Source organism: Apteryx rowi, unplaced genomic scaffold, assembly GCF_003343035.1.
Source record: "Apteryx rowi isolate R43461 unplaced genomic scaffold, aptRow1 scaffold_73, whole genome shotgun sequence".
Taxonomy (NCBI): Eukaryota; Metazoa; Chordata; class Aves; order Apterygiformes; family Apterygidae; genus Apteryx; species Apteryx rowi.
The window spans coordinates 1,329,962-1,464,925 of record NW_020451016.1 but is presented as its reverse complement, the minus strand read 5'-3'; the positions used below and the strand labels follow the sequence as shown (position 1 = coordinate 1,464,925).

General features: G+C 37.8%; 1 protein-coding gene across 1 annotated transcript; it reads right to left on the bottom strand.

Annotated features, from left to right (window-relative positions):
* Positions 1-15,927: 15,927 nt before the first annotated feature.
* Positions 15,928-84,544, bottom strand: KIAA1549L (KIAA1549 like). The gene is made up of 20 exons (XM_026087753.1): positions 84,319-84,544; positions 80,818-81,426; positions 79,311-79,423; positions 76,842-77,061; positions 75,531-75,664; positions 73,247-73,409; positions 69,509-69,568; positions 67,777-67,928; positions 66,163-66,334; positions 63,908-64,071; positions 57,827-58,017; positions 54,943-55,070; positions 46,892-47,070; positions 45,455-45,672; positions 38,481-38,610; positions 30,533-30,880; positions 24,165-24,262; positions 22,801-22,946; positions 19,894-20,045; positions 15,928-16,209 (listed from the first exon to the last, which is right to left on the bottom strand). Exons 1-20 carry the CDS (start codon positions 84,527-84,529, stop codon positions 15,928-15,930), a joined length of 3,870 nt encoding a protein of 1,289 aa, XP_025943538.1. The 5' UTR covers positions 84,530-84,544.
* Between the last annotated feature and the right edge of the window lie 50,420 nt (positions 84,545-134,964).

The following is a 134,964-nucleotide window of genomic DNA, read 5'->3' as shown; positions in this document are numbered from 1 at the left end:
GCGCGGTGCGGCGCAGAGGGGAGCGGGCTGCACGCGCAGGGCGCGCCCGCTGCCGGCGAGGGGCCTGCGGCTGCAAAGCAGCGCTGGTGCGAAGGCCAGCAATGACCCCAGGTGGCCGAAGGCTTACCGTAAATATTGCAAGTTTGGCGGTTTAATTTCAAAACTTACTGGATACGAAGGAAATACAGAAAATACAATAGTTCAGCACACCATAATTACTGAGCTTTTCAGTAAGGAGGTAAGGAGATTGTCACTGTTTCCTCCGAGGCCACCGGCTGTCAGTCGGGAGCCTTGGAGGAGAGCAGAGGTTACAAGAACACAGAAAAAAAAGCCATCATTTAAACATCCAAAGGAAGCTCTCAAAGAAATTGATACGTAGTTTGCATACATTTACTTTCCATAACAGGAAATCAATATTTTTTTCTTTTGTCATAGTAATAGATATTTTACCATTTTAATATTATTTTCAATGCTTGTGAGAAATTCTAGTTGTTCAAATATTTTCTAGACAGGAAACTATAAAGAATATTAGTAGCTTGGTTAGTTTAACTTAATATGAGTTATTTTTCTTAAGTAAAGCATTAAGGACAAAATTAATGACAAATTATGTTTCATTCCTGTGTAGATAAACTTTTGAAGGCAATGACAGAAGAAAAGATACAAGGCATAAAAACAAGGCAGAAGCTAAAGAAACAGCAGCCAACATGATGAAGATTATTTTGGCTGGATATTCTGTCAGTATATCACTATAGAGTATTTTAACGGATCTTCCATATATTTTTCTACTTACCACATGCAATTCTGTAATACAGTATATTTTCTTGTTGACCTTTTTGTGCATTATTTCTCCAGCACTAGATATTCCAAATATAGATGTGTCTGAACATTTCTTTCTCCAGCTACTATAGACAAACAGGGTAGACACCATTTTCATCAGAAACACTAGAAATTAACATTGCTAATGTCAGGATTCCTTCCAGTCCAGTGATGAAGTTCAAGATACATGTAGCAGAAAACCACAGTAATTCCAATACAAGATACAGTTTTATTTATTTTTTAGTTCCAAATACAGTAAATGCAACTGAGAGTAAATAGATACGGTTAATAAAACTACCATGCCTCAGAAATAAAAATAAGTTTTAGAAAACTATTTTCATATTAGCATAAAAACACATTACAAACTATCATAGTGTAGTAGTTCTTTTAGTGTGCAAGTGTACCACCAAATTACAGGAGTTATGGCTTGAGTTAATTTTTAATGAAACAGTTGTAAAACTTTGACTTAGGCTAAAATCTGTGGCAGTTTTTGGAGAGACAGTATCCTTATGTTTGGAAGGAATCTCCTTTCACTGAAAAAGATGGACAGAGGCAGCAATGGCAGGTTAAAGATCTGGAGAACATCTTCTATTAAAAAAAATTAATGTCTTTTATAACATCTAGATTTAAGGCATACCTCAGAGATATTGCGGGTTCGGTTCCAGACCACCGCAATAAAGCGAATATTGCAATAAAGTGAGTCACATGAATTTTTTTGGTTTCCCAGTCCATATAAAAGTTATGTTTACACTATACTGTAGTCTATTAAGTGTGCAATAACATTATGTCTAAAAAACCAATGTACATACCTCRATTAAAAAATACTTTATTGCTAAAAAATGCTAACCATCATCTGAGCCTTCAGCGGGTTGTAATCTTTTTGCTGATGGAGGAGGGTCTTGCCTCGATGTTGATGGCTGCTGACTGATCAGAGTGGTGGTTGCTGAAGGTTGGGGTGGCTGTGGCAATTTCTTAAACTAAGACAGCAATGAAGTTTGCCACATTGATTGACTCTTCCTTTCACAAAGGATTTCTCTGTGGCATGTGATGCTGTTTGACAGCATTTTACCCACAACAGAACTTCTCTCAAAACTGGAGTCAATCCTCTCTAACCCTGCTGCTGCTTGATCAACTAAGTTTACGTAATATTGTCAATCCTTTGTTGTCATTTCAACAGTGTTCACAGCATCTTCACCAGGAGCAGATTCCATCTCAAGAAACCACTTTCTTTGCTCATCCATGAGAAGCAACTCCTCATCCTTTAAAGTTTTATCATGAGATTGCAGCAATTCAGTCACATCTTCAGGCTCTGCTTCTAATTCTAGTTCCCTTGCTGTCAGTTCTAGTTCTCTTGCTGTCAGTTCTAGTTCTCTTGCTGTCAGCCTGTCCTTTGAAGCCAGGCATTGACTTCTCCTCTCTAGCTGTGAAAGTCCTAGATAGCATCTTCTTCCAAAAGAAGGCTGTTTCATCTACATTGAAAATCCGTTGTTTAGTGTAGCCACCTTCATCAGTTCTCTTAGCTAGGTCTTCTGGATAACTTGCTGCAGCTTCTACATCAGCACTTGCTGCTTCACCTTGCGCTTTTATGTTATGGAGATGGCTTCTTTCCTGAAACCTCATGACCAACCTCTGCTAGCTTCAAGCTTTTCTTCTGCAGCTTCTTCACCTCTCTCAGCCTTCATAGAACTGAAGGGAGTTCGGGCCTGGCTCTGGATGAGGCTTTGGCTTAAGGGAATGTTGTGGCTGGTTCGATCTTCTATCCAGACCACTGAAACTTTCTCCATATCAGCAATAAGGCTGCTTGGCTTTCTTATCATTCATGCGTTCACTGGAGCAGCACTTTGAACTTCCTTCAAGAACTTTTCCTTTGCATTCACAACTTGGCTAACTGCTTGGCGCAAGAGGCCGAGCTTTTGGCCTTTCTCGGCTTTCGACATGCCTTCTGCACTAAGCTTCATCATTTCTAGCTTTTGATTTAAAATGAGAGATGTGCGACTATTGCTTTCACTTGAACATTTAGAGGCCATTGTAGGGTTATTAATTGGCCCAATTTCAATATTGCTGTGTCTYGGGGAATAGGGAGGCCCGAGGAGAGGGAGAGAGATGGGGGAGTGGCCGGTCGGTGGAGCAGTCAGAACACACACAACATTGATCGATTAAGTTTACCATCTTATATGGGCACAGTTCATGGCACCCCAAAACAATTACAACAGTAACATCAAAGGTCACTGATCACAGATATAATAATAATGAAAAAGTTTGAAATATTGTGAGAATTACCAAAATGTGACACAGAGACACGAAGTGAGCACATGCTGTTGGAAAAATGGTGCTGACAGACTTGCTTGACGCAGGGTTGCCACAAATCTTCAATTTGTAAAAAACGCAGTATCTGCAAAGTGCAATAATGCGAAGTGCAATAAAATGAAGCATGCCTGTAGTGATGAAGAGAAGAAGTAAACAGGGTCATCTGTTAAACTGATACAATTTTTGGTAGAAAAGACAGAATTGCTTTTTCTTGTTCTAATTCAAGAACAGTACGTGGCAGTATGACATAATGGTATAAAGGTGTAAAGCAACCCTGAAGCTATCCTATTTTTGCAAACAGCTGTTCAAAAAAAATTAACAATTTAATCTGTTCTAAATTGTGTTAAAGCTGCTCAACTGCGAAGCATTTTAGTACAATATATCAAAATTTTACTTCCTCTTACTGTTTATTACAGCATTCACTCTTAATGTATTATTCTTTCCAGACAGATTTTAATCAATCCTACAGAGAATTTATATTAAAAAAATTAATCAGTTTATAACTCCCATTTTTCAACTGCCAAACTGTAATAATTGCACTTTATCAGAAAGGCTAGGAAATCTTAAACAAAAACTTACCATCCACAGTTGCCATTGTGATTCTGGCGTCCCTGACAATACGGCAATTCACAATTTAATCTGCTAATGATTATGCTTTTTAATAAAACAAAACAATAAATATCAAACCGGTCTTTATTTATGCAGGGACTGCATCAAATGCAAGCTCTCTTTCAAGCAGTGCTGGAAGCCTGTGTCAGGGAGCAGCAAGACAGGGAAGGCAAGCCGTGCCAGAGGCACAGGCGGGCCAGTGCCCTCCCCAGGTCATTTGCAGGCATCTTTTACTGCAAACAGCACATCACAACTAACTCCAAAGTGGCCTTCTTAAACTCTTTCACCTAATTTGCATTAGCTCTGGTCAACACACACTTAACCTGGATGAAACCCATGCAAAACACAGCTGACATGAGCTTGTTTGTTCTTCCATCCCAGGACTTCACATCCTCAAAAATCATGACCCACAGGTAACTTCAAGGGCAAGGGTTTTTCAACATTTCTGTTAGTCTGTTCTATTCATTTAATTTCATACTTACGGGGCAGGGAAATTCTCATAAGTATCATAATCACAGACAACTTCTCTCGCTCTTTCTTTCCAACCGCATCTCAGTGGTTGAATCAGTAAATACATAAATGCCTAGGTGCCTGAAGAGGCACACAGGTACCTAAATATCCTTGGAAATCTAGGCTTTAGTTTCTTACAATTCCGTCTGCAGACTGAGGATAAAAAAATCTCTCACAAAGAATGTTAAGGCTAAATCTATAAACAGTAATGTTTAATTACTTAATGCTTAATTACTACGAAAATGGGAGCCATATTAATATACTTAAAGACAACAGGACAGACAAACTTGGACAGGACAAAGAGGACCAGCATACAGTGGTCTTCAGAGGCATTACTCATAAGTAAGAGCTTTTAAATCAAATGAAGTAGCATAGGAACTTCATTTTCTGAAATCTCCAGAATAATTTCACTCCTAAATCAGTCTTTAAGTTGCCCATGATTATAGCAAAGACCTAAAAGAAGGATTTCCATTCCATATTATCGTTGTTCCCTATTACTTCACCTCATCTTTCATCAACTCTTGCATTTTGCCTACAGCCATAATCAGCCATTAATCAGTCAGGTTTTCTTGGCTTAAATGGAGCTACATGAGAAATTTTATGAAATATCACTACCTGAAATAAAACACTGTATTCCTGTATTTTCAATTTGAAATATTAATCCATTTGTGTATATGAAGTTGGCAAGAAAGTAATAAGTTTGTATTCATAACCTGGGCAAACAACCAGTTAAACATAATGAGGCATATGTTAATTGTCATTTGGCCATGAACATTTTCTTTACCTTTATTTTTCTTCTCTATATTCACCTGACCTTGTTACATCCAGCAATTTCCTCTCATCTCTGCAGGCACATGGGGTTTTTTCCTTCAAGATAAGTGCATCTAGAAACCATATTTGTTTATTGTTTCATTAAAAAAAAAATTAACTAAAATAGAACACTAGCTTACTGCATAGTTTTTAATTTATAAAGCATACTTCATCCATTTTTCAACTGATTTTGTTTTCTTAGACTGTTCAGGGAAGGTTAAACTAGACATTTAGATACTGGTGCAGCTCAGATCTCTTTTACAAATGTTCAGTCTCCCTTGTGACTCAGCTAATCTATCCCTCTTGCATTCACGAAAGAAACAGTTGGCTAAGATTTTGACTCATGGGCAAAGTTTTCAAAATGTTAACAAGTTCTTCCCTTTCATCTCCAAATACTTAACAAAGAAGGCTATTCAAAAAGCAGATTGTGACATCTTTTCAGTGAACATGAGGGCTCAGCAATGATACCTCTCTCTCTGAAAGCACAGTGTCCAGCTAGAGGGATGTGTCTGTGTTCCCCCATGCAACGCCCTCAGGTCTTTCCCTTCTGAAACTTGCAGTGGCCTCAGCTGCTCTACGATGGGAGAAGTTAGGAAGAATTTTCAAACACATTTGAAAAAAAGAACAAATTTAAGCTTTATTTTAAAGTACTGTATACCAAACATTTGGGTCCATCAAATTTCAGACTGCTTCTTTATTTTAGATCTTAAAATTCTCCAAATAGATACTCATCCTGATTACAACAGATCATTAGAGCGTATATTAATCTTGAAGCACGGTTGCCTTAACTAGCTCTGGGACAGATTACAGAGGAAATCCAAAAGCTATCAAAAATTACTCTTCTTTTTCAACAGTGAATGCTGCTTGTTAGATTTGCCTGTTCTGAAAATTCAGAGCTCATGTCTATACATAAAAGTAAGGAAATCAAGAGCAACATTCTAGGAAACCTGGCCTCTCTTGGTTGGTTGGTTGGTTAGTTGGTTGGTTGGTTTTCTTAAGGTTACTGACATCTGCTATTGAGTGAAATACTAATAAGTGGTGCTAATCAGAAGGGTTTCTAGCAGTTGGTAAGTGGAGCATTTGGGCTCTCTAAGGAAACATAATTATTAATAAACTACTCAGTTGTTTAATGTTACACATTAAAGCATACACTTGCAAAATAGGCTGAGATTTTTGGTATATCTAGAAAAGAGCCAGAACAACCCCTTGTGCCAACTTCAGCATACACAGTCACAACTTGATATATAACAGCCTCTCAAGGACTATCATCTGTCCAGAACTAGTAATGTTATGTACACTAGAAACTTAATTTCTGTCTCTATGTCAGGGAAATCCTTTTCTGTCTCCATTTTTTTTTCCTCTGAAACTACGAACAGGAAGGAAGGGACAGAGGTATTGCTTGTAGTAAAATGAATTTTTGTTCCAAATGTCTCGCAATACAAATTATACAAAATCAGGACTGTCAAAAACACATACCTGCATATTCCTTTTTCTTTTCACTTCATTTCTGACTGAAAACAGAAAATATAAGCCTGAATAAACACTAATAAAAATAACAGTGACTGACCTCTTCAAGAGGAGTAATAGGGGAAGGCATAGAGGAAATGAAGGTAAGAATTCACAAAGGAAACACAGAATCACAAGATGTCCTCAAAATCCACATGCTTACTGATTATTCTCCTGCTCACCTCCACAAGGTAGGCAACCACCTCTCTTTAGACAGACCACCACAGCTGAAATGCATAGTTTTAACTTGCGGAGCTCTTAAAACTCTTTTCCTATCCTTTCTCCAGTTCTTCCTTGTGAGCACAAGCAGCAGGACCCCTACACAGCTCAGAAGCCTGGCAGTTCCAAGAGAAAGGCATGCTCACACTTTCAAACAGCTGATTTACCGAAAAGGACACATCAGGAACAATCAATAAGTAGCAACATATATTTTAAGATATATTTTATTTAATGTGCAAAATTGCCAAGAAAGAACATGTACAACTTCAACTAAGCTGTATCAAATAACATGAAAAAACTATGCTATGTACCCATAAGCTTCATTTCTATAATGACCCTACAGTTCAGAGTAAAAACATAGCCATTTGATAATGACTCAGAACATCTTAAATGTCTCCTGTTCAATGATATGTAAAATTCTACCATTGGTATGTACCATGATTTTAACTGCAAAAGGAACCAGTTCGTGGAGATTTCATTTCTGATTGCATAGTGTAAGATTTTAATTAATTATTTTCTTTCTCTTTCAGTTTAGTCCCTAGACTAGACTTTACAAATCACTCTCAGTTTTCAGTTCAAACTGGCTTCAGAAAACTCAAATTTGCCCATTTTATACAGAAATGCACTTAAAAGTTTGTGAGCAATTTTCACAGACACAGCTATTATAATTCAGTTGAATCAAGCTGCAAATAATCAAGATAAACGGATATTTGCAATCACACAGAGCTAGTCCTTTCTATATCTCAAGGGCATAAAAAAAAAAGGAAAGTTCATTTAATCAAGAAGTGAAATGCGTTGCACAGGAAGTGAGACAATTTATATATTTGATATAACATCTCTGGAAAGCCTTTTCCATCTGTAAAAAGTGTAGAAGCTACTATTAGAAGGGCTTCCTAGAACAACAAAAATAATATCAGAAAGTTTTTTTTTTGGGGGGGGGGTTGTAAATTCGCATATATTTTAATGCTACCAGAGGATATAATAACTTGAAGAGTCCTGAACAATTGTCAAGCTCCATGAAATAATAATGCTTTGTACTAAAGTATTGGCTTTTGCTCCAGGATTTTAAAGTTTCTAAAAACACCAGTTAGTTAAACCCCTCAACAGTTGTGTGAGGACAGGTATTTCTTCATGCCTGCCTTAGACATGGGGACACTGAGGCATAGTTCGATTAAACACCTTGCCCAGGGCCAATCCAAAATTCTGAAGAAGGGACAACTGACCTCCAATCTCCTAACGTCCAGCTCCCCAGGAGCTGGAACCAGGTCTCATCCCTCCTCTCTCCGCACAATGAGAAGATAGCTGGGGCAGTTAATTTACTGACAGAGTACTGGCTCAATCCTTTTCTCCTAGGAGTGAGATGATGTTTTGGCAGTAACTTCAATGGAAGACATTATCTACATTCATGTCGCCTTAACACTAGGATGACATCAGTAAGTATCACAAACCAAAACACTGGCCAAAGACATGCCATGCCATAGCTAATTAAAAACCTCTATCACATACGGTACTACTACTATCACACAAGCTGTATATCTGTGAGTTAAAGAGAGCAGCTTTTGGTGTACACTGCTGTAAAAGTCAAGATTCAAAACGCACAGCTACAGCAAGAAACATGTTAAATGAAGAAAAAAAAAATCAAAGAATGTAAAAGTATCCGTGCTATACACATTTTTTTCTAATGGGACCCAAAGAACTCCCTAGAAAATCTTTATTGGGTCTGAGCTGTTACTGCTGGATTGCTAAATCCTAAATCAATATTCAGGCCTCAATAAAATGGGTGCCATCTTATTTTCTAAATTTTTTGGCTTTCTGGTCATTTTTTCTATCAAATATGTGACCTTGAATACAGTTTGTATTATACCAATATGAAGAAAACCCTCCCAGGCTCTCTAGAAAGCAATACAAAAATTAATTTTGTGGAGAATAAAGTGTTTTTCTTTTCCTGCTTGCAGAGTTGAATGTAGATAAAGGCAAGGACAAAGAATAAACCTCAAGTTTGCTTACACGCAAATCTCCCAAGCTTATAACTCGGAAATAGAACAAGCTGTTAATGTTGCTATTTTTGTATTGTTTTAACAAATACGGAAATCAAAAGCTAAGAAAATACATAAAATTGATTCCAAGCAATTAACTTCAAACTCTTAGTCCTGCCATAGTGGTAAGTCCAGAATTACTTGGTGTCCACCCACTGCTAGAAGAGAAGGTCTGCCACTTATTCTTCTACAACAGTCACTTGGCTTTTTAGATCCTGGCAAATCCCTGTCATAGGCTGCTGTATTCTGCCGCTTTGCATGACAAAATATCTATTGCTTTTAACATGTAAGTTTGCTGGTAATGCAGGACCTGAAAGCCACTGATTCCTTGTAAAAAGTCAGAGTAAGGACCACAATTTTTTGTTTTCCTTTAATAGAAGGGGTTTTTTATTATTTCTATTAATTTTTTAATTAATCATGTACACAGGCACTCTTTACATGATCCCACTGGAGTTTGCAAAAGTCAGTGCTCCTCACCAGATATATGAGATTTTAAATGATGCCACTGTGTGTTTTGGTGTTTAGACACTAGTTTACATAGCATAGAAACACACTGAAATGCAGTGAAGTGGGACATGCTTTGGAAGAAAAATTCGTTTCCTTTCTGAATATTGTACTCAGTGGAATCAATTTTTTCTGTAAAGTTTACAATCCTTTGGATCCATTATTGTCTAATATGTAAATGTGTATTTATATAGTCACAAAATTATTTACAGAATTTAATAGTTTCAAGCTGCTCTTTGGGAATGACTATTATTGAGCATGGAAATTCATGAAAATTCAGGCACTTCTTAAAACAAGAATTATTTTGACCAAATGCAAAAGTTAAGTCAAATTACTGAAACATCTCTTCATGATATTTGTAATTATTTTCAAGACATCTGTTACACATTTGACCATCTAACTATTTAACACCCATTTCTCATCTTCCATGAGCTTTACAATGGTATAACCCTGGGAACTAACTCTTCATTAGTGTCTCTGTGCATCTTAAGGAACCTTAAATGGATAGGGACAAAGATGGATCTAAGAATCAATTTTCAAAAAATATTTTTGTACTAAAAATATATACATATGCACATATTTTTTTAATTATTTTCAATAGGCATATGGAATCACGGTGATTTTGAAAACACGAACTATTATTTGATTTTTTGGCCATCTCAACGGTTTTAAAAATCTGGGCCTAAACCACACTTCTGCCACATCACTTTGGATGGCTGTAGTTCTTGTATCTGTTCATGTTAAGGGCCTCCCAAAGGGCAAGTGTGTTGCACAGTGCAGTCTGATCCACTTCAGAGCCCCGTTGAAACCCCTGTCCCATCTCCTATGTCTTGTATACTGCCCTAGCAAAAATTTTCCTGGACAACTGGAATCCGCAGGCATACAGTTTTCTGATTGCTTTTCACACTTTGGGCGCTGCAGAACATTTTTGACTGGGCGCCCAGGACAGGACCAATACTTTTGACAAAATGCCAATCAGTGTGCAATGCAATTAACTTCTCAATAAAGATTCTGCAGTATCAGCTAGGTTTGCTTTTATGACCTGACCATCTCGTAACTTTCTTTTTAAATAGCAAGCTGGCACCCAATTCATTTTCTGACCTATCAAATCTCATATCCACAAGTCAAGTTTTGCATTATTTGTTTATGAGAGAAAGGCAGAAGTTTAAAAAAGCCTTCTAAATGAGCAATCTCATCCTCATTTTGCATGCCTAGACTTTAAAATAGAAAAATACAACCTTAAAGTATTTTGATAAGGAAAAAAATCTCACCAAGTCCTGGAGTCCTGAAAAGAAAGTGTGGCAAAGAAAGTGTAAGTTACCATTAGACATATTTATTACATATAGCACTGTTATAAAATCTACAAAGTGCTATGTACAAATAACATTGTAGAAAACAGCTTGAGCTGATTCATTTCTTTTTGAACACATGCTGCTTTGAAAAAACGGCTCAACAGGCCAGTAATGCATCTGGAGCAACCACAGAGAACTAGGTAAAAGTTATTTACCTCATATACTTATTTTCAAACTTATTTATTACTTACTCAAAAAAGTTGTATGCTTGTACCCTTTTGCAAAGGACAGGTAAGTGGAGAGAGGAGAGATTTGATCCAACAGACATAATAGTAAAAGAGGGCTGTTTTCCTACACACACGCTGACAAGTGAGCAGTCCTCCTGAGCTCAGAAGAGCAAACTCTCCCTTGCCTTGCTTTTTTCACAGCTTTTTACAAAAAGGCTAATGGTATTAATAAACTAACATTCTGTATGTTGCCTTTTTTTTTCTTTTTTTCCCCTAATGGTTTACTAAAATATATATAAGATGACATATAACTTGGTGTTTTATTAAAAGAGATTATCTCTTTTTTAAGAGACATTGTACACATCTTACCAAGCACACACTGAGAAACTGGAAACCACACAGAGGCACTGCAAACAGGTTAGTTATGCCAGTCTCTCAAGTGGAGTTACACAGAGACTACGCTTGGCTTACAAAAAGGAGCGGGAGCATTAATTGATATACTTTCTTGTGATAGCACTGAGTGTTATTTTACACACAGCGGTCACCAGCAATGAGAAGAATGTATCTTTCCAAGGAAATTTGCTTTAACACAACAATTTTCTAGTAGGTATGAGTTACCACATAACAAAAGATCTATGGCTTCCAGACCGTTAAGGTACTCCTGACCTGCTAATATTCTCCATACTACCCACGCTTGATTGCTGCCTAACCAATTTCATGTCCATGAGATATGTGAAGCCACTGAGAATTGCCTATGTACAAGGAACGCAAGGTCAAGACTATAACTGATTGGCAGGATCCTTGGACACAGTACTCAGAACTACTCAAATGTGTCCAGGATGTACAGGGTCAGCCACATGAAATGAATGACTGCTTTCAAGCTCCCTTAGACTTTTAGAAGCAGGCATTTAGATCTTACACATTTACATCGGAGGACTAAAAAATACATTGAAATCTAATTCATTCTTTATAGTCAGACATCTTAAAGTCTAATGTAAAACTGTAGATTAAGTTAATTTTGTATGTATCTTCCCTTAAACAAGACAGAGGCCTCATTTGAGTTCTGCCACTGAATCCAGTGATACTTTTTCTACGCACTTTTTATCTCACATTTTCTTTCTTCCATGTCTCACCTTTTCAAAGTTAGTCTGAAAAAGAAATGATCATTACATAGGATAATTTCTCCATTTCTATATAGGATTTACATGCACTTCTATCAAGTTCTATCCATAATATTATTAGATACAAATATTATTCATATTTCTACACTGAATGTTAAGGCTTCTCACATATCCAGATAACACGTTTTTCTCAAAAAATGACTGTCAGAGAGTGCCCTCTTAACCAAGTTATTGTTGTACTAATGTCAATAAAACATCACACAGTGTACCTACTGAGAGTGGTCATTACACATATACTGAGAAGTAATTCCATGTGAGTTCCATTTGCAGATGTTTCTACTAATGCTTTACAAATCTGAAGACAAACATTGATCAGAACATCAACATTTTTTATACACAGAAAATAGTATTTTCACATTAACATTTTACAACATTTGAAAGAAAACTGGGGAATTTATTAGAAATCCCTTTATGACTAAGTCATTATCAGTAAAAATGGCATAAATATATTCTGCTGAGGTCATAACTTTAACCAGGTATATTTTCTTCTTTGAAATTAATATTGAAAAACTATATTGTAATTGTAGCCATACAAAATTTTATTATATTACAAATTATTTGTACACTATATTATCACTTTATCATTGCTTTGTGCTCAGACAGTATAAATATTACAGCATGATTTTTTTCCCAGGAATGTCCTTACCATCTTGATATTAACTTGCTTTGTACTTCAAAAGAAATTACAGAAACATATTACAAACAAGATTAAAAGCCATTATGAATGAAGAATGTAAAATATCTTTGTGAATAAAGTGCACCACAATGGTTTCAGAGTGATGTATCAAGGAATATTCAATAGACTGCACATATTCAATACTATACCAAATGAAATTAATTTTGAAAGCCTAACAGGTCTTACTCAGTTGTATGCAGAGTACTTTGTTTAACTGAATGCTTTGCCTTTCTAAAAGGCTGTTTAAATGTTTTTATTTTGTTGGTTTTTCCTTTGTTCAATTTGTTTGCAGGTAGGTATTCAACCTCTGTACATATATCTCATTTCCAAATTTTTTAATCTGCAGTACGGCAAGATATATGCTTGGCTTTGCCCCCATATGTTTCTCAATAGAACTACTAATTCACTTAAATTTAAGAATGGGTACAGATTTACAAGCAGAGCTAAGTTTCCCAAAGATGCTATTTAAGTCTGGTATGCCATACCTCCTGTCACTCTTTAGGGAACGCATCATAACATTATCCTTCCCAGCTATATTGCTTCAGCACTTCCATCCATGTCTGCTGCTTCCACACTTGCAGCTTTAGGATAATTCTGCAAAACTGGAGTTTAAGATTCAGAAATTTATTTCACAGGACATTTTATTCCCATTGCATAGAAGGGCTTATCTACATGCAAAATTTCACTGGATTAACTAGATGAATGATTCAAAAACTGAGGTAATAAAGCAGATGCAAAATGTGGCTGACACAAATTAACATAAATTTCACTTACCAAGTTAGTTTAAGTTGGTTATGAAGCAGATTAGGCTAAATAAAAATAAGCTGCTCTTAAATTATGCCTGCACTTGTGTTACGGTAATTTAAATACACTGATTGAAAAACAAGCACACTAACATTCAAATTATTCTAGTGAAACTTGCATATATAGACGAAACCTAACAGAGAAACTCAGCCTTGCTTTCAGGTAGTTCAGTTCCCACTGAAGCCAAACAGAATTATTCTATTTAGGGCAAGCAGAGTTTGGCTCAGTATTTTTAAGTCATTCTTTTTAACTGTGATATTTTTAGGCAGCTTTTAATTCAACACAAAAAGACATTTAGATGTATTGTGTTACACTGATAGGTTAGTATTAGTTAGATGTCAAGTAACTGAGACAGCAATCTGTCTTTAGTAGACTTATATTCATATGAAAGATTGAGTTTCTTTGGTTGTTTATTATCTAAGTCACCCAAATGTATATTTGTGTACTCCAGGCATGTTAATATTGATCCATAAAATTACTAGCATTTTTTTTTCTTTTTTTGCATTTGGTTTATGGAAATTTTCTGACTATAGCAGACTAGTCACTTATATAAATATACAGCATATATATACATGGAGATTACAAAAATACATTTTATTTATATCTGATTTTTAAATAATAAAAATGAAATTTCACATTTGTTTAAAGATCAACCAGAATTCCATAAGCTTTTGCAATATTTAAGGTCTTGGAGCAGAAGATATCTGTATATTCTAGGATAACTATGCATCACAATGTCAAACAAGGTTTATAACATAATTTTGGGGGGAAAAAATAGCTCTGTTTCAGAAGTTTGTGCTTCATCAATTTCTTCTTCTCTCCCTTATTCTAGTCTTTTCTCTCCTTCTCCTCTCATTTTTCTGATGACCAAAAAGCTAAACCAAGTTCCCTTTCTCACCTCAGTAAAGACCAAACAAACTCAGAAAAATGAAATGATCAGCCAAAATAGCATAAGCAATTGATGCTAATTAAATCACTTACTAAGATGAAGGACATTACCTTTAACTCCAGTTGACATCAAACATGCCCAACACAAAGTATTTTATAACAACTTCAGTTCCCAAAGCTAATTGCTGAAGGAACTGGAAGTTTTCACGATCTCTGACTATTTTGTTTAACAGCAAAAGATAAATTATTGTTCCATTCAACTGCTTAGATTTTCTTTTTGGATTGGATTCATACCACAGTGCAGTTTAAGAGTTAGTGACCTTTATCTTGCTTAGTGTAATGTCAACATAGTTTCAGGAAATACTCTCTTTCGCACAGAACATTAGTAGTTTTGTTAATCCATGTGACCATTCACTTATTTACATGTTAGTATAACAATGATGTCCCCTACATTCAGAACTTCCTGCAGAGACTGAGGAATCTAGAGGTGTGTATTCAATGTTCCAGTGTAATCAAAATCAACTGCAGCTTCATGTAGCACTTTCTGGCATCGCTTTACTAGATATCATTGTTTAAGAAAGAGAAAAAAGCACTGTGTTAAACAGAGGTTTTCTTGTATGAGCAGGTGTATTCATTATCCCACGTTGGAAAGACTTGCTCAAAGGTCTCAAGTTTACCAGCTTTGCATGTATTCAGAATGGAAAGCCTGAATACAGGGCAAACACAAATAACCATTTTTCTTTTCTCCTGGAAGCTTTTAGCACCAGCTTCCTTTGTTACTTCTTCGTGCATTGTGTTCTCTCACGCTGAAAATATCTCCTCTGTAACTCATCAGTGGCATTTATGGACAAGGTAGCCACCAATTATTGAAATATCATTAACTTTCGTCACAATCTTCTCTTCTTTCATTTCTTTGTACTGTTAATAGGATGAGGAGAATTGGGGATATTTACAGGACATTTATTAATATTACTTACTCATCTCAAATTCTTTTGGTTTGAATATGGTCTCTAGAATGAAAAGGCTGAATGAATCTGCATTGCTGAAATCAGCATTCCATATACAATGTCCTGCAGCAAACAATTAATATGATCACTACCACACCTACTGTGGCCTTTAGCTTACCTGGTACTACTGTATTTTCTTCTTTAATCAAAGAAACAAAGTTTTGACATGCAGAAGCTGTTTTCAGCAGTTCTACTTCTGGGCCTGCAAATAAAACATTGTGTGGCGCAGACATATTCAGCAGCATCTCAAATGATGAYAGGTCACAGCACAAGAGCTTAGTGACAAACAATTGCATATGATCAATTTTATCAGTATTAAACAGTTACCTGGCAGCATTTCCTTAGCTGGCAAGCAGAACACATATCTTCAGAGTCCCATTGCTCTGCTTTAATCCAYTTCATAGTATTGACTTTTCAGAAGGAGAAAAATGCCATCACTTTGGCACAAGTCACAATAAGTTTGTAACTGAAAATTAAAGGACTCACTTTCTTGGCTACTACAAGTTACATGATACAAACACTGTCACAAAAGATATTAGACCTGGAACTCAAACATATCTGTTTGCTTTTTGGCCAGTTTAGCAACTTCCTCTCTTATTGCCTTTACTAGAGCAGCTGTAGAAATGTTGGTGAGAGGAGCATCAGAAGGGTCATTTTCCGTTAAACTCTGCTGAGAAGCTGCAGTGGACGGCAAAGGAGCTTGTTCCAGGCTAGGGTGCATGCTTGCAGACTGGCTGTACTGGCGAGGCAGACGTGAAGGTGAATTATGTTGGTAGCGGGGCCTTGGATAAGCCTCTATGTATCCAGGAAGTGGCACCTGTAGAGCATTGTAATTATACAAAACAATTGATGCTTCATGCCACCTGCTAGATGATTCAAACTTCCATGCAGTAGAATAAGATGCAACAGATAGGGCCATATGAAGAGAAAGCAAACTTCATATTCCTGAGTATCAGTTTGAAAATGCATATTTCTGTATGTGCCATTTATGCATGTATGTCAATGAGCCAAGCACTCAACTGCCCAAACTGCATTAGCAAAAATAGCTTGTACAGAAAATATTGCCTGTCCTAATTTATCATCATTGCAAAAAGTCGAAGAGATGAGGCTTTTCTGAAAGTGTGTCCTTTGCTTACTATCCTTCATAAACATTCCTCTTTTAATAGGCAGTGCTACTACATTTCAGGACACTGAAAAGCCTAGAACAAAAAAGAAGAGTTTGCTGATCTGCAGAGCCACTGTCTAATTCAAGTTAGTCAAGTTTCTGAACTTAAGGGTCCTAACAGAAACTCTCTAGGATCTAGACAATGAGGATAACAAACTCAAGAATTCAAACTGGGAAGCTTAACACTGAAAAGGATGTTTGACTTCTTAGAAGTATCAGCATTTCGGGCCAGATTTACCAGAATTACCCAGGAGGGGTTCTGCTTTGTCGTAACTTCATTGATTTCAGCCACATTACATTGGCTAAAGCTAAAACAATAAGGTAGGCCGTTAGTCGCTGTGAGATATTAAATCCATGATCTATGATACCAGTCTTTACATTCCTACCAAAACTGAAATTTTTTTAAGTTTTTCAATGCACTAAATAAAAACAATTTTATGTTTTGCAAAAGTCTAGAAACTGCATATCAACAGCCCTTCATTTTGAACCATGCTTTATGTTGTTACAGTAGACAACCTGTAACATATTACTAGGACAAGATTATTTCTTCTTGCAAAAGGGCTTACTAATATCAACTACTTATTCTAATCCATTCCAATTAAAAATAAGGAAAGTTCAATGTTATTTTTTACCAATTGGCTGACTTAGAATACTACACTACTGTGAGTCAACAGATAAGCTACCACAATGTTTAAGCACTAAAACATTAACTTCATAATCCTCTTTTTACTTTAAATGGGGAAAACATACTTGTAACTTTCCAAATACATTTAGCTCTTATTTTTAAGCATGTAACACAGGTGGCCAGACAGACGTTTCACCTAAGTTTTGCATTTCAGCCCAAGGTTTAAGGTGCTTGACCCACCCAGGCTGAGGTTTTGTTGGGTATGCCAGTAGCAGAATTTCAGAATTTGAGGTGTCTTCAAACAGACTCAAATGTCAAGATGTGAGACATCTGCAAATTTAAATACCTTCAGGAGAATATGGGACCTCAGCATGGATTTCAGAATGACAAGTTTGGAATGAGGTACCTACATTTTGCTTAAATCCTATATTGGCTCTGGCCTTATGAAAGCTCAACAATCCCTGAAGTGCTTTTGAAAATCTTGCTGCTTCAGGCATCTAAGAACCTATGAAAATCTGACCATTAGGACTTGCGCATGATCTGTACGATATTGGATATCTATTCAGTGATGCACAGAATGCCAAATACATTCAGTATGGTATGCATACATAGGCTATAGTCATGATATGCCAGTGATAACTAACTGCAGTCACCCCTGTTTAGTTAATAATTGATTATTCCAAAGAAACGTTTTAGTAGTACCAACATGTGAACAAACCACTAGAGGCCACCAGGTTATTACTTTTACTGAGCAGCATGTAGCGGTTTTGAAAAAAAAAAAAAAAGCTTTGGCTGACACATCTCCCTTCTTCCACAGTGCTTCAACACTTACCTTTTAATTGAGAAAATAATACACTACAGTAAATTTAGCTTACAAGATAACGCTTTGTTGCCAGATCTCCTGTTTCATGTGTTTATTTGGTGTTTTACTTACAATCCAGTTAATGGAAACATATGAAAAGTAAAGAATCTGTTTTCACCTCTAGAAATTAAGTCTCTATTTTTATTAATTGCCAAGAAAATCTTGGACACATGATCCAGCTATAATCTAAAGGCTCATAAACCAGAAAGCAAGCAAAAACTCAAACTTGCTAAATCATAGCAGGGCTGAAAGCCTGGGTAACAAGAAGTTGTGATTTAAAGCTCAGTAAAGGATAAATTAAGCTAAAAGGAATCTTTTGTTTCCTCTGACTTCTGCATTGTCACAGTTATCTTTCAGAAACCTTTTTTTCCCCTCTCCACTCCTGCATGTGCAAAACACAAAGGACTGGGCTACTGGCACCACCTGCTCTTCCCACCTCTTTTCTTGGAGATTGCCACACCAGGGTTACATTCTCCCCCTTCTAAAGGAAGGAACAAACTGGAGGTTGGAGACCTGCTTTCCAGCTTTGTTCATCGTTAGCCTTCAGTTTTGACAAGTGATATCTGGCTCTTACTTCATGGAACTGCAGCCAAGAAGTACAGATACAAAAGGGAAAAGGAATAGAAGACAAACAAAATACTTTCCCTATTATTTTTAAGCATCTCTTTCTTAATAAAAAAGTTTAAAATGATGTAATGGGCCTCCTGGATTTAAAATGTCTGTAGGGTTAAAAATAAAACAAAAACAAGAAATAGGTTCATCATGTTTTAAAGGGCAGTTCTGTTCTGGGAAGGGAATCTGTAAAACAACATCACAAACCTCCAGATCTCAGAAGCATCATTAGCAAATGTGCTCAATGTATATATGAAAATACTTTTTTTTAATGACAGTTCACCCTGCAAATTCAGACTTATATCTGACAGTCAGACTGAATTCTTTAGCTCTCAGACATCAGGACAAGTAATAAAAATTGGGAAACAAAAAGCTGTCCCCAGGAACATCTACACAACCGTGTTATCTCTCACTGAGCTGCTCAAAGCAGACTCAAACAGCAATTCACTACAATATTCTGTTGATGATATACACAAAGAAATAGAATCCATCTCCCAATTTGCTTAGCTGAATTGGTTCTGCGCAAATACCAGATGTGAGCTCAAAGAGCATAATTGATTTTTATTCTTCCTTAACAGCATTAAAGATATGTGGGAAAACAAGTCCTAAATTTTAGAAATTGTTTCAAACACAGTAAATTACTGCAATTCACGTTAGGGTCTCAGTTTTATTTCTTTGAACTGTAGGTGTATTCCAGACTAAAAATTAGAACTGTCCTTGACTAGGATTGTGAGATTAATTACTTAATTTATGATCTGTCACCAGCTTGCAGGAAGACTTAACATAGTGCAGGAGGGCTGCAGCAGAGTCAGGAGCCATGCCATCCTGAGAAAAGCCTCCACAAGGGAAAGATGCATGCCAGCTCTCAGCTCCTACTAAATTCCAAACAGCACAGGGCCACTCTGCGAGGCAGCATCACTTACTCCTGCAAAGTATCTATCTAAATATTTAGCCTCTGATTTGGGAAAGAAAAATGGTATCTGACCCACCAGCATTGAATGGTTGCCAACCCCCGTTCTAGTGAATGGTTTAACTCTGTAACAGCTTGCTTACAGCTCACAGGATGGACAGCCAGAGTAGCTGTGCCCTCTCTCGTAGCTTTTCACTACTAGAGAGGACTCCTATTCCTAGGAAGAATTATCCTGGTCAGATTCTTTGCTGATCACTTAGCATCACTTAAGACCCTCTTTGTACAAATCACACAAAATATACATAGCAGAAAAGCAAAGATACTTACTGAGTCTGCCCACTGCCCTGGTAATTCATTCTCTCCAGCATAGGGCATCCAGGCTTGGTTCCTGTATGCTGTGGGTGGTGTTGGGATAAAATAGCCTGTGAAGCCAGGTCGGTTTGCTGCTGGGATGGCAAACACTGCTGGTACTGTATTTCCTATGAAGAAACAGAGTAGATATTAATAGCTAATATCTCCAGCTCTGAATTAGAAGATCATTATATAATGAACACAAAGTAACTGGCCTGAGGGATTTTTTTGTTTTTATTTTTTGTCAAAGTGTGATCACCATCAATTGTATGTAATACTCCTACCATCTGCCTAAAACATCTCTATAAAAATAGGAAATACTGGAGAAGGCAAGATCTGCAGTTGTTTATATAATTATGCACAAGCCTTAGACAAAGGTATGAGTACTTAGTTCTTAGTACTCTATTCTTTCGATAACTGATCTCTATCAAAGGTTTGAATCATTAGAAATAATTTTTTTTTTTATATATTTGCTTCCTTGTATTCAATTTTAGCTGTTGTTACCACAGGTTTCAAAGTACTGCACCTTTCATTTCAACAACAGGTTACAGAGGATTCAGTTTACACAGTAAAACTAACTTAGTATCTCTAGGCACAAAACCTACAAAAACGAAGAGTGAGTGATGTACCTAAAATGTTTTAATCTCAACAATCCCACCATAAACCTTCAACACTTCCATAAAAAATATCAAGGCTCTACCTGCTCAATTCCTTCCTCAGGAACAGTCTACGACTTCAATAGATTATGTAGCTATGACTTAAATAAGAATTTCCAAGGAAAGCTAACATCAAATCTGCTTTAGCATGGCTTGATCAAGATGTATGCTACAGGGATGTCCAGGAAGTCTTCTATTAAAATTCCACTATCATACCCGAAGAAGAGAGAAGGGAGAAACCCGAAGGGAGAAACCAACCTTCATAAATCGGAGATTTAGCCAAAGCCCTGGATATGGTTATATCTGCTGTTTCAGACAGGTTTTTTTCCTGGGGCTCACAGAGATGCACAGAACAACGTGGTTCTTTTGGCAATTTTTCAGATTATCCACATGATATAACTATAACTAGCCTGTTGGAAAGACCACCATCTTTTCATACACTCCCACTATTTTTCTTGAGAGAAACCACCATAACTCCATATACTTGCCAAGTTTAGAGTAAAATACAAACAATTTATTTGTGTCTGTTTTACACAGGGAGACAAACAGCATCTATACCACTGCCCCACTGAGGTCAGAAAAACCTCCTTGTTAAAACCTGGGCAGGAAACATCTATATCATCTTTATTATGTAGCAAACAAAGCATATGGATGGTACGTTCTGGATACTCAGTTCTAATACATGGACATAAATTTTATTTTTCAAATTCACCGAATATAGCAAAAATACTATTATTTATGTGAAAGTAGAAGAACCAGTAAACACCAGCAATTTAAAGACTGATGATGCTGTTTCAGAGGTAATCCCATACGAATACCATGAAGTACAACTCAGGCATTTTCACTACAGAATGGAAGCACAGTAACGTTACAAAGACAGACACTGACTCTGCACTGGAGTCAATGGAGAGAAAATAGACTTCTACTCCCTTCCAACAGCATTTCAATATAGCCTTCATTTCAATATAGCCACTAATTGTCCTCAGCAGACATGACAGCACTGCATAAGAGGTGCTGACAAAATTGCAAGATACAGGCATTCCCCTGAACTTCATATAGAGAATAATTGGTAGAAATTAGCATCACCTTTCTGGTGCTTCAAATAGCTGCCCCCCAGAGCGTCATTGACAGCACTGGCATATCCTCACTCCTCCTTCTAAACACTCTACAAGATGGCTATGCTGGGTGGTCTGATACATGCTGGGAATACTGCATAGGCACATGCACAGAGATAGCAAGACTCGAGCAGTAATACCCATTCTGAAGGTGTCTCCAGACAAGCAGAGATTTATAGGTTCTCAACGACCTCTCATGCAATCCTAGGCCAGAAGGGCCATGGATGCAATCAGGCCTCATAAAGAGGAGAAAAATACGCTTTGTAGCACTATCCTCTCCAGGGCAGAAATATGTCACCTGTTTTAATACTGTCTTGAAAAAAATTCAGCAAAATTTGGGAAAAAAAGTGAGGGTTATGTCATCCAAAATATTGACTAAAATCATTTATGATATGCTATACACTTACACAGTTAGGAACCAAGTCCTAGCCTTCACTGTGACATCAGGTCGCAGATGAAAATGGACTACCTCAGGGCCAATGCTGGAGTTACTCTGCCTCAGAAATGCAGTCGCCCTGGAACTGCTCTGGATCAGTGGATACATGATGTACACCACTGCAGGTAGCAACAGAGTATCTCACAAGACCTCTATCCAAGCTCTTCCACACCATTTTTTTGGAAGGAGGTGGGCTAAGTGAAGAGCGGTAAGCAAGCTTTGCTCTTCTCAGGTCATAGACAGCCCAAGGGTTGCTATTTTAAATGAGTTAGCAAGGTTGGAAATGCGTATTCCTCAGACATGTACAGAGAAGAAAGGGCTGCTTCTCTAGATGACACATGGCTTCTACACCAAAACACTCACATAATGTAATCACAGTAAAATGAGCTACTAGTCAAAATGAACAATTAGCTGATGTAAAACCTTATTCTAAATCTTATTACAACATCATGATCTTAAAGATGGCGCTTCTGCAGCAGGAGTAATGCAGCTAATGCTGCATTTAAGAAGGGAGCAATTATTTGYATACCCCCTTCAGTTGCCCCAGAAATAAACACGTAATACAGTCTTCTCCAAATAATCATCCGTATTTGCTCTACCCCATACTTTTATTCATATGCAATACAAATTGTGAGCTTCTCAAAGCTGCAATTTGGCCCTGTACTATTTTTTTCACCTGAGTGAAAAGCCGACTGATCAAGTGGACCAACAGACACTGGAGCTCTTGAACCAGGGGCAAAAGATGCCTGATCATGATGCTGGGCCTGATCTACCCCACTGGACTCAGGTATTCTCACTTTGCTGCCAATATCCGACGTAGACCTGTAGAAAGAAAAAAAAAAAGAAAGAAACTTTTGTCATTCTGACCGACATATGAGATTTGTAGCCACATATGTGGCTATCAGCTACAGTTTTACAAGCCTGCTAGGATGGAACTAGTGGCTTCTGCTCTGGCAGGACAGAATTTTGGAAAATGTCAGCGAACAACTTCTTCAGCTTTGCCAATACTTTGTCAAACTGTGTTATTATGGTTTCACAGAGCCTTTGATTAATGCTTCAAACAAATGCCTAGGACATGCAACGCAAAAAATAGAGTTTTATGATAGTCCATCAACACAAGACCACAGATGATACCATATTAGTACAGTACACACGACATGGCGTCATAAAGTAGAAGACTACTATGGTGAATAACGTTAACTGCATTTGGGAAGTACTCCTGTTCTTTAAATGGTGTGTCTCAGTTGCTTTAGAGCTAAAGTGCAATGGATAAACAAGAGTATATCAACATTGTCCATATCCTGAATATTTGGACAGAGTTATGATATCATTAGCAGCCACTCAGAGAAGTTTCATTTAGTTTAAGTACTCCACAGTAACTCTCAGCAGGGCTGCAGTGTCTTAGAGTTACAACTGGCACCAGGCAGGACAAAATTGCACAATACTGAAGGCTAAATGAGTTCTTCCACCAGAGAAGGGTGAAAATTGCTTGAAATGCATTTTATAGATTGCCTTACTGTGAGGAGGAGCAAAATGCATACACTGAGGTAAGACAATCAGTCTTTCGCACGTATTTGGCTTCGGAAACACAAGCATGAAATATCTGAAAGCTAGGCAGAAATCCCTGGACCCACAGTTCTGAAAAACATCTTATAATTCATCTATATCATGTTGTGAGTCCTTCGAATACAGAAAAACAGAGGGATTGAGAGTGTGAATTATCTACTACACAGTTGCAACATGATATGCCATTATGCATTGTCAGAGTCGAGGCAAAGCATGATTTAAAAGAAATCGGAGCTTGGATTTCCTAATTTTATTGAAACTGACTAGCTAATAGGAGAAACAATTTGGTTTTATTTCCTTCCTCTTCATGTTAAAATGAAATAAAAATACTGTGTTTCTAATTTCATGAATGTCTCCTTATTATGAAGGAGATGGCTAGTAGGTGCCACTTCAGATCTTGCTACAGGTATGGGGATTCTTTTTAGAACAGTAGTTTTTACAGTTCAAACCTAAAATAAAACAACAGATAAATACCTCCTGAGAGATGCCACAGCCACAGGACCTGTTCTGGGAGGGACAGGGGGTGGAGGAGAACCCATTACCATCTCAGGAAGCTGAGAAAATCTGTAAGCCTGTAAAAGAGAAAAATGAGTATTTTCTAAAACACCAATAGATGTCATTTGAATTAAAAACCAAGAGAACCTCAGAAATGTTATACTTGCTTTGTGCGCTGGCCAACAGGAGGTTAACTTTTGGTGGAATTAATATTAATAACATTTTATTTGAGAATTTACAATGCTTCTGTGATTTTAGAATGTGGAAGAAAGCATGAACAAATGAGTTCACAGAGCCAAAACAAAGTCCAATTAAAGCAAAACATATTAAACACTGTCTCTGTGACATTAGCAACCTAGCTGGCAAAGTGGATCTTTCACAGCTATGTGAGACAACAGCTGCCTTGGACCCACAGGAAAAAAAGATCACAGCATTTTCACTTCCTCCAAAAGAAAAATATTTTAAAGATTCAGTACATCTGAAAGCATCCTCAAAGCAGCATCTAGTGAAATGAAACTGCCTGTGAGCAATTTATAGTTCAACTTCTTTCTTTCCATCTTGAAGATATGAAAATTCTTGAAAAAAACACCAAGCTCTGTAACTTTCTAAAGCAATAATGAAGGTCTCAAACAATTCTGAAAAAGCAGAATTATTCAGAGGAACACAGGATCAGACCACTAAGTCACAAAGTTGAGCATCTTGCCTGTAGTAATTCTGGATTTTATCACTAATACACGTAAAGGACAAGTAATTGTGGGTGTGTGTGAAACCTGTGGCATGCCAGAAATGACCTGTAGCACAAAATTTCTCATCTAAATTCTTTGTACTGCTATAGATTACAGATCATAATTTTGATAAAATTGCTTAAAGATAGAGGGATGATATCTATTTCTCTAACAGTTCATTGACACATTTCCTCAACACATTATGCTTTAACTCCACAAACAAGCCTAAATATTTACAATGGTTCAGAGCAACAYGCAGGATTAAAGATAAGCTTAGAATGATAGCAAATAACAAAGTTTTGGGAGGCTGTCCAGTATCAAGAGACATATACATTTTGATAAAAGCTAGAGTCTTAGGTATCTGGTTTAACCAGAGAAACTCTCTCTACGGTCCATGGAGAAGGCTAAACCCATATTAGCAGGGGTCAGTCACTCTCTGAAAGTGCCTTCCCATCTCCTGCCTGTGGAAGGAGCCTACAGAGTTTACACAATTAGCTCAGTCTTAACATCTACATTTAGGTTCAAATTTGGCAAGATAAATCCCACTCTAAGTATATAAAACCACTATCTTAGAGTAATCATCTTTAAAAGTTCCACCTTTAGACACGGTTCCATTATTTGCTTTCTCAAGCAGCTGCAAAACTGGGTTAACGCCCAAGAAAGGTAACTTCAAATGCTGACTTTTGATGTCAGTGTCCCTAAGGGAAAAGCATCACCAACATGCATCTTTCCCCTGCCCCCCTTTAAAGGCATGGTAAGGCCCTCAAAAGCATGTCTGTGAAAATCATTTTTATTTTCATGCCATCTACAAAGTCTCCTAATATTTACTTTCACCATGCTACAATGGTATTTAAAGTATTTTCTAGACAGTAAAATCAAAAAATGCTATGGCTCATTTCCCAGCCAGGGGTGAAAAATACTGATTTTTAATGAAAGAACTCTGTAGAAAAAACAAATGCTATTCACACCAAAGAAAACCTCAGTCTGATTTCTCCTAATAGCACTGACTTGAAATGGTCCACAATGCCACTTCTGCGCCTGAAAAGCCGGCAAGGTGCTCACAAAGCTAACGGAACCCTTCCGTCTGGCTCCATAATCCTTTCGTGCTGCCACATCCCATACTCCTTGCTCTCAGCATGCATTTGTACAAAGTAGGAAATTCTTTCCTCTCTTATAGACATAGCACATGAGCTAACATTTTAGAGTGATCGGTGACTCCAGATCTATTTGAGTATAACAGGGTAGACAGACACGGAGGCAGACTTGGGTTTTCTCTTGTGTGTTAACATATGTGCTTTGAAATATGGACATCAAAAAAGTCATTTTAGGGAGTGACAAAGAGCAGTCCACAAACTTAATGCAACTTTCACTGCAACGTTACTCCTGCTCCAGCATCAGCAACCAATGAACAGGTATTCAACAGTCTCCATATGCCTGGGATCTAACCCTGATGCTTATGAGCAGATGYTGGAGGGGTGGGGGACTTGTACAAAGAAACACAGATAAATGATCTGGCATTACGGCTCATTACTCTGACTTTTCCAGGCTAGCATCATTTAAAAAATACCTAATTCAAATCCGATTCTATAAAGCTATATGGCCAGAAGTAAGCCTCCCATATGACTTGTCCTAAGACTTTGAAGAGAGACATAGTAAAACACTGAATAACAACTGCAGTTTAGCACAGAAATCTCAGCCTTTAGGTCTAGGAGACTTACGACACCACCTTCGATCTGTTTCTTGTACAACCAGAAAAAGTCTGAGATATCGTCTGTCAGGACGCAGGAAAGAAAAATTTGATCAGTACACAAGAACTGAAGTCTAAAGGAGAAACTCTGCAGTGGGCCTTAAGGCTACCTTTCACTGGTCTCAATATCAAAATATTTTACCATCTCCAAGCTACACGTGTATTTTTCTCAGGTGAAATTCTTCAACATTGCTTTCTAATTAAAGAAACACCCATCTCTCTCTACATCTTAACGTAGGAATTAAAAGGACAGTGCCTTTGTTTACTTACTGAATGATTTAACTAATTTGATTACTAAATTCCAATCCAGCAATAATGCTAGCTTATTCATTTCAGCTGGATTTAGTTTTGTTTTTGTTAACTGTCCATGGCTTTAGATTTAGTATAGTAACTGTTACTAAGAGTAGCTGAACTTTGGTAATATTCTCACTTTCGTTAAATGAACAGAAGCTTTGAAGGCTTGGATTCATTACCGCTCACTGAGCCTGTAAGTCTGCCCAGTCAACGCCTATTATATCATGTCAGTTCTCACCTAAGAATCAAGAATTCTGTTATTCTCACTTCTCTTTCCAGAGCCCTGAGGGGGAGAGATGGGAACTGGTCCAGCCTTATAATAAAGAGGCTTTTTTTCCCAGACTATGGTTCTCAGCTTGATTCAGTCAGCTGKGAGAATTTCTAAAGCAGCAATGTGATCTGCCTAGGTACAACTCATGCAATCTGACTTGTGTTATAAAATCTATTTTACAATCCCATCCTCCAATATGCAGTAAACCAGCTGGATCACAAGGACCTAGCCAAATATTGCTCACCCTGTCTTCTGAAGTTCCAAAACAAAACCAAAAGTTTGCATTTTACTGGCTTTTCTCTGCCAGGACAAGGAATGAGAGCCTCCAGTGAAGGAATCTTGTTATCACAGGTTACCTATAAGCAGTTTGACAGACAGGCATTCCCTCACAAGACCTACAGAGAATTTAGTTATTAATGCTAGCATGTAAAAACAAAGAGAACTCAAAAGGAAAAACAAAAAGGAAAAAAAGAAAGATACATGTTCTGGAGAGATATACAACTGTTTGATTGTGGCACTAGCCAAAAAGCTGACTGCAAAAACCATAGATCCATAACTTGGAAGAGACCTGAAGAAATGCGGCCCTGAAGAGCGGTTGTGGTCCTCTGAAAACATAGGGCTCAAATACTTAGGAATGGAGGGGAACACTGAGATGGAGATTTGCATGCAGATTTTTGCTATTTTGCTTCAATCCATTTATCATTTGTGCTGTCAAAAGATTGAGAGGGTCTGTGTTAGAAATCTTACGCGGTATTTGTATCAACTGTGAAATGTTTTTGCAATAATAAAATCTCAATCTTGGCTCTGAAAAGGGTGTGCTCAAGCTACTGGAAAGTTTCTGGAATCTTGTAAAAATCTGAGAGTCCAACTGGATTGCAAAGGTCCAGATCGCAGAAGAAAGTGATGGAGTAAAGATCTTTGGCTTGCATCGTATCTAGAGATACAAAGGTAAAGCCAGCGTCTGCATTTGTTCCATCTAAGCAGGCAAAAAGCTCTTGAATCCAGATTTCAAATTATACCAGCATTGCTGATTTTGTCTTTTAATTGCCACTAATAATTGAATTTTAAGAAAGGGCAAAAATAAATAATTCTTGGCATGCAGAGGTAATACCCTCCCCCATATAACAAACATCCCATTGCTCCTGCACCTCTCATCCCCAGGCCAGCCTGAAGCTCCTCACTCATCTCTCAACTCTCTGAGCTTGGACACACACAGACACGAACCCCTTGCTGTCTCACCTTCGCTATGTTTCAGCCAACCCACTGTCACACCATCTGCCCTGCATRTAGCCTGGCCCAATTCAGTCCCTAGTGCTCCCCTTTCCTGCATCTCCGCCAGGTTTCCGGAACAAAGATTGAGACCTGAAAGGATCCTGGGCAGGCAAACAGGTGATAAGATGCTGACAGCAGTAATTCTTGCATATGCTACCTCACTTCCTACCCACAGGTCACTTTCTGTACACATTGCAACTGGTTATTTTTCAATTCTGATCCTACTTACCCATTTGAGAATAAATCAAAAATCAGCCTAGTTAATTTTAAATTCAGTTCATATTTGTGAAACCAATTAGCCAAAAGCTGTGAAAGAACAGCCCTAACCCAAACTCCAGTAGCCTGTGACAATCCTAGTCTGTGGTGGTCAGTTAAAATATTAATTATTACTATTTAAAACCATCTTCAAAACCCCAGAAAGGTAAGCAAATGGTTAATGGTCCTAAAACACACAGCTGACTGAGAAGAGTAATGAGTCTTAAAAATAAAATAATAAAGTATTCACCATGGAATTGAAAGGAGCCACACAGTTAAACTCTACATTCAATTTAGAAAAATAAGAATGAAATTTTAGTGTTGCTTCAATAGTCTACAATTCCAAAACTTTTTTCTAGATACAGCAGATTGGTGGAAAAGTCTGTCAGCAAATCTTACCTAAATTCATGTAAGAACCTTTTAAAAAATACCGCTCACCATGATGTGGAAAACAGTACGACTACCATATTTTTTAATATCTGTAGCTGTATGATATTTTTCATTTCATTTTAGAAAGACTTCTTCAACTGTCAAAGTAATTTGACTAGCCATTAGCAGTCTCATAACCTTCTAATTGAATTCTAACCATAAAATATGATTATATGCTGTATGAAGCTTGGAGAAAAACTTCAACGTGCCAGAAATAACCTTTAGCATTATTTAAATAGCACCAATCTGAACCTCTGCACGCGGTGCCACTGGCTTTCAAATATGTTCAGAGTAGTTTGGAAGCAGCATCCCTTATTTCATTTTCTTATTGTCATGGAAAGAAGTCATAGCAATAGTTATTTTGAACCAAGGACATTTTTCTGCATTATTCTCTTACTCTAGCCAGAGTTAGCCACTCAATTTGAAATGCATTCTTTCAAAAAAATATTCATTTCTGACAAAATCAAGCCTTAAAGTGAACAGCTTCAAATTTTTCAAGGCCTGTTTTTCACATTGATATTGCCAGGTCAGCTATTTCTCATCTGGCAGAAATCACCCTGGTTTAGATTTGCATCTGATATGTGTGAATAAAATACTCTGGTGAGTATTACCACACAATAACTGGGAATTCAGGGGTAGTTTAACCCATCAGAGGTGTGCATAGTACTACTGCTTTTGCTGTCTAGATACTTATGAAATTCCAACAACAAATTCCATCCATGGACTTCAGTTTTTAGTATGTTTATTAGTTTTGTGAAATAAGGAAATGTTAGCCACAATTTGAGGCTAGACAATGAGGCAAAAGGAGTGACTTACATAAGGTCAACTAAGAAACCTGTAGAACTAAACTGTCTTTTGAGTCTCAAGCCAACGGCTATAGCTGCAAGTCTGTCAATATTAGACCACATTTCAGGTCATTCTGATTATTACAGCTGGTCCCTTCTCTTGCTGTGATTATCTTCAGTGACAGACTTCATGCATAAATGCTGAATGATTCATAGCCAGCCATGTACATATCTGTTTTCCAAAAACTAGCATGCATTCGAGGAACAGGAGGAGATGATTAAACAAGTTCTTGATCTGTTGATCAGTCTGGAGATTTGCACAACCTTTTCCTTTTTCAAGGAAAACTTAGACAAGACAACCTTGCTGCTAAAATAGATACTAGGAGTCTTCAGGCAAGAGATGGGTATGGGTGAGCATACACACAAACACGCAACTGTATTTATTTACTATAAGCATGGCTTTACACAAACTCTTAAGCATGCTAATGGGCCTCCATCTTTAAAAAATGTCTCTCAGAGTAGAAATATCTTTTTGATAATACAGTGTGTTAAAGAGAATTTTCACTTACTGGTCTTGGTAAACTGTACTGATACATTTCCGGTCTGTATGTTGGTACCCACTGTACACCTCCTCTAGGTCGGGTCATGGTACCAGGAGCACTTGTCACAACCTCGGAGTATGGCAAGTGTGGCGCTGAACTGTAAGCGTCTTGTCTGTTCTGCCCTCCATGGCCAGCAGAGGCCAGACTGAAAGCCTCTTCCAAGAGCATATGCATCTGTTGTCGAACTTCATCTATTGAAGGCTGAGAACTTAAAGTAGAGGTCTCTGAGTGGCCTTTAGCCTGACGGGACCTGGTATAACCTCGAGGCTCATTGACACTGTCAACATTTGTTTCTTCTATAATTTCAGGCTCAGTCTGTTGAATGGAATAAAAGTACACACACACACAGAAGCTTTACAAGACAGTATCTGTGCTGCTTCACAGAAAATATATTCTCAAACACAGATAAACCAGATACAAAATCAAAACTTGTTACAATATAGATGCTTGACAAATATTTGAAAGGAATTATATGATGCAGATGATTGTAATAGCCAGGGACTCAATGACTCTTTTAAATCCTTAATTGTTTGCTGCAAAAACGAGTAGGCACACTCTGTAGCAGATGAAATTGTTAAAAATTCACTTAAAAACTATTAGCAATAACATTTAAAGTCTTTTCTTGCTTGTTAGGATTAATGGGAATACAACTGTGTGCTCCCTAAGTACTACCATCACTGTGAAGGACCGTTTGTTACAGATACATAGACTGAAATTCTTTTGTTTATTCCCACAAATTATGATTTCATAAGAATTAAAGTTTATGAGTTTATCTGAATATAAATGCTTTTATTTGAACGTTGTGGAACTCAGTCAGGAAAACTAACAACGATGTCACGAACTAGATTCTGGCCCTTGCAGAAAACCTAGCTTAGTTATGTTACCTGGCTGAACACTAGTCACACAGACCTTTATTCAGAACTCATGCAGGAACAGTGGAAGAAGCATGTACTTTTAATGAGCAGATAATACTAGTACATCTTAACTTGAAGGTTAATACTCCCACAGTAATTCCTTCTATACATATAAGTAAAACCAGAAATCACAAGGTAGCCTGAAGCTTGAAACTGTAATCTTCATGAAGGATTTTCTCTCTTGATTGTGTACAGTGCAATGAGGTTTCTGTAACAGAATGACACCACTAATAAATTCACTAACATTGATTCATCTGTGTAGTATCCTGAGATACTGTGTGTCCTGAGAATTAGGTAGGCCAAGTTTTGAAGAGAGCACTGCTGTAACTCATTCAAATTGTGGGGGTTAACTAGCAAACACAACTGACAATCAAGTTGGAAAAAAAAACATGCTAGAAAAAGATCAGCATTCCTGCCTTCTGCCAGAAGTTTCTGCCACCTCTTTTGGAGCAAAACACCTCTGTGTAACTCAGGACCTGAAAACCTTTCAGGCAAGTTAGTTTCCACTAAAAGAGAGCACTTCTATTCTGTTGGCTGCTGGACATGAACGGTCCATCCTTTACCAAATGATGCCAGAAATGACTCTTCTCAAGGTCCTGCCCAGGATCAGTCCATCCTACTCTTACGGAATGGAGATGAATTTGAGCATAGCTCCTCATCATTTAGGACATGGACCTCCTTTATAAGCAGCAACTGCTCCCTATGATGTCACCAGTAGTAACATTACACTACAATCCCCTCTTAAGGACCTCTATACTTGAGGAACAGTTTTCGCGTTACTCCCTCTTTTTGATTCAAAGTTGCTTTGATTCGAAGTTACACAATACATGGCAACAAGGGAACTGAGAAGCACCAGTGGGCAGTGGACTGAGAATGAATTAAAAGACATGTTGGACATAAGTATCAATATGACTGACAGAACTCCATCATTCATCCCCAAATCAGTTAAGACAATATAGACTTCATGAACGTAACTGTTTTATCCCAACTTGATAAGCCATGCTATGGATCGATGAATATTGGAGAATGTCATGTGATGTACTCACAAAAGAGTACTGACATATTCCCTTCACAGTTGTCTTGGAGGAGGAGATTGCCTTTCCATTCCCCATGGATGACACCAACCTAAAGGATATTACTTGATATCCACAAAGCTGCTGCCAACTTCCAGAGGTTAGAGATCACATCCTGAAATGCTATAATCACACACCTCACACCTTGGCCTACTTAGATGCTATTGTGATTGTAGAAAAAAATGGAAATTACTCTTGAAAAATGTAACAGAAATTTCAAAGTCTTACAGGCTGCAAACCTCAGGACCAGCTCAGAAATCTGTCAGTGAAAAAGGACAACACAGGATATTTAGAAATGGACAGCTGTACCTGGCTTTGCATTATCACTATGTCAAAAGGAAACATCAGACACATTTATTCCTGAGGACAGGCTAGCATTTTTGAATATCCATAATCCATTTTCCACCTTTTCAAACCCTCAAAAAGCTGATCTGGACTGAAGAATTACAGAGCTCTAAAGATAAGACTTTATCTGCATGCCACAAATTCTACAATGTCATAAAAAATGTACACTATCAACAGTTGCCATCTGAGCCAGGATAGCAGTTGTGTCAGCTCAGAGGACTGATGGGGAAGAATATCCCATCTTATGTCCATACTCAAAGCTATTTCACTAGGAGAAGATATGCTGAAGATATGCCAGCACTTTATGTCCCAATCCTGTGTACCCCATGTCCAACGTAAAGCATGAAACACTCTCCTGCTTTTTTTCCTCAAAAGAAATAATTTGTTTGGCCTCTGAAGACCTGAGGAGTACAAGAGCTTCTGACAAGATCTTCCTGCTATGTGCTACACATGACTTACTCCTGTAACCCCATCAGCAGGGAAATTCAGAGTGTTTTGTCTAGAAGGAGGAAAAAAGCAAGCCGTAACTGTACCATTAATATGACAATACAAGCTAACGAGCATAACAGGATCCATAGAAAGCAGCTGGGCCCAGAGTCCAACAAAGCATATTTCAGCCCTTACTGGGCTCTGGAATATGGAATAAGCTGATGAAGGTACTGAGTCAAGCCATTCCGTGGTTCCCAACACCGATCCAATCTGAGGATATGAAACAGCAATGGGAAGAGAGCCAGCAAGTCCTGCTAACACAGGTGTGAAAATGCCTCCCCTGAACATACCATGACAGGCATTAAGCGGCAGATCTGTGTAGAGCAAAGAATGTTATTTCATAAAATAAGCATTTGTCAAATCTTTCTTTTTTTTAAATGCTACTGCAAAATGTTTAAAGAATCACCAACTACAAAAAAATTTAATACCTAGAGCACTATTTCTAGAAGATTGTTAAGCCTACTTTCCATTACTTTGTGACTGTAAAGTCACTTACATCTCCACAAAGTAGGTAAAGGTTTGCTATTCTGGCTGGGTCTTTGCCCTCCCAACACATTTATCATTATTATTAGTTATATCAGACAAGATCTAAAGCTGTGGAAAAACAGGTGCTATGCTTTTGAAAGTAAGCAACTGATATTTAGTAACAGATATTTAATATAACGATGGCCAGTAAGCGTGCAGGCAACTTAAAATATTGTTTTCAACTCTTTCTGCGCTTCAAAATTTGTCTGTAAAACCAAGAGAGAAAAACTCAGCAATAATATTGTAAGAACTTGAAGGTAAAATACATAACTTCATTGATCTTCTTTAAGATTAGTTTTACAGAACATAGTTTTTCAAAATCCATTTTAAACAGGCAACTTTGAAAAAGCAACCAATTCCTTATAATTACTTAAAGATCAGCAAAATTGATTTAATCTTATAGGATAACTGGAAGCATAGGTATAGTATATGTATTTCCTTCTATATATAGTACCTAATTATCAATAGCATTTAAAATAGTCACAAATAAAAGAATATTACAGGATACTCTTATTAAAAATTCCAGTATTGCCCTGATAATTTACTTGAGTGCTCTGTAGCTCTTGATATGGCATACATTTTTTTCATATAATAGTGCAGTAACTTTCTGTATACCTGACTAGATCAGCCACTGTGTCACAACCTTTTGCAACCTATGTATGATTGATCATACATAGTACAGAATAATCACAGTATTTCTTCATCTACAGAGGAAAATATCTAACCAACTTTCTTTTTCCGTTTTCAGCTATTCAGAGAAGAGTTATAAGCTTAGCCTGAGAAGTGACAATAAACTTTAATTAAAAGATGATAATTTGTTTTCTCTCTTAGCTGTCAAAATACAGCTACATTTTCTACTTAATGAAAAATATAGCAGTAAAAACTAAGACAATAATTAACCATTTATATATTAGAATTTAATATGAATAAGTGTTAAAAAAGACTATACAAACATAACTGCTTAGTGTTAAAAAAAAGTTTATGTCAAATATTTGGGGATGTTTCTTAAAAATCTGCTATGCAAGTTAAACTAACAGTAGCCATGGATTCTGAGCTTTATCCAATCTAGTATTTACTTATGTGTAACTGTAAGATCAGTTATTGCACTTGCTTAAATGTGCATTAGTGATCTCTGTGATACGCAGTGAATAAGTAGCACATTTGAGAGCTCTAGCAGTCTCTAAGCACCAATGACAAATTCTATGACAGAACACTGCTTAGTAAAGCGCTTTGCAGCTTTGCAGTCAGTCAGGAGGAAACAAGCCAAAGAAAAATGAACTGAAAAAATATATGATTAATGTCAGTGAAACAGTGGTAATGCACATTGCCAGAAGATTTGGATTCAGATCTTTACGTGCGGGTAAAGCCTGCTCAGAGTACTAGGTAGGTGATATTCTGTGAGTTTTCTGCTAACCTCAGGGATAACATCTGATCTAGCCCGTGGAGCTACTAACAGAGACCAGGCTTTTTACAAATAAATATTATTCCTTTATAATATTAATAGCAATAACCCAACAGCTTTTTTAAGATACTTTATGCCTATCTAATATGTTTTGTCCATATTGCCCTTTCATCATAATATTATCTAGTTTTAGATGGTGATTAAATTTCATGTGAAGTAATACACCACTGCATTTATTTTTTTAGATTAGTAGGATATTCATATGTGTGAAAATGATACATAGGCCCCATATTTTAAACTGCATGTCTGTTTCTCTAGAGATTAAGAGCCAGATTTCAAAAGAAGCTCAGTTCCCCATTTACACTGAGAACTGTAACCACCATTGAAAACTGATCATTTTTTAAAATCTCATTACTTCAGTTAGTTACTAAACTGAGGTCTGATCTCTTTTTCTGCCTACATTTAGATATGAAGCTGCCTCTCACTAAACCAGAAGCAAGAAAATGTTCAAAGTAGTCAAAATGCAAGCCACATAAAGCTTTTAAAATTTGGAATCAGAGAAAATAGGAACAAATAATTGAAATGACAGGACCCAACTGTCTCAAAGTGATCCAAGCTTCCTTTCCATTTTCTCATAACTTTCTCATAAAGAAAGCAGTGTTCGCTGCATTTAAAAACTACAGAAAATCAAAAACTCCAAAAGCAAGCAAAATTTGATTCTGTTTTAACTATTTAAAGTTACTAGCATTATAGTAGAAATTGCTGTACATTCTATATAAATGAAAATTATGTAAATTTTAGAACCATGACAATAAAATACAAAGTGATTTGTACGTATAAGTGCGACTAAAGAGCCTCAAAAATCACACTATCCCAATTTGAAGATTAGTAATCATAGCTCTTCTATTTCCTTATGACTGCAAAAATGTCAGTGAATGGAATTCCACAAGAGACCTATTAATACCTGATGAAGTAAATCAGGTTCTCTACCACAATCCCTTAGTGAAGCCATTACACTTCTATATCTTTTGATCCTATAAAAGAAAAAAATGTCTAAAATATATCATATGAATAAAGGATTTTTAATAGCAGTCAAAATTAAGTCAGTTATGATGTATCAATATCAAAGTTAGCAAGAAGATTTTGGAGGAGACTAGTGGCAGAGATACATTTACTCAAGTTTTAAAATTTATTTCATCTTATCACCTAATATATGCTATTTGCTTTCATACCAGTTGAAACACCTAAGGATCATAAATAGATGCCAATACACATTAATGTTAGCATTATAAAAATTCAGATATTGTTCATACATAGTTACCGCCTAATACAAGGAACTGGAATTACACAAGAAAAGAAAAGAAAGCCATGTACTGAGAGACAAAGAGGTTATACATTTTTGGTTTGTCATATATTGACAAAATTCTGCTGCTGCAACTATATCAGTAGAATTTTCCATGTGAACATTAGTAATCCAGAAGTTTTTGAGGAGTAACATCAATGTAACATCAATAAAATGTTACCAGTAAATTCTTCTGTATATTGATCTGTAGACAAATATAATGAGGTCATTTGCGTGCTTTTACATCAAAATGGCCTACATTTTCTCTGCCCGAGTGTAAAGCTCATTAGCAGCTCAAAGGTTCTAGAGTCCTTCATTATAGCATTTGATCTACTCACAACTGTGAACTTGCTGGAAGTAATGAATGTGTTAATACTTTCTCCTTAATCTACTTATTAGGTGAAGGTGACCATACTAAACCATGGTGGGGTTACTTAAAATTCAAAGATAGGTAACACTCATTAATAATCCATTTATAAAAAGATGTTATACACTATAAATACTATACTCAGAACATCAAATAGTAGAATATGCATACTCCAGAACAATATAGAAAGTTACATATTCTTTGAGAACAGATATATAAATGTAGATCCTCATATCCTGGCCAGTTTTTAGCTCCAAGAAAGAGAATCACGATTCAGAGAAATATCAGGAGAACTATTAGAAGAGATGAAATATTTTCAGAAAACCATAATTGAAAAATTAGAGATTTGTTATTTAAGGGAAACCATGACAGAGAAAAAAAGTATTTGGTAGTAATCCCAGTTACAGGGCACAGCATTATTTCATACAATCTGATGGGAAGTTTTCAAATGCAGGAAGTCGTTTTATGTGCCAGATTTCTTAAATATGTCCTGAAGAATTCTTTAAAAGATTTAAACTTTCCTGAACATATTCCTTGACCTTGGTTAAATCTTTTCACCTTGCTAAAAATACAAGCCTGACAGCCGAGAGAGTTAATGATTAATTCTCACACAAAATGCTTGTTGTCTCCAGAGTTTAGAGGATGCCCAGCAACCAGATAACTTCCTTATTTTCCAAAAATGTTTAGACCTTTTCTAGGAACTGACCTTCCTGGATGGCTGAGCTACAGCTTGTCATATACACGACAAAGGACTGAAAAATTCTACATTACCATAATATATGAACTATTTTTATCCTCATTCTGGGTGCACGCATTGTCAGCTTGTAGCCAGTGTATGTTCAGACTGCATGAGACAACTAATCTAGCCTGTGTTCACCGCATGAGTTCCTTGGGCCATAAACCAGAACAGATCTCCTCTGGCTGTTTTTGATCTTTACCTCTTCAAAACACTCCCAGTTCTGAAGTAGTAAGAGGAGAACAGAAATGTGGCCAATACCTGTTAATAGGCGATTTGCACAAAGTACTGACATCCGTAAATAAATGAAATCTCCATAAGGTGGTTGTTCAATCTTCTGAATCAAGACAGAAGCATAAGGGGTACAGAACAAGTAGAGGATTTTAACTACAGACAAGGAAAAAAGCTCAGTATCTTGTAAGTGTTTGCATACTCAGAAGAACTATCTACATTTAGAAATAAATACTTTGGCTAATAATGAATTTCAAGGAGAAAGCTTTGTTAATATTTCAGAGTATAAAACAATGTGCAGCTACAAAGTACATGAAAGATTCCGTGTTTTGTATCCTGAGTTTTTCTTAGGAGGCTGAGTGCATATAATGTACTGTAACGTTAAGTTCCCAATGGTACTCTGGCTTGTAGCTTATCAGTTGTTTTCTGTTTTTAGGAATAAATTAAGACTTTGCTGAGCAGATTTCACTGAATTTATCTGATAAACTTACATCGTATCCACTGTTACGGATTCCACGCCTAGGTCTTTCTCGGGTGACTAGAAGATCCATCTCGGTTTCTCCTGGGCTAGGGCTGTTCAAAGACTGCCTGCTTCTGTATACAGAGTTCCTCATCTGTTGCCTAGAAAACATCAAACAAGAAAACACTAGAATGAAAACAAAAAAAATGACAGGCAGTATCTTTCATATTAATTGTTATTCTAAAATGATGAGTTTCATAAAAATGCCACTTTATAATAGGATATCCTTTCTCTGCATACAAAACTGCTGGAAATCAGTAGTATTATGGAAGAGATGATAGATTTTGTTTGCTGTTAATGAAAACACCTACGTGAAAGACATGGACATCATATATGGCGGCTTATCAGATGAAATATGTTCCAAGAAGATATCAGAACCCTTTTAGCATTAGCTGGTGAGATTTATATTAATAAAAAATAAAAACGTGCTATTAAAACGAAGTTATCGATTCAATGGATGCTACAGATTGTAAGACCTTTATTTAAGTGCCCAAGTATGGATATTAGTACCCATCTTTAAGCATCCAAATCTGATAATTCTGATATTAGGCAAGTCTTACAGGCTACACAGCACATCAGAATCAAAACTAGAATTAAAATTTAAGATAAGTTATTAGTTAAAGATGCTGTAACAGATCTGGCTTTGGATTTTCATGGGTAATAGAAATCTCCATGCAGAGTTAAACTAGTATAGCTATTTCTATGGCCTGAAATTCAGATCCTCCCTCCATCCTCTTCTAGTTGTCCAAGTGGACAGTTTTATCTTTCAGCAAGGAAAGATTTGGCAGCATCATCCAGGAGAAAGTAGCATGATCAAAACACTGCTGCACCTACCATACACCCCTGACAGAGGAGCAGTTGAGGAGCTGTCATCAAACGATACAACAGAGTAGTCCCTGGGCTGCTCTACAGGAGTGCTGCCAAAAAGTCTCAACCAGTTTTGAAGGAGGGCCCAAGAGCACCAGAAGGGAAGCAGGGCAAGAGAGAGAGAATTGCCCTCACACACCTAGATGGTGAGCAATGATTTTCGTCTCTGATCCCGAGCAATGGGGAGGAAGGGGAAACTCCACTGAAACAGACACCCAGCAAAGCTGTGGGCAAAAGAGACAACAGTGGCAAGGAACAGCTTGCAAGATGCAGGTTTGAAATAGCCAGGCTGGTAACTGACCGCAGCTTTATCAGAGATCTGTAATCCCTTAGCTTAAACCGCTTCCAGCATAGCTCTGAGTGGCACTGGGGCAAAGACATCCCTGTGCATTGAGCTCTCACCACCCTGAGCTCCAGAAGCAAGGGGAAATAAAGGTGCTAGAAAAAAAGCAGATAACTCAATACTCAAAATATTCTGTAACCTCTCTGACACAACTAGTTGTATTTGTAGTTGTGTCAGAAAGATGTAAGATGCATAACATATCTGTACATAAATTCTTCAAGAATGGTTACGATAYAGGAACTTCATGCTTCAAAATGCATCTTTTAGGAAGGCCACACATAAACCAATAAAGTTTAGGAGATGCTGTTGTCATGGTTTATCCGGCCATTAGTCATTTTCTTACACATATCACAAAAGCCCTCCTCCCATTGTAGATCAACCACTGATCAAATAATGACATGCCAGTTTCATTTATTAATACAGTAATTACATTGTTGTTAGTGCCTAATATGGAGTTACCTTTACCTGAAGTTATCTTTACCTGATTGCATTCTTTTTCTGCTTTGTGTAATTGTTGCATTCAAAATATTAAAAGTAGACCAGATAATCTAACATGTCTGTGTGTTGCTCATTTTGTACAGCGGACTTTGCACTGTTTATAGTGAAGTAATAGAACTTGCACTGCTATGTCTGAATTCACAGTTTCAAATCTCCATTTGCCAGGTAAGATTTATACCAATTTCCTCAAGACACCAACCGAAGAATGTTTACACTCTAACACACAACTTGCATTGTGCTACCAGATGGAAATCCCCACCAGGAACTGGGTCCCACGGGACCAGCCCTGGTGCCCACTCTGAACAGATAATGATAAGAGATAAGCAAAGGTGTAACAACACAGATTTTGAAGTCATGGGCTTCCTCCTCAGTGTCTGCAATTATGTCAGATGGACAACTATCCACACCTCTCGGGAGATACTGTTCCTTCTTCTGGCACTTGAAGCTGCCAGTTACCAACTAACCCTCACAGACTGACTGGAAATGTACACTAATCCTTGGGTTTCCCAAGGATGTTTTGGGTAGTAAGTACCCAAAAAGTGTGTCCATGGCATTACTTTGCCTAGTTTACCCCTGAGAATGTAAAAACATTCTTAGTATATCACATTCATCCAAGTACATTTTTGCTTTAGACAAGATCAAAAAAAAACAAAGCAAGTTTGTTCTAGCAAGGCAAAAGATCATATTTCTTATTACAAAACCAGGACATTTCTAGCTTTGCCAATGATGACACTTCACTTCTTTTTCTCACTTGTGTCTCTTCAGACCCATCTTTCTGGTCTTTGCTCATCCTGCTATCCAACAGGAAGGTGGTTTCAGAAACACGGACCTCTTTAACAAGAGTAACCACAATGACTCACACTTTTTCCCTATCTTCCAAAATTGGGGTCTTTTCATGCCCTTTCCTATCTCCCTCCCCTCATCTTCCACAGTTTTCCTTATTACAAATCCGCTGTGTCCTTTATGTGCTCAAATAGCTTTCTTGCTGTTCATAACATTTAAAAGTCTTTACAACCCAGATATATCAAGAGCTAGTCACTGTTTAAATATCTTGTCAATCTTAGCAGTTTCTAACTCCCCATGCAGGTGAGACCACACGCAATGGATCAAGAATATACCTATTAAATTTGGGATGAGACCACTGTTCAATCAATTCCTCACCAGCTACTTCCTTCAGCAGTTTTGGAGCTGCTGGGGTAGGGTGTTCAGCATAGTGGTGGGATGATTTTGAGGCTACAATAGGGAGTATTACAAAGGCAGTAAACATCAGAGCATAACAGCTTTTCAGCCATGATTGATAAATTTGTGGGAATCAGAGAAGAGTTGAAAGCAGGAATTTAAAAGGGAGCTATTGAAGGAAAAAGACTTTGTAGACTTTTATGACACTTTCCTCTGCTTGCCAGGTATCTTGAGAGAAAATGCTACCTTGCGCTAAGATTTGATTGAAGGGCAAAAAGGGCTTCTGTCAAAGTAAAGTGCGGCTGTGGCTAAGAGCTCTACTTGAGATAGCAAGCGGAGTGAAAATAAAGCCCCCAGAGTCTGAAAAGTTTTGGACTGAACAAATTGATTGCAAAAGGATCTACTGCGATATTTGAGATATTGAGAAGCCCAGGGCTCTTTCTGTAAGGGACACAAGAGAAAATGACATTAAATAGCCTCTGTGTCATTCAGTAATCACAGAGACCTCATGGTTTAACCTCTCAAGAACCATCAATGAAACAGAAAGACAACACAATTCAGATTAATTCAGCAACAAAAAGAAGTAATTCTTCAGATATTATGGACTTAGGTAACAGAATTTGTTGCCTTGACAGATTAGGGTAGCAGAAACTGGTCTGCAGAATGAATTCCAAAAAGGCAGACATTTACACGGACAGAAAGGAAAAAAGGTAGGACAAGAACCACCAACACTGACCAACTTTCATATTTCTGATTAAACGAAGTACTCAGGCATGTACTTAATTTTAAGGAGGCTTTCAAGAACCTTTACTCACAACTTCCCATGCGCATGTTTGCAAGTCCCAAAGGCACACCAAATCAGAACACAAGGAGGAGTTTTGGAATAAATTTCCCCTATAAATATGATAACTGAATAACTGAAGCGCTTTATTTGAAAGCTATCTGAGCACATAAAGGACACAGTGGATTTGTAATCAGAAAAACAATGTGGGAGATGGGGGGAGAGAGATGAGAAAGGGCATAAGAAGACCCCCAAGTGCAATAAACCCTGTTTCTTCCAAAGACTATAGCATTGATAGTACCAGAAAAGACGGGGAACCCGGGGAATGCTAAGCCTAACCAGATCTGAAATATTTATGTTCCTACACTAAAGGTCTTTAGAATTTCATATATGTTTTACGATAGGTCTGTGAATACTTAGCTGATGTAGTTGTGATATATTTTCTAAGAGATTCAAATGTGCAGCTCTTTAATACATGCAGATTCTTGACCTGATTACAAACTATTAAGGAAAAACCCAGAATAGTGCCTATCATCAGTAGGCTTTTTAAAATTACTTTGAGGTTGCCAATTAGCTCATTTAAGGAAGTTTTGCTAATGAGAAAGGAGATATGAACACTAACAACTGGCATTCAAATGGGTTAGCAAGTGTCTGCTGGGAACACAACTGGAACATTTTAAAACATGAATTTTATGGTACAGAAGACTCAAAGGAACTAAGAGCACAAAGCTGTTGTTTCTTGAACAAATCAAATTATTTACTGCTGATATTTTGTAAATAATTTTTAAAATACCACTTAAAACAAAATTGAATATATAAAGGTGACTGTGAATACTGTAGTTAATTGCATCTTTATTTTCTGATGTATTTTGGAAATGCTGTAATAGTGTGATTTAAGTCGGTGGAATATAGGCAGAATAGAAAAGAGTGAAATAGGCCTTTTCCCTAGAAATTTTGAAATCTTTTACTTACCCCTAAATGTTATTATTAAAAAATTAATAGAAAGCATTTTAAAGTATAAGTTCTTAACTGCTGTAATTATAATGGCATAAATGATGATACAAAGCAAAAAATGTTATAGAGCAAATCTTTTCAATTTCATGCCATCCTAGGTTGCTTTAAAACCAATTTTATTTTATTATGGAAATAAAATTATATTGATTCATTTACCCATAACCAAAAATTGCATTATTTTGCAATATTATTCAAGATTTTCCTCCAACAGTATGTCATTTTACCCATCTTACTTTTACTTATAAAATGAAGACAATAATGCTGTCAGCCATGTTGCAACATACGAGGTTAGGCTGCAGGTGTTAGTATGGTGATTACAGCATGGACTATAGAATTGGTTTGTCTGCAAGAAGTTCTGAAAATGCTTTGCATCTTTACAGAAAGCATATCAGAAATGGTTCTTCTCCCTTCATATAGGAAGGAAGACAGGGATATATCCTATATATATCCCTATATATAGGGATATAGACTATACAATAAAGTAAACCAGCATTGAGCCTTTTGTGGTTCAGCCACAGAATGGGATTATTACCCTACAGCAGTATGCTGGCCTTGAAGCAGTTTATATCATGACAGTGATCACTATCTTAAATAGACTCTGACAGGTTTACACAACACATCAGAAAGCACATAGGAAAAATGTATTCCAGGATCTTTCAGCACATTGGCACATGAACAAACAAACATTAGTATATTTAACAAAAAGCAGATGGTAAGTATTAAAGCTTCACGTGTAATGTTTTAAGCATTTCCTATGTGACATATGATGCATAATAAACATCCAAAGTAAGGCTTCAGCCCTTCACTGTATGTATAGCACACAGTCATATCCAAGTTTCTACTTGCTTAATTTATATTCCCTGCACATTTATATGTGCAGACAGAATAGAACTGCTGTGCACTAAGGTTCAATATCTTAACTTTTCAGGGCATTTGGAGCAATTTAATCCTCCCTCACTGGAAGCCTGCACAAGGAAATGATGCCCCAGACCCTCCACTAAGGCATAACATACAGTTCAGTCAGAATTTTTTTCTTTATTGACCAGTGCAACTCTGACCAGTGCACAACACTGCTTCAGCATTCCCATTACAGTCTTTTTCATCTGTATGTATTGGGGTAATTGCTGAAGCTGTATTGCGTGCAAAAACTGTGTGATCATTGATGCTTTGATTGCAGTCACAATTTAAGCTCACAAGAAAACTTTGGTCTGAACTTTCTAGAAGATGAGAAGAAACACCACCTCAATGCATGAGGAATTTCCAGGGGAAATGTACTTAAATATTGCTTTTCTCTCCTGGATCAGCTGCTGGTCCCTGATTGCAGCAAAAATCAGAGCCCTTGTGGTAGGACATGTAATGGCAAACACACTCTCCAATAATTCTCCCCGCTTCACACCTCCACGACCCCTAAGAAAGAGGAATATGCATATTGTGCCACTCCTCTTTTGGGCTGCGTTGGGGTAGGATTGGTGTGATCTCCTCTTTTTGTCAAGTCAGTTTGTGTTTCAGAGAGCACCAACAGCAGAGCAGGCCCACCCATCTACAGTAGGCTCAGACAGAATCAGCAGGTAACTTGTACTCTCCCACCTCTTTTTTCTAAAATAGAGGGATGGACACTATTGGTATGCCATCTTCAAGAGACCACAAACTGTTAACTAAGCATTAGTATTGCTATACAAAATGCCTGCTGCACATCACAGATGAGCAAATTATGACTCTCTGTCAGACACCCTGAAAGATCACCAATAAAAGGTACATACACATCCTGACAGACGACGTTGCAGGATTTACTGAAATATATGGACAATGTACTGGCTGTGTTATCTTATGCCTACTGCAATAGTTATACCTGAATCGAAATAATGACAGATAGAAGTAAAACAATAGATTGCAACACCACTGAACTTTGGAAAAGAATGAAATCAGATGCTAACTTCCTGGTCACTTTAATTACCAAAAAATTACTAGCACATTTCCTATTGAGACTACTCTGAAAATGACTCACAAGAACTTGCAACAGTCCCTTCACTTTTTTTTTTTTGCCTTTCCATTTATTCCTTTTTAACCACATTGCAGTTTTATCAAATGACATACTTTCATAAATAATCACAGGCTATATCAATTTTCTTCATAAAGTAGGAGGGATCAGCTGATCAAAATGAACAAACATTTTCCTCATTAAGAACAGATCTATTGATTCCCTGCAACCCCTGGACAGCAACTTTCCTCTCAGATGAATAACTTTGCATATAAAAAGTCTCACCTGTTTTTAGGCTCAGCAAATGGAGATGATATATCTGTATCTGGATCCAAAATGTGGTCAATTTCTTTTKGGGGTTTTTCATACATCCTTTTTCTCTCTGTCAGCCCCTTGCTGCTATCAGCCTGGGGGAAATCATAGTATCCCTTCCTCTTGGCTTTCAAGCGCAGCTTGTTGCGGTAATGTTCTATATCAGACTTCTGCTTCAAAGCTTTGTTCACCTAAAAGGCAAAAAGACGTTTAAATGATGGTGCCGGGCTGATTATTTCAAAACAGTATTGTTAAAGTGTTCGATGCACTGCATGTGTCATTTTACAGAGCGTTTTTTGTACCACACTAAGCCATCTGTAAGCAGTGAGGAACTGCAAGTGAACAGAGTTGCTGTATTTTTATGACTCGGCAGATGGTTAAATAATTTTAGCCTAAAAACTATCTACCATCACAACAGTGACTCAGTTCACACCCACTGAAGAAAAACACTGATGATATTAGCCAACTGCCGTGACCCAATGCCACGCTTGCTTTTGGGCACAACGGGGAGAATTCACCAACGGAAAATCCAGTAGGGTCCAGAAAGTACAGACATCGCCTCTGACTACATAAAGCCTTGAACAAGGAGTCACGGATGGCCGGCAAAGTATTCTGGTGAAATTTCATCACATGTTCCTCTTAATCATAGTCTTCCTTGAAAATCTGTTGTGGGCCACTGTCAAAGACAGGATCCTGAATTAAAAGGGTGTTTGGTCTGACCTGCTACAGGTCAGGTTCCTTTGGATGCTCCTAAGGGACGGGAGTCTACATGAAAATTTCACTCTTGCTTCAAATTGTCAGTTGCGTGAAAATGAGCAATTTACTTGGAATCTCTGCTTCAAGAGTCAAATTCTATAATCTTCTCACAAATTCCTAGATACGTATGTACAGCAGAACACAGCATTAGGAATGTTTTCCTGATAACTGACTCTTAACAGAAATGAGGTGCTGAATTCTAAATAAGCCTTTGCTCTGAGTTTAGAAAGTCTGTGGCACATCAGGGCTTAAAATACACGTACAAAAGGGAACATGACAGACTGCTCTAATCGAGGTCCAAATGGGAAGCCTGACAACACTGTCTCTTACTTTGTTTCTAATGACAACTCTCAGTGTTGGTTTTAAACAGTAAAACAGGATGATTCTGGCTGATTCTTAAATGACTGTTGCAGTGTGAGTTTTGCAAATGAGAAACCCCTTTGGCTTGTCGCCATCATGTTTAAGTGCATTATGAAAGAGCAGACCTTAAGTTCTCAGACCTCCGAGTCTACAATGCGAGTGGGACTTTATACAGCACCAGGGTGAAGTGCTCCAACCAGCCCTCAACAATCACAGGCCTGATTCTGCTACGTTTGAATGTAGCAAGGAAACGCAGCCAAGGAAAGAGCTGACGTGTTACCGAACCACCCTTACCTCTCCATTAATGATGGCAGATTCCTGGCTTCTCTCTGATGCAGCATGAACAGCAGGTAGTGCCACAGGTTTGATAGCTATCAGCTGTACAGATCCAGAAGAGGTGTCGAAGGGATCAATGGCAGATTTGGCAATGTTATCAAAGAGAATGCCTCCTTCCTCTTCATCACTTACGGGCACTAAAGCACATCAAACTTATTCATTATAAAGACATAAATATTTTTACTGCATGTTCAAGATGAAATTCAACAAGCACATGCTTTAGATTAATAATTTGCTCAGTACACTCAAGCAGCAGACCCGGTAGACTTTTACACTGGAAAAATCCCTTAGATTACAGATAATATTAAATATTCAAAGGATTGTCTGGCACTCTCCAGAAGAACGTTGATTTCCAATCTGTGCTAGTAAGATGAGAAGGAGAAAAAGAATGACACACAAAAAGCAAGAAAATTACAATGAAAGGCAAAGTACATCTTTCCCTAGGTTTTGCATGGAAAAGATGTCATGTGCACACACATACATGGAAGTTTCCAGCAGTTGCATCTGATCTGATCTCCACAGCGCTTCTTTTTCATTTTTTTATATTGCAAGAGCTCGGGCTTTCTCAAAATTTGAAAATAAATCTACTGATTTTAGCAAAAGTTACTATTACTAAAAATGCCATCTGTTAAAATGAAAGCATTGCTGTTATGTATTAAAGCATGCTTAAGAAACTAATGGCTTCTAAGTTTATGTTATTTTTTGCTTTACAAAGCAATACCTCAAGTGACTGTAAAGTTACACTGTTAGACTTTGTTAAGAAAAGAGAAGGCTTTTGAAAGTCTTTAAAATTAAATAGCATGGTTAAGCATCTTTATTTTTAGATTTCTACATAAATGGAAATTTCAAATCCAATTGGGCTTTTTCTTCTCCAAATTTTGTTTTAAACCTGCACCACTTTGTCAGCTGTGGAATCTTAAACCTAACTTTATCCTCATTTTAGAAAAAAGAATGACTGAAAAGCATGAGCACAAATTCCACAAAGAGATTCTTGCAAACACTGTTCTATTAAACAGAAGAATGTTTGTTCCATCTCCTAAAGGACAGAAGCAGAGATCCTCTGCTAAAGAATGAAGTGGTCTGCTCTAAACTTATTTCCTCTGAAAATATACTCTCTTTTAATATTTAATCTTCATGCAAATTACAATGGACTTGTATAAACTCAGCAGTTTAGACCACTATGACTTTGGTAAGAAAATATTTGATAGTCGTAACATAAAATATGAACCCACTAAGCTTATCTTTCTGTCTATATTCACTGTAAACTGGAATTGACATTACTTGAGCTTTTGAGAAATACACACGTTAAATCATTCTGCAGTTAAATACTGTCCCTCTGGATTCATGGAACTGTCCAAATATGACAAACAGTTTTTAGTCTGTCTGGAATGCTCTGCTCTTACTGGGGTTGTTCAAACACTGAATTTTGTAGGCTTACAGTAATGAGCAGATGATCAGACGCCTGGCCCATTGAAATTATCAGCCAAACCCCCACTGACTGCCATGGAGTCAGGACTTCACACAAGCAAAATCAGATGAATGACAAGATACCTACATACCACCGATCACCCTTGAGCAGAAAAGCATTTACATTACAATGGTTATAAAGTGAGGCATGTATATTCTTCCCCCTAAGTATTTTGAACCAGTTTAATTCTTATGAAAGTTACCAGATGCAGTTTTGGAATATAGGTCTTTTCTGTAATTCAGACACAACTTAAACATCTTATAAAACTTGTACACTGAATCAGCACAATAAAGGCTACTGGAGTGCTAATTTCTTCTGTGCTGCCCTAAGAAGGTGCCTCATTTGTGACAGGATTACCTCCAAGAAAKAAAAAGATTATGTCATAATTGTATTTTGTATAGACAAGATGGTCTTGCCTGATGATCACAACTTGGATGAGCTTGTGCAGTAACTAAGCAGCAGCCCAAGTACCAAGAAGTTGTGGAACCATGTCTCCTTGACCACCTGTCTCAGTGTTTGCCTGAACTGGGCATGCTTGAAAACCCCTGGAGGGAGGGCTAGGCATCAAACTGCTGAACAAGATTCTTTTCAACCATCCACTACGTGTCCTACTTCAAGCAGAAAGAGCAAAAGAAGTACAGCTGTCCTTCCATCCCAAAATGTTTCAGAAGAACTGTGTGCGTGCTGAGGCCTCAGACTTGCAGTGCTCTCCAGGCACCCACAAAGAGCAGGACTAGCTACAGATGCGTGGGTTGTCTTCTCTGAGCTCACTGCAGGATCAGAAACCGGGAGTGCTGCTTAGTTACACAGAATTCCTCTGGTTGTCAGACTCGATAAATAAAAAGAAAAATTAAAGAGAAGCAGTAATCACAGAGGACAGCTACTTTTGCTCTGGTTAACTAACACAGAAGAGCACACTCACTATCAGCCCATTTTTGTGAGCACATCTCTTGTATCTACTGTAGTGCTATTTACATGGATATAACAGCCAAGTAGGACTAGAAATTGAAAGTTTATTCCACCTTAGGTCAGCATTTGTTCATTAAATGGCACCTACAATATAAACGTAGTTTTTTCCATTGCCCTTTTCTCACTGATGAATGATAAAGGGAGACTGTGATCTGTAGTTATTGGCACACTGCTACAGTTTAGATCGGCAGTGAACCATATGCAAGTACTGCGGGAATTTTAATATTTGCTCCTACCTGTCTCTTTCCTAGAGAAGTCACAAAAAGTGTTTACAACATGCTGGAATTCTCCTCACCACTAAACCTCCAAAATTAACAACCCAACCAAAGGGAGTTCACAGAGAACTAGGAGCCCCTGAGCATTGTTTCTGCTGTATATTCCTGCCACGCAAGTCAGTAAATCCATCTGAATGTCTCAGCTGGGCAAGTGATTGTGAATCACAGGAAACTTTAGAAAACTGTCCAGGCATTCTTTATAGATACTCCCAATGAACACATCTGCTTGTTATAATTAACAACAGATATTTAAAGCAATGCTTTCAATTTCAGTTTTGCAAGAGATGAATTCCAACATTTTTATGCCTTCATTGTTCCTCCGCTCTTGTTTGCACTGTGTGCATACACACATAAGCAAGACTTAAAATTTCAGTGGGGGAAAAGGGCAAAATTCACCAACTTAACAGTAATTTTCTTTCTCTGTAACATCTTGTGTTAGATATCCCATGCTGCATGATCCACTGAGATTGAACTACTTCTCCTAATCTTCCTGTGACTGGGGTATATGCAGATATCTCCAAGCCAATCATTTACTCAGATTGTCAACTGTAAGGAAGATCAGTATGGCACTGGGTTTTGGAGACCAGGACCAGCACTGAAGGTTTACCTCCACATCATTACAGCTATTAGTATACAAGATAAGATAGACTAAAGCTGCTTAAGGCATACTACAATCTCCAATATCTGTGTGGACCTACACTATTTTTGTAACATAATGCCAGCAGGTGGTGCTAACTACTCATGTCACCAGTTCTCCAGCCAACAGAAAAGATGCTAAAAAACTGTAGTTCTGAACATTTAAGAAAAAAATGGCCATGTGGAATATTCTGCTTTTATGTATTTACTAATTCATACACAAAAATATAAACTATACTTTTGTCAGTCTAAGATCCCAACGTAAAGGACCCATAAGACTTCTCATCTTTTGTTTCTCCTTCCCTCCATCTTGTCTTTTCTCCCATCGTCCCCCSGCAAATTAGAGTATGTTGGAAAGGAGAAAAGAAAGATTGAAATACTTACCTGTAAAAAAGAGTAAGGAAATTAAAAACATCAAGAAAACAGCTCTTTTGCTATGCAAGTTCTTCTACTGTGCTTGTGAATATAGCAACTGAATATGGCCCCAGTCACACATTATGGACAACTCAGACGTGTGGTTGGTTCTCTCATTCTCCCTCCCGGGAGAGAGGCAAGTGCAGTGCTTGCTTTTGCTTTTGTAAGAGTGTGAAGGGGCCCAGAAGTGTTCACGGAAGCTCACAGAACAGATTATAACACCTGGCTGCCTCTTGCAAACCAAAAACAAGTGGGGAAAGCAGTGGAAAATGGCATTGGTTACATCTGACGAAACAAAAGGTTCACTGTCACTAGCAGGATGCTAACAGGGTCACAGCACTCTATATTCTACAAAGCCAGGGGAAGGAAGAGAAAAGGTTTGCGGGAAATGTTAGGCTATGTCACACAAGCTGAAATCTATGGGTAGAAGAGAATCAGTACATAAAACCCTCCAGGAGGCCCAAAGGGAATAGTAACTAGTGCCAATATAAGGGATTTCAGCTGAACAAGTGGGTTTTGTTAAATTATTTTACTTTTTTTTTTTTTGTATGGCTAGATGTCATGAAATACCCCTGGAAAAACCTGGGAGCTTACTAGGAGAGGATAAAGAGTTAGACCAGAGATCCCAAAACAGGCTGGCTAACACCCTTTTGGGGCAAATTAAGCAATGATACTTCATGATGAGGGAATGAAGGATGAAAAGAATAGACTGTCTATAGTCTATTTCCCATAGAAATGTAAAGGTTGCAAGATCAAGCACCCAGACTTTGAAAAAAAAACAAAAAAAAACTAGACTACTTTCACCAGCTTCATTTTGTGAGGAGCTGGTGAAAGTCAAGATTTTAATGGAGGCTACTAAAGCTCTTTGAGTACTCGCTGGTTCTGCCTTTTGCTTCTCCGTGAATGGTGTTAGGCCCTGATGAAACAGCAGAGGAGAGTGCTAATTTCCCATTGCTCTCTTCCACGCCTGCCTGCAAACCTTGCCTGGCAGCTGCCAGTGTCTCTGTTGGCTGCTTCACTCATTTCACAGTCCTCTAATATATGCATCTAGGTACTTTTAAGAAAAGATTTAAATTGTAAGTGTCCAAAGTAAATATAAGCACAACTAGTCAACTTGAAAAAGGAAACTTCCTATTAAAGCATAAATAGACACTTTGCAAAGAAAATCAAAAGGAAAAAATGCAATTACCTTATCAAAGATTATCAGTATTGCAATACAAACAGAGATTTTAGCTTTGTTTTCTTCAGAAATAAGGCTCAGCTAAAGAATTTTCCTGATCCTCCAAAACATAAGGTCTTCAGTCAAGTCTGTCAGTCTACAGTGGTTTCAAACTGTTCACTTTCAGGGCTGACATACTCCATTAGGAGTCCATTTTGATAAAAGCCATATAGAGTTTATCTATTGAGTTAACATCCAGTGCTATCATTTTTCTGTGTAACTAAATGTCAGCAAGGAATAGAATCTAAAATTGGCCAGTAACTATGGCAACTAATGAGCCATTCTAACTTGGAGTCCCCAAATCAAACATGTGACCATCAAGGGATTCATTCCAATTTTAAGATGCTGCTTTTCAGAGAAGAAAATATGCTGTTTCTTTTGCTGACATGCGTATTTGAGGTGTCAGCCTACAATCATGCTGGAGGGCTGGAGCAGATTCAGACAAACAGCTAAGAGAAAAACAGCATCTTTCTTAAACTGGAAGGATGAATGGCCAAAATATTTGACTGGCGTTAATCATCCAGGATAGAGATAAATCCCTGCAAAAAAATCCAAAATATCAGAGATGACAACAGTGTTTGAAATCATAGCACTGGGGAACAAGACATAAGCTCAATGATAAAACTTATGGGTACCTTGATTTTCACCTTTTAATTTCAACTTTTCAACTTCAGCTTTTAGGATCACATAACTCAGAAGAATCATTTTAGGGTACAGTCACGTTCCCATGATAAGGTTAAGTCAAAAATGCACCTTCACATACATAGAAGAATAAACGTAAGGCCAGCTCCAAAATTCTGGTAGGTGGGAAGCCCAATTTATTTCCCGTGACAGTGGCTCCCTTTTAAGAAGCTGTCCTAAAGAGGTTGTGCCAGGAAACTCTCTCAAACAGGTCTCACATGCTTACATGTCAATCACCATCTCTTTACCGGGGACAGTTATTATTTTGCTTCCTATTTGTTCCTGGAAACTACCAGGTGTCCCTTTGTAGGGCCATGGAAGTGGAGCGAAGGAAGCTCCTCTAGAAGTAGCTAAAGTCCCTCTCCACCAGAAGGAGGGTTCTGCAGAAAAGCTGTTTCATATACAGGTTCCTTCACAGCTTGAATAATCAGACAGTGACACACTATCTTTTTCACATTTTGTATATATGTTGTACTATTACTTTTTTAATAGGCAAATTCTGCTCTTCTGTTTCCGCCATAAAAGCTCAGGATCTGGATACTAGCAGGTAACAGGAACAAGTGACAAGAATCCATAGCATAAATGGGGTATATATTGCAGACATTTTCCTTATAGCACTAGAACTAGAAATCATTTAGCAACTTTGTTGCTCCTAAAAAGGAGCACCTTGGCCAAATCATTTTAAATAGCACCGCTATTCAGGCTTTCTGCAGAGAAAAAAGAGAAAAGGTCAAATAAATGAGTAAAGCCCAGATTAGAAGACAGGATGTTAGGTGTTAGTCAAATTTTCAGCAAGAAACTGGAAGTTATTACCAATTTTCTTTGAAGATTTAAAAACTGTATGTTAAACAAAGAAAAAATACCTTCACTAAAATATTGTGCCTGCGTGTGCAAACATTACCTCAAACTTCTTTTGAATATTGGCTTTCTTGGGTACGAAAACATAACATAGCATAAAAATACAACTTTCAACTCTTGAAACCATGTCTTTGTCTTCTAAGTGAGATATATTTGAAAATGTGGAAATAATAATTATGACCCTTAAAAATTAGAACAATGAAAGATTTTTACCCTGATTATGAAAGAAAAAGACCTCACTGAGAAAGATCAAACAGAAACTCACAGCTTTGTCTGAAGAAAACAGTAGAGATAACATAAACACATAACAAAAAGAAATGATCCACTTTTTTATGTGAATTTGTAAATGTGTGTAAGTCTCAGTGAAGCTTATTTAAAAACAGAACCTTGTAGTAAATCTGTGGAAAGAACAGAGGACATTTAAAAAACGCAGTATGATTCTGCTGTACAGAACAAAGGCTATCTACTGTACTATGTATTTGTCTCTACGTTGTACCAGATTCTTTTTTAAAGCAGCCAAGCCTTTGCCTGACACGTTAGTATTAGATACAATGATCACCAAGAGATGACAAGGAGCTATACCAAGCTTGCCATCAGAATGCACCACAGACCATATACAGGCGATTTACTGGAGAAAGGAGAAGAGACCTACACTAAGATTCTCTATTTATCTCAATCTTCCCTTCCAAACTACAATATTTTTAACAAAGAAGAATTAAAGACTTTTATTTATGACAGAATCTGATGAGGCCACATACAGCTTAATTCCCTTCAAACAGAAGTAATCTTCTAGTTCAACCAGAGTGTTTCCTATTCATAAGGAAAATCTGGCCATTGAAGCAAAGCTCTAACTCAGGAGAAATAAGCAGAGAGACAGACAACAGAAAAGCAAGGAAGAAAGGGAAGAAAATCGCTCTCTCATCAGATGTTCCTGATATATTCCAAGTCACAAGGTCACCATCATCAAAAAAGGATTTGTAAGCAATATTCAGTGCAACATCCTATGTGCAGTAGGAAGAGCTATCACTAAAAGTGTTAGTAATAAAAGGCATGAGAAGGAAGATAAGAGAGGAAAGTTAAATCTCTAGAAATCTCACACCTCTTCAAATCAATTTTTACTTAATTAATTCATTTTCATCAGATCTGGGCCAACTCAGCAACAGCAGTAATGCAAATGAATATCCTAGGGCTCTATACAGAAAAAACTGTAAACCCAGTCCACCTACTAAGCAGCATCATGTCTTCATTATTTTACTGCTAAAAAAAAATCAGTGAAAACTTGCAAAGGACCACACACAAAGAGTAAACATCATACTGTGAGGCAGAGGAATAGTTATAGCAGTAGAGGGGGAAAAAAAAACAGATATGAACAAGAAATGCCTGAAAGACTGTTAAAGACATAGGAAGATGGCTTCAACACAGCTAGTGCCTGTGTGGGTACTACCATAGGAGCAGCTGCAAGCAGCTTTCATCAGGAAATGCTTCTCACCATTTCTTTTTCTTCCTTCGTCTTTTGTCACTTTTTGATGTGCCATTACTTTCTGCGGGGAGCTTCGGCCTGAGCTGGGCTTTCCCGATTCGGTGGTGATGACGGAGCCATTCTGGCTAGGCGACCTGCTGCAAGTAACCATGGCAACAAGGGAGACTGTAAGTTCTTCTCTATAAACCTCATTTCAAGGTTATTTCATTTGCACCGTTTGCATCACTGAGTTTTCAAGTCTGATTTTGTACCAAAATGAGATAGAAAATAAACTGCACAACAGAAACACAGTAAAAGCAGGAACAGAGCGACAGTATGCAAATGTTACATTTCATTCGGTTCAGGGCTGATAGGCATCTTAGTGACATTGAAACCATTTGCTTCTCTTATACAACCCCCACAACAACAGCAGAAGCATTGCGAAGGGCAAAAAAACATTAATTCAGCATCACTTATACAGCTAAAATAAAGCAGACCTTTGTTTTTATAAATAGGGCTACACTAATTTCAAGTGTTCTCAATTATTTAGCTTGCATTTACACTCAACGATTTTGTCAGCCATAATGCAAAATTCACTCACTCACTTTGTATATACACACTTGCTGTGATAAGAAAATTCTCCTTTTTTTGTCTGCATATAACACAGTTTAGCCAGCGCCATTATTTACTGAAATGTCTAAGAAAATACTTGTTTTACTCAGCCATTGTCTATCGAGTTTGTTGCAGAGAAACCGATCCCTCCCCAAGGTGAGAAGGGAGGTCAGAGCAGAAACGCTGCAAATGCTCCGGCTCAATGAGGCATTCTCCTTAGGAAGGACAAGAGCTAGCAGCGTAACTAGGCTGCTTTGGGAGAAAGCTCTCAGCAGAAGTCCATTCCTATTTTGGAGGGGCAGCTTATTCTATCCCAGTGTACAAGCTGGGAAACGCAGGCCAAAGTAGAAAATGTTAGATTTGGTGCTACTCCACATCAAGACATGGTACCACATTGTTCCTAGACAGGAAACTGGCCACAACAGGACTGAAAAAAATCTACAGAATCTGTATAGTTATGTACGCACCTATCTGAAATTAATTATTCTGAAGTGTCACAGTCAATTAAAGGATAATGTAAAGAGGCTGCATCTGAGAAAAAAATATATTTAGTCACAACTATTTTCAGAAGTATTTGTTTACAGAGAGAAATCGAATCAAATTCTATTGCTGTCACAACTGGCTTTAAATCCAGAAAATGGTACTACAGCAAAACTGTTGTAAAAACCCTCCTGCAAATTATTGCCCACATTATACTGCCAGCCTGAAACATTTGAAGTATTTCCAGTTCAGACTGTCTTGTCTGAACATTTACTGTGGTCAGAACAGAGAGGGACAACTGAGGGAGAGCAATTCTTACGGACTCTCCTTTGAAGATAGCCTCTGTGTGTGTATAAATAAATACATATATATATACATATATATATATATATATATGATTTGACACAGGCTCTTTCAAACTACAGGGCCTTAGGAGAACTCAGCACAAAACCAACCTTTGCTCAGCTTGGTGATTTCCTGGGAAATTCTATTGAGAATTAATATTCTTGAAAAGTAGTACTTCTCTACAAACCCTTCTATGGCTGCTAATGAGTAATCCCAGGCCAGCATATAAATTCATCCACAGACAGACCAACACCTGAAGAAAAGCTGCCTCATTTGGGAACAGGGAAAAGAAACAAGTATGGATAGTTCACAGAATGATTTCTGCTGCCACCAATCTAAATACTCATCTTCTTAAAGTGACCATTACATCTATCAACTGTGAAGTTTCCTTCACGGATAATATCAGAGGAGATGTCCTGATCAGATACCAGCTATTTCATGGCAGTATGATTTAAATTGACCTTTTCAGGCTGCAAAATAGCCTGGATGAAATAGGAAATACAAAAAGGTCATGAAGTGTTTCGTCATCTTCCAAAACCATCACTTTCCATCCCCCAGCCACACCTCATGGGAATCCCAAAAGAACAAAATTCTGCTTGTTTGCACTCACTCAAATAGTCACTCTGAAGGAGAAACAGCTATTGGCTTAAAAAGGACCCATTTAGAAACCTTTTGCTTAGAAAGGCACCGCAGAAGCTTCACGGGTTCAACACATTTTATAATGAGAATAACTTTCCTGTGAACTCCTGAATCAAGTTTGTTAATCAAAATTTGTTTAAGAATGTGCAGATTAAGTACAGGGGAATTTATGAACTCATCCAGAGAACCAAGTGAAGTGCTTAATCATTTTTGTTAGAGGATTAATAGGCTGATTTACATTTTTTATGTGTATTTACACATGGCTTTAGAGAGGCTTCAAAACATTTTAAAGAACAGCTCCCTCAAAGAGCTACCCTGTAGTAGCACAGCACCAGCACCTACAGCTGGTATAACAGTAATCTTCCATTGGAAGACTTTGAAAGGGACAAATAGTTTAGCCTATACGGACTATATAACCTAACCCTCGTGCTTGAGGGCATGAGTGATCCTGCAGTGATGCAGGCTGTCAGCAGAGCTATGTCAATATACACTGGCTGAAGTCCTGTCTTTCAGCTCATCTGAGAAATGATCTGTGTTCATGCTTGACATCCAATGTTTAGTTCAGACTCATCTCTTGCACAACAGCAGCATGCATATGAGAGCCACTTCCCCTTTATCTCCTTTACACATATACAATCTTCAAAGACTTCATTATATTTTATCCTATATTTTTCAGCAATCTTACACATCCAGTGCAGATCAACATTATGCCAAGAATATCTGTGGAGGAACCATCTGCCACATACACAGCCTGGGTGCCAAACGCTGTAGTTTTTTCATAAGCAACCAGCAACATGCACCCCATTCCATCCCTCTGGTGAAATGCCTCATTCCATACCTTTTCCTTGTTTCATTGGATTTGGCAGTTTTAATGGTGCTCCCATCCTGAGTGATTTCTCTCTCCTGGGAGGAAGAAGCATCTCTAACTGGAAGTGGAAGCACGACAGTTTCTTGAGTTACAGGTAAAACCTCATCTTCAGCTCCCTGCTGACCTAAATGTTGCTTGGCATAGTCAAAGCCTTGTACTGGCTGCAAAAAAGTGGGAGAAAAAAATTTCCAACATGCATCATATGTTAATACAGAATTTCCATTACTACCTCTTAACTTCTTTAATTATATAAGCTATAGAAAAAAAGCTGTAGACTGTAATAAGAGTACTCAGCAACAAAGCAATGCTGAGATCTCCATTCTACATATTTTAAACATGACTAATTAGTATAAAATTGATCTTGGCTAACCTTTCTTCCTTGCCTTAAAACATCCAGAAATTCCTTTCACAGACAATGGAATATTGAACATAAAGAAAGATTAATGAGTGAGAAAGATAAGGCCATACAGAAAATGGAAATCTTTCTCCATGAAAAAAATCTTTTGCTTCCAAAGAGGGCGGGATTAATTTATTCCAAATCAAGACAAAGTAAAAAAGGCAAACCAGAAGTTTCATGGGAAGAATTCCCCAGAAAAGGGTCACTTTTAGAAGAGTGAAATTACATTACTCCTGCTTAGTCAGTTCCTCTCTGGGAAGGTTCCTATCAATTTCCCATGTTTCTCTCGGGAAGTGGCATTAGGCAGAGCCCTGCAGCCAGGCTGGTGGAGGCTAGGCACTCAGCACCTCCTGCGCCAACCCCAGCTGTTTTTCCCCAGCTGCCTCTGTAGGGAAAAAGCAGAACTAACAAATGCTTTTTAGGCACCGCAGCCACCAAATGGTGGATTCTCCTTATGGAAAAATTAAATCTTTTAAGCAAAACTTAACTTTCCAAACTGCATTTTCTGTCAAAAAAAAAAAAAAAAAACCACTCAGAGAAATTCCTGACCACCTCTGGAAAAAACATGTAACATAAAAATGTAGAGGAGTTCTGGCTTCACTAAATCCAATTCATTTACAAAAATCTAGAAGGGTGCTCTTCCTGAAGCACAGACTATTGAAAGAATGCTAAAAAACATCATAAAACACAGCAAAAAGTGAGCAATGGTGATTTTAACTCTCAAATTCATGCCAGAAAAATGTTTCAGGAAACACAACAAAATTAGACACCTAATAATTGAATACTGTCTTTCAGGTTCCTGTCATGTTATTGAGTATTTTAGTTCTGGAAAAAATTTAGCCAGATAAAAATTTTGCTGATGCCACAGAAAAAAGATGGGCTCTGAAAAAAACACTTCCTCTTGCTCTGTCCCTTATTAAATAAATCTGGGCTATAGCTATAAATACAGTTACATTTCATAGGCAATCTCAGTCTGAAAAATTGAGGTCTATCTTTTATTTAAAAAAAAATGCGCTTTACATGTGTTCTACATCACATTGCCAGTCTCTTGTTTAAATGGAGCCTGATGACTTCTAATGAGCTGAAGTACCTCAGTATTCATCTGATAAGCTGCTTCAATGCATTAAGGAGATGCTAACTGGACTAATGCTAATCTAATCTAATCTGGAACAGCAGACGTCTCCACACATTACAAGGATGGAACTTTTCACATATTAGAGAAATGCCAGTTCACCACGACCAGCCCACGGCAAACCCCGCTGCTATCTCCCCCGATGGCAGCCTTCTGCTCGCTCTCCATTCTGAAGGCAGCCCCCAACTCAGCTACGGAGGGAGGAAATGAAGAAAGGGGCACAAAAGCTCTGTGAAGGGCAGCTAGGAAGAACTCTCCTGCATGCCATCCTTGACGCTAATATTTCTAACCAAAATAATGGTTTTAAACATTATTATCTATATTAATCGTTAGTCAAGACCATCCTAGTTATTCTAGGTGACAAAACAGAAAAGCTGATTAAAGGCAGGTATTCCTCTATCCTTTCAAAATGGTAGAATAATTTACAACATATGCTTCTTATCTTATTTAAAAGAATAAAACAAAACAGAAGCAAAGTTCCACAAGCATGAGAACATGCGAATTTTTACAGAACTCTACTGAGTTGCAGCTCTGACCTGCCAAAAAAACAAAATGAAGCTTTTTTTAATCTGAGTTCTACTTACCACCATGTCTAGGAGTAAACTGCATTAACGGAAGAGCTGAAAAAGCCATCCTCATCAGCAGGCATACTGTATTAAATAAAATTTGATCTTGGAACTCTGCTCAGTAAAAGGCCACAGGACCATCTGGTGGCCTTACCACCCTAAAGGAAACTGGCAAGGCTAAATCATGATCAGACACTGCTATAACACACTCCACTGCAAAGATAGGTGTCCAGGAGGACCACAATACTGAAAAAGACAGAATTAGCAGGTTTTAATATTGCTTTTGAAATTATAAATGAATGATAGGACTACTAAATTACATTGCCAGGAAAAGGGCAGAATGAATATAGGGAGTTGTTTCTGGCACTTTTTTTCCTTGTAATGATGATGAAAAAGACACCGATATTAAAAAAAAAAAGAGAGAGAAAGAAAAAAAAAAGGATGATCAGTCCCTTTCTCTATACACCCATGTACACACAGTTTCTCTGGTCTTTTTTTTCTCATGTCCTTTATCAAATTGATAGTGGTTGTTTTCTCAAGGCATGCAGTATTTGCTTTTGCTTGAGGGACTTAGACTGCAGATCTTATTTCTGTTTACCTGCAAGCTTATTCTCTCATGTTCTAAAAGAAAGGAAAGGTGACAAAAAAGATTACAGCCTTTAAAAAAGCATGCTGTGAATTAGAAAGCAAGAGAGAGAAAAACCAACATCTACCCAAAACCTCAAAGTAAAACAGTATCTCAAAGTAAAAACACTGTTGAAAGAACATTAAAATAAATTCCCATCAGAACTTCACCTAGTTGAATTTGCACTTCTTTTAATTTTAGAACTGGTGAGTCAACTGAAAAAAACAGTAACAGTGCCTGTTCCCTTCAACCTAGCACAGATGTTACTGACTGCTAAATCAATTCAGAATGGCAACAGAATGTAACAGTTCCTAAGGAGGATACTGTAAACTACACTATTCACAAGAGGTTATTTTTTAAACTTTTTTTATTTAGCCTTCAGTCTCTTACAACAGAAAAGTCATTCCTATATTACCAGGCACAGGCAGCAATCCTGCTGTTATATCATATTGCCAGTCCACAGAACGATATTTAACGCTAAACGTTCCATTACCCCTCTATGCTGCGCTCATGCATCTAATCCCACTGAGAGGCGGCTTTCCGCGGTGATGTGGCAGGCAGCTCTCCCCTGCAAAGAACTGCAGCGGCCCTCTGCTCCCAGCAGCAACAGGACTGCAGCAACAAACAGGCAGCTCCGCTCTGCTGACTCCCTTGACACGAGACTTTTGAAGTCACAGCACATAAAATGGCGCCACTAGAAACAAAAACAGCTGAGATCTACGGGTGTGTGTGTCCCACAACGTTTTCTTTTCCTGTCTATACAGGATACTGGATATTTAAAAGGTAGCAGAAAACTACTCCAATAACTCAACAGCAAATTCTGTTTCTTAAACTAAAAATCGCTCCGCTGTAACTCCATTTACAGAACCGATTCAGCATTAATCAAGCAGTCTCAGACACTTTTCTAAGCAATGAAATATAATATATTCATTTTAAATGTGAGGCAGATATGAACTCATCAGCTATTTGTATTGCCAAACTGCATGAAATGTAGCAATTACAGTTCAGGTTGTTATTGTTCTTCCTGATACCACTAATGTTGGAATTAAAAACAAAATTGTTCTTTTCAAAATGAACTTATTTCATTATCTTCCCAAAATACATTTCTTAGCATTATTTTAAGTTACGATGCTAAAATCAGGAAGGACAAAATCAGTCCATTCCCATCCTGCTGTAGAATTTATCTGTCACAGTCCACAAATAAGTATATACCTTAAACTAGATCTGGTTGAACCTTTTTGATGGAACCATCCCTGTGAAACTAAACTGTAATCAATTTTGCTTTTGTTTCAAAATGCATCACATTCTATATAATGAATTAAATTATATCTTATGAATTATAAAAATATACCAAAAATGATCTGAAGGTGCATCTTTATTAGCATTTTAGTTTGGAACAGGAGTGCACTTTTGAAGTGAATCTCCAAATAACCTCCACTGACCATGCTTTGGTTCACGTAATAAAGTGATCTCAGAGCTCATGGCTTTCCTTTCAGATGAAATTAAAATGGAAAATGTGCTCCAGAAGTGCAGCTACAGCATTCCAGTTGCTCATGGGCATTCAGTCCCTGAAAACAGACTCGAGCAAGTCTGCCGTAAAATATCCTGAAATGAGTATAGAGTGGATGCTAGGAGCTCAGCACCAATTGTTTTGTTCTGTTTGACTACATTGCTTGCTAACATAAACATAGTCTGTCTAAACAGGTTTCAGCCTGACCACATATATTATAGACTGATTAAATCTTGTTTCCCAGGAAAAGTCAAAATTTGACTTTCTCTTTTTTTTTAGAACAAAAACAACTGTGGAATACTGAAAGACATTCAAGTTCTTTCTCTGTTGTAACTTCAACCAGTAGCCTTATTTTAAATTGCATCTTTTTTCAGGTGAAAAGTACCTGGTAATTATTGCCAGCGCAAAACAATGTACAAATTTAGTCTCACTTTTTCTTTTAGCTGGGACTAAGATGGCACATAAGAAGAATTAAGTGGTGCATGGTATTTGTGGTGGTTCCTAGTAGAGAATGATTTGCATTTTAGAGGCTTCAAAGAGACAGTATATGATATCACTGCAGTGGTATTAGTTTTTGTTTGTGTTTGTGATATTGTTTGTTTCACTTTTTCCAATCTAGTCTTAAYACCAGTTTGATAACACAGGCAAAATGGATCAGCATATTGGAACTGAAATGAAATAGTCTTTTTTGTATGATTTTTGATCAATTGATACAAATGTATGTTTTCAACTGCCACCAGCTACACCCACCCATCTGCTACTAACCTAAGATGAGGAGGAAAGAGCTGTCATATGAATTATGCCTTCCCTCAACTCTCCCTCCCATCTATGTTCTTTGGCGCAAGCAACAGAGCTGAAATCACAAGAATCCTGCTGTCTATAGCAATAAGATGCCGAAGACAAATTTTATCATTTTAATCCCATGCCAACAGGAAAGAGCAAAGACAACCAGAAGGAGGAAGGAACAGTATGATTTACATATATATGCTTTGTAGGCTAAAAACTTCTAACTTTGGTTTGTCCAGTCTAAGAGCTATCTAATAGCAATATAGCCCATTCCTTGAGACAAATAAGTATTCTGGAATATTCTTCTGTTAGAGAGAGAAAATCAAACTGGAGAGGTGTCTGATTTGAAAAAAATTCTTATAATTGATATGGGTTAGTAAGTTTAAGGAAAATATGATTGTTTAAACATAACAATATTCGCTAGTGAGTTAGAAAGTTCAAAAGATTTAAAAGAGAAATAGCAGTGGGAAAATTTTTCTGAAAAATTCAAAGTATGTCTTTTCTGAATTACCAACTAGATGGGACGCTTCTCATTAGGACTAAGTCTGGACTACTGCTGAAACACAGAACTTCACCTACTGTCTCATGGAGCACGTAGGAGAAGCTCAGGCTGTGGAACTGAGAATGAGGTCCTAAGGGAGAAATGCTATTAAAAAAAGACACAGGCGTGATATTCCATTTCCTCATTTGCATCTCAACTTCATGAAGGAAGCAAATGCCCTGAATAAAGACAGCTCAAATGCTCTGAATAAAACATACTTAGCCCTAAAGGCTAAGTGCCTTACACCACTGCGTAACAGCTATTCTGCGTAGTAAGTAACAAGCTGTGAAGGAATTTGATGAGTCCTGAGTAAAACAGAAGGGTAACTACTGTGACAGGATACAGAAGTACAGAGTACAGAAGTACAAGGATCCAACCTGTGAGTAATGACCATGAGAATTCCAAATGTTCTTCAAATATATTTAGCAAAGAATCTGTAGAATTAAAATTTCAGAAAACAAATGAATGCCTTGATCTGCAGATTAGCCACTCACTTTAGCTCTCTGAGGCAGGTTCATCATGGTATCTGGTTTGAAGTCATTCTTGTTTTTTCTGCACAGAACTGCCGTAATGATAATGATGATAACTGTAACCACAGCAATGGGAGCAAGCACTGCAGCAATGATCCACAGGTTGTTCGGTGGGTTTTTCACAACAGCTACAGAAAATTGCAAAACAACATTAGTATTCTTTTCTTTTACTATGTAAGCAAGATGTACTCCAATTGCTTCCAGTACAGTCTTCAATCGCCTCCATATAACAATTAGTATAAAAGGATTGTTTTTAATTTAGCAGTATCTTTGGATTTCTGAAGTAAAAAATAAATAAATCAGCAACATCTTACACTGCTCAATTCACAAATCCTTAAGCTCTCTTCTCTCAATTAGTTATAGCCAGCTGCAAAAGCAGCCATCATCTCCCAAAGCCTACACATTAGATACCATGTTAGATATCACTTAAAAGGCTTTTACAGAAAAAGCAAAAAAAGGTGCAAGTAACATGTCCTTACTTATTTTTCAAAAGTAAAATGAGCCCATAATAAGGTAGTACGTGAGTTACAAGTATACATACAGAGTGCATGCCTGGTGTCACAGAATTACTAGCTCAGCTAAGGTAAATTGGCCCAACTCTTTAAAAGACAATGAAGCTAAGCACACTAGTAGTTATTACTGACATCAATGCGGGGACGAGAAAATGCTTCTCTTGTCCTCTAGAAATACTCAGTCGTAGTTAAGGTCAAAATCAAGTCCCCATCATTTCTGGAGGAGGGGAAATGACGAAACTGGAAAGAGCTATTTGCAGATATACTAATAATGGCACCAGGAAAAAGGTACATTTCGGAAATGCGATTGTGCTAAAACATTTTAGATTCTATTTTATCAGAATAAAGTCTCTTATTATGCATCTTCAATTTGTACACACGTAAGAGAACTTCCTGTAACACAAATACAGTTCTCTCACTTCATTTCTTTCACAAAAAGCAACAGATAATCACATTATGATTCTGAATTTTGTTTTAATGAAATACTTTGTTGAGTTCACCATGCTTTCTCTATTTATTTTCCTATGCTACTGGTTGCTGGCATGGACAGGCAATTGTGAAAATACCAATGTAAAACAGTCTTTGCATTTCCTAGGGGCCTACTGCTTCCAAATGTCATTGAGCTTATTAGCTGTCAAAGGCACTTAGCATCTTTTAGAGTCAGACTTCAAATATATAACATCTTGTTCAACAGCAGTTATGAAAGCTAGCTGAAAGTCTGTTTAAAGCTTGAGTCAATTTTCTTTGTATATCCACAACTTTTTGCAAGGCCAGTGCAATTTGTTGGTCTATCTAGGAATGGCACCATTAGGTACATATATTTTGCACACAGTGTAACAGTAACTGTATGCTTTGTAAGTCTCTGAAAAGCCAAGCTAAAGTCTAGGTTTAAGTAACTGTTCAAAGTTCACTTTTCAAAGAACTTGTATAATTTTAAATTATTGACTTTGAACAGGTAGTTTGGGAATGAAAAGGCTGTCTTTTCTTGGGGGAAGGAAACTGAACTTTATCGGACAATGTTCATTCTAATTACAGACCGTTGTTGTGTTAACAGCAACCAATTGCTGAAAAATTATTTTTATTATTATTTCTAGAGAATGTAGAGGAAAGGATGACCTTATGGCTAATAATGACAGAAGCTTAGGAATCCTAGTTTAAAATTTTAACTCAGGCACCAAATTCCAGTGTGACTTTGAATAAGTCAAATCCATGGTTCATTTAGAGCAACAGGACTTCAGTGGATTTTGAAGCAAGTGTTTCATTTTGTTCAGTCTCTCACCTATGAAACAGGAACATCAATATTTTTCTTTATTATTCATCTGTCTGTCTAACCCAACTATAAGCTCCTGAGGGTAGGTGTCTTTTCTTACTGTGTTTGGTGCAGAACTTTTCATTCTGCTGTAACAGAAATTATAATAAGCAAAATTGAAGTGTGCATAAAATATATTCCTTGGAGAATACAAAGAAAGAATACAAATACTGTGTCCAAAACAAAACAAATTGATATTTTTCCATAAGAAAGTATCAAGGTAACTGTGTCTCCTGCACTTCAAATATTACAGTCTGAGAATCTCAGCTACCCAGTGTCATAATTTCTCTTTCTGTATGTTTTCTTCTTGTGTGATCGACGGAGACTCCCACACCTATATTTCTTTTTTCAGAGAGAAAAAAAAGACTAAAACAGAAAAATTTTTAAAGGATTCTTACGATCAGCTTGAACTTGAATAACATAACCTAGCGTCAAGGCCATCCGCTGTGAGTCAACGGTACTCAAAATTTTGGCAGCTGCAGTACCCAGCAAGGGTTTCCCATTGTATAAAGTATAATATGTCAGTTCAGCTGGCTCTTTGGGTCCTGGAATACGCTGGATTTTTACCATCTTTCAGAAAAAAGTGAGAGAAAGAGAAATAAACTGTCTTTGTATTATAACACTGCAGTTGATCAAAACCTGCAAGAAGCTACTTGAAGGCAGTACACCCACAGAACTCCTTGAAGTCCATCAGATCCCATATAAGCATAGGCTCCATGCAGATATTCTCATAGGATCAGGGCTTCTCCTCTTTACAGTCTAGTCTATTAAGATTAGCAAGCACTGACTGCCTTCATAAAAATCTTTAAACATAATCCCAATGTAAAACCCTATACTAGGAAAAACATGCAGTACACAAAAGAGGAAAGGATCAAATGTTTGGACATTTCAGTCCGCCGTAAAGGGAGGATTTTTTAAAATCTGTCCTTATGTGGAAAACTACACTTTACTGGCATATTGCAGTTGAAAAATTCATCTCACATTTTACTTCTATACCCATTAATTGTGATGCTAGACTATTAATAAAAAGAACCATGCTCTTTTGATTTTATTCTGCAGAACACCAGCAGAATTTTTGAAGTGCACCTCTATCTTTTTTTTGAGGATAAAGGAAGTGTCAAACACTTGTAATGATGACAGAGAAAAAGGGGTTTTGTCATTTTTCTCCATTATGTCATGGACTAAAATATGTCCCGTTTTCATGGAAAATCTTACAAAGGTTCATATTTTCAGCAAATAAAAATGTGTACTTTCATTTTTAAATTCTTTCAGCTTGAGAATGCACAGAATTGGGGGCATATTAGATGAATAATAATTTGTTTTTATATCTCACAATGAGCAAGTCTTGAAAAATAACATGAAACCGAAGGAAAATAGCAGTAACCTGACACGCAGTTTTTGAAAACAGACCCAGTTTGAACCCCCATAACTAGAAACAGTTGGCTAAACTAGCAAGAAAAAAAATAAGATCCTTTCAAAAGGCATGTCATAAACCACTCATGGATCAAAACCCTATTTCAGAATGTGATCTGTGGCCACGTGATCTGAAGACCAGCACTGTATAAAGACTGCTTCATACCATATTTCAACAAAAAGCAAAAAAAAGAGTTCTAGCGTTTATTGAGTTACCTCTACAGTGGAAGAGTCAAGAATTTTTCTCTTCTATTTTTAAGAACAAAACCCAGAACTCTTAATTATGCTGAATATGAGACTGTTTACACTAAAGTACATTGATTGTATCAATCTTCATAGCAAACCAAGAGAAAATATTTATTAACACTGATTAACTAATGACAACTTCCAAAAGATGAGGCACATAAAAACATGGCTGATTTTAGAAAGAGAAACTCGTTTGTAATGATATGCATATTGCACTCACTGCTTTGGTACTCATGAAAAAGGACAGGAAATCTCAATCCAGTCAAACATTTTCACGCAAATTCAGGCAGTACATATGCAAACTAAGCCTTTTTCAAAACATATCTAGATGCAATTTATGTCCTATTGACCACCTGCACAGTGTAGCTGCCCACAGTAGTGGCACGTTTAAATCGTCTTCCTTGTTGATGGGACATCATAAACAGTGGGGCCAAACGCTGCTCCATTAATCTTGCAAAGCTCTGATTGTTCAGTCCCAGTAATGTAATATCTACCCCTTGTATAACTGCGGAAATGGAGAAAATAACATATCAGCGCATCTTACATAGACAGATTAAGTAACACATGGTTTTCAGGGCTACTTGTGACAATGATGTACTAACTAGCTTAGAAAAAAAACTGGATACTGTTTCACCCCCTCAGTAATTCCCTACGGGGGTATAATGTACTTGTGTGTCAGTCACTGCACTGTTCTTCTCAGATGATCTGTGAATGATGTTTCTATGCTCAAAGAATATAATACTCCAATAGTCTTGGTCCTCTAGTTTACCAAAATGGCTTTGAGAAGCACCTAATCTATAATCTTCAACGTAAAATAAAAGTATGCCCTCAAGTGAAAACCTATTTGAGAGCTGTCTGTTTTTATGCTTATCAAAAGAACAGTTAGATGCCTCTGTTAAGTAAAAGTTTTTAATACAGCAGTTCGGAAATCTGAAGTCAGAATTTTGTAGAGGTCAGTTTGAAACAAAATAGCTTACGTCTGAAAGCACTGAACACTGATAAAAACTATCTGTGAATAGACATTTCCCAAGTGTGGATGAATGGAAAATCAAAGACACTGAATTTAAATAAAGTAAAAATAAGTGAGATGGCATGCTAATTTAATTCATACAAATGTGTGATTTTTTTGATATTGCTTAAGAATTATTTTGGGACCATATTGATATTTTTGAAAGCAGTGTCCATTGTAATATCAACAATATTCCGTTACAGCGAGTGTACACAGGCAAGAAATGGAATATCAGGTTGGTGAGATGCAAACCATTTCCTTCAGAGGATGATAATCTCCACACAAATTTATTTTTAATCTCAAAAATATAAATAGATATAACAGGTATCAAATCACACTGGATAGTGGAAACAGACTAAAAAAATTGATCCATTTCGTGTKAGGCTCCTTTTCTTTTGCACTCCTGGGCCTTAAACAATTCCAGCTGTAGACACATTGATTAGAGAGACTTTGATCTCTACTGTCTCGTTTTTGCCCACTTACCACTTCTAGAGTCAGAATGATTTGTGAATGGGAATGTGATACCAGCAAAATGATTTTGCCAAAACAAGTACTCTGAAATCTAATAGCATTCTCTCTGTCTTCTTTTCCATGAAGTATGTGCTTAATACTTCAGGTGAAAGACGCAGAAATTCCTGGACCCAGGCCCAGTCAGTGAATCCTAACAAACTTTACTGGGTTCAACAGATCACCTGTCTTCCTGGGTTATATCTATATATCCTCTTATATCCTCTTTGGATTTCAGATTTAAATCCACATCCTAGAAAAAGCTAGAAGGAGCTCATTTTTGTTTTAAAACTCTGAAAGGATAATGCTGCTCTTGTAAGTGCTTAAGCCCAAAATGGCATGAATTCTGAGGTAAGTGCTGGACACAGGAAACTTCTCTGTTCAGGACAACAAATCACAGTTATTTCCAAGAGCAACTTTAAATAATTTGTCCAGTTGAATGCAACAGAAATGTTCAGTGGGCAGCCATCTATTTGTGTGCAAAATTACTGTACAAACAGGTTTATAGAATTGAGCACTAAAAATTATTCTCTCAAGTGCAAGGAAGAGGGATAGAGATTAAAAGGTACCTGTGATCACCCAGTAGTCTCTAGTTGACTCTGAGACATCAAGGTTTGGATACTCCAGAGCTTTAAAATAAAAGTTGAAGTTATTTCATAATATTCCAACATCCTACACATTATATGCCCCCAAACTATTTGGTCAACCAAACACTGATAAATAAAATTGAACTATGGCTTTTCTACGAGCATTGTACAGGGGACAGTACATTATTGCTCAGCCCAGGAGGAGACACGGGGGCATAATATGATTTCAGGATCACAATTTCTCTTTTGTCTGAGAGGGTAGAAATCAAGCGTAAACAGTAGGAGTGCTGTAAAAAGTAGAACATGTATCTTCTGTTACAAAAATATTGGCTAGTGCTTTGGGGCAAAGCCAAGGATTGCCCATGGCTAAAGGTCATATGTAATATACCTGTATATATGTTTTATACATGTCTGTTGCTTTCTCCCTTTGAGTAAACCTTTCTGGAAAACATGACGACATTCTATAATGATTCTATGACTTAATCCTCACTTAAGCCAGGCCACAATTTGATCCTAAGGTAATAAACAAGGATCAGATTCCACCACTCATAGAGGGCATTTCCACATTCTAGTTTGTCCACAGAAGGCTCATCACCCTGATCTACCAGAAAGCATCATGTTAGGTTTCCAACCAAGAACATTTCACATCCATCTCAGAGCGCTGGGCAACAGAGGGGATAGGAACACCTTCCATTGGCTTCTGAGAAAACTAACATAGAAATGCACATATAATAATGTCTTGTTTATCATATAATCCCAATAGAACCAGTTATTTCAATTGGACAGTTTATGAGAGCAAACTGCTACACAGTCTGAGCAAGTCTGGTTGAATTGGGTTTTAAGTAAACAATCTAAAGAGTTTAAGTGAATTGAGAATCCACCCAGTTTTGTGTGTGTCAGAATGTGTTTACATATGCACACATATGTATACATACACACATACAGACACACAAATGTATATAAAAATACATGTATATATACTTATATGTAGTGCATGTATGTTTTTGGAAATAGACTTCTTATATGAATTATAAGTGAGATTAACAAAACTGTGAAAATTGCCTTAAAGTGTAGTACATATATATTGAAAGCACAACACTACCGCACCATTTAAGGTATCATTACCATATGTGCTGACATCTGTGAGAAACTTATGTTTGCTATTTTGTTGGGTTTTGTTAACTTTTTCATCTCAAAAGTGCATTAGGATGTAAAACTCAATACGGTGTTAATCCATTATATATATTAGCACTTTTTTCAATAGAATTATGCAACATGGAAAACATTAATACTTGGAACTTAATTCAGAAGATATCCATGCTTTTCATGTTGATGCACTGATATTTAGTTACCTTATGTTTTTAAAATTCCAAAGTGATCTGAAATAGTAAACAATGTAAAACATCAGATTATGCAGAGTAAATGCTTATAAGAAGGAATTTCATTGTATGTCCTTAGCTGTGCATTTCTATGATAGACTGTAAAGATTCTGAAGGAGCTGCAAGAGTCTATTGGGAAATAACATATTCTGAAAACGACATCAATATCTGTTTGATAAACTAAAACCACTGCACTGCCACAGGAATAAGCATCAAACACTTTTCTAAGTAAACATTTTCACAACACAAGCTATCGGTCTGAAGCCATAAATACTACACACACATTAAGTTTGCTGTATACCTGCTGTGCTGGGAATGCAACCAAGGACTTCAACATGAAATACAAGCCATTACTTGTTAAAGGAGCACTAGCTAAAGACTCTATCGGGTCAATTAATCATGTGCTGGGATCAGCAGAGAACTGCTATACCACATGAGACTGTCTACGTGACAAATGACTTGCACAAGTCCTGACTAACAAGTACATTCCTGTACTGCCTTTGTGAAAAGCACCATAATCCTCTTCTGTCGCAACAGGTCTGCTTCAGAGGCCAAAATATTGAATAGAGCAGAGCCATCATCAAAACACCCCAGAGCTTTCTGCTTGGACTCCTAGACAGCCTGTGAAGACAAGTCCTCTACACAGGGCAGTCTTCTGACAGGCTCATGTGTCAGTCACAAAAAGGAGAGTCGTATAATGAATGGTCTACAACCCTTTCTAGGTCCCTGCATAAAACATTTGTCAGCAACCTCCCTCCACCTCCCTTTGGCTGCAGAAAGAACTGATAAAAATGCAAGCTAACTCAAAGATGTCTATTTTATCCTTTGATAGAAAATCTGATTCAATAGTGCACTAATGCAGTGTAATAATTCATCACTTGAGAGTTTCACCCACAGTCATTTGGTTGCAAATGTTTTGTACAGGTAACACCTCAAGAATAATATATGCTTCTATTTTTACAAGGATTTGCATAACCACCAGAGTTAACTGTGATTCCTGACCTACTCGCACTGGAAAGTGATCACTTACCTAATAGAGTATTCAGAGTACAACTAACTGATCAAATATTGCACAAGATAATTATTCTGCTGTTGGTCTGTTTGTAAGACAGACTAGCCAAAAAGGTAACACATATTTTCCCTAGTGCTCACTTTTCAACAGTCTCTTAGAACCAGAAAATAAACAAGCACTTTAATGATTTTACTTAGAGCTACAAATCCACTTAATTTAGTATTCTGATCATAAAGGCATGCTTAGCTTTATACTTGTATACCTAATATTTCAATACTTGTGAAATCAAAAATTAAAAACTACTTTGTCACTGTTTCAGCCTTATCGGCAAGTTTGAAGGCTGCTAGAAGCTTAACGAGATGTATTTGAGCACAGTATTTTAAATTTAACAAGTATCTCATGAGGATTTACACACAGTGAAATCAGCTGAAACCTGCCCTTACTTAACTGAAGTCCATTATCATGCACTAATGCATCTATTACGTCTTTTTTCTCCTTTCACTTTCAGTGAACACAGATCTCTTCCACTGAATGGTTAACTTGCCTCTACAGTGAGCTTAATTTCACACGCTGAATTTAACAAGCAGATTAAACAGAAATCCCCATAATCAAATGTCCTGTCTCTTTACTCGTTTTAGAGAATTAACATACAAAGAGAGTCAAAGAGCATATATGCCATACAGGCTGCCCAGACGCACAACTTTCTCCAGCTCACAGTACCCAGGCTGACTCTTCATAACAACTGAAATGCAAGGGAATTACTGGCACTCATGCTTAGACCACATTCTAAATGGAGTATGAAGCTGAGCAAACTCTTCACCACCAACTTTTTAAAAGGAAATATGTAAACAGAGCTCACCCACTATCCAAATATGTTGGCATTCAAAGCATGCTACCAAGTCCTCCTACTGAAACAAGTACTGGGGTCTAATTCTTTCACTGTAGTTAAAGGCTCTGCTGAAGATGAACTTTATGTGATGCAGTAAGTTTCTCTGAAATGGAGAATTGGGGAGAGTCTGTGTTTTGTTTTAAATAAAACTACAATTTTAATTTGTTTGGAACCTGGCACAGTTGTTTATTATCAAGAGCATATACGTGCTGTTTCTTAATTATCTGCCAGTTTCTAGAGGCTGAAGCAGACACTGAACAAAAAAAGTAGGGGTTTTTTGGTTTTGTTCTTTTTTTTTTAATACAAAGAAAGTAAAGAAAAGTAAAGTCAGCAAAAAAGTACAATCTGTGAGTTTCATGAGAAAGCTTATGGTGCTTGCAAATCAAATGCATGGGGCTGGCTAATCTTGTCTTGCACTGTGTCAAGAAGCGCATACTTACATTCTGCAATGGTGAGAGGTGGGTAGGTTAGATAGAATCCCACCAGTTCAGCTGACAGCTGATTAAGAAGGTTGCTGGAAATGGTGCCATTTAGAGTTGTACTTTGATTGCTGACTACATAAAACAGAGTGACAGCTTGGGAGACATTGGAGGTATTCAAAATCTGAAACAGAAGCAAAATAATGCATAGCTGTGTTTCAGGTCAGTAAAAAAAAAAAAAATAATAATGCAAACAACAAACCAGGAAATCTCAACTAGAATACTTCACGAGATATAGCTCATTCAACATTCTTGTGTAAAAGTCTGTGATACTTTAATTCCTTGTTCAGCACGTGAAGAGTTATTGGAGATTAGCAGCAGGCAAAAAAAGGGGCAGTTTGACTGGAGAACTTTTTTTCCCAATCTCTTGAACAGGAACTATAAGATGAGCAAGAGGATGATTATCTGAAAAAAACATTTAATGTTTTTGATGCAGATGAGTTAGGCCTGTATGTCTCGCTCTCATTGCTACCTTCCCAGTGTGGTTATCTCGATTTTCTCTTTTTCCATAAGAAGTAAAGACATCTCCTCCTTCTTTCCTAACATCATATTGCTACCTGCTCTCCTCCCCACTTCAGCTCTATACCAGTCTCTTCCGAGTGCCAAATCTAATAAGCACTATATTTAATGACCAATTATATTTATTGATCAGATCTGGATCAGATCCTCAAACACCAGTTTTATGGGGTGAGGCAGGGAGGGAAAAAAGGGGCAGGAATGGGAAAACATGTTTTCCCAGAAAACTCATCCCCTGGGACAATTTTTTTTTTCCATTATTGGCACTGTAGGTAGGCCTAACAGCATTCAGCATTCATGTATATTATTTAACTACCCCATTTGTATGATTTGGGTCAAAAACATACAATATGACATAATAAAAACTTCAGAACTACAGCAATGGGTCAGATCAAAAGTCTGTCTAGCAGATATCCACTTACAAATGGCCAGGAGCAGATGCTTGGAGAAGGAGCACAGAAACAGGGCAAGAGATGACTGCTTTCTGCACTGAAAGCTCCTAGCTTACAGCTGAGGAACATTCTGAGCCATAAATCATATGTTTGGGTTTAAAAAGCGTTGATGGATTTTTATTCCATATGTTTGGCCAATTGTTTTTTGTAATTTTTATACTTTTTCTCCAATTACATCTAAATATCTTCAAGATGTTGTTATCCACTGCACAAAAAGGTTCTTCTTTTTGTTTAAACCTTATGGAAACAGCAAATGATCATTTCCTATTTACTATGCCACTCATGCTTTACTTAGCAGTCCTTTTCAAGGCTGAAGAACCACAGCCTGTTTCATTACTCCTTATATGAAAGTTGTTTCATGCCTTTTATCCATCTTGCTGCCCTTTTCTGTACCTCCTCTAGTCCTACCACATCTTTTCTGAATAGGCTCCATCTGTTCCAAAACTTTTCCTCAGCTCACGATGCATCTAAAACCCTCACACTATTCTCTGTTGCACYGACTTAGTCCTTTGTGTGGTACTGGGATCATTTCAGAATACGTTATCATGAAGGCTCTTTAGCCTCTTACCTTCCAGCTTATCTTTTGCCTTCAGGACCTCCCTCCCACACAATTACTGCCTTCTTCTAGGGCTCTTTAAGAAACTGTCTAGGTGCTCACAGAATCGTRAGTCCATATATAGAATTTTATCAAAAGTCAAATATATATCATAAAATATCACCCACAGGAGACTTTTTTTGTTCCTGAAGTATGGCACAGAGTTGGCCCACTGCACATATAAAGTTTTGCAAAAACCAAGCTCTCAGTACTGAGTTTGAATTTGCAAGTATGGAATTGGACTGCACAAAAAAAGAAATATATTCCATAAGTATAGATCTTGAAAACAGTTATGCATATCACTACCTTCATAGCGAATAGTCTTACTAAAAGCAACTGATTTGTCAAAGCAGCACTTCAGTAAAAATATACATTTGGAGGAATATCTTGCACTTCATTTTCATTTGAATTTCACTCAAATAATATAAATAGATTTCTCAAAAGGATAAGACTGTGCAGACAGTAAAATTCATACTCAGGAAAATAACAATAACAATTTTCTATAAATCATGCATTTATAAGATTTCCTACAATACATAAAACTATCCTACTTCAGATGACAGTATAAACTTATTTCCATACTGGCTATTAAAGATATAATGTTGAAATACAAGCGTACACATAGCAAAGAATAACCCAGAGCATTTGAAAACAAGCACTGGCAAAGCGAACAGCATTATACCTGAACTGTTAAGTTGTTGCTGGTATTTAAGACCCTCCTTTCAGCATCCTGAAATGCTCTCTGTAATCGTTGCTCCATGGTCTGAACAAATTTGCACGACTGTATATTGTCTGTTTGACCCACAAACTGCAGCTCTAGAAAAGGAAAAATGTATTTGTGTTTAGATAAAATATTCTTAGTCACATAACACTCAATGTCTGACAGGAAAATGATCAATTTACAAATTAAGCAGGTGAAAATAACGCCACAGATGATGACGTTTAAGCACCACTGTAAACTACCTTTAATTAAGAAAAAATACAAGGACTGGATTGTATTATTAGACCTGATACGAACAAACAGGGATTGTTTCTATAGTGATGTATAACACGATAAGACCAGTTCACTRTACATATACTTACTCAAAGACAGGCAGTAAGTGAAAGCTATTCTAAAATAGTAGTTATACTCTTAAATCTTACAAGTCATTGGCTCTTACAAGACATAATCAATCATAATATTGATTCCCATTCTGTTTGTGCTAGAAAAAATACGCTTAACTGGGTAACTGCAATATGTACGTGTATATAAATATATGAGAGCACACATAAGAAATCTCTTTACAATTGAATATGTTGTTTTACGGGGCTGAGCCAGTCATTTGGAATTGTAACACTCCTCCTACCCTATCAGAGACCAATTTTAGGGCTGAAGCTATCCTTTTTTCCATATCCAGGGAAAGTTTCCCGTACAGCACACCACTCTGCCTTCTTGCAGTTTATATTCTTCTACTGCCCTACAACTGCTCTGTACTGAAATCCACTAAAGTGATACAGAGGGATTAAACAATGATCCAGGTTTAGATGGTTAAAACCCAAGTCAAATCAAATAGGTCTAGCCAGACCAATATATTTATATCACGTAGTTGTGCTTCTCATCCAATCCTCCTCAAAAGGAATGCACAGGTTACTACATAACCTGTAGAGCAAAGTTCATTTTGATCAAATGCCAAATCATTAGTTTAAAAATTTAGTTAAACATGTTGGCTTGACTCATCCTTAATGTAATGGCACTTCATTTCATGATAGTGACAACAGAGGTGAAGTGTCCACAGAAGGACAGAGACTTATGCATAGGCAATCCCACTTATACYGGCATCAGGCACACAAAACTGTGGCAGACCTTGTCCTGCTGCTTATTGCTGTTCTGTTACACTAGGGAGCAAGAGGGTGGGGAAACATGACAAAGAGAAGGAGGAGTCTCATAATATTTATGCCTGAACTGTTAAAAAAATATGCAACTGTTCTCACAAGCAGGCAGGCTATTGCTTACCCGTTTTCAGCTGGAAGTGGTATGCAGGTAGGGGATTCCATGGCAAGGCCAGGACAGCAACCGACTGAAGATTTGGTACATGCTGCTTTATGTCTGCTGTGGCATTGCTAATACCATAAGCAATAAGCCTTTCAATTACCGCACCTGGCATGAAAACCAGCCTATCCCGTGTAACGTAGTAACCAACTGTTACATTATTTGATTGTTCCAGGATTTCAACCTAAAACACACGGGGAAAAAATTATTTAGTTTGTAATTTAACTATTATTCAACAAGAGTTCTCATTCTGAATACAGATCCCTTGCAAGACATTTTTGTGTAATCTCCTGTAAACCTAACAGCAAGTATCATATCAGACATGGTATTAGCAGAACTGCTTAGGGACTTTTAGTCCCAGCCCATGCAACATGTGCTCCCATTTAAAGCACTGCAGTATTGTTATCACAATTCACATGACTCTAATTTAGGCTGGGGCCTCATTCACATATAGGGACATTTTACTTTTGAACCTAAAAATATAGAGAATCCAAAGAACATCTATCATCTATTTCATACCTGAAGAAGTTCACTGAATTTGTGCATGCGTCTGTATTTGCAGGTTTGACATTATATTTTTGGAAGGGCAAAATTTTCCAATATTTGATTCTTCAGCCTCAACAAACTGTTCCATCCTATTTATCCTATACTCTAATAGCTAAGCTACTGCCTATATGACAGACCACAAGAACAAACGCACTGTGAGGCAAAACAGAGTTGATTTTTTACCTCAAAAATCTACAGTTTCCAAGAAATTCAAGCCTTGTAACTTGTCCTCCACACTAAGTTTGAGCTGGGTTCCTTTGTTAGAAAAAGGCAACCTCTCTCAGGTTTACACCATGAGGAGAATAAATTTGACAGTTTTTATTGCAGCTTCCGAGACCCTCAGGAATCTACAATTCCTAAACTGGCTAACATCATCTGAAACTGCAGCCATAGAGAATGGGGATACAAGTGAACCTCATGCCCTCTATTTTGAGCAAAATTACTTTCTCCATTTCCCCTTACTTCATGAGTACCTCTCCTATGATAGTCTAGTGCTCTGTATAAACCCCCACCTAACATCACCAGAAGCTTACTTTACACACAACATTGTGCTAGCAATTTATTTTGGTCTAGTCTTGCACTCAGCAATGTAGAGTTTCATGCAATTTAGGTGGAAAGTGATGAACGCATCTCAATTATTTTCAACAAAACATGCTTTTTCCTTGCTCGGGATTTTTGTGCCTGTGGAATTGAACTTGTCAGGTACTGTGTTTTCACACCAAGGAATGGATTGACAGCAGTGACATCCCATTTACTAGGCCTGTTCTTGCAATTGATCTAGGCTAAGCACAGAAGCACTTGGCTTACTGTTTAACCATAGTCATTCCTGAACTGCAGAAGAATGAAGAAACTGCTGTCAGCAGTCATTTCCCATAACATACCAAAAAGAAAGTTGCATTTTTCCTTCTACTTTTTCAAATAAAATGAGAAAAGGCTTAGAGCGGTCCTCAAATTTTTAGAGTCCAGACAGAGCAGGTGCCACTTGTGCCTGCCCTCCGTAAGAAAAGCACTGTGCTTTTCCCTCCAAGACAGCATTCTGAATCCAAAGTGAGATACAAAATTACAGAAGACATAGGGCAACCTATAGAGTGAAAGGTGGCAAACGCTGCACTAGCCAAAACCATGCTACCAAGGGCTATGCGTCCCCTGTGACAGATGGGCATTTAGCATATGAGAGCCCACATGTCCAGCTGGGAGGTGTGAATGACCTGCTGCTGTTTGCCACTGCGGGTCACTGTGTCATCTACTAACATTCAGACTCTGTCTCACACTTCACCTTCCTCCCCTCCAGCAACTCCCATACTCTCCTGGCTGTGCTCTCCTTCAGTTGCAGTTCCATTTTTGTCATGCTCCCAGACCCAAAACCAAGAACAAACAACTGCCTGTGTGTCAGGGCTTTGGCCTACATGCAGCTGCAATAGTCCTAGCTTGGAACTACTGCTGCACTACATGCAAGTGAGGAAGCAGCCAGGAGAGGAGCTGAGAGACCCATCAGCCATCACTGGAATATCTGACACTAGCTAGTCAACTACAGTCCTTTTAGCATCTCCATCTCCCCAAAGATATCTGCTACTTAGCTTTGACAAAGCCAAATTGCTCAGTTTCATAAGGCCTACAAGCAACATGTATTTTCATTTGTTTATATTTTGGGGCAGTGAGATGGAATAAGGTGTAAATACAGATAGGAGGAACACTGAAACCAGGTGCCGCTCAGTAAAAGGAGGAAGGACAGCCCACACGGAAACAAGAATATCTAAGCCTGCAGCTCATAATAATGTTGCTGTCACCCACACAAAGGCCACTGAACCTTAATAAAAAAGTTTATTATTTTCTCTCGGTGCAAGAGCTGTTTCAGTGTGATCACACAGGCAAACCAAGCATGCTTACCTGAGCGCTGACATTTTGGTTGAAAGCTTGTCTCAACACTTGGTTCAGTCCTTTTGTCACACTCTCCTTGAAGGAATTGCTGATCAGTAACCTTCTTGTGTTCAGAAGCAGAACTGGGTAACAACAAAAAGTTCCATGAGAGTTTAAAACATTAACATACTCTCTGCTTTTTTCTACTGTTTTATTTTGATTGGGCTAGTTCAGCGGAGATCAGGAAGAAGCTATGATTTGCAGCAGCTGCAAGGAGAGTAAGAACTACAGGGGCTAAGCAGCGACCCAGAGTTCGCTATTCTTCTGATGACAATAGCCCATTGTTTCCAGAGTGAGGTCTAACAATTACAGTTTCTTTTGTAACAAGAGTAAGTCTGTGCCATGCTGCCTTTCTGAGTGAGGTACGATGTCATTTGATTGCAGATAGACTAGTACAGCATTCCCAGATGACTGAGCTGGTGCTACAAAGGCAGGTCTACATAAAGAAAATGTACTTTGTATATTCACAACCAGAGTTAAATAAATGAGAAAATGTGTTATTCCACCTCTAAAATTATCTTCAATTTGGAAGTATCTGTATACTTTGCTTGTTAACTTTACTGTTCTAGGGAAAAACTATAATGTTATCGCTAGTTTTTTCTTTTTCTCTTATAATTTGCAGAAAATTTTTTGTATCTACACCGAAGTACTTTCAACCATATACTATGCACAAGCTAAATGCCTAGCTTTTAACCTAGCCTTTTATCTTTCAAAATACTTGTTGTGTTTGTTATGCTCCTGCTGACAATATTTCCTAGCCGCTAAAAACACATTAGGTCCAAAAACTGCTTATTTCATTGTCCCCAATCTCATTCATGCCTAGGCAGGTTCAAAAACCCTTTAATTTAGCTCTTCTCTTTGCCAAGAGCTCCAAGACACACACATTTTCTGGTTATGCACCGTGCATCAAGATCCCTCCAGTTCAGAGTTCCTAAAGTTAACAAAAAGCTGTCTGTGAAAGACCACAGTTATGAGCCATAGCAAGTAGTATTATTCAGCTAGAAAGATCAAAATCCTCCCAATTTTGAAACGCACGGTTTTAAATACTAAACATTGTTTGAAATGAATCTTTAATCACAGAATTAAACATGCATATGTAAACAGGTCAAACATCTGAGGCAGGTTACCATACTGCCTACCTCAATGACACAGACTTACTACTGTATCATATTACATGCTGCTGTATCTCCCTATAAGTGGTTCTGTTAAATTCCTGTAGTGATTATCTGAGCTTCAGCACATGCAAACTCATTACAGCATTTAACATGCTCATTGTAAAGTCTAAGCTACAAGTAAAACTAATGTAGCACTCCTATGTTGCAACCTTCCCCTTATCTGTATGCTTCATTAGTGCTATAGCCTTACCCCTAGACTAATCACCAATGTTATCTGACGTTTCAGTATGTTTCCGATTCCTCACCAGTTGCCCCTCGTACAAAAGCAAGGTCCATTCAGCACCTTCAGTGGGCAGCCATACCTGTTTTAAGCATCTGGTTCCTGGAGAGGTGGCATTCCAGAGGAGGAACTGCTGTCACGCTCGCCGAAGGTGCTGCTGCTGTTTCAGGAAGAGCAGAAGTGCTTTCCACTGGAGTAGGGGGAAGCCTAGTTGTTTTCGCTGATGCTGTAACAGATGTCAAAGCTGCTGTAATTGTCAGCGGATAGGGGGTTGTTTTGGTGATTTCTGAGCTTGGGAATTTCTGGGTGTCAGTTACTGTTGTTTTTATCTGCCTTGGTGCATGTACTGTGGATGCAAGTGTGGAAGTTGTGACTGTGCTGCTTTTAGGGGGTATAAGTATAGCTGTCATCTCCATGGGTGATGCAGTTGTGTTTCTTGTTGCAAAAGGAAAATCTGTATGTGTTCCTACTGAGCTTAGAATTGATGTCAATTTTGTGGTAGTGTTATTTTTTGTTAGCGTCAGTATTGGTGTGCTTAAAGCCATCACAGATGGCAAAGGTGTGTTTTCAGTGCCTAGAGAAAAGAAGGAAGAAGTTGGCACTGGTGAAGTTGGAGATGATTTTCTTGTTATTTGTTTTGCTTCTGAAGTTCCTACTGTAGGTTTTGCACCAGAAGACACTCCAGATAACACTGTAATGACAGAATGGGTAAAGTTGGTTGTTGACAAAGAAGTAGAAGTTAGATGTGTTGGTGATGCATGGACAGAAGTTATGATGACTGACTGCAGAGCACTGGTGACAGGTGTTTGCAATGGGATGCCCTTGGTAGCTTTGTTAGATATATTAATGGGAACTAGACTATGTCTTGTGACGTTTGTGTGCCACTCCTCCACACTAAATGTAGCTGGATTTTTATCAACTGTAATCAAATAACCAGACGACTCTAAATGGTTAYCTGCAAATTCTGGCAAATTTCCAGAACCAATGTCTTCTTCTGTAATAAAACTATGTAGGCGAGTTGAGCTAGAAGAATGCCTAGTTACTGGAAAGGGGGACTTTGTTCGCGGTAAGCTCTCATCTGAACCGACTTCATAGTTGGCTGAAAGAGTCAGGTTGCCAGTGAACTCAAAAGCCAGGGCTAGCGTTGTGTTTAAGGCTTTTGTCAGTAAAGTGAGTTTTCCAGCATTTGTTTGTGATTCCAGAGTACTAGGAAAAACACCTGTATCATTAACAGGAGGCGTATCATTAACAGGAGGCACATGTAGACGGAGTGGTGTTTTACACTCTGTAGTGATATTAATGTTCCCAAAAGTGAAGAAATTAGTAAAGTTTTCAGTTGTGTTTCCATGACTTTTTTGTAGGGCAGCAGGTATCAGCATAGTAGTAGCAACGGATGAATACTGAACAGGAGATGTTTTCAATGCAAATGCATGTATACCAAATTCTGGGAAACTATTAGACTTTATTCCAGTGAAAGCTAGATTTGAAACATTTTGACTAGACGTTGCAGATGTACAGTTTGTTGAAGCAGCAGAGAAAAATGGTTGCTTATTTATATTTGTTTTATTTTGCAGCCCTGAAACTTTTGAATATGATGTAGGGTACTCAGTTTCTAATGGAGAAGTACTCAGAGGAACTTCCCTTATTAGCATTTTGACTGAAGTTTTTACTGAAGGAATATTAACAGTAGTTGAAGACAGTAATGCTGTAGCGGTCCATTTAGATGTTGAAGCTGCAACTTCAGGAGAGTTTCTAGGTTCTAAATTGCTTTCAGAGACAGCACTTGAAATATGAGAAAAACCTGAGTGGTGGCTATCTATCATTTTTGTCATGGAAACAGATGGTGGCAATGTATGGCATTCTGAAGGCGCAACAGAGGTTAAATGCTTTGTATCAATTGAATGTGAAGTATAAACAGAGGTAAAATTAGACTGATCTAAAGCTGACAGAGGTGAATGTTCTGTATGCGGAGCTACAACATCAGGTACTCTCCTACTGCTTTCTTCATTTTCAGTTACATCTGGACTTCCTGCATTAGCAGGTGGAAGATGTGCAGTCACAGAGATATTAATAGCAGAGGTATTTGAGATAGCAAGTTCAGGTTTTGAAAGGCTTTCAGTAGAAGTAATTAACAACACTGCTGCTAGATCAGGGCTAGTCATTTCTGCTTCCAAAACACTGCCTATTATCCTTGATCCTTTTGCAAGTTTACCGCCTTGGATATCTGAAGAAACTTTGGAAAGAGATCCGTAAGGCAGAATGCTATTAGCGTTAATGTTGGTGGATATTTTTGCTGTCATCCCTCTCATGAAAGACTGTCGAGCTGTTCTTGCCACTGGAGAGCCATAAGAAGTTGGGAGAATATGTCCAGAAGCAGCCGGCAATAGTATGCCATTTGCTTCATAAGCTCTATCAGTCAGGTCTTTTGCAAAAGTCTGATTCATAGTCAACACTGAGTGATGCAAGGAAATCGTTACCAAAGGGATTGGCAAATTATCCTCATAGGCCGCTGTTGTACTTGTATTGCTCATGTGCGTTGCTGTAGTAAAAGTTTGATTTGTCTTGGTTTGGAAGGCAGATACAGTGCTTGTTGAATAGGAGTCTGTTGCACTTCTAAGAAGAAAATCTGTTTCACTTCTAAGTGCTAGTACTCGCAGTACTGTGCTGTCAGTTTTATCTGCATCTGGAATAAATGATACTGGCAACAAAAGGGCAGACGTGTTCTCTGTTGAGCTGGAGACCTTAACTGGGTTCTCAGAAGCTGATGACATGAATGCTGCTCTGGTAGAGCTTGTAGTGCAACTAGTCAGTGCTGGGGAAGGCTGAGGATAACTTATTTTGGATATTTTATGTGCAGTACTCACAGGATGGAAGAATGATGTAGGAATCTCTGCTTTATTCTGAAAAACTGGTGATGACAGAGAAGGAGTGGTATCATTTGTTCTGTCAGTCAACAGTGCCTTAAATGGCTGATTGTTGGGTTTTCCTCCAGCAGAAGATACATTATACATACTTTCATTAGGAAACCATGATGCACTTCTGGAAGTTACCGGCGTGGAAGACTGATGCAATATTATTGACACAGGAGTATCTGAGTATACAGGTAACAAAGAGGTCCTTTCTGAAGGAGACTCTTTTTCCATTATTTTTGTGAAATGCATTGTTGTTGGTCCAAAGAGATTAAAAGACATGGTACCCGTAAAAAACCTGGGGCCCTTTCTAAATAACGTGCGATTCACCATACTGGAATTTACTACAGTGACCAGGCTCAGAGGACTATTTCTGCTTTCACTAACCAGAGAGTTGGTTGAATCTGTGTTGAAGGAACTTTCAGGATCTGTGGACAAAGGCACTTTGATGGGCAGAAGAGTTGATTTAGGAAAGTTAATGGTATGAGGTGACTGGATTATCAATGAAGAGAATGATGGTGATGGAACAGCTGCAAGAATGTCTGATTCTGATGGACTTTCTTTTGAAATGGAAGGTGTTTCTAATGGTATTAGCTGAAATGGCACAGCTGTACTTGAATGTGTCATTGATGGTGTAATGGACAATGTGGCAAACATACCGAGTTGAGGCAAACCTGATACATCAGCCGGTTCATCTGCATCTTGAGATGACGACCTCAGAGGTGAATCAGCTGAAACTTCAGCAGGTTCCTGGGATGCACTATTTCCACTGCCTTGATAAAGAGTGGGTGAAAAATTAGTTTGATCCATAGTTCTGGCACGTGTGCCAGTCAATGTTGTTCTTATCATCTGAAGCAAGTTTGCATTCTCTAAAGTCTGTCCCATAGAAATGTCAACTACTGAGGAAGTCTTAGTTTCTGTAAAAGGCCGTGTTGGTGATAGTATAGATCTCCAATTAGGAAAAGATTCTGTAGAAGGAGAAACGTTGATATGCTGTTGCTTGATACCTGTAAAACAGTAAGTAAAATGAGTACTCTCTTCCCCAAAAGGAGGAGAGATCTTGTTACAATAAATCACAGCATTAAATGCATTATCTTCAGTAAAATTAGTGACTTTTTTTTTTGCATTCAAAGGACATAAACATTCAGGGAAAGTTAAAGAACACTGTAAAGTATAATGTGATAATTATAAACCTCTGAAGTTGTTTCATCTGACAGAAAAACATAAGATGAGCTTTATAGACAGTACAAATACTATTTTTAACTAGAATGGCTTAACATACTAAAAGATACCTTAAGCTTGGGACAATTCTTGAGGTTATCATCAGTGATCTTGTGTCAAAATATTATGTGAGAAGTTGGGTTTAGAAGCACTGTAGAAAGGGAATGGATTTTGACAACCAGGCTTCACTGACTTGGCATGCAGTCTAATATGGGAATAGAGTCAGTATTGGCTGGGTTCCTGTAGGATGCATCTGGAGGCGTTCATCTTGCCAGTTCTAATAATGTATGCAATTGTAGGCACAAAAGGGAGAAAATGTAACAGGGATGAATATAGGGGGTGTGGGGTGGGGGTAAGATCCAAAACAAATTAGGAAATTAAACTCCTTATTTGATATGTCACGTCCAGATGTACAACACACTTCAAACACCTGTTTATTCTACATTCAACATCATAATGCTCCTAGGCTTTGTTTTCTTAAAATGATTACAGTTCTTCTAGAAATCATAGTTTGGGAAACCTTACATTCTTACTAATTTAAAGATTAAAATTAAATCAAAAGTAAAATTTAAGTTGCTTTTCCTCCCCTCCCCTCCACCCCCCATACTAGATCGAAACTCAGTACTGGCATTTGCTACTGTGCCAAGCTGTACCCCCTTACACAGCTGAGTAGAGGCACAATGCAGAGCCATTCCTGGCCCTCAAACTGCACTGTCCCTGGATACTGCGGACCCAGAGAATGCCAAACTCCTCCATACCCGCAGGACTAACCTCAGCCTAATGGCATGGAAGAGTAAGCAGGGGCAGACCTCGAAATACACGGTTATAAAATAGGTTGGACATTAGTTCCAGCCACCAACAAACCCAGGTGTCAGTACAGCCAACAGTACTGAAGAGGATAAGCTTGTATAAACAGGAGCCAGCAGCAGAATACTATACAGCACAAGAGAGGAAAATAGGTCATACTGCACCTATTTAAAGCTAGGTTTCTTTCTTGTGCTGCCCTTGTGCTACATCGCCCATCATCCATATGCACAGGCCAAAGCTGATGATTAGACTAGCTCCTTCAGGCTCCTGTGTTCATTCAACATGAGCCTGCTGGAATTGAGTTACTTATATGTTCAGTGTGGCATCTTCACACCAAAAATTACAGATCTTCCCTTTTATCCCTCTATTTAAGGGCTGTATTTGACCATGATGAAGAATGGTTGTTTATTTTTCTTTTGCCAAGATGCAAGAACAAATAAAGAATCCAGAAACAAGCTATTTTAGGGAAGCAGTTCCAGGATGGAAGCCAAGACAGAACTCTGAGCTTCAAACAACTAAAAATAATCTCAGGACCTTGCACCTAATACGGGCTAATTTGAACACTAGCATTTTGGATAAAAGCAGACAAAGGTAGGCAGACACAGGACTATCTACAGCAAAAAGAGGTAAGCAGACTAGGACGATCCCTGATCAGCCTGTATATAGCTGTATCAGATGACCATATGGTGGAAACATCTCTAGCGGATCATCAGGCCTCGCAAGCAAGATGCTGCCTTACAGAGGAGAAGCAGCAGGCAGGACATGAGCCGGCAGAGTCTACCAAGGACTCTGATCCAAGGAGAGTTTTGCAGCATAACTGGAATGCTCAAAAGTAATGCTTTTGTTATTTGCACTGTTGTTGCTGATGTGTCACTGTAGGATCTGAGCCCTAAAGGACTGGTGCCTAATTGCTGATAATCTACATGCTTCACCATATAGCGGGAGACACATTGCACTTGACTGTGTTTTGGTGTGTCTTTTCCTTCCCTGCTCTAGTCAGACATCTTTTTAGAAGAAGTTAGGAAAAAGAATGTATTTTGCTGAATTAGAATGGTTTCAATACATGCTTAGTATTAAAAATTAGATTATGTGGTTTGCAGAATCGGGCATTCAATTTCTGTGATGTCATCTCAACCAGTGAAGTCATCATTATCCAATCTGTTACATCTCTAATAAATTATCATTTCACCATTGAAGTGATAGGCTGTACTGAAAAATGAATGAAAAGCCTTCACATGAGATTCATCTAGCAATTTGCAAATCTGAGTCCTAAAGGGAAATTAAACAATGTTATTTTGCTTTCTAAAATAGCAAGATCTGTCAACATCAATCTATGTCTACAATCTGCAACATTCTTTATATATTTCTTCATACTTTGGTTTAATGAGAATGATAACTAACAGTGAGGCAATGCAAACTGGAAAAAGTGGGGAATGGATGTTACCACATTTTGAAAAGGAGTAAAGGAAAGCTCACAAAATGCAAAGAGGCTAAAATACCAAACAAAAGTGTCCTCTAACCACCATTTAATCCTTCAGTTCTTGTTTCTTCCACTTAAAAGGGAAAAATTGCTGGTTGATATCATGTCCATTACTGAACTAAAGCTCTTGAGTAACTTGAGGTTTAAAAAAGTTATTCAATATTCTGCAACCAGAATATGAATGCTGCCATTCTACTGCAGCAAATTTTATTTTGTTTCTATCTCTACAGAAAGATACTATCAATATCTTTTTCAATCTTCTACCCTAAGTATCAACATTCTGCATCTGACCAGACACAGCATTTAAAAAGCAAAATTATCTTCCCCATACATGGGATTTAAGCTGAAGTACATATTCTTACTTGAACTGGTAGGGTGATAATAACTACAGATACTTATCAAATGCTGTGCAAACCAAGGCTGTGTCACTGGAACACCTTTACAGCTACCTTTACATCTACCAACAACTGAAAATACTTGACAAAAGGAGAAGATCAAGTCAAACCAATATGAAGGTCGCCATGAGAACTACCTCCCACACACATTAGGCACTGAGCCATTACTTGTACATCCCAGTAGTTACTTCTCATGTCTCAGACTACCCAATATTCTTTCATACTTCAAGGCTATTAACCAACTGCCTCCGCCAAGCATACTAAAGCCCGTTTAGTAGTAACCTTATAACAACCATCATTGACTAATGTTCTTTTCATTTACAATAACAAGAAACATCTCAAATGTGCCATAGCAGGAAGTTAAAAATTGATCCAATTCAGAGAAAATGATAGGTTTAACATTTCTGAGCCCTCCTGTGCACACCCAAAGGAGTAACGAGGGCCAAAGCAAAGCCTACCAAGAGGAAGACCAATTCCCCCTTTGCAAATGTAAGAGGGATAGCAATGGGCAGAACATTGGTGGAGGCACCCTGTGCCAGTCCAAAGGCTGAAGGCGATGCATACATCAAATTAATGTGTGACAGTAAACAAGGATGACAAAGTTATACCCCCTCCGAAGCAAGAGGTCTCAATTATTATCCAACTTCTGCCCCTCCTCCTGAGATATTGCAGTCACATGTTATTCTTCACACAGGTTAGGTTATTTCCAGTGAGAAAACTAGTTGGTAGGCAAATCTCCCCTGAAAAAAGCAATGGCCAATGAAAATGTCTGTCAATTTTTCAGGCCCTTAAAAGCTGTATTTCAATATAAGAAGAGATCAAATTGCACATTTATGCTGCTGATATTTGAAATTATGGTCCTGCTTGCTTTATAGCATAAGAAGCCAAAAATCTGTAACAGAAAAAACGATATACTTTTCCTTAGATCAGACAGAAAAGATTTGCTGCCCACAAAATAAGTCATTTCCCTTCTCTGGGAGGAGCTGTCAGAAACAACAGTCTCTCCCAAACTCATCTGGGAAGATATCTGAACGGGCAGATAGGCAGAGATGTGGTCCTCTGTGCTTTGAATGACAAACTACTGCCTATTGCTGCCATTTGATTTCACATTGCATTTCCTACAAAAAATGTGCTGCAGTCATCTGTCAGGTAGTCCTCATCATGACTCGCTCTAAGTTGCTGGATAATTTCAGCTAAGGAAGTGAGAAGCATGACCATTCTGTGGACGCCCCAACACATCCAATGTCATCTGTCCTGCCTTCCACTCCCAGGCAACGACCTCCAGGCAAAGACCAGGAAGCCACACAGAAGCTGTAGGATCCCAACAATAGAGCTCCTCTCAGGACAGATGAGTATCTATTTCTTTCTCAGTGAGGAACTGCTACGTAAAATTTATCCTTTGCTTAGCTCTATGGATGTATCAATGGGAAGACTATCAAAAAGCTAACACATCTTAAAAAGATTTAGCAAAAATAAATCCTGGAAGAAAATGATCAGTACTAATAGTATAGTTTCTGGAATACACTCACATCTTCAGCAATGTGCCTGGAGTCATAACCAACCTGAAAGCTCAGTTTTGTAATATTCCTGATAATGCTTCCAAAACTTGACATTTAAAGGAGAGCAATAATGACAGGAAAGGAGAAGACTTGTTCCAAGACTTTGGAAGGGACTGACAAATCACCTTCACATCAATTTCTTCCCCCTTTCCTCTTCCCACAAAAGAGGAAAGCTGCAAATTCAGCATTATCTTCAGATACCCTCAGTATTTCCAAGGGGTTGAATCTCAGATGGAGAAAACTGAATTTGTTATTCCCAAAACAAATTCAACTGCAACTGAATTAAAAAAAGACAGTCAGGATTCAATTTCCCCCACAAAAAGGTTAAAACAAGATTTGAGAACCTCAGCTGAATACTAGATGCTACAGCTAGCACAGTCTGATTCATTACCACAGGAAATGCAGAACTTCTCAGAACTGCAGAGGAACTTCTCAGGTGCTGTAGTAGTAGCATAGAAATACTTTTTTGCCACTTCCGAGTCACAACATAAGATATCTGCAATGTTTAAGATCCAATCAACTCAACTTGAAAGTATCTTCAAGAGAAGATTCCTGTTGTCTTGACTTCTGTTTCATTACTCACAGAACACCTGGTGAAGAGTGAAGCTGATAAAGAGGATATTCAGGAGTTTTATTGCATGATAGACCAAGACATCTTCCCATTACACATGGGAAGATATTCTCTATCTTTTCATAATCTTCAGCCCATTGAAAACAGAATCTCCATTTTCAGAGGCATAATACAATAATACAATAGCATCTATATATAAGTAACTACAGCCTATCTGAAGTGCAGTGGAAATCCAAACATTGAGGATACATTACATAGGCAATCTGGATTTAATACTAGTCTAAAATAGACTTTTCCATAAGGAAAAGCAATTCTAAAAGCAGCTTTAAGAAATAATAATTCAGCTCGTCACATAAGCAATTACAAACAAACATACACGCGTATATAAAAGAAGAGTCCATTTAAAAGAGAAGTACTACTGAGAGAGGCCATTTACCACCTTACCTCAATCTACCCAATAATAGACAGCACTATGCTAGGGCTGCATCACCACCTAAAACTAAGCAACCATTACATCCAGAAATGCATTGTTTTTCTCTTCTCACAAGTATGAAGGTTTATTCTTGAATTATTTTACTAGGAGAGATGGGTGATGAAAGCTCAGGCGTGACTGATATTGGACAAGACAGGAAAATAAACAAAAAAAGAATCCCTGCTACACCAGTGGAAAAAGGCAACCCCCTTCCCAAAGGGCTACACAATTTACTTCTGCTGTTAAAAGGTCCAGGAAGACTATGCCTACACATTATGACACTATTACGAGCATACAAGTTATTTGAGCCACTTCAGGGTTTACTAGAATATACCTTTCTTTAGAATATATCTTTCTTTTGATACATACTTAAGAGCTGTACAAGTGGAAAAACGGCACAAGGAATCCCGATTTTATGTGTCAAAGGATATGAAACATGCCACCAATTAAAGACAAATATTTGATAAAGCATTTCCAAAACAGCTATGTAGTACATCAAAATTTTACTGTACCAGCTGCATGGAACTGGCAAGACTTAATTATGGCCAATTCTTACATTTGTTTAGGTTGTAGCTCTTCCCAGATTAGATGTTGGCCTTCCAAAACCAAAATTCTGACCTGCAGCATTAAAATACAGAACTCCTTACCAACAGCCAATTGTTTGCCTCCTAGTGTCCATTTACCTGCAACAGTCAATAACCACAAGAGCTGGTCATTAAAAAACAAACACCCTCTCCCCTGCAAAAAAGCCCTTTTCTCAGAGGCCCTAAAAGAGCAACACATGAAAGCTATTATTACTTTATTTTCCAGAAGCAGAAAAAATATTTTGTTCCCAAACTATCAGCTACTAAAGTATTTTTTTTWAAAAAAACTGATTTTCAGCAGGAAAAAAATCTCTGGGGAGGTACCATACTGCACAAAGTTTTCTTTTATACAAAAATAAAAACAAAGTTAGGACTTTACAATAGAAAAAAGTTTAAGTGAAAAAATGCGACTTAAAAAGAAGTGATTTTCATTATCTATTCAGCAATACTTTTAGGATCAATGTTTTTGTTAGCTAGACAGTTGGCTTTAGCATACTGCTTACCTAATTATTTGAAAATACATATTTACATAACTTTTATAAAGGAATTATGACTATTCAGGGAAGTTTATATAGACACTGCTAGCATCAAGATAATAAATGATTTCATGCACAATGTAGGAAAAAAAAAGTCATTTTTCATTTGGAAACGTGCAACACCAAAGCTGCCAGTTCTCATGATTTTACCTTGAGACTTGCAGTATTGAGTTTTTTATAAAAATCCATCCCTTGAATGAAACTGATTCTACTAATATTTCAGCTTTCATTTTTTAAGTAAAATTTGAAATATGGTGGCTGTAAGATAAAATAACATTTTAAAATCCAATGATATTTAAGCAAATCACATTTGTAGAGGAATGACTCATGGTTTGCTTTAATTCTGGAGGTAGGACAGACTGTAAGAGTGGTACCAAAATTTGAATCACATGAAAAGTTTCTGGGCCTACATCTTGTCTATTTGGACCCTTTTGGAGTTAGGCAGCAAAGCACAGAAAACGTGGACTCTGCTTGCTTTTTCCACCAATAGCTACAAGTCATTGATGGTACACCTTTCTCATTACATGCAACAAAAAAGTATTTTAACCAAAAGTTACTCCTTTAATAAGGCTTCCAGAGTTTAACCCCAAAGAATCAAATACAAGAAAAGACTGAAGCTACTAAGAGGATACTTGCTTAAAGTCATACAAATTTTTCTTGTGACAAAGCAGAAGAAAATTATGATGCCTCCTGAACTTTTTAAAATAATGATACAGCCTTCCAAAGGTTGAACCGTGCACTGAATTACATAATACAATACACTTTGACATACTGGTTCAGTAACTGCGAATGCTCCCTTGAGCAGAAAAGCTTTCTGCTCACCAAACCAGACACATCCTCTTTTGCATGCAGTACTTGAGGCCATAACCTGCAATGAGGGAAGAGTCCTCTGGACTACACCCTACCAGCCTTAGGATGATGACTCATTTAATCCATTGCAGCAAATTAACCTGATGAGGTTACTGTCCCCTCTCCTGACATTTCCTTCCCCCTCAGAAGTGCAAACACACACAATATGTAGCACTCCCTAATTTCTGCACTTTCCCCAAAATTATGTATAAAGTAGGCCAGCACTCACTCCAGTTTGTTTGAACGCTGTAGCCTGGGGAAGCTCAGGAGTTGTCATCTGTTCTTTTCAGCTTTCTCTGCTAAATGGACTGTATATATTCAGGGACAGGAGAGGAGAGGAGAAAGACATCGGGGCAGGGGATGAGGGCTGAAGCATATCAACCTTCCCTCTTTAATCCACCACTGCAACCCACTCCATACCCCTAAGGTACCTCTGCTGTGGTATCCACAACAGAAGGAAAGTAAGTACAGACAGTTTACTAACAACACAAATCACTCTRCACAACACAGACAGTGACTTCAAATTACCTTTATAATCAACTAAGCAATCTGACAAATTAGCTCTGGTGAATCCTATTGCAGCAATTTAAACAGCATCCCCTCCTCCATATCAAGCTCTCTCTTTTGCCTGCCTACCAGAACCTAGCACTGGCACAAGAGTAAGCCGTACTAGAGTTATATGGGGCCCTTCCACAGAAGTTTAAGCTCAGATACCAAGACACCGATGTGCAGGTGCAGAAAGGTCTCTCCATCAGACAGCTGATAACAAACAGGCTGGAGGTGGTAGCGTCTTAAGCCACTATCACTGTCAATTGAGTGAATGTGCATCATCCCTTTGAGTGCTGCTCATTTTACAAATGAGCAAACCTAGGAGCAGAGAGATCCAAGCACTTGGCTCGCTCAACATTATAAAACGAAACACTTTCGGAGAAGAAAATGAAATTCAAGAATTGCTGATTATCACAGCATCAGCTTGATACATGTAAGTATGTATTAAAAGCATTGCCATTGAAATAATGTATTATATGGCTGCAGCTGGATAATAAAAACACAGCTTCTTACCAAAACTCCAAGTTGTTGTTGGAAACCAACTGTAAAAAACAGTTTTTATTTGAACCACTATTTTCACTAGCATACTTCTATAAAGAATGTTTCCTTTAAAAGTTTTAAACAGCTTATATTTATTAATGTCATAGCCACAATTCCGAAAATGAGACCAAGAAGTTTAGAATTAATTATCATGAAAAGGCCATTTCAAATTTTTAAACAGTGTGCAACCCAAACGCTCGATGCCATATCTGTACAACCCCAAAACTGCTTAATTTCAATTATTCTATCGACTTCTGATCTTTTAGCTTATAATAACTAGAAGCAAAATATACACAAGCGCCAAGGGCAGATGAGCTCTCTCCGTTTTCTGGTGACTGTTTCAATCAAAGACACAGATGGGCAGTGAGGCATCCCCCTGGTCCGAGGCAGGGGCAAAGCGGTGCTGCTCGAGCAGCTCTCTCGCCTTCATCAGCACAGTGGAACAGCTACCGCCTCCAAGCACGCACTGCCAGGCCTGAAGCAGCCACGCTGTCGCCAAGGCAGGGACAGGAGTTCCCTCTTAATCCCCTCCCAGAAAAAAATGTGGTCTCAGAGGTGCCGCATATGCGCAATCAATACAAGAAGAGGGGATTTCTGCAATGTCTTTTGCTAGTCTCAACTTCTTTCTGCTTCCTGTGGATTCCAACTGTAATCAAGGATAATAACGTGAAGACGGAAAGAAATGTAGGTCACATACAGAAAGTACACTGCTTTTTCTTGGAAGATGTTTCCCGCTGATAATGCTTTGAAAGTATGAAAAGTCACAGTTTTAAAGAACAAAATCAATAACCTAAATTGATTTTTAGCTTAGTACAATTCTGGTCACTCTAGACAAACGTCAGTAAAGGCTACATAATTTCTCTTGTTCCACGCTTGGAGTAAATAACCTGCCTTTTTAAAACAAGGCAGCAGAAGCACACTCCAGCCTGGAATTGTATTTGATGTTCAGGGGGTGCATTACATAACCAGCGTTCAGCCACCTCGGTACATGGCACGATTGTGCCATCCTAAAGAAATCTATGACTTGACCCCAGAAAGCACCAAGATTAAACCAGTAAACATGTAAGATCTGCTACCATGAACGAGCTAACAGACAAATATTGAACCGAAGTGTGACACATGCTTCTTTAGAAGGGAATTCTCTTTATATGAATGAATGAGACGATAAACATAAGTTCTCGCTGAGAAAGAGTCCATGCAAGATGTACTTTTTTTTCTTCTTCTTAGATTTCTTCTTCTGAGCAGGCTTGACAGCAATGAAGGGAAGCTACAGAAGAGAGGTGCTTTTTAATGCTTTGTTTTATCCTCTCTCCGCTTAAAAAAAAGGTAAAAACTGAGAAGAAAACCTTGTATATACCTTCTTGATTTGTCCTATCTTATGTACTAACTTTTGACAAATCAATTTAAACATAATCCTTTTTAAAAATTCTGATGTTATTTTTTTTCAATATTGCCCTTTAATTTGTACCTTTTACAAATGTTGTACTGGGAGAGCCATTAATGAAGCAAGACCCAAATTCTCAAGAGGAGAGAAATCACTACTGCAAAGGACAATTTCAGTTTCAAGGAAGTTTTCAGAAAGATTCCTGAGGTCAAGCCAGAATGACAGAGCAGTGACTGAATTCTTCCTGAGCAAGAAATCAAACTGCAGTTTTGCTACGACCTGCAACGGCTATTTAACATGAAGTGCAATATATACTACAATTAAAAATTACATCTTAATGAACTATGCACATCAACTAGGTTGTTAATTGTAAAGCTCCTTGCCTGCTCTAAAGTACATGATGACTTGGCTGAAGCTAGAAAGTACCGTGCAGATGTTCAAAAATTATTTTTTCATTTTCTATGACTTCCACTGTGCTTTGCACAGCTCATTAACCTTTATTTTCAGGAGCTTCTCTTCTTGCTGCATAAAAGAGGCAATAGCTCAAATTTATAGTAATACATTGGCTCCTTCACCTTCTCACCTCTTGGAAATCATCGCAAATGCTATCTGACGTGACACCATTACTGTCAGTAATAAAAGTCAGCCATCCCTGTTGACAGAGTAAAAGAGGCTAAAAGCATAGAGGGAAAATCCAGTCATTGGCAGTAAAAAGGTTAAATAACCACCCAGCCAAATCTAACTCTTCTAGAGTCACTAATTAAAATCTAGAAGGAAAGTTGGACTCATGCAGATATATGGCATCTCTTTCTGAATCTGAAAAATAAATGGGAAACATCAGTAGACTGTGAGGTACCTGAGAACACTGGAAAAATATCCTAAATCACAGCCTAGATCCAAGCTCAGTTATTAGCAATGAATATTCAGAAGAAGATTTGGAGGACTTCCTGCATAATACACGCTGCCCTAAAGAATAAGTGCTTGCATTATAAAAACAATAATCCAATGAGAAGTTTCAAGAAAGAAGACAAGAACCAACTGAACAAACTAGCAGTCACAGCACTGGCCAAGTCTTTCCATTTCACAGTGGCGAATGCTAGAATGAAAGAAGACACGATCATCATGCAGATTTTACACTAGAGAGAGTTGTAAGAAAACACCTCTTCACAAAATATTCTCATGCTTAGAGGTATGCATTACTAAAATACGAAGAAGGGCAGAAAATTTTATGAGATATATGAGATGGAGATTTATATGAGGTTTATATTAATTAGATTGACCACTTGATACCTCACTTTATCAGAACACAGACAATAATGCATGTTCAGTATAGGATTCCAAGTATAAACACATGCAGCATATCTACCTTAGCTTTTTGCATTTCTTAGGCACTAAGGATATCTTACAGTCATTGACATTGCAACTGAGAGAGAAAATGGAGATGAAGAAACCTGCAATGCTAACTGGAATGGAGAGCCACTTCTACAACAAAAGACCCAAAGCAGAAGGCCCTCCTTAGCCTATCATATAAAGGCTGAGAGGGTGGGTATGGGACTGCTCTAAGCACACGGGGAGGAGCTGACCAGAGAGGGAAAAGAACTAATTAAGCTAAAGAGCAATGCTAGAAGAGTAATATAATTAGTCTGGAATTAGCAGAACTTTTCTAACACAGCTATTGTTACTAGGATGCAGGTGCCCGTGTCTCTTTTTCAGATACTAGCTGACAATAGCAATGGGCTAGACTGCACGATTCAGGGAGCCCTGCCTCTTTTAGGGAGGGCTCTGTACTATACACACTGTGTCCCTGCACTTCTCCGACAGTTCAGATGCAAATTACATACTCTACAATGGTTCAGCATATAATTTACAGAGATCAGCATATGAGTACAGACATCAAATGTAGCAACCCCAAAGCTCAAAGACCTAAACGCATGGATAAAACAAGCAGATGCACCTACAGACTGTAGCTGTGCTTGTACTGGCTGCATAAACATGAAAAATGTCAGTTTTAAGCAGGGATGTGATATTAAAAAGTTGATTTTTCTCCCTAATATAAAAGCATTAGCATTTTCAGTCAAGTAATTAGGCAGCAGCAGTTTTCCTAAGAAGTGAGCACGCTTGAAGGAATCCCAAATCATACAAAAAAGCAACATCACTCTGCTACAGCTGTGATCATTTTTGAGTAAAAGTTGAAGTCACTTCTAATTGTAAAAACAGCAACTCATTAATGGTCAACAAAGTGAGCAGCTGGTTGATAAAAAAAAAGATGATGCACAGCCTGGAACAAAGGACATTATTAGAAAGATGATGCTATTTATTTAATAAATGGTGCTATTTCCAGATGGTGTTTGAACAGTGCTACACAAGTTAGTGGACTTCCTAATTTAGATCTTCAATACCCTATAAAAAATATTTAGGGTTCATGATAGAAGATGACTTAAATGTTGTTTTTGAAAAGTTAAAAACAAACCAACTAAAACATATTTTCTCCTCTGCAGCAATTTTGTTAGGTTGGTTGCCTTCTGTATTTTAGTTTACAGAAGATATGCCTGAGTACCAACGTGTTCTGTCACATTACACCTTACAGAATTGTAAAATGGGTCTGTTAGGTAAGTAATTGAAAACACTTCCACCTTGAATCCTCAACTGAAATCTGTCTTTCTAATTTCTAATTCAACTCGGAACTAAAATCAGAAAAAGCCTGGCTGTGTGACCCACTTTGGATATAACCATATTTCTTTTCACTTAATCACTGCCCTTTTAGCTAAAATTTCATGAGATTTTGTTGCTCAAAAAATTCCTGCAAACTACTTCCAAAAACAGCCTCTAACCAAACCAGATCTTAATTCTTTTCCAACCACTCAGTTAATCATTAGAGACATGTGTGGTCACTTTTTTAAAAGAGAGAGAGAGCACACGTGAGCGAGAGAAAGGATCATGCACTACTTATACAGGCTTTTCCTTGGTACATACACTATGTGAACGTTTTGCACTTACGTAACTGAATACCTCGATTTTAAAGCCGTCAGGTGAAATAGGATTTCAGGAGCATTATGACTATGTTCTATCTGTCAAACACAAGCACTGTATAGCATTTAAAAAGTTTTTTCCCCTCACTTGCTCTGTACAGTTATGGCTATTGAAATGACACAATTCAAATGACTAAGAAATGAGATAGGGAGTACTGGGGGAAATTAGTGAATACTGAGTATTTAAAAATGAAAGAGAGACATATGAAAACTAAAGGCATGAAAAAAGAAGATGCTAAAACTGCCAGGTCATGCAACACTTCATTACTCTTATTGTTAAGTAACAGCTGGACAGGTGTCAGAAGGTGTCATGTTTAGATCTACTCTTGAGTCCACGACGCTACCAAAGAGAAAGCCTAAACATCAGAGGCTTCGCTTCATATAAGATCAAAAGCATAACCTGAAAGTTTCTTCACCTAAAATTATTGACAGATGACTTCTTGAAAAGATCGGGTGAGCTCTTAAGCAAGTTCCTTAGGCCAAATTTATGCCACTTCTGGGTACTTTTTCAAACAAACATTCTTTCTCACAAACAAGACTTACCAGCCTGAATGCTAGTAAAATGCAGAACCATGTGCACAAACATAACCACAGACGTGGCACTTCACATTTAGGAAAGGTGATGTTTGTTCAAAGGCTATTGTTCTGTTTCTTTGTCAGTCAGGAAAGTGTTGCAGTAAACTGGTGACTTCATGGATGAATCACCATTAAACAGAACTAAAATTGTAACACAGAAAACTATACAGTAAAAAGTTACTGTTTGAAGTGTGGATGATGAACATATGAAGAAAATTCAAAGAGGCTTACAGGTCTTGCACAAACAGAAAAGGTTTGTTGATTATTATTTCAATTACTCCTTTAGCTCAGCTATATCTACCTTGTGATTTTCAGGACTCTAGGATATGACTGCAGAAATAAAAATACCTCTATAGTTATAGATACAACTGACCCTAAATTGCACTCTATAAACCCTATACTGAAATCCCCAGAGCAGCTTTGGCTCCATTAGAAGGAAAGAGAGGGTGCTGCTTTGCCACCTTCCCTTCCAGGGCTCTGTTCTTCACTGCGAGACCGACAAGGAACACAAGAATGAGCTGCCAGCCCTAGCCTGCTCCCCGACACTTCTCACACACGATCTACTGCAACTTTTTCCATGCTCTGTATAAAATTCCCAGGTAGGAGCCTGAGTCAGCCTGCAAAGGTAGGCCAGAACTGATCATTTACGTGGATTTAGTTTCATTGACCAAAAGTTACTCAAGGGGAAAACCTCTTTTCCAGCAAGCCAAACTTTTCCAAGTCTACCTTGCAAGAATAGAGAAAAGTGGGGGGGGGGGGGGGCACGCACAGGGGAAACCACACACACAAGACAAGTCCTGGCTTTCTGGTTATCTACACCCAACACTAAAGCAGCTCAGATCCAAGCTGCAGCAATGGATCCCCAAGGAACATCCAGAAAAGTTGGCCCATGAAAATACAGCAACATGAACAACCTGCTGAACGGAGTTGCTTGACCTGTTGAAAAAAAATACATCTTGCCTTGAACAGAGAGCAACACCTGCAACAGATCCTAACTTAGTACCTGAGCTAAAAAGCAGGTTCTACTTCTAACTCACTTAAAACAAAGACAAATGCTTTATTTGCAAGAGAGGGCAGAAGTGAGATTGTGAATTTTGATCACAGTCTATAGGTTTGCCTTGCTGACTTCCACATTAATCTTTTTCATGTTTTTATTTAAACTGATTTGAATCTTAAATAAAAATTAATAATTCATTTCACTCTTCTCTGACCACTGCTTTATTCATTACCAGGTGGTACTTCAAATAGTTCAAGGGATATATCCAGAATTCTCATTAAAAATCTAAATAACAAGTTTTCTGCATGAATCAAAGATTTCAATTTAAAAACTGTAATTTCAAAGTAATAAATATTCCTCAGTCACATCACCAAGCATCATGTTCTTCATCCAAAAGCTTCAATTACAGTAACTATTTAAAACACTAAGCATATTAAAGTTTTGACAATAAAAATAAGTTTTGACAACAGAAGACAGTACATTCTGTGTCTTAATAACAGCAGCCACAGGATCTCAATTTTCAAAACGTTATATTGAGGCTGCATTGCTATAAAATATGATAGTTTGTTGGAGGTGCAACATTTAGCTTGAAGCTGAAAGACATTAATATTTCACATTTATCCCCACAATAAAGAAACAATGTTATGGGGAGCCTATACTACAAGATAAGCCAGGATTTATTTAAACTCTGTCTCACTCCATGCGAGTAGTTATATTCTGCTACAGCAGCATAATTACCTTGTCATCCAAGTAAGGTTTTGCACAGCAAGAGAGGAAAGACATGAGCTGACCCAAGCTGTCAGTTCAATTAGTTTGTGAAAACTATTCCAATTGAAATATGGCCTGCTTCTTCTCACTCAGCTTTTTTTAATGAATTACATAAACACATACTAACCTGTCGTAAACATAGTAAACTTAATCCCTGCTGCCCTGAGCCTAGTGTGATCACTTACACTTTTGTGAAGTAAACGTAAAAGCTCATTTACACTCAGATAATTTAATACCATCTAGTCACACAAGGGGACTGAAAGTGCCAGCCTAATATCCAGTATCCTGTTTTAAAGTCCATCTTTTCTACTACACTTCTATAAGTTTGCCTTAATGCAAATAGGAATAAAGCCTTATCATTCTGCTCTGACAGTATTTTGAACTTGTTTTGCACAGAGAAAGAGATATGTAACAGTCAGTACACTACATATGACAAATACACAGTTAAGCTAGGCTGCAAAAAATCCCCAATTTAAATTTGTACTCATTAGATGAAAATACAGCACATAGAGAAAGTAATGAGTAGATTACAGACAACAGTTTAAAATAGGAGGCACCATACCCCTGCTCCAGACACTATCACAGTATCTTTGAGATCTCTTGGCACTATCTTACGAAAAAAGAAAACTTCAGGAACTTGATTTAATTGTAGATGCACATTAGTCATGTTGTCACGCTATGTCTGGTACTACACAATGTGCCTAGGCAGATCCATTTCAGTTTTTTAAGCAATGTCATAATGAGCTAACCAAACACAACATTTTGGAAGCTTTAAACGTCATGCAATCAATCCCCTCGGTGTAATGAAGGGCCCTAATAAAAATTTTAGTATATTCACTCTTCCATAAGAATTCAGGTGTTCTCCATTGTGTCAATTCACTCTTTAAGCTTACCCTTTCTAAGAGTTGGAACCTGCCATCAAATTACTTTTGCTCCAAGGATTTAGAGGAATGATCACTAGCGACTTAACTATACTTCTCCCTCAAACTCCAGCCCTTTCTGGCCTACAGCTCCTCCAGGAAAAAAGCAATCACCACACACACAGACAGATGCTCAGGTAAGTATTGCACCGACTCTGAGAATAACATTGCTCTTCACTTACAAGACAGAACACGAAAAAAATGCATACCATTTAGACAAAGATAAATATGCCAAAGGTAATACCTTTCTTTCAGAAAAAGTAAAGAAGGCATCTGTGTTCAGTGACCAATGACCCCTCATAAGTGATCTGTTGCTTAGTGACCAGACAGTTCAGAATTCAAAAAACAGGCTCACTTACATAGAAGCAATTTCCAAAAAAAAAATAAAAAATAAAATAAAAGAGCCTGCCGTTTGAACCAAGCTTGCAACATTCAGCATTTTAAAGTTCTGAAATTGCATGTGGATTCCTCAAATTACTGGGGAGTATCTGTCACCTGTCCTCCTTTATCCTTCCTTTTTTCTGTTTCTTCAGGGCATATTCACCAAGTTACCATGTTGACTTGGTAATTTTCCAGGCTCAGTTTAACAGGGACCATCATACCTGGATCATCATGATAGAGGTAACTTTGAACTCACTGAGGGCATGTATATTTGAAAAAAATATATATATATATACACACACACACACACACACACACACACACGAAGAAATTGCTTAGGACAACTGAAATATAAAAACCACTTCAACATCCCAAGTGAATCGTAAAACACAATAAAGAAAGTTTCTATCTAAAATAAGATGCATCTACTTTACCTAAGCACCAGTTTCTCTTCTTTTTAAGAAAAGAAATAAGCATTAAGTCAGTTATCCAAATTTTACTTTTTTGTGGCATGCTAAATTCTTCAGCTTTATTTTCTGTTCTGTCTTTTGAATTGCTTCAAATACACCTTTGTGTGTAATACTTCCTAGGCAAGCTGAAATTAACTACAAACTTCACAGATGTATCTGCTCGCAGTGGCAGTTTGGACCACGTACGCAGGCTTCCCTTAAGACTCCCAGTTTGCCTGGGAATCATTTCCCTGCTGGGGCAAGCACACCTGCTGTGCCGATTCCATTGGAGGGACCAGCCAGCATGATGGGGGTGGAAGTACCTGAGAAAACAAAAGGATTCCCAGAGTTTTGCTGGCTTCCTTGAGCTTTGGCACATGGAAAGCCCATGCAGACAGGCTACAGGAGAAATGAGAAGGAGCCAGGAGATCTACCATTACTGGTTTGTGAACTTGTTCTCCTAGAAAGGACGTGTTGAGTGCAGAGGTGTAGATCTGTCCTGTGCAGTATCTTCCATGAAAAACTCATCCCCTCTTTGGGAGGAAATGGGTTACACAAGAGTATTACCGAATTTTGTGCTGAAACAGCAATTCTTCTCTGTTTCTAAAACATACCGGGCCCAGCCTGAAAAACAGCATAACACTGCAGTGTGGTATGTCAAGCTAAAATTGTCCAAAACCTGCCAAAGTCAGTAATATTATTTTTTTGTTTGTTTAGGGCAACACTTACAAACTTGGTGGAATAAATTCCAGATTTAGTCACCAAAATAGAAGCGGCCTGCTTTTCAGAGCTGCCGAGCCCTTGCAGCTTCCACTGATTACACGGTGAGCTGGGTTGCTCAACACTTTTGAAAGATGAGCCATTTCTACAAAGAAAGCTAACTGTGGAATCCCAAAACTAAGATCCCACATACATGCATATCAGTGACTTGGCCTAAAGTGAACTGATTGCTGAATACAGGCACTTTAATTTCTAAGAAAATAACAATTCAAACAGAGCAGCCCAGAATTAAGAGTACTGCATTCCTGCGGGATTTCCTCTCTCCAGCTGTCCACAATGAGGTCACTAAAAAGTAATTTAAAATTTTATGTGTGCACATAATATTAAAGATTTATTGGGTATCTTTGTCTGTGGCTTCTGAAATACATAAATATATTAGCACAGTAAGAAGAATTCTCAAAGTGTTATCATAGTTCCAGTACTTTTGGAAGTGTTTTTTCTCCCCCCATCTGCCTCACAACAACCAGATGAAGAGCTGTAGAACCCAGTTACTGTCAAGGGAGCTGAAGCCCTCTGCTATTTCAGAGACTGAAGCCAAACTTACAGGGAAAATGGCACCACGTAATGTGTAAAGGCCAGGTAAGACAATATTAGAACACAGACCATAAGAAGAAATGGAGAAACTGCGGAAAAGGGTTCAGAAGACAGGTGAAAGGCAAAGGAGAAGCAAAGTGATGACACAGAAAATGGAGAAAACTGTGGTGGCAGCACGGGCCGGAGCCCATCAGATGACATATCCTTACTGTGCAAAGAAAAGGAGATGCGCCTCCAGGGATCGAGGTGGCAGGGCATGCTTTTGCATGCCGGAGGACTCTGACCCTTACAAGCTTTCACACACTTTGAAAACAGTTAGTTTCTCCTTCAAAGTTTAAAGACTAGCAGAAAAAAATAGCAAGCACAAAAATAGCATAAATTATGAGTATTTTGATATAAAAACACAAGGGACTGTTTCAGAAAGTAGCATATTTCAAATTTTCATTTTTAAAATGACACTTTTTTTAGACATTCTTAGAAAGTTGAAACAGGTGAACAATCTGAAGACTTAAACATTTTATTGCATGTCAGTCTGAAACAGTTGTGAGAAGACTGATTTACTCACTCAAAATCTGTGTCTCGCATTTTGTAGAGCCAGCAAGCAATCTAACCAATTTCTGAGTGCAAAACTATCTTTTGTTGTAAATATTACCAAAAAGTTTGAACATGAGATTGTCAAAGCTGTAGGTCCTCATCTGTACTACCGAGAATACCATATCAGCTATGGAATAAAAGACCATATACATAAGTCATACCCAGAGCAAGGCTTACAAAATGTCCTGGCTTAAAAATGCTCGGCATTTTTAACTCAAGCCACATCCTGCACATGGCGCAGACACCAGCATCCTCACAGGGACACAGAAGGTCTCCATAGACCTGCACACCCAACAGGGCAAGGTCTTCTGCTGGAAGACTTCTTCCTTCTCTCATCAGCCGAGTCGAAGTACAGCACTTCTGAAAGCCTGGCTTTTAAAGTACTCTTCTATTCTACAAGTTAGGTCCATTTTAACAGTTCTGGTTTTGCCTTCCACAAGGAGAAAAAAAAATGAGTACTTGTGATTTTTGTTGTCTCTGGTCAGCCCACGTATCCAACATAGTTATAAGAAACTAGACTATTTCCTAAGTAAATTTAAACTACAGCGCCAAATGCCAAACATAGTAGCGAATAAGATCAAACTGTGATAGAGATGCCAAGTACAGCTAATGGGACAAGACAATCAATTAATAGACCCCCTGGATTAATTCCCTATTAACTGTAAAGGTTTTGAGCATAACTTTTTCCCACAAACACCATGTTTTTGAAACACTCAAATGCATCAGTCTTCAAATTGAACCAATGAATAGAACCGCTGCCACTGCTGGGACTATAATTAAACCACAGGCATCTAAAGACATTTCATGCAGACCACTACAGAGCTACAATGTAACATACTGCTGCAGGCATTGCCCTAGCAGCAAAGTAGACCAAATGCTAGTTGCACATACCCTTGTCAAGAATAAGTCAGCCTCTGGTGTCACCATAGCACAGCACAGCTTAAGCTTCCACACTGTCAGTACAACTGTTTTGCTGAGTGCAGTGAAAGTAGGAACAGGCCAAACCCTTGGCCTTTCTTAGCCACTGAACCAGAAAGCAAAAAGCAGCTCAATAGCATCCATGTGTCCATCCAGCACTTCTCTGGACCCCAAATGTCTCCCCAGACATCCTCTAGTAACAACAGTGTGATTTGAACTGAAGCAGCAAATGTGAGCTTTCTGGAAGCAAGTATGGTTGCTTTTTTGCTTATATTCTTTTCAATTCATTACCAAAAGGAAGTGTTGCCATTCCTGTGATTCTGCCACCACACTAGTATCTCCACACAATCCTTGTTGCAGAACATCTACCCCAGTAATGCTTATTACACAGTTGCACCACTGCCAGACAACAAAACATTGCCTTTATTTTATTTTATTTTTTTAATTCTTTTTCTCTTGCCTCAGGACCATCCACCTCAGATCTCCAAGCCTGCCAACAGCATTCCATGTCAAATGCTCCATAGTAACTACCGAGAAACCCCAAGCCTCTACCGTAACAGCAGTGCTCACTGCAAGTGTTCTCCTACTACTCCAGAGAATGTATTCACTCCTGTTGGCCGCTCTTGTTAAATGAGACACAAATGCACCCAACCTTTTGATTCTCTCACAGCAACAGCTTCCAGCAAACAACGGGCAAATCACCTCATTGTTATAAATGGAATTTACAGATGGCTTGTTGACACCTAAACAGATTCACAGAAAGGTAGTTACATGTTTCAGTATGTCTTTGACTTGGATGCTCATTTCAGATACAATTTATTATAAAAACAAACTCTCAAAACAGATATGATTGTACACTAAAAATCAGATCATTCTTAGAAAAGGGACAGGTGGAGAGAAAACAATTATTTTCTTCTTACAGTAATGAAATTAAGTTGCTGTATTTGTAATGAGACCAAAACAAAAACCTTTTCTTGATATAGAAAGACAAGATTTTACAAGGCACTCACCCAAAATYAATATCACAGACCTAATTCCTAGTGAATGCCTACTAAAATATTATAGTATTTAAGACAGGGCATAAATACAGATTTTCCTAAATTTTCCAAACAAATTCCAACAGAGGAAGAAATGCCTTTCAGAATCTCATGCAAGAAAAGGGGGGGGGAGGGGAAAACAAACCACACTCACAATTAGAAAACAAACAGGACAAGCCTTCTTCAAAATGCAGAGCATATACAAACTCTGCATCGTCCTTGCTGTTAAACTGATTTTTGTGACTGCATCGAGTCCTAAACTGTATTAAATAGTAATGAAAAAGACTGCTGGTTGCACGACAGGGTAAATATAACAATTTCTCCACGTCTATATTCCAGCATATATTTTCTAGTTTAACAAGATAATTATTTTATCCAGAATTACTAGAATAAAACAGTACCTTCTTTACGTGACAAGTAAAGAGTCATGCATGCCTAGTGCTCTGAAAACTTCCCATAAAAGCACCAGAAGAGACCAGACACGTACGCCACCTTCTCCAGACACGTATCCATCTAGCAACTGGTTCTGTTTAAACTCTGCACAGATATAGCTGTTTGCTCTCATTTAAAAAGTGAAGTTTAATAAACTATAGTAGTTCTCTGAAGAAAGTCCACAGAATATAAGGCTGCCTGAAAATACTTTGAATTGGTAATTCTTGTTGGGCCTGCCAGCTGTGACCTACTACCATTCAGCTTGATCAGCTCAGGCCTCCAGAAAAGACATAGATAAGTTATCTACACTTTCTGCCATTTCAGTTGGATTTCTACCCCTAGGTCTTCATATCCTGGCACATTCTCAACACCTATAATTGGCAAAGTGTTTTAAATTTACTTATTGCCCATTAGTCAAATTCTTTCTGCCTTTACCTAGATCTCTCTTATTAACGCTTTTCTCCGTAGAGTAGATGAAATCTAATAGGTAACCTTCTCTCAACTCTTACCTTTATAATGCTGATTTTTTTTTTGGTATGATCTTATCCATCTGTTCTCCACTGCACATTTTGATTGGTGTTAAAATCAATACCGTGCATGAGTGAAACCAAGGCCAGATTATCTGTCTACAGAGAAACATTTCAGTATTCTTTTCATCTACCCCTAGTTAAGCAATCCAACCTTCTCACAAAACAACCAGCTTCCTCCTCACAACATTCACTTCACACTGCAATGAACATTTTTTTCCTATAGCTCATGCTGCAAAACAAATCACTCCTCTAGGACAGATACTTTTCTAGCCTAGAATGCTACATATATTCCCAAAGTACCAGTGTGAGTCCTTTACTGAGCTGTCAAATTGGCCAAGATCTATGGATCTGACATCCCCAATGGGCATAAATCAATGCATCTCCACATTTGTTGCTTAAATCTACTGTATCTCATTGTTATCATTCCCCATATTTACTAAAATGCCTCCTATGGCTTCCTGTCTCTCACACCACAGAATTACTGATCCTTACTTATGTGCAATTTAGTTCTTTTGTAAATCTCTTCCTTACTCCTAGGTTCTTCTAACTCACTAGACAGTGACCAAGTCCATTTCTTCCCCAGGTTTTATGGGCAGCATAATTATTGCCTCCCATGGGACTGATCTCATGACATTGAAATCTGCAGAGAAATCTCCCATTGACTTGGGCGAGATTGCAACTGATGTTCTTCAAATAGTGATTTCCTTCAAATATTCCTCAAAACACTTGCTTCAGGAAATATTTCATCTTTAGCGGTTCCATTTTACTCTGCCTGTTCAGTATTACTTCACACTGCTGTGCCTTTAGATAGCACCACAACAGAAAGCTGTCACACTGTCAAGCATAACCTAATATGTATTATAAATAGGCTTCACTTAATTCTGACTTGAATATTCCTGTTTTGTACTGAGTATTAAAGCACCTTTAAACAGCCTTCTGAAAATTATGATTGTTAAACATCCATGCTCTTCTGGGGTTTTTTGTTTTCATTTTTATCCATGACAGGCTCCACTGATAGCTATAAAGATGCAAAACCTCTTTGTAAAACAGTGCATCCACCCATGCTTTGACCCGAGGTTTGTGCACAAGTGTTTCCTCGGGAGAAGTTAAATCACTGTAAATCCACGCTTATTCTGCCTCAAGGTAATTTGTTGTGTAGCCATGCCCCCAGCAATTTCAGGCAGAAGTGCACCTTTTAATCTTTTCACTAGTAGAAATAACACATGCACATTCCAGCATCCAACCAGCCAGTCTGTTGTGAAAACTGGATCTAGTATACAGAATCTAGTATAAAGAAAAGTAATTCAGAGTGCTGAGTTCCCCTACATCAATTTCAATTTTATTAAAGTTCCCCACTTGGGAATCTTTATATCTGAGAAACAGATACGCTTTGTATTAATGTGAGCTACCCAAGTATAATTTGGCATACTCCATCTGAACAGCAGTAAGGCAAAAATATATGAGACATAACACAGGTCTGTAACAAACCCATTTCCAACCCAGCTTGAAGTGATAGGGCGAGCACCAAGTTACCTTGTCTAATCTTCTATAAGGAGATCATAGGCAGCCTAATTAAGAGTTGAAAAGGAAGAAATATTAAGTGCAGGGTACTGAAATTTCCCACTAACCAATAAAGCATCATGAGCTGAAGATGCTGGCTTCTCTTGCTCAAAGCATATGCTAGCAGGAGCTCGTCAGATTTTCTGCAAGCATTTCCAAAGAAGCAGCAAAATCATTATCTCTGTGAAATACTAAGATTCATTATACTCATTCTCAATGACTCATCTTTGCTTGTCAGCATCTTCTTACACTTTATTAACTAAAATGCATCATAGCATTTTACCATTTCTTTTTGTTTTCACTTTAATAAAATAATAGCTAGATTTCAGCACTAAAACAATATACATTTAAACATGGAGGATGTTTGAGAGTTTAATGCTAACAGGAAAAACGATGTGGAAGACATTCTTGAATGAAGTTTATTTAAGCTAGAAATGAGTGGTTACCTCAAAGTATACAGAGGACATGCATCATATGATGAAAGGCTAGTTCATTTTTTTTTATTCTAGATGTTTCTGTTGAGCAGTATTTTCAGCTGTCTACCACATAATTAGACTACAAAGTATAAGATGGACAAATAAGATTCAGAGGGAAAAATCAAGTCTATCCTTTCCCTGTGAGAACCTGACTTCACGTTCTCCCGGAGAATCCCTGCTCACCAGGCAGCCGAGGCTCCTGCCAACTGTCTCTCGCCCTCACTTGCTGACACTGTTCTACCTTATAGGCAGCCTTTCACCATAGATGAACTCATTTCCACCTTGCACACCCTTAGCAACCAGCTAGATTTCTTTCTGACAAAATATGCATTTAAATGTTTCAACAGAATGGAACAGGGTTATCAGAAGAGATTGCAAAAGATTCACACCAAAATTTCCTAATACCCAGTGCTCCTTGGAGGAGATTCACTCATTCAGTTTCAGACAGGAGGAACTGAGCATGGATATCTCACATCACTGGTGCATATCTTGGGGAAAAAAAACAAAAACACACCACTGTTGCTTGGAGAGGAAAAAAAGAAAAGAGAAAAAAGAAAAGAAAGACTACAAACCCCAAAACATTTACACTTCGAATTCACAAATAGTTTGAGAGCACTGAACCAGAATGGCCACAACAAATAGGCTATTTGCCAAAAGAGCACATCTAGTTCCAGAGTACGGCCACCTTTCCCATTCTCCTCGTACTCCACAGGTAGGACCAGACTCTGAGCTATTCACACCTGCACTGTTTGCAGGAATGAGTCTTGCTTTGTCTGTAAGAATCTAGGGCCTGCGCAATCTTGAAGGGAAAGGAAAAAATAATAATAAACAAGTAGCCATTGCTTCTTTTTCTACTTCTTATATCCACTTCATTTACAGCTGTGAAGTCTTTTAATTAGAAAGTTTTGTAAAATAACTACAATTATTTTTTTCCATTATTATTCTTTACAAAACTGCTACCTGCATTTTTCACAAGTCAAGTGGTCTAAGATTTGGATGACAAGAAAACTGGAAATCTTGTGTTTACCACATAGTTCAACTGTGCAAGCAGAGAAAAGACGTGCTTTCTTTTCTATGATTCTCCCATAAGAAGTACTGAAAGTTCCCTCATTTCTAAGAAAAGGGCTGTGATGAATCTCAAGTGGTTGGACCTGTAAAAGCTGCTTCCTGACGGGCAGATACCCACCGCAGAAAACCTGTGGATGAGACCCAGTCCTTCATAAGCAACAAGTGTAAGTGCAGCTGCAGGGAATTATTTGAATTGGGGACTGGAGCCTAAAGTTAATAAAGGGAGGAAAATCACATCAAACTAATAAAATACTTTTATTTCAGATCTGGACTATACAACATGTTGTCTTCAGTGTTACAGAAAATTCAGCTATTACTAAAACCAGGTATGTTCTTTCAGGATAGAAATGGGGAGGCTGTTTTTTTTGTTTGTTTGTTTGTTTTTAACCGAGGTGCCCTGTGTGTAAAGGGGGGGGGCTCTCTTCATACCACCCCTGCCATCATCCTGGAGATGCAGCAGCCACTTGCAGTTATGCTGTAACCTTGAAATGAACATTTGCAGACTAGAGCACCTGCTTCCCTTGATTAATAGCCCTGCCCTCAACTACTCAGTGGCAAACACTTACAAAAAAGAAGCCAATTATGGGAGCTGTGAGAGAGGAAGGAAAATCATCCTCGTGGGGCGACTGACCTTCTTGCCTTGATGAAATTTACTAATAGCTTTAGTAGGTTATTATTAAAAAGATTTTCCTATGCATGGGATTTTCTTTATAACCCACAATCCCACATGACACAGGAAATGCACTTTTCAAATTAGTTTAAAAAACATTTTTTTAAACTGTGTTAAGCAGCCACAGCATGATGAAAACATGCATTAAATGATTAATTTATGATCATGCACGTATTTACAGAGGATGTTGGAAACTCCTACAGAATCAGTATACCAAAATAATATGAAAGATAATTTTAAAAGACAGAAGCCCAATTTTACTCTCATTCAAGTCAAGGCAAATTTACAGCACAGACCTCTAGGCACTTACAAGGAAGGTGCATTTATATTTATGATCACCTGCTTACTCACTCTCTGAAATCTGTGTGTTGCTTTTGTTGGTCCAGTAGCAGCTACGTCAATGATCACTTGGTGACTGACAAATATCCTGCAGCTCCACCTGTTATCTGCTCCTATATAACACCTGTTATCTGCTCCTATTTCTTTCAGGTTCCGTGTTCTTCAGAGCAGCAACTACCTGTCAGGGAAGCGCCCAACACAACGGTACGCCAACCTGGCGCATCTCTTTGAGACAGCCCTGAAAATTGGTAGATAGGATGCAGCCATGAAGCATCACAGTATATGAATGATGAAATACAGGCCTACCGTATTTTCCTCTAAATGAAAGTACACTTTTTTTTTATGTGCTCCAAAAGAATATGTAGTGCACACATTTTTTGCATATATTATTACATATGAATATGCAGACAGTTGCAGATTGACAGGCCCTAAGCAAAATCACCTCTAATCCCAAAATTAGAAAAAACAATGTGGAAAAAGAAAGAGTTAAGACCACTACAAATGACCCTCCCTCCAAATGGTTAAAATTTTGGGTTCTTTCTTTTCAAGCTACTAGGCATAATACGTGCTGATTTATTATGTAAAAACAGGTTACTGTTTTCCCATTATCATTAATAAACCTGGGCAATTCCTTAGCAAATTAAAGCTAATTAAGAATTACTTATCACTTGTATTCACAAAATAATATAGAAAAGTAGCAAATACTTTAGAAACTGTTTTTCTGGAGAGAAAGTTTGTTTGGACACTGTCACTGATTACTGTGCATATGCAAAGGCCTAACACACTAGGCATTAACAAATACTTGTCAACAATGTCTTACATTTGTTTTCCTCAAAATCCACAGAAACCCAAGGACAAACTAATTCACCAAACTCTGAGGTGAAGTGGTTATACAGATCTGAACTGTTACTATCATAAGGTCATCCCCTCTGTCTTTTGCTACCAGTTATCAACTGGAAAATTCATAAATGCAACTCTGCAGTGTGGCACATTTTTTACAACACCTGATACAGTTTTCATCATAAACAATACTATTGATTTGAAGAAATAATGGGGAACATGATTTTTTTTTTTTCCTATTCTTGATCCTTAGACCAAAGACACAGGGAGACACTCAAATGTCATCAGTTCAAAGCATACTAGTATCACTCATATTTTGATAAGACATCCTAAAGTCTTTAACCATGGTATTAAACACACTTTGGTGCAGCGATGGCACATTTAAGGTTTAGTTGACTAAATATACAAAGCCGTTTTATACTTCTAAACATTATGTAGTTATTTACCTTTTTAAATATAAATTAGCAGTTATATGAATATATGAAAAGGACTTTAGAAATAACATCTGAGGTAGAACAGTGATTTGTCTAGCGGGAAAACTATGCATTTATTTTTACTCATTGACTGATAGTCACACAGAATAGTTCTTCCCTTTATCTTGAAGGGGAGTGGATTAAAATTCATAAAATTTCTATAATGATGAAACCCTGGAGTTTGCCCTGATTATTCTGTTCAAAAAGGGAGCTACAAAAGACTTACATGTCTCACCAGCTCTTTCCATGCACGACAGCCAGCTCCTGTAAGCTAACTCTACAAGCCCGGTGAAGCCAGAAACTCCTCTGGCAGCAGTTGCACCTCACACTTCCATTTAATGGTTGGAAAGGGAAGGAAAAGATCACACAGAGCTTTCCAGGCAGACAAAGAAATCAAAGATCTTTTCTGTGAGGCTAATAAATGGTCACTGCATTTCTCCACCAAACACAGGACTACTCAGAATCATTCCCAAGACCACTAACTCTCCACACCAACTGTGAGGAATGCAAAAAAAGACCAGTGCCACTGAGGTGCACATGGGGTGCATATGCCGTGGGGCATACATGAATAAGCACTGATTTCAAAAACACTTCTTTCTCAGACGACCAGGTCCTTAAGTCCTTTACATCATACTTATTCAGGTAATACTGTCATAGCTGTGAAGACGGCTTCTGCTTGACAACATCCTGAAAAAGACTTGGTAAATTTGTGTAGCATATTTCAGATTAGCATCTGCTGTAAAGCAGGCATGCAGTAAAAGAATCTAAAGCCTAAGAAAGTCATAGTAATCTAATGGGGGTTAAGATGAAAAAGAAACCCGCGTGCGTGGACATGTACCAGCTGAGTTTTCGCTAGGCCTCAAATGCTTAAAATGAGAAAAGACACCACATAAGGAGTAAATGCTAAAAATACATACTGTACAGGAAACACGATTCATACCCACTGTTGATCTCCTGCCAAATGTTTTAAATGCTCCCTCTTCCCTCATGTATCTGACTTATTCCCATTAATTCTTTTCAGAGAGCTACTTTTACAGGGCAAAGCCTCAAACACAAAAAAATGCCACTGTTTTATCAACTGTGTTACACTTTAACCTTACTGAAACTGCAAGGTCACAGCATAGCAAATTCATTTGCAACTCCAGCAACAAATTAACATAGCTCAATGTAAGACTTTATGGGAGGGTAATTTTAAGATAATTTTATTTTAAAAACAAAACTGATTTCATTTGTTCACTCTCTCCTGCCCACATACGCACAAGCACCAGCGTATGTGCATCCAAGTTTTCTGTCCAGCATTTGAGCACCCAGACATATAAACCCTGGCAGTCTGGCCAGGATTCCTTTGGACAACACAGAAGAAAAGCCTCATCACACCTCCAGCCTTTGCCACCATGTGCTGGTGTTGGATGTTCTCTTTGTACCATAAGGAGCTGACAGTGAATTATGATCTTCTGCCTCTCACGCGGGTGGTCTCAGGCTCCAACCCCGTTCTTTATCTTTCTGCAATTCTCTCTCAACGTAGATCTCCGATCCTCAGTCTGCAGTCTGTCCTTCCCTTCAGTCTGGGTGTAGGCTCTCCCTTGTTTTTGTGATCTTGGTGTCCTGAGAAGTCGCCTGTAGAAGTGTTTGGATCTTTACAACCTGAATCAAGGTAAAACTAATACTTGTCCTTTCTTACATCCCTTTTTCTGCTGTTCCTTCTGCTGTTTCCATACCCAGCCATTCCCATTCACTTACCATGCACACCAACCTTAGTGTTTCTATTACAAATCTCCAGAAGAGAGTACTATGAAAACATGTTCTTAGTGCTTTACAGTGCTAAATGTATCATCCATTATATAATCCATTATATAATATTCCATAATACACTTTGAATGATACTTTGGCTTGAGATCACTTAATACTTTTTTCAGCATAAATGCTAAAAAGCAAGGCAATGTCAAACAAATGGAAGCTTTCTAACATGCAGATGTCTTACAGCAGTGGTTTCTATACATTTATAAACAACTTATTACCCCCCCATATGACATGGAAACACATACTATGTAATATTTTATCTTTACTAATACTGTAACAGTGTTCAAAAATTACAGCAAGATCAGCATGAACTAGGACAGATACATGTGTGCATAACTGAAGTGAACAATTTGTTAGAGAAGGACGAAGTGATAATAGTCTTATAAATGGATTGTCAACTACAGCAAAACAAAACAAACTTCACAGTTTTTCCTCAATTATCACTGTTTAATTGCCTGACAGAGTTACAGGCTGACAGAATACCAGGTTTGGGGGGAAGAGATGCAGGCTCGGAGAATGGGTTAGAGTATTCTTGGAGAAAACAAACAGCCTCAGAGAGGACAGCTGCCATCCTGCCATTTGAGGCTCTGGAACACAACAACTGCAAGCTTGAGTGGAGCATTTATTCCTCCCTGATAGAAGAGGAAACTTTAATCTCATCTGGTAGTTTCCAGCAAATTGATGGATAAATGGATACTTCGATTAAGGTAAAATTAATGGAAATATAAAGTAAAAGTGTCAATAAGTCCTACTTCTCTCAAGAATACATTTGAAGCTATCCGACAATGAGTTTTTAGTACATAGGAAGTCTGAAGGATAACAAACCAGGCACTAAGCAGCAAAAAAAATAAAAAGCCTTCCCCATCAAATACTAAAATTTTTAGTGTATATTAAAATATAAATCAATAGATTCAGTTAAAAGGTTCAATAAGTATTTTTCCCCAGTGATAAAAATGAAGAAACAACCTGTGATCTTCACACAACAAAAAATTGAATAGTGGCTTTTAATGTAGGCAAAACTTTGAATCAAACTTCAATATGCTAATAAAAAATGTTCCATAATTAGTATCCAAGTATTTTTTTTCCATAACCCTAAATGATATTTCACAAAGAAAATTAAGAAATGAAGACCTCAATAGTTATGTTGTATGAAGAATGAAGCAGAGGTTAAAATAATAAAGTATCCATTTATATGTAAGCTAAGCTGATCATCATTTCATAAACTGAAAATTTCAAATAATAGCTACCATCCTGCTAGAATCCTGCATTTTAATAATGCTTTATAAGCCTTGTTTTACAGGGAAGCGAAGATACAGCTGCTAATTTAACTTGCCAAAGGTCTCATAAAAAGTCAGAGGACACGTGCAATAAGTAGTCTTCATGCAAGAGTCCCGGGTTTGAGAAGCTATACATGACTTTCTCCCTTCCTATTTTCACCCGCATAACAGAACTATTTTGTACAATAGTGCTGAATATCACATTTAATCAGAACCTAAAGCCTTATGCTATAAACATTACTGGAATTTGAAAGTCAAGTATTCAGAAATTAAAAAATGTTCCTCTGTACCAACCCTTAATCACACACATGCCATCTTTTCCTTGCCTTATTCAATGCATGGATTGGAGAGCAATTAGGAATGAAGATGGGTGTGCAATTTTTTAATTGTCCTCTACATAGCACAGGTTTGCCATATTTGCTGCATGCAGCAGCTTTTAGTCATGAGTTCTTGCATCATGTTTATCACTAAGAATGCCATCCGTAACAAAAATCAATTTGTATCTTCCATTCCCAAATTAAAAAGCGAACAGTTTTCACACCAGGGATCCAAGGTACAGGAAAACAAAGGTCAAACTGTCAACTCTTCACTCCTTTTATATCTGAACTTGGAATTCCAAGAACCTGATTTTTCACAGTATATAGCATTTTGAACATCAGATGTCAGAGTCCAAAACAGATACTAATTATTTCATTCTCTATACTGTCTTTTCAGAGAAGTAAGTATTATTGTTCTATTTTACAGACAGGCAAACAGAAATAGACAGACAAACTGCCATACCTGCAACCATATGGTATCAGTAAACAAAAAGGACTCTAACTCTGTACTAGTTATACAATTTTCAATTCTTAAGAAAGCAATCCACCTCTTTCTTGCTCCCCTCTGGTAACACTGCCTCTATTCTAAAGGTATTGTCCCTTCCCCCAGGCCAACATATTCTGATTGATACACATCTAACTACACTCTGAACAACTGTATTCATGCATTTAGCTTTGAAAGCTGCTGCTTCTCTTTCAGACTTGAAGAAAGACATGCATCTAAAGCTTGTGTGATTTTGCCAGCTATGCAAGTCAGGAGAAGATGATATATTTTGTTAGGACTTTGGACTAGGACTTTGGACTAGAACTTTGTCCTGTTTATATCCCTAGACCATCCCAGCTACAGCAGTACTGTTAACAAGGTCAGGCGAATGTACAAAACTCACTACAAAGGAGGAAAAAAAAAACAATCCTGAATTCATTTCTCTCCTGAAGATCATCTCTGCTGAGATGATCTTTTATCAGTCATCACTGTCATAGGTTTTGCATACATAAGCAGAATGTGTACAAACACCAAACCTTTATAAGGAAAGGACACAGGTAGTGGCATTTTAGCTTATAATTTATCCATATCTGTATGGATTTCACTGAGCCACAGACTCTTCGCGCTGTGTCTATAAACTGTAAAACATCAAATTTCTGTTGCAAGTAATGTTAGTATTCACATTMTTAAAAGAAGTCTTTCGAATTGTTAACAGGAAAAGCAATAGGTTTGATATCTATTTCCTATGGAACTAGTGCTAGATAGGAAGGTGTAATCTTTTATGCCGAATTAGGGTTAAAAAAAAAAAAAAAGCAACTATGGGTTGCAAAGGATTAAAAATAGTTGAAGCAAAATTAAAAAAAAAAGAATTAAAATTTTCCTTTGTTCCTGCTCAATGCAACAAATATCTCACTTAGCAGAAAAGCACATGGCTAAGAGATGATTTCTGTGCAGAAGAAAGTGAGATAGTACATTTTTTTAAAATGGTCTCAGCTTACTAAAGAAGTGTTAATGTGCCTCAAATTACCTGTATTTCTAGTCTGCTCCTAGTTACAGATAGATCAGTGCTTTTCTAATGGAGGTTAACGGGACATGTATGATTCCACTTACACCATTCAGTGTCAAATCAGGAGAGATGACTGTTATCCTTCTCTTGCAAAGACACATGTCCAAGAAATATTTTCATTGAAATAACACTATGAAGTACTTATTAAGCAGTTTATAATGCAAGTCCATAGTATATTCAGTACCATTAAACGTAGGGTTACCTTTGACTTATGCACTGAAACCATGAGAGTGCCATGGCCAGGGTTTACAGTGCTCTGAAATATATATTAATCATTTCCACTATGCTCAAATCAGTCAGATTCTTCTCTCTTATACATCTGTGTAAATCTATTGATATAACTAACAAATCATGGCAAGGAAAGATCTGTCTACATTAATATTGTTTAATAATCACTTTAAGGAAGCACATATTCTTAGTGGAAGCAAACATATAACATTCTCTTGGAATTACATAGCATTTTAATGATTTTGTTACCGGTGATCAGCTTGCTTGGAGAGTATCATCATTTAGGAGAGAATTTGTGATTTATCTTTGGAATACACTTAAATGCTTAGAAAAAGAACAGTGACCCATTAGCACTAAATGCTAATCATAATCATATTTAAGTAACACCACTAGCATGGCCAGGGTGGCTATGGTCCCTTTTTACTTACAACACAGAAAAGAACAGCTTCCTAAAAAGCAGACAGAAACTGCCCAGCCAAAGGGAACTTGCATGAGCTAGAACAGAGGGAATGTGCATAAAAACAGGCAAGACAGAAGGACATGGGTAGTACGTAGGTGGTGTGTACCAGCAGGAGATGTGAGAGAAAAAGAACTGATGTGGTGGGATTATAGAAGTGAAAATTATGCATCCACACATTTTGTTTCCCCTTTTAAATACAAGCTGAAGTAATGGTTCATATATGCAACGTGACAGCTAGATCCCTAAAACAAATCCTATGTGGTGGACAACAGTGAAATATGAAGAACATTTTTGACTTAATCAGCAAGCAGACAAAGGACTATAATGCTATCTGACCTCAGATGACAGATTTATTAACTGAAAGGATCAAACAAATGCACCAAGAGCAGTTGACACAGTCCAGGTGAGAAAGACTAGAAATTTGGTGGGGGGGGGTTTTGTTGTTGTTTTTAAAGACTATCAGAGAGAAGCAGACATTTTCATAAAAAGTACAGACATTTTAAAAATATTGCCGATATAACTGTTAAAATAGTCATCACAGAAACATACCAGCAATAAGTTACATTAGTATGTGAAGGGACTCAGCATTTCCTGTAAAACTGAGGTTGTAAGATGATATTTTCCAGGACTGCAAGTCAGGCTGCATTTTGACATGCAGGGCAAACAGATATCCACCTGAATTTTACCCGCTAAAACAAACATGCTGCAATTACATTCCACTTAGAGGCTATTTTTTAAATGGATGCCTAAGAATCTCACTTACCTGCATTAAAGTCACGAACACTCAAGTATTTCAATGCCCTCCGCAAATATATAACCTTGCTACACAGTTATATCAGGCTCCTCCAAATCCAAGACTCATAATCAAAACTCTGATGTGACTTTTCTACAATTACGAATAGTCTCTAATTACGCACTAAGTAGTTAACTTGGGCATAAGAAAGATCTACATTTTGTGTATCCTGTATATTCAGCACCCAAGGGAATCATCCGATAGACTTCTGCAACTCTAAAATTAATTTAGAACTCCAGGCTCAGCTTTTGACAATAATTCATTGTGTGATCCTCCGAAAGGCATTTAATTTAACAACTGTGCTTTTGTACCCTACTTGCAATATGTGTAGAAGCAATCATTTGAGAGAGAGTGGTCTCAGAATTACTTTCAATGTTTGCAAAGGTTCGGTTAAATCCTTGAATGCAGGCATGATATATTAGAATGTGAAATGCTATCTCTACTTCCATTCATTTAAAAAAAAAAAAAAAAAAAAACAAGGCAGCGCAGTTCCACCGAAGTTCAGTTCCACCGAAGGCTGGAACCAAAATGGTTAACATTCATCACCTTAGAAAAGTTCTGTGTGAACAGGTGGAAGAGTGAGGCGTTTCAGACGTGAAAAGTGATTTTTACTGATCAGGATAGTCAGTCTGTCAACTGGGCTAACTGCCCTGTGAATTCAAGACATTTTGCAATGACTGTTATAGTAGTATAACATACAAAGTGAGAAAGAGGTAGAAGAAGAGCCTAAGCCTGTGGAATAATTAGCATTCATTGTTACTGCAGAAACCACCAATTCATAAAATTTCACCAGCGCAAAATTTAGTTAAATCATGATTCAGTTATCCTGGATGGATTCTGTTTACCAGAAAGGCCAGATGATCAATTAGTAGCAAACACTTCCATGCAGTTCCCTGGCCAACAGCTTAAGGTAATAGATAGGGCACAAAATAAACACATCTAGTAGGAAATTCAGCTGTATCAAGTAGTTTTAGAGCTGCTATTATAAGTGTGATCCAATTACAGCTCTTGTCGGCCAAAAAGAATCTGCCAAAAGAATCTAGAATTTGCAGCAGACTGTAAGAGGTCTATAGTGCTGTGATTAACAGCCTGGGTCTTGTCTTTGGGATTTTTTCCTCGGAACATTTGTATAGTCAAAAAAAAAAAAAAAAGTCTTTGAAGTGGTCTTCCTATAATGAACCTCACTAATTTTTATCTGAAGGGTAGAGAAACTGTGACAAAAACTGAAAAGAACACTATTTAGTTGGACCCTTGATGCTGTGATGAAGGCAACAGTATTCACAGCTCTAGATAAAAGGAAGCAGTAACTTAATAGTGGGAGGCATGGAAGCAGTAATTTTACACCATGCAGTATCTAAGCAAAATCATGATGATTTATTTTATGGCTTTAAAAATAATTAAATTTGCAGTAACAAAAAAAACCAAAAAAACAGTTTTTAGATTTCATTTTCAAAGCAACTCTGAAACAGATATTTGTTGGATTTGACGTAATGTAATTGTTTCCACATGAGAATTGCTGATGCCACTGACAAAAGATGGACTCAACGTTCCCTGTCAAGAAGATTCATATCTTCATGTTTCCCTCTAACCCCTGGCTAAGAAAATATTTCTGTTGAGTAAGCTGTTCTGGGAAAAGAACTCTCAATCTGCACCCCTTCCAGTATAAGCAAGCCTTACAGACAGCAATAATAAAAAAAATCAGCTATGAGTCTGGATCAACCCAAAGGCCAGCTGTGCAGCAGGATTCTCCTGCCTGGACAGAGAACGAACGCTATGTTGTCAGTACTTCAACAACTTAATTCAGTGACAACGGTCATACAAAATTGTTTCAAAGTGGTAAGAAGAAAGGAAGTGAATCAGGTAATTCCTTTTGAGTCAGTTGTAACAAAGTCTATATGAAAAATAGTCTGTGGATTAGTAGAAATTTTACAATACCACTAACTTTTCTTTTTACTGTCCTTTTACTTATAAGATCTTGATATTGGTAAATATTGTCTGAAAATTACTGATTGTACATACATCATAAAACAATGGTAAGTATGGCAATGGATAGCTTAAATTTGTATTTATCTGCTCCATAGAGCAAAACATCTACAAAAATAAAGGACAAAAAGGTGTCCTAACATTGGCTTTCCCACCTTCCATGAGTGCAGACCATCTCCAAATCTAGCTGTTGAGTGGGAGGTTCCATTACAGGCAAAAAGGTATCATTGTTAGGGAGTCGGTAGATGTTTCACCAAGGCCAAGTCAGCAACTTTACAGGGAAAGGTTAGATGCTGGTTACATCTTGTCACTATTTTCTAAAGGCCCTATAGCTCCTTTCCTGTCCCCAGATTAGATACATAATTATCATCCAGTGGGAAAGCTTGCATTCCTCACCACGTGGTGTAATGTGAGTGTGGGATGGAGAAACCCAGGTTAGTCATATCACAAAGAAAATGCATCAGTAAGATAAAGTAATTTGTGCAAGGACTCATGAGTTAAGAACAGGATAAAAAAATTAGGTGTTTTTAACATCTAACACTGATACACTCTTCTAAACCCATGTGCATCAGCAAAAAGATTACTGCAGGCAACAAATGCAAAAGAAGTATCAGATGTCCTTTCAGGTACTATAGCAGTGCATCTTTCTCATTATAAAGTGGTGACAGGAGAAGCTCAGAATGTTCTGTTCAAAGAAATGAGTATTTGACAATATCTGAACTGAAACTTATTTTTTTAACCTCATCTTTCTTGTATCAATTCCTTCTGCTCCCTTTCTATTACATTCAAATAAGTCTTTTTCATGAACCATCCCTATTCCTTCCATGGTTGTGGAGTGTTTGCAGAGCTGATTTTATGAGCTGTGCCTATTATATTCAACTGTGCTTTCCAGAGGATCTTCTGGGTTAGATTCTAGAAAGTGCACTGCTTCTCTCAACTTCTACAGTAAGAAATACAAACAGCTAGTCTAGCTGATAGTTATTCAGATATCAAATGATTTTTAGTAAAATTACTTCCAAAAAGGAATGGACAGGATACAGTAATATGTTTTCTACCTAGACATAGCTTAGCACTCAGCAAGTGCTTTGAATGGATGGTCTCAGTGTTTCCTCTGACTCATCCGCCCTTAATATTATCACATCATAAACAAATATAAATATGTTTAAAATAAAATGAGGCCAAAAAAAATAAACCGCTAAGGCACTCCATAGCACAGTGAGTATTTACAGAAAAGCAAAAAGCCTATATTAAGATCTTTATAGTCTAGCTTAATGGGATTTCCATGCACAGTTCAGCTTAATTGTGAAGGCTTAAGTTGCATACATTTTTCCTGTCCCATTTCCAGCACTGGATTTTAAAATTTTCACATAAGAATTTCTGTATTGCAAACACCCTAGGAGTTTCTGACTCTTGTATAATTGCTCTACAATTTTTGTGCCATATTGTTCATTTAAGTGCATCAGATTTTCTTGCAATTTATACAAAAATTACAAAATATGAAAATATTTCACATATTAGAGCATAAATGTATGTACACTAACCAAAAAGGTTTCTCGATGTTGAGTGATGTCAAATTATCAAATTAGGATTTTGTCAATAAGCATTTTCCAACAATATCTGCCACATGCCCTATGATGCTCTGACAGTAACTGATATTGAATTAGACTGTATGGTATAGTACATTTCACAAAAACAAAGAGAATCAATTTTTTCTACTTTTCTTTTTCCTCCAAGATGGAAAAAGATGTAAAACTCTATATTGCAGGAAACCAACTGGTTCAAAAGGGAGGGTAAGCAGAATGCTGTGGTATTAATTCCTACAGGCCATAACAAAACCATTTCAATTTGTACTGAAAGAGAAATGATAAATGAAATAGCCTTATGTTAAAGAAATAAACCCAATCGTTATAACAGACACATTCAGGCGTGGGTCCTGGGGAAGATATCAGGAGGGAGTTGCTTTTCTTTAGATTTTTCCTGTTTGTTCTCTGGCTTATGTTCCCCCCCTGCACCCCTTTTTTTAGGGGGGAGGGGGAGGGAGTCCTCCCAGCAAGTAGAAATTAGATAGCAACAGACAAGCATATTGACTTACTGGGACTTTCTCCAGTCCTGTGCTCAGATTCATCCCTTCTGAGGCTATACATCATGTTCCAGGTCATTCTGCATCAAGCACCTATATTTCTTAACCGCTTTCTGCATATGCTAGAGAGGGAAGTTTGACATTCTGTATTGACTCATTTTCAGTAGATGCCAACCCAACTATTCACAGTTGTGATTTAAAAAGATTTTACACCACTAGGGAGGCACAGACAAGTACAGTCAAGGATTTCTCAAGTTCTAAGATGTCTGCCTCTCATCTCCACTTTCACAGTAAACAGTCTTCAAGTATGAAAATGCTGCCCAAATAAATGCACCGCCAATCACCATACTGCTGTGGGAAGGGCAAAAATTTACCTTCTGTTATGAATTACTACTCTTTTCATGTTCTGTTTTCTGGGTTTGTTTTTTTTTAATTTCCTACTTCTAATCAGACACTGTTGGAACGATTCACAATGGAAAAATTTGGTACTTGATTAACTCCTTTTAAAGATTATTTTTTCCCTCCCACTTAAACCATTCTGAACTGGGAGCTGAAGAATTTATAGACCTCATTTATCCCTCCCTAAGGGGTGGAGGTACAGGCACAGAGCCGAAGTTACAGAAAGAACTTAGTGAAGTCTTAGAATCCAGGAACAATATGGGTTGGAAAGGACCTCTGGAAGTCATCAAATATTGACAAAAAGTAATATACTTGGCAAAAAAAAATGTAGTTTGGGGTTGACTGAAACAGTTAACAAGTTCAATCAATCATTTCAGACAACTTTTTTTTTTTTAATGAAAGTTTTAAATTGAAAGTTTCAATGTTTGTTCCAGCAGTAATTATTTTTCCCAAAATGATGTTTCAAAGTTAAATTTGCCAATAGTTAAGAAAAAATCCCCCCAAAGTAAAATATTTCAAACCAGGAAGAAATAAAAATTACTCAGCTCTAGCTACAAACACAAAACCCGATTCTTTCCATTGCTAACAGTTCATCTAAGAATGCACTCAGTTTTAGAATGAGTTCATAAAAGTGACAGGTGCGACTCCATCAATTCTAACATCAACTGAAACTGAAATATTAATAAGTAGCTATTGACAGATTGAGAGGAAAAACAGAAGAAAGTAAAGCTACTGTGATAGTTTCAACTTAAGAGTCTGAGGAATATCTATACAGTCAGCAGATAGACTGGTGTAACACCTAATTCACAGTAAGGCTAGAGCAGCACAGGAGTATGTTTGTTAAGACACTAGCACTAGGGTATGTCCTCATTTTTGCACTGTGCCTGACTGCAGTATAACCAGCTCTGGCTGGTGATAATACCATCAGCTGTCACTTACAGAGAGCTGTATTTTATTTCAAATGTGAAACTGGAACCTTTCAGAGGCTTTTGTAAAGAAAAATATTAATTTGAACCAAAAGAATCAGAGGATGACTCTTAAGTAATACTGAGGTCCACAGTAATATGTTGTCCTCTCAAAATAAGTCTAGCTGGAGAAATTCTTTGCACAACTTGGAAAAAGACATCCTGATTAGTTTCCAGGAGTCTGTGTGCATGGTCAGCATCTTCTGACATTTTCTCTCTTGTCTACTGGAGTTGTTCTGATACATTGTTCACGTAATTTTGGTACCACATGTCAACTAATCCAGTATTTCAGTTGATTTAAGCATTACAACTGACATTTTTGTCTTGCCAAAGAGCACTTGCCTCTTGAGAGAAGTCAAATTGGAAGCAAGACACCAGAGGCAGATTACTTCCAAGCCCTTGGAGCAGGGAGGCCTGCAGGGTGCAAAACCATTGATATCAATTGACGTCCTAAGGACAATAGCAGAAGAGAAAGATATATGGAAGCCAGGAAAAATACCAATAAAAAAAGTAGATCTCCAATCAGGTCAAGTGTGTTGCATCAGTGAAGAAGAGATTTTGAGCAAGTGGGCACTATAGCAGAGCTAAGTTGTAAGAGCAGGTGCAAGACTTCATGACATTGAGAAACAACATAAGATAGCATTGACTACTACCACTAGAAATAACAGCTTCAGGATGCTGTAACATACCAAAAAGAATCAGATACTTTATCTCCTGAGATTACTCATATTAGCAGTACAATTCTTCACTGTATTTAAAATCTAAACATTGGAGACCTTTGGGAAAGCAAGCCTGAAAACGGATGCAGGGTGAATCCTGTGACCAGCCTCACAAAATGCTATAGCCACGCAGTATCAGTTTATTGCAAGGACTTCTGCTACAAGGCAGCAGTAACATCTCCTTTCCTCCTCTCTCCTTTCAGTTTTGCTGATGATAGTTTTTACGCACTACTGGATCACTCTATGTAATGATCCATGTTGAAATCATTAGGAAACAGTTCAGGTTTTTCTACATTAAATGACTGACATAATAAACAGCACCATATTTAACTGCTCCACTGTCAGAGCTTATAAGCATAACTTACCAGGGCTGCCTTTACCTTCTGTTACTTTTAATAGTCTTAGCCAAACAACACAGGGATGCTTCTAGTGAAAATTAGAAGTATACATAATGACTCTGTGAAATAATTCTGGTATGTATATGGATGGTGAAATTGAAGATACAAGGCCAAATTTTGCCTCCATGTATCTTCATAAGATGCAAGAAGATTTGAACTTGAGAAGACTTAAATCAATAGGAGCAGTGCTGAAGGGCTGAATTTGCATGCACGCACTCATTATTTTTGGAGTTGTTCTATAAAATACTACCTTTCTTTGGGCTGATCACACTTAACAGCTTTGTCCATAACGATATATGTCCAGTCTCCTACCTCTGTTTTACTCTAGGTCCTAATAACAGACCTTCAGCTTGCTCCACATTCAAAATGAACACCGGGGAACCCTACCTTTCAAGTTCAGACACTGTACTCTTCCCTTTTTGACATGCAAGAAGAAGGGGGGTTTGGAGGAAAGGTGGTGTTCAGTACTCACAGGAACAACACTAATGACACCAAACAGTGCCTTTCCAAAACAAAACATACAGAGGAAAGAAGGCCAAACCTCCTGGGCTGCATTAGGCAGAGCTTTGCCAGCATGTCAAGGGAGAGGATCCTTCCCTTCTACTAAGCACTGGTGCAGCCACAGATGGAGGGCTGGGTCCAGGACAAGAGAGACATGGACTTACTGGAGCGAGTTCAGCAAAGGGCCACAAAGATGATTTAGGGATTGGAGCATCTGATATCTCAGCATCTGAGAGGCTGAGACAGCTGGGATAGTTTAGTCTCAAGAAGAGAAGGTTCAGGGGGGATCTCAGCATTATTTATAAATATTTGATGGGAGGAGGTAAAGAAGATGGGGCCAGACTCTTCTCGGTGGTATCCAGTGACAGGATGAGAGGCAACAGACACAAACTGAAATACGTGAAATTCATTTAAACTTAAGAAAAAAAACTTTTTACTCTAAGGGTGGTCAAATGCTCAAACAGTTTGCCCAGAGCGCTTGTGAAGTCTCCATCCTTGGAGATATTCAAAACCTGACTGGACACAGCTCTGAGCAACCTGCTCTAGCTGACCCTGCTTTGAGCAGGGCAGTTGGACCAGACAATCCCCAGAGGTCCCTGTCAACCTCAACCAATCTGCATGAACTTCCCTAACGTAGTCCCCTTCCAGTTATTTCATATGTAGACAACTTGAACCATAGTAAGGGAATAAATAAAAGGGTCTGTCCTATAGCTTCTGCACAGACCCATGCTCTTAGACCCAAATGCCTTCATAACAGCTTCGTGCATATCAGGTCAGATCCAGTCCATGACCTTATTCTCCTGGACAACAATGCCCTCTCTCTATGGCTCCAAAGAATAAATATTAGCACTTAAACAATAACTTATTTTCTAAAAATAACCTACATAGTCATTGCATTTATGTATGATTACAGGTCCTGTCCTGACAGAACAAAGAGCTCCCATTTCCATTACCAGTCTACACTTTGCAGGCACTCCATCTTCCAGAGCAGGATCCTAGGCATGGACCATCGTGCAAGACTTGCACACGAAAGGCGACCCACTGCTCACAGGTCTCAGAGACACAATTGGAACAGCATCAGTATTCTGGTTATTGAGTGACAGGTAATGAAATGTGTCTCCTGCATCATAATTCCTCCACATACAGGGGCACGGGTAATATTGTAGCTGTGTGTGGCTTCAGAGCCACATGGCATAGTTGGATCAAACTCATTAAAAGTTCTCACACAAACCACTAAAGAGAATGATACTGCAATGCATTGGGTATAATGAATAAACTGAGTTTGTAAACTACTCTGTTAAATTTCATAGTATCTTAGCATAAAGGAGAATGACTGGCTTTGTACAGAACTCTTAAATGACCCTACAGGAATCTGCAATGTCCTCTGCTGAGCTGTACAGGTTTTTTAAAGAAGTTTCATTTCCATATATCCTCCCAATTCCATCCTTCTAAAATTTTGCAGCAAAATTCTGGAGTTTGATTATCTCAGAAATTCAGATCAACAGCAATGATCATCTAGTGCTTACTCTAAGCCTCAAAACTAACTGGAGCTGGTACTATGTAATATCTTTAAATTGCATTCTTCTCCACAGAATATTCTGCAGTTGAATAGACCTGCTGATCAGCATTAGTGTTACTGCTGCAGGTACTGTAGGCAATATTCAGATTTTTGTTTCGATTATGAGCCAAAACAATCTAATCTGAGCATAGCAAACTCCATAGAATTGTTCATTACAATCAAGACATTTTCCCAATTGACATAGAACTAAATATCTACTTAATTTTTGTTGCATATTAATAGACTTTCAAGAATGGCTGGTGAGAGCTTTTGATGTACTACGAAGCATGATTAGTCAGAGGCAGCCAAAATCACAGCTGCATCTGTGGTGCAGACTCAAGTCACTTATGCCATAAAAACCATAGAAGCATTTTCCAAGTAAGGAAAGACAGTGTTTCTGTGCCTCAGCTTATTACAGCAGTGGCTGAGTCACACAGTCTCAACAAATATTCCGTAATTAAAGTTGTTCATTTTAACAATATTGAAGAGCTCTGGGGAATAGCTGCAAATATTTATTAAGATTTCAAGATTTAAACACTTCTGCCACACTATTTCCTGGCAGTTCTCCTGCTTGGTAGCTTTTATTCCCCACCAAAAGGGCACTAACACTGTAAAGCTCTTCTTATACAGCATTGTGAATTATAAACAATGGAAACTTTAAAATTTAGGAAAGGAAGGAACACCCGGTGGTTGATTTACTAGATTGGGACTCAGGACATCTGGGTTGAACTCCCAGATATTCTTTACAACTTTGATCCAGACACAGTCAATGTTACAAGAAACATATCATAGGCAATACCCACAGCAACTCCTGTAGCTCAGGATACTGTGAGTTTGCTAAACCATATTATTAAAGAAAAGGTATTATACATAGCAGATTTTTAAGTCGAATTTGGAGATATAAGGGTGAGGGGTTTTGATAAAAATTATTTTAAGAAAACAAAATTAGGGAGGAAGTTTTCTATTTTGTCCTCTCAAAACATTACTGCAGCGCTTTCTCTGAGAAATATAAGCATTCTGATGCTTTGGAGCAGCAGTGTGGAATACAGAAATGGCACTATCCTACTGTCAGAAAAGTGTCTTTTACTATCCCTATAGTATCCAGCCAAATCTGCTCATATCCAGACAAATCTACTCATGAAGCTGGAGGGGGGGAGGAAGTTCACTTATTCTAAAACCTTGTTAGAATTAAGCAACATTATTAAATCTGTTTTCCCAAAGCATACTCAAACTGTGCCTTAGATTTCTCAGACTAGACACTTAGAAAATGGGAATCCCCAATTATTTGTGTTAACATCATGAATAAGCTATTGTGTTCACCCCTTATGTTCAAAAGCACAAAGGCTATCTCAGCCATCTCACCCCAGCTCGTTCCCTTTCTGCAATTCGTTGTTCCTAGCAGAACACAACTTTCAGATTCTACAACAAACAAGGCTGTGCTCTGGCTGATAACAACGTCCTTCATTTCACAACCCAGAATCGTTCCTAGCATTTGATCCATTCCATACTGAAATAGGTAAAAGCCTTCAAGGGCTTAAAAGAAATAAAAAAAAGGAGCTACGAAATTAAAGACAATTCATTAATGTATACACACTACAGACTAAATTAAGGTTAAAAAGGCAACCTTAGCTTATTTCTTTTCCAGGCCTCCGTACCCTTTTTGCAACTTCATTGTTCTTTCAATGCTGTTACTCCAGTTATATACACTAGTGAAAAAACAGCAACAGTACTTAAAAAGTATGAAGATAATCTGCCATTTTTTCTTTCCAAATACATGACCTAAAAGGAGAGAGAAATCATATACAGGTAACAACTAATAGTACACTTGTATTAATACAACACCTTTACAACCTTAATGGTCAAGCCACTACAAGTTTTATAGGAAATGCACATAATAATCTACTAAACAGATAAACCCATTTTAAACTACCAACTACAGAACTATCCTCCCTCATCAACTTCCACACCTAAAATATTAATTTCCAGGAGACAGGAAATAAAAACCTTTAAGGCAGATTGAGTTAAGCAATTTTACTCCACAGTTTGAAGTGTTGCCTGGTAATAGTATAAAATAAAAAAGAGAAAATGAGTTACCTGAGCAACTATTACAAACTCCATACTTTGGGTGTAATTAATGCAGTTTACTATGAGATGTAAATTGTAGTTATTACACATGCAACTTAAAATCCAGTCACCTCACCACTTAATTACCAAATAAATAGTTTTCAAATATTTCATCGTTTTCATTTCTATAAAAGGGAATTCACTAAACATGAGAACAAGACAACAGGTAGTAAACCATAATGTATTGCCATAGTGTTACAACCAAACTGTAGTACTACGACCAGCAATCTAATAAAAACAGTAATATATAGGCTTCTCCTACCCTGTCTAGCAGTACATAGCAGTTTTCAGTAAACTAACAGCACATGAATTAAATACCATTACAGTATACTTAATTTCATTTGTGGCATTCAAACCATAGCACATTTGGCATGAAGCCCAAAGCTAATATAAAATAACTTGATCCCACCAGCGCTGCAGAAACCATCCATTACAGGTCCATTTCACCAAGTACAGAAGTACCCTGCAAAGCGCTTCACACCCTTTAGCCCTTTATTCATCCATCTACTGAAAGCGTTCAGGTGCAGCCAGGAGAAACGAGCTGTTTGACAGCTTCAAACATGCCCATGCAAAAACAGGCATCAGACATGAGACAAAATGCTACCAGGCATGTGTCAAATTCCAATTCCCTAATGTAATTAAATGCAAAAAGATAGTAACACTAGCATTATAGCACCTTGAGGCATGGGTGTAAACAACTCACATCATAAATTATACTAATAACACAGCAAGTGCACTGGAGGAAAAAAAAAACAATAGTACAAAGAAATCAGATTTCAAAACTGTATTTAGAAATGAACTCAAAGATGCAGCAACTTTAAAAAGTCATAGTTAGTGCTATGCTATATATAATTTTCCATTTTGATTTGGATATGAGTTTATTATACTGGGCTCAGAGTCCAGATATCTTCCAAAGCAATTTGAGTGTTACATGTAGTTGGGGGGGGGGGGGTCCTGCTAATTTAATTAAGTTACCTACAGTGTTGTAAGCAATAAAATGTTGATTCCATTTCACTGCTGACAGAAACTGTTCTATGTATCTTGTTCAGTATCAAGATTTAAACTGTGCTCATACAGTTTAAAAGCTCTGAAAGCCCTAACCCAGCAGAATTTGTTTCCCGAGGATGAGTAGCAACCTACCTTCATTTGATGTTTTGCAATTCAGAATTCAGAAGTGTCACAAGAATTAGGAAGGCAGGAAAAATACAATTTATAAAACAAATTTTAAAAGGTTTGATTAAAAAACATCTCAGCTTGGCAGGACAGAAGGCATATTGGTTGTCTCTGTAGGAACAGCATCTAGCCTGGCTCAATGTGTTGCCTGTACAAATTACTTATCTCTTGAGGCATTTCCCCAGGACAGCCCTGGAGCAGCTCTGGCTAGTCCTGGGGAAGGGCACTGGCACTGTCAAGCTCCTTCTGGAGTATGTGTCCTACCACGTAGGTGGGCCTCAGACTGACAGTCTCAACCTGTCCAGTTTGCCCTCATAGTCACACCGCGTCATCAACCCATAACAGACAAGGCAGGCTTCCTGAAAAGGCTCCCACTGCTGGCCATAAAGGTACATGGAGTTTCACTGCAATGCAGAAATGTGATGTGCTAAGCAAAAGAATGTGCTGGACTTGGATTCACTCACAGAATCATTCCGTTTAGGTAGGTATAGACAGAGCCATTTCATCTCACTTCCCTTTTTCAGGTTATTTGTAGAGTACCTTTCTTCTCTACCTCCACTTCATATTTGCACAATAAGAAGCAGAAATGACTCCAATGCCAATGAATTTAGTTCCCATGGTCTCAATTACGTGATAAAATTTCAACGTTTATAGAAAAGAGTCATTCAAAAATGTCCTATGTAGTTCCCCAAGATAAATTCCTATTTGAAAATGAAGTCAAAAGTGAAAGACAGACATTTTCATACTTGAAAATGCTACCATTATCAAGGAAAGCATCACTGGGGAAGGGGAGCAAAAAATAGCTTTGTTGTGCCAGGAGTGAGATGTTTGCATTTTATTCTTGAACACTTGATTTACGAAATACATTAACTGGATGGCACAAAATACCCAGAGTCATTTGTGAATTTGAGGTGAAGAGGAAAACTACTCCAAATAAAACACAAAGCAGTGAAGAAGGCTTTGCACCCAGCACCAGAAGACTGAAAAAGACACAGAAGCATTATGGGAGAAGGACTATCTTTTAGTTTGATATTTGTACAGCAATTAGTGGTATGGAGCCCTGGTTTATATATATATGTATATAAATAAATATAAATATAGCGAGTAGCTATTCTCTACTCACTACCATTCACGAGTTTAAAAATCTCTCTTCACTCACCTTGTTCAGGCTGAAGAACTTACTTCTCATGAAACAAGGATCATTAAAGACAACGATGATGACGACAGAGAGAGTTGAGCAGACAGAAGTATGCTTCTACTTTGTTAGACAAACACGTCACTGTTCCCATGTTCCTATTACATTAATTCTATTATTCGTCACTGATGAAAGAAGCAATAGAAGAAGCAGGAAACTACCAGATAAATGCACATATACCTTTTATGGAAGAAGGTAAAAGAACTGGTTAAAGCACATATACAAAGTGTGTGTGTGTGAAACCTCTGCTATAAAATACTAGAGCATCTCTCCTTATGTGAAAGTCAGTCATGACACAAGCACTTAAAAGCCACAGAACTAACACGGCCTGAGGAACTTCACAGGGGAGATTCAGCTATTGCTTGGACAAGCAGCACTGGACCTTTTATTCATTCTTTCCACCCATGAAAAACAAAATATAAATACTGCACAAAGCTCAACCAAAGCTGGCACAACTGCTTCGATATTTTAGTGTTTCAAAAGGTCCCCCAGGCCCTCTGGCATGGCACAAAGCACACAACCACATCCTGTGGACAGGTTTGAGGACACCTGCATTTTAACTGGCAAGGCACATAGATGACACCACAAGACTGCAGGGAAGCAGAATCTGCTGCACTGCTCTCCCAAAACACTGCTGCTTATTCTATAGGAAGGAGCTCTGCATCGTCAGAGAAACATGACAGCTCACTGAGCTGCGGCATGCATGAGACAAACCAGACGCTCTTGCTGTAACATTCCAGTACTTCTTTCAAATTTTGCAAAATAATTTTTGAAGGGGGTAAAATGGTGTGATTAATTCCAGATATTCTACTTTGCAGCAGTTTACTGGAATTCTTGCTAGACAGATGTCTAATGTAGTTGTACATGGAGGAAATGAACAGCAGTTTTGAAGGAAATCAAAGCCTGGAAAAACAAAGGAACAATCTGTGGTTAAATATCCTGAAAACCATAGAAACCCTACAGACAGCTCAGTCTAATATCTTGAATCACAGCCTTGCAGAGACTGAATACCCTACTGGCATCTGCTGGCCAACACAGGACAACATTGCAGGGTTAAAGGAAAACACACAACCACACACACAGAACAAGGAGAAAAGCACTCTTCTACTGCATAGCTTCTGCACATTTTGTTTATAATAGCACTCTCCGTATAGCCAACCTGGGTGAAGGAGTGTGGGTGGCTCTGAAGTCAAATGCAAATCATGAGTGAATACAAATGTGAGGAAATAAAGGAAAAAGCTAGTTTCCATTTCTTTCATATATTCTGAAATTGCAGTGATTTTTAATCCATTAACATAAAAATCATGGGAAAAGGCATCTTGTATCAGATCAAGTATTCATAAAAACAACAGTTTTAAAGCTATCACCTTCAGATAAACAGCTGCTGGCCTTACAGAACCACAAGAAAAATGGAGGGAAATAGAGAAATACATACATTTACATACAAGCAAATATATATATTTGCTTAAGATACCAGTCTGTCATAATTGCAAAAACATTCATTTCCATATGTAAAAGCCAGAAATACATACGGGTGCATGCACAGGGCAAAGATTCTTCTTACCAATAAAGTGCCTTTATGTCTCAAGAGCATAGTAGTCTTGGGTCAGAGACAAAGAAATAAGCTGCAGTCTGCTCACAGGCAGTCCTGAATAATCCAGGCATATTAAACCAACACTGCTTAACTACAACAAAATGAATGCTGTTTTATATCAGCTATTTTGCATTGTTTAGTATTAGCATCATAATAGGCTGGTGATTTTGGTATTTAATGCTGAAGGCAGATACGGATACTCTGAGCTGAACAAAAACTACTGAAAAAGTAACCTGCAATATGTAACCTTGCAAACAAGATCACATGAGCCAGTGCCTGCATGGATGACAAAACAAATAGTAAACTAATACAGCATTTGAATTCATAAGTGTCCCAGGGTCAGATTTACAAATGATGCATTTAAGTGCCTAGTAAGACTTGCAAGAAGTGCCAGATACAACAGCTGCCTAACACCTACTGACTTCAGAAGTCACCAGCCCTTTGAAAGAGCAATAGAATTAGTGTGCCTAAATCATTCCAGTGATCTTGCAGGCACCCATCTGTAAACTATGGGCACTTCAACATCTTCATAACTCTGACCAGTCAGCACTTTGGAGTCTACCATCTCACTGAAAACTACTGAGCACTAGTGACTGACGTAAGAGATTCTTAGGTACTTCTGAGTATTTTTTCTTTGGTCTTTAGCAAAAGGCCAAGAAGAACCACCATGAACTGAAGTAGTATAGTGTAAAATCTCAGCTTACCGCCCAAGAAAGCCTAGGTGTAAGTATCAGCTGTAATATTATACCCAGTAGTGAGCAGTATTACTCCATTATCTAGAAGAGCTAATATCAGGACACAGCAAGTAATACTGGGGGTTACTGTATCACTTTGTCATATCAAGACAACCACAATGAGATTCCAGCAAATTTAAAAAAGGAATGAAGTCTTACTAGTATCCTCTTATTTCTCTCTTGCAGTAGTCAGAGCACCTTCACAAGCTTTGACACAGCTGCCAGGCACTGATGAGTAGATGCAAATTTCACTCCAGGAGGTAGCACATGGGACTAATGAGGCACAGCTGCTTCCAAGAGCCTGACTTAATATTTACTTTTAAGCAACTTCTGCAAGCTCCAACTGGAATGTATTGTTCTTTTTGCGAAGTTTATGGTAATTTCATCTTATGTTAATATAAGAACTTTAAGTTTACAGACTACAATTCTCACAATTAGTTACAATAAAAATCACCGATCTGAAAACTAGACACTGGAATCTGTCCTCTTTTTTGATCTCTCCAAAGAAATGGCTGAACAGCAGTGATTTACATTGCACCTCTATGGGGCTAATGCATAAAGTTGATATTAGTTAGCAATTTCTCATTGATCCCTCAGAGAAAAACACTTATTCTCAAATGGATGTCAAGTGTTTCACAGCACTGCCAAGATATCTTGGAAGACCCAATTTATTCTTGTATCTTCTCCAGAAGTGTGCACTGAGGCTTTCTTGGGTTTTTTTGGTTTGTTTTTCAATAGAATGTCAATAGCATTGTGGAATACTGCTGAAAAGTTTCAATTATTGCCATAAAGATAAATAAAGGACCTACAGTTGCAAGCATGTACTCAGCAGGACAATGCACATGAAATAAAAGAGAACTACTGTACACATATATGCATTTGTATGAACACAACTGTGTGCTCACAGAATTTTTGTTTCAAATACGAAAAGCCTGGAGAAATAGGCCAGACTTTTTTTAGGGGCTAGTTTGTGTTTCTAGGTACCCTCTGTTTGCAGAATGAATCAAGAACTCTCATTATGATTTCTTTCAACTTTCATTTATAGATGTCCCATGGAACTAATGACAGCTGGGTTTTATAGGTTTCTGTCCTTAAGCTCAGACACAGCTCATGGCTTCCTAACACTACAGCAAAACTCAAGTTTGCTCACCAGG